Source organism: Narcine bancroftii, unplaced genomic scaffold (genome assembly GCF_036971445.1).
Source record: "Narcine bancroftii isolate sNarBan1 unplaced genomic scaffold, sNarBan1.hap1 Scaffold_159, whole genome shotgun sequence".
Lineage (NCBI taxonomy): Eukaryota > Metazoa > Chordata > Chondrichthyes > Torpediniformes > Narcinidae > Narcine > Narcine bancroftii.
This window is the reverse complement of record NW_027211894.1, coordinates 12423694-12567872: the sequence shown is the minus strand read 5'-3', so window position 1 is coordinate 12567872 and position 144179 is coordinate 12423694.

Here is a 144179-nt window from a genome sequence, read left to right as displayed (position 1 = left end):
GGCAGGGAATCAGAGGCAGGGAATCAAACACGGGGAATCAGAGCTGGGGAATCAGAGGCGGGGAATTAGAGTTGGGGAATCAGAGGAGGGGAGTCAGAGGCGGGGAATCAGAATTGGGGAATCAGAGATGGGGAATCAGAGATGGGGAATCAGAGATGGGGAATCAGAGGCGGGGAATCAGACGCTGGGAATCAGAGGTGGGGAATCATAGCTGGCGAATCAGAGGCGGGGAATCAGAGGTGGGGAATCAGAGGCGGGGAATCAGATATTGTTAATCAGAGGTGGGGAATCAGAGGCGGGGAAACAGAGGCGGGGAATCAGATATGGGGAATCAGAGGTGGGGAATCAGAGGCCGGTAATCAGACGCGGGGAATCAGAGGCGGGGATTCAGAGCTGGGGAATCAGAGGCGGGGAATCAGAGTTGGGGAATCAGAGGCGGGGAATCAGATATGGGAAATCAGAGGCGGGGAATCAGAGGCGGGGAAACAGAGGCGGGGAATCAGATATGGGGAATCAGAGGTGGGGAATCAGGGGCGGGGTATCAGTGGCAGGGAATCAGAGGCGGGAAATCAGAGGCCGGGAATCAGAGGCGGTGAATCAGAGGCGGTGAATCAGAGGCGGGGAATCAGAGGCAGGGAATCTGATGTGCGGAATCAGAGATGGGGAATCAGAGGTGGGGAATGAGAGGCGGTGAATCAGACATGGGTAATCAGAGGCGGGGAATCAGAGGCAGGAAATCTGACACGGGGAATCAGAGGCGGGGAATCAGAGCTGGGGAATTAGATGCAGGGAATCAGAGTTGGGGATTCAGAGGCGGGGAATCAGATATGGGGAAACAGTGGCGGGGAATCAGAGGCGGGGAAACAGAGGCGGGGAATCAGATATGGGGAATCAGAGGTGGGTATTCAGAGCTGGGGAATCAGAGGTGTGGAATCAGAGTTGCGGAATCAGAGGCGGGGACTTAGATATGGGGAAACAGAGGCGGGGAATCAGAGGCGCGGAAACAGAGGCGGGGAATCAGATATGGGGAATCAGAGGTGGGGAATCAGAGGCAGGGAATCAGATGTGTGGAATCAGAGATGGGGAATCAGAGGCAGGGAATCAGAATCAGAAGCAGGGAATAAGACGCGGGGAATCTGATGCGGGGAATCAGAGCTGGGGAATCAGAGGCTGTGAATCAGAGGCTGGGAATCAGAAGCAGGGAATCGGATGTGCGGAATCAGAGATGGGGAATCAGAGGTGGGGAATCAGAGGCGGTGAATCAGACATGGGTAATCAGAGGCGGGGAATCAGAGGCAGGAAATCAGACACGGGGAATCTGAGGCAGGGAATCAGAGGCGGGGAATCAGAGGCAGGGAATGGGATGTGCGGAATCAGAGATGGGGAATCAGAGGTGGGGAATCAGAGGCGGTGAATCAGACATGGGTAAACAGAGGCGGGGAATCAGAGGCAGGAAATCAGACACGGGGAATCAGAGGCGGGGAATCAGAGCTGGGGAATTAGATGCAGGGAATCAGAGTTGGGGATTCAGAGGCGGGGAATCAGATATGGGGAAACGGAGGTGGGGAATCAGAGGTGGGCAAATAGAGGCGGGGAATCAGATATGGGGAAACAGAGGCGGGGAATCAGAGGCGGGGAAACAGAGGCGGGGAATCAGATATGGGGAATCAGAGGTGGGGAATCAGAGTTTGGGAATCACAGGCAGGGAATCAGAGGCTGGGTATCAGATGCAGGGAATCAGATGCGGGGAATCAGAGGCGGGGAATCAGAGCTGGGGAATCAGAGGTGTGGAATCAGAGTTGGGGAATCAGAGGCGGGGACTTAGATATGGGGAAACAGAGGCGGGGAATCAGAGAAGGGGAAACAGAGGCGGGGAATCAGATATGGGGAATCAGAGGTGGGGAATCAGAGGCAGGGAATCAGATGTGCGGAATCAGAGATGGGGAATCAGAGGCAGGGAATCAGAATCAGAAGCAGGGAATAAGACGCGGGGAATCAGAGGCGGGGAATCAGAGCTGGGGAATCAGAGTCAGTGAATCAGAGGCGGGGAATCAGAGGCAGGGAATCGGATGTGCCGAATCAGAGATGGGGAATCAGAGGTGGGGAATCAGAGGCGGTGAATCAGACATGGGTAATCAGAGGCGGGGAATCAGAGGCAGGAAATCAGACACGGGGAATCAGAGGCGGGGAATCAGAGCTGGGAAATTAGAGGCAGGGAATCAGAGTTGGGGATTCAGAGGCGGGGAATCTGATATGGGGAAAAAGAGGCGGGGAAACAGAGGCGGGCAAATAGAGGCGGGGATCAGATATGGGGAAACAGAGGAGGGGAATCAGAGGCGGGGAAACAGAGGCGGGGAATCAGATATGGGGAATCAGAGGTGGGGAATCAGAGGTTGGGAATCAGAGGCAGGGAATCAGAGGCTGGGAATCATATGCATGGAATCAGATGCGGGGAATCAGAGGCGGGGAATCAGAGCTGGGGAATCAGAGGTGGGGAATCAAAGTTGGGGAATCAGAGTCGGGGACTTAGATATGGTGAAACAGAGGCGGGGAATCAGAGGCGGGGAACAGAAGGCGGGGAATCAGATATGGGGAATCAGAGATGGGGAATCAGAGGCAGGGAATTAGATGTGCGGAATCAGAGATGGGGAATCAGAGGTGGGGAATCAGAATCAGAAGCAGGGAATCAGAGGCAGGGAATCAGAGTTGGGGATTCAGAGGCGGGGAATCAGATATGGGGAAACAGAGGCGGGGAATCTGAGGCGGGAAAACAGAGGCGGGGAATTAGATATGGGGAATCAGAGGTGGGGAATCAGAGGTGGTGAATCAGAGATGGGGAATCACAGGCGTGGAATCAGAGGCAGGGAATAGAACGCGGGGAATCAGAGGCAGGGAATCAGAGTTGGGGCATCAGAGGTTGGGAATTAGATATGGAGAAACAGAGGCGGGGAATCAGAGGCGGGGAAACAGAGGCGGGGAATCAGAGGCGGGGAAACAGAGGCGGGGAATCAGATATGGGGAATCAGAGGTTGGGAATCAGAGGCAGGGAATCAGAGGCTTGGAATCAGATGCAGGGAATCAGATGCGGGGAATCAGAAATGGGGAATCAGAGGTGGGGAATCAGAGGTTGGGAATCAGATGCAGGGAATCAGAGGCTTGGAATCAGATGCAGGGAATCAGATGCGGGGAATCAGAGGCGGGGAATCATAGCTGGAGAATCAGAGGTGGGGAATCAGAGTTGGGGAATCAGAGGCGGGTCTTAGATATTGGGAAACAGAGGCGGGGAATCAGAGGCGGGGAAACAGAGGCGGGAAATCAGATATGGGGAATCAGAGGTGGGGAATCAGAGGCAGGGAATCAGATGTGCGCAATCAGAGATGGGGAATCAGAGGCAGGGAATCAGAATCAGAAGCAGGGAATCAGAGGCCGGGAATCAGAGGCCGGAATCAGATGACGGGAATAAGAGGCCGGGAATCAGAGGTGGGGAATCAGAGTCCGGGAATCAGAGATGGGGATTCAGAGTCGGGGAATGAGATATGGGGAAACAGAGGCGGGGAATCAGAGGCGTGGAAACAGAGGCGGGGAATCAGATATGGGGAATCAGAGGTGGGGAATCAGAGGTGGTGAATCAGAGATGGGGAATCACAGGCGGGGAATCAGAGGCAGGGAATAGAACGCGGGGAATCAGAGGCAGGGAATCAGAGTTGGGGCATCAGAGGTTGGGAATTAGATATGGGGAAACAGAGGCGGGGAATCAGAGGTGGGGAAACAGAGGCGGGGAATCAGATATGGGGAATCAGAGGTGGGGAATCAGAGGCAGGGAATCAGATGTGCGGAATCAGAGATGGGGAATCAGAGGCAGGGAATCAGAATCAAAAGCGGGGAATCAGATATGGGGAATCAGAGGCCAGGAATCAGATGCTGGGAATAAGAGGCCGGGAATCAGAGGTGGGGAATCAGAGTCCGGGAATCAGAGATGGGGATTCAAAGGCGGGGAATGAGATATGGAGAATCAGAGGCGGGGAATTTGAGGCGTGGAAACAGTGGTGGGGAATCAGATATGGGGAATCAGAGGTGGCGAATCTAAGGCAGTGAATCAGAGATGGGGAATCAGAGGCGGGGAATCAGAGGCAGGGAATCAAACACAGTGAATCAGAGGCGGGGAATCAGAGCTGGGGAATCAGAGGCGGGGAATCTGAGTTGGGGAATAAGAGGCGGGGAATCAGATATGGGGAAACAGGGGCCGGGAATCAGAGGCGGGGAAACAGATGCGGGGAATCAGATATGGGGAATCAGAGGTGTGGAATCAGAGGTTGGGAAACAGAGGCGGGGAATCAGATATGGGGAATCAGATATGGGGAATCAGAGTTGGGGAATCAGAGGCGGGGACTTAGATATGGGGAAACAGAGGCGGGGAATCAGAGAAGGGGAAACAGAGGCGGGGAATCACATATGGGGAATCAGAGGTGGGGAATCAGAGGCAGGGAATCAGATGTGCGGAATCAGAGATGGGGAATCAGAGGCAGGGAATCAGAATCAGAAGCAGGGAATAAGACGCGGGGAATCAGAGGCGGGGAATCAGAGCTGGGGAATCAGAGTCAGTGAATCAGAGGCGGGGAATCAGAGGCGGGGAATCAGAGGCGGGGAAACAGAGGCGGGGAATCAGATATGGGGAATCAGAGGTGGGGAATCAGGGGCGGGGTATCAGTGGCAGGGAATCAGAGGCGGGAAATCAGAGGCCGGGAATCAGAGGCGGTGAATCAGAGGCGGTGAATCAGAGGCGGGGAATCAGAGGCAGGGAATGGGATGTGCGGAATCAGAGATGGGGAATCAGAGGTGGGGAATCAGAGGCGGTGAATCAGACATGGGTAAACAGAGGCGGGGAATCAGAGGCAGGAAATCAGACACGGGGAATCAGAGGCGGGGAATCAGAGCTGGGGAATTAGATGCAGGGAATCAGAGTTGGGGATTCAGAGGCGGGGAATCAGATATGGGGAAACGGAGGTGGGGAATCAGAGGTGGGCAAATAGAGGCGGGGAATCAGATATGGGGAAACAGAGGCGGGGAATCAGAGGCGGGGAAACAGAGGCGGGGAATCAGATATGGGGAATCAGAGGTGGGGAATCAGAGTTTGGGAATCACAGGCAGGGAATCAGAGGCTGGGTATCAGATGCAGGGAATCAGATGCGGGGAATCAGAGGCGGGGAATCAGAGCTGGGGAATCAGAGGTGTGGAATCAGAGTTGGGGAATCAGAGGCGGGGACTTAGATATGGGGAAACAGAGGCGGGGAATCAGAGAAGGGGAAACAGAGGCGGGGAATCAGATATGGGGAATCAGAGGTGGGGAATCAGAGGCAGGGAATCAGATGTGCGGAATCAGAGATGGGGAATCAGAGGCAGGGAATCAGAATCAGAAGCAGGGAATAAGACGCGGGGAATCAGAGGCGGGGAATCAGAGCTGGGGAATCAGAGTCAGTGAATCAGAGGCGGGGAATCAGAGGCAGGGAATCGGATGTGCCGAATCAGAGATGGGGAATCAGAGGTGGGGAATCAGAGGCGGTGAATCAGACATGGGTAATCAGAGGCGGGGAATCAGAGGCAGGAAATCAGACACGGGGAATCAGAGGCGGGGAATCAGAGCTGGGAAATTAGAGGCAGGGAATCAGAGTTGGGGATTCAGAGGCGGGGAATCTGATATGGGGAAAAAGAGGCGGGGAAACAGAGGCGGGCAAATAGAGGCGGGGATCAGATATGGGGAAACAGAGGAGGGGAATCAGAGGCGGGGAAACAGAGGCGGGGAATCAGATATGGGGAATCAGAGGTGGGGAATCAGAGGTTGGGAATCAGAGGCAGGGAATCAGAGGCTGGGAATCATATGCATGGAATCAGATGCGGGGAATCAGAGGCGGGGAATCAGAGCTGGGGAATCAGAGGTGGGGAATCAAAGTTGGGGAATCAGAGTCGGGGACTTAGATATGGGGAAACAGAGGCGGGGAATCAGAGGCGGGGAACAGAAGGCGGGGAATCAGATATGGGGAATCAGAGATGGGGAATCAGAGGCAGGGAATTAGATGTGCGGAATCAGAGATGGGGAATCAGAGGTGGGGAATCAGAATCAGAAGCAGGGAATCAGAGGCAGGGAATCAGAGTTGGGGATTCAGAGGCGGGGAATCAGATATGGGGAAACAGAGGCGGGGAATCTGAGGCGGGAAAACAGAGGCGGGGAATTAGATATGGGGAATCAGAGGTGGGGAATCAGAGGTGGTGAATCAGAGATGGGGAATCACAGGCGTGGAATCAGAGGCAGGGAATAGAACGCGGGGAATCAGAGGCAGGGAATCAGAGTTGGGGCATCAGAGGTTGGGAATTAGATATGGGGAAACAGAGGCGGGGAATCAGAGGCGGGGAAACAGAGGCGGGGAATCAGAGGCGGGGAAACAGAGGCGGGGAATCAGATATGGGGAATCAGAGGTGGGGAATCAGAGGTTGGGAATCAGAGGCAGGGAATCAGAGGCTTGGAATCAGATGCAGGGAATCAGATGCGGGGAATCAGAAATGGGGAATCAGAGGTGGGGAATCAGAGGTTGGGAATCAGATGCAGGGAATCAGAGGCTTGGAATCAGATGCAGGGAATCAGATGCGGGGAATCAGAGGCGGGGAATCATAGCTGGAGAATCAGAGGTGGGGAATCAGAGTTGGGGAATCAGAGGCGGGTCTTAGATATTGGGAAACAGAGGCGGGGAATCAGAGGCGGGGAAACAGAGGCGGGAAATCAGATATGGGGAATCAGAGGTGGGGAATCAGAGGCAGGGAATCAGATGTGCGCAATCAGAGATGGGGAATCAGAGGCAGGGAATCAGAATCAGAAGCAGGGAATCAGAGGCCGGGAATCAGAGGCCGGAATCAGATGACGGGAATAAGAGGCCGGGAATCAGAGGTGGGGAATCAGAGTCCGGGAATCAGAGATGGGGATTCAGAGTCGGGGAATGAGATATGGGGAAACAGAGGCGGGGAATCAGAGGCGTGGAAACAGAGGCGGGGAATCAGATATGGGGAATCAGAGGTGGGGAATCAGAGGTGGTGAATCAGAGATGGGGAATCACAGGCGGGGAATCAGAGGCAGGGAATAGAACGCGGGGAATCAGAGGCAGGGAATCAGAGTTGGGGCATCAGAGGTTGGGAATTAGATATGGGGAAACAGAGGCGGGGAATCAGAGGTGGGGAAACAGAGGCGGGGAATCAGATATGGGGAATCAGAGGTGGGGAATCAGAGGCAGGGAATCAGATGTGCGGAATCAGAGATGGGGAATCAGAGGCAGGGAATCAGAATCAAAAGCGGGGAATCAGATATGGGGAATCAGAGGCCAGGAATCAGATGCTGGGAATAAGAGGCCGGGAATCAGAGGTGGGGAATCAGAGTCCGGGAATCAGAGATGGGGATTCAAAGGCGGGGAATGAGATATGGAGAATCAGAGGCGGGGAATTTGAGGCGTGGAAACAGTGGTGGGGAATCAGATATGGGGAATCAGAGGTGGCGAATCTAAGGCAGTGAATCAGAGATGGGGAATCAGAGGCGGGGAATCAGAGGCAGGGAATCAAACACAGGGAATCAGAGGCGGGGAATCAGAGCTGGGGAATCAGAGGCGGGGAATCTGAGTTGGGGAATAAGAGGCGGGGAATCAGATATGGGGAAACAGGGGCCGGGAATCAGAGGCGGGGAAACAGATGCGGGGAATCAGATATGGGGAATCAGAGGTGTGGAATCAGAGGTTGGGAAACAGAGGCGGGGAATCAGATATGGGGAATCAGATATGGGGAATCAGAGTTGGGGAATCAGAGGCGGGGACTTAGATATGGGGAAACAGAGGCGGGGAATCAGAGAAGGGGAAACAGAGGCGGGGAATCACATATGGGGAATCAGAGGTGGGGAATCAGAGGCAGGGAATCAGATGTGCGGAATCAGAGATGGGGAATCAGAGGCAGGGAATCAGAATCAGAAGCAGGGAATAAGACGCGGGGAATCAGAGGCGGGGAATCAGAGCTGGGGAATCAGAGTCAGTGAATCAGAGGCGGGGAATCAGAGGCAGGGAATCGGATGTGCCGAATCAGAGATGGGGAATCAGAGGTGGGGAATCAGAGGCGGTGAATCAGACATGGGTAATCAGAGGCGGGGAATCAGAGGCAGGAAATCAGACACGGGGAATCAGAGGCGGGGAATCAGAGCTGGGAAATTAGAGGCAGGGAATCAGAGTTGGGGATTCAGAGGCGGGGAATCTGATATGGGGAAAAAGAGGCGGGGAAACAGAGGCGGGCAAATAGAGGTGGGGATCAGATATGGGGAAACAGAGGAGGGGAATCAGAGGCGGGGAAACAGAGGCGGGGAATCAGATATGGGGAATCAGAGGTGGGGAATCAGAGGTTGGGAATCAGAGGCAGGGAATCAGAGGCTGGGAATCATATGCATGGAATCAGATGCGGGGAATCAGAGGCGGGGAATCAGAGCTGGGGAATCAGAGGTGGGGAATCAAAGTTGGGGAATCAGAGTCGGGGACTTAGATATGGGGAAACAGAGGCGGGGAATCAGAGGCGGGGAACAGAAGGCGGGGAATCAGATATGGGGAATCAGATATGGGGAATCAGAGGCAGGGAATTAGATGTGCGGAATCAGAGATGGGGAATCAGAGGTGGGGAATCAGAATCAGAAGCAGGGAATCAGAGGCAGGGAATCAGAGTTGGGGATTCAGAGGCGGGGAATCAGATATGGGGAAACAGAGGCGGGGAATCTGAGGCGGGAAAACAGAGGCGGGGAATTAGATATGGGGAATCAGAGGTGGGGAATCAGAGGTGGTGAATCAGAGATGGGGAATCACAGGCGTGGAATCAGAGGCAGGGAATAGAACGCGGGGAATCAGAGGCAGGGAATCAGAGTTGGGGCATCAGAGGTTGGGAATTAGATATGGGGAAACAGAGGCGGGGAATCAGAGGCGGGGAAACAGAGGCGGGGAATCAGATATGGGGAATCAGAGGTGGGGAATCAGAGGTTGGGAATCAGAGGCAGGGAATCAGAGGCTTGGAATCAGATGCAGGGAATGAGATGCGGGGAATCAGAAATGGGGAATCAGAGGTGGGGAATCAGAGGTTGGGAATCAGATGCAGGGAATCAGAGGCTTGGAATCAGATGCAGGGAATCAGATGCGGGGAATCAGAGGCGGGGAATCATAGCTGGAGAATCAGAGGTGGGGAATCAGAGTTGGGGAATCAGAGGCGGGTCTTAGATATTGGGAAACAGAGGCGGGGAATCAGAGGCGGGGAAACAGAGGCGGGAAATCAGATATGGGGAATCAGAGGTGGGGAATCAGAGGCAGGGAATCAGATGTGCGCAATCAGAGATGGGGAATCAGAGGCAGGGAATCAGAATCAGAAGCAGGGAATCAGAGGCCGGGAATCAGAGGCCGGAATCAGATGACGGGAATAAGAGGCCGGGAATCAGAGGTGGGGAATCAGAGTCCGGGAATCAGAGATGGGGATTCAGAGTCGGGGAATGAGATATGGGGAATCAGAGGCGGGGAATCAGAGGCGTGGAAACAGAGGCGGGGAATCAGATATGGGGAATCAGAGGTGGGGAATCAGAGGTGGTGAATCAGAGATGGGGAATCACAGGCGGGGAATCTGAGGCAGGGAATAGAACGCGGGGAATCAGAGGCAGGGAATCAGAGTTGGGGCATCAGAGGTTGGGAATTAGATATGGGGAAACAGAGGCGGGGAATCAGAGGTGGGGAAACAGAGGCGGGGAATCAGATATGGGGAATCAGAGGTGGGGAATCAGAGGCAGGGAATCAGATGTGCGGAATCAGAGATGGGGAATCAGAGGCAGGGAATCAGAATCAGAAGCGGGGAATCAGATATGGGGAATCAGAGGCCAGGAATCAGATGCTGGGAATAAGAGGCCGGGAATCAGAGGTGGGGAATCAGAGTCCGGGAATCAGAGATGGGGATTCAAAGGCGGGGAATGAGATATGGAGAATCAGAGGCGGGGAATTTGAGGCGTGGAAACAGTGGTGGGGAATCAGATATGGGGAATCAGAGGTGGCGAATCTAAGGCAGTGAATCAGAGATGGGGAATCAGAGGCGGGGAATCAGAGGCAGGGAATCAAACACAGGGAATCAGAGGCGGGGAAACAGAGCTGGGGAATCAGAGGCGGGGAATCTGAGTTGGGGAATAAGAGGCTGGGAATCAGATATGGGGAAACAGGGGCCGGGAATCAGAGGCGGGGAAACAGATGCGGGGAATCAGATATGGGGAATCAGAGGTGTGGAATCAGAGGTTGGGAAACAGAGGCGGGGAATCAGATATGGGGAATCAGAGGTGGGGAATCAGAGGTGGTGAATCAGAGATGGGGAATCACAGGCGGGGAATCAGAGGCAGGGAATAGAACGCGGGGAATCAGAGGCAGGGAATTAGAGTTGGGGCACCAGAGGTTCGGAATTAGATATGGGGAAACAGAGGCGGGGAATCAGAGGCGGGGAAACAGAGGCGGGGAATCAGATATGGGGAATCAGAGGTGGGGAATCAGAGGCAGGGAATCAGATGTGCGGAATCAGAGATGGGGAATCAGAGGCAGGGAATCAGAATCAGAAGCGGGGAATCAGAGGCCGGGAATCAGAGGCCGGGAATCAGATGCTGGGAATAAGAGGCCGGGAATCAGAGGTGGGGAGTCAGTGTCCGGGAATCAGAGATGGGGATTCAGAGGCGGAGAATGAGATATAGAGAATCAGAGGCGGGGAATCAGAGGCGGGGAAACAGAGGTGGTGAATCAGATATGGGGAATCAGAGGTGGCGAATCAAAGGCGGTGAATCAGAGATGGGGAATCAGAGGCGGGCAATCAGAGGCAGGGAATCAAACACGGGGAATCAGAGGCGGGGAATCAGAGCTGGGGAATCAGAGGCGGGGAATCAGAGTTGGGGAATCAGAGGCGGGGAATCAGATATGGGGAAAGAGGGGCGGGGAATCAGAGGCGGGGAAACAGAGGCGAGGAATCAGAGATGGGGAATCAGAGGTGTGGAATCAGAGGTTGGGAATCAGAGGCAGGGAATCAGAGGCGGGGAAACAGAGGAGGGGAATCAGATATGGGGAATCAGAGGTGGCGAATCAAAGGCGGTGAAACAGAGATGGAGAATCAGGGCAGTGAATCAGAGGCAGGGAATCAAACACGGGGAATCAGAGCTGGGGAATCAGAGGCGGGGAATTAGAGTTGGGGAATCAGAGGAGGGGAGTCAGAGGCTGGGAAACAGGCGGGGAATCAGATATGGGGAATAAGAGGTGGGGAATCAGATGTTGGGAATCAGAGGCAGGGAATCAGAGGTGGGGAATCAGAGGCGGGGAATCAGAGGCAGGGAATCAGATGTGCGGAATCGGAGATGGGGAATCAGAGGCAGGAAATCAGAGGCGGGGAATCAGAGGCGGGGAATCAGAGGCCGGGAATCAGATATGGGGAAACAGAGGCGGGGAATCAGAGGCTGGGAAACAGAGGCGGGGAATCAGATATGGAAAATCAGAGGTGGGGAATCAGAGGTTGGGAATCAGAGGCAGGGAATCAGAGGCTTGGAATCAGATGCAGGGAATCAGAGGCGGGGAATCAGAGGCGGGGAAACAGAGACAGGGAATCAGATATGGGGAATCAGAGGTGGCGAATCAAAGGCGGTGAATCAGAGATGGGGAATCAGAGGCGGGCAATCAGAGGCAGGGAATCAAACACGGGGAATCAGAGGCGGGGAATCAGAGCTGGGGAATCAGAGGCTGGGAATCAGGGTTGGGGAATCAGAGGCGGGGAATCAGATATGGGGAAACAGGGGTGGCGAATCAAAGGCGGTGAAACAGAGATGGGGAATCAGGGCAGGGAATCAGAGGCAGGGAATCAAACACGGGGAATCAGAGCTGGGGAATCAGAGGCGGGGAATTAGAGTTGGGGAATCAGAGGAGGGGAATCAGAGGCGGGGAAACAGAGGCGGGGAATCAGATATGGGGAATCAGAGGTGGGGAATCAGATGTTGGGAATCAGAGGCAGGGAATCAGAGGCGGGGAATCAGAGGCGGGGAATCAGAGGCAGGGAATCAGATGTGCGGAATCGGAGATGGGGAATCAGAGGCAGGGAATAAGAGGCGGGGAATCAGAGGCGGGGAATCAGATGTGCGGAATCAGAGATGGGGAATCAGAGGTGGGGAATCAGAGGCGGTGAGTCAGAGATGGGGAATCAGAGGCGGTGAATCAGAGGCAGGAAATCAGACACGGGGATTCAGAGGCTGGGAATCAGACGGGGGGAATCAAAGGTGGGGAATCAGAGCTGGGGAATCAGAGGCAGGGAATCAGAGTTGGGGATTCAGAGGCGGGGAATCAGATATGGGGAAACAGAGGCGGGGAATCAGAGGCGGGAAAACAGAGGCGAGGAATTAGATATGGGGAATCAGAGGTGGGGAATCAGAGGTGGTGAATCAGAGATGGGGAATCTCAGGCGGGGAATCAGAGGCAGGGAATAGAACGCGGGGAATCAGAGGCAGGGAATCAGAGTTGGGGCATCAGAGGTTGGGAATTAGATATGGGGAAACAGAGGCGGGGAATCAGAGGTGGGGAAACTGAGGAGGGGAATCAGATATGGGGAATCAGAGGTGGTGAATCAGAGGCAGGGAATCAGATGTGCGGAATCAGAGATGGGGAATCAGAGGCAGGGAATCAGAATCAGAAGCGGGGAATCAGATATGGGGAATCAGAGGCCAGGAATCAGATGCTGGGAATAAGAGGCCGGGAATCAGAGGTGGGGAATCAGAGTCCGGGAATCAGAGATGGGGATTCAAAGGCGGGGAATGAGATATGGAGAATCAGAGGCGGGAAATTTGAGGCGTGGAAACAGTGGTGGGGAATGAGATATGGGGAATCAGAGGTGGCGAATCAAAGGCAGTGAATCAGAGATGGGGAATCAGAGGCGGGGAATCAGAGCTGGGGAATCAGAGGCGGGGAATCTGAGTTGGGGAATAAGAGGCGGGGAATCAGATATGGGGAAACAGGGGCCGGGAATCAGAGGCGGGGAAACAGAGGCGGGGAATCAGATATGGGGAATCAAAGGTGTGGAATCAGAGGTTGGGAAACAGAGGCGGGGAATCAGATATGGGGAATCAGAGGTGGGGAATCAGAGGTGGTGAATCAGAGATGGGGAATCACAGGCGGGGAATCAGAGGCAGGGAATAGAACGCGGGGAATCAGAGGCAGGGAATTAGAGTTGGGGCATCAGAGGTTCGGAATTAGATATGGGGAAACAGAGGCGGGGAATCAGAGGCGGGGAAACAGAGGCGGGGAATCAGATATGGGGAATCAGAGGTGGGGAATCAGAGGCAGGGAATCAGATGTGCGGAATCAGAGATGGGGAATCAGAGGCAGGGAATCAGAATCAGAAGCGGGGAATCAGAGGCCGGGATCAGAGGCCGGGAATCAGATGCTGGGAATAAGAGGCCGGGAATCAGAGGTGGGGAATCAGTGTCCGGGAATCAGAGATGGGGAATCAGAGGCGGAGAATGAGATATGGAGAATCAGAGGCGGGGAATCAGAGGCGGGGTAACAGAGGTGGGGAATCAGATATGGGGAATCAGAGGTGGCGAATCAAAGGCGGTGAATCAGAGATGGGGAATCAGAGGCGGGCAATCAGAGGCAGGGAATCAAACACGGGGAATCAGAGGCGGGGAATCAGAGCTGGGGAATCAGAGGCGGGGAATCAGAGTTGGGGAATCAGAGGCGGGGAATCAGATATGGGGAAAGAGGGGCGGGGAATCAGAGGCGGGGAAACAGAGGCGAGGAATCAGAGATGGGGAATCAGAGGTGTGGAATCAGAGGTTGGGAATCAGAGGCAGGGAATCAGAGGCGGGGAAACAGAGGAGGGGAATCAGATATGGGGAATCAGAGGTGGCGAATCAAAGGCGGTGAAACAGAGATGGGGAATCAGGGCAGGGAATCAGAGGCAGGGAATCAAACACGGGGAATCAGAGCTGGGGAATCAGAGGCGGGGAATTAGAGTTGGGGAATCAGAGGAGGGGAGTCAGAGGCGGGGAAACAGGCGGGGAATCAGATATGGGGAATAAGAGGTGGGGAATCAGATGTTGGGAATCAGAGGCAGGGAATCAGAGGTGGGGAATCAGAGGCGGGGAATCAGAGGCAGGGAATCAGATGTGCGGAATCGGAGATGGGGAATCAGAGGCAGGGAATCAGAGGCGGGGAAACAGATGCGGGGAATCAGATATGGGGAATCAGAGGTGTGGAATCAGAGGTTGGGAAACAGAGGCGGGGAATCAGATATGGGGAATCAGATATGGGGAATCAGAGTTGGGGAATCAGAGGCGGGGACTTAGATATGGGGAAACAGAGGCGGGGAATCAGAGAAGGGGAAACAGAGGCGGGGAATCAGATATGGGGAATCAGAGGTGGGGAATCAGAGGCAGGGAATCAGATGTGCGGAATCAGAGATGGGGAATCAGAGGCAGGGAATCAGAATCAGAAGCAGGGAATAAGACGCGGGGAATCAGAGGCGGGGAATCAGAGCTGGGGAATCAGAGTCAGTGAATCAGAGGCGGGGAATCAGAGGCAGGGAATCGGATGTGCCGAATCAGAGATGGGGAATCAGAGGTGGGGAATCAGAGGCGGTGAATCAGACATGGGTAATCAGAGGCGGGGAATCAGAGGCAGGAAATCAGACACGGGGAATCAGAGGCGGGGAATCAGAGCTGGGAAATTAGAGGCAGGGAATCAGAGTTGGGGATTCAGAGGCGGGGAATCTGATATGGGGAAAAAGAGGCGGGGAAACAGAGGCGGGCAAATAGAGGTGGGGATCAGATATGGGGAAACAGAGGAGGGGAATCAGAGGCGGGGAAACAGAGGCGGGGAATCAGATATGGGGAATCAGAGGTGGGGAATCAGAGGTTGGTAATCAGAGGCAGGGAATCAGAGGCTGGGAATCATATGCATGGAATCAGATGCGGGGAATCAGAGGCGGGGAACAGAAGGCGGGGAATCAGATATGGGGAATCAGATATGGGGAATCAGAGGCAGGGAATTAGATGTGCGGAATCAGAGATGGGGAATCAGAGGTGGGGAATCAGAATCAGAAGCAGGGAATCAGAGGCAGGGAATCAGAGTTGGGGATTCAGAGGCGGGGAATCAGATATGGGGAAACAGAGGCGGGGAATCTGAGGCGGGAAAACAGAGGCGGGGAATTAGATATGGGGAATCAGAGGTGGGGAATCAGAGGTGGTGAATCAGAGATGGGGAATCACAGGCGTGGAATCAGAGGCAGGGAATAGAACGCGGGGAATCAGAGGCAGGGAATCAGAGTTGGGGCATCAGAGGTTGGGAATTAGATATGGGGAAACAGAGGAGGGGAATCAGAGGCGGGGAAACAGAGGCGGGGAATCAGATATGGGGAATCAGAGGTGGGGAATCAGAGGTTGGGAATCAGAGGCAGGGAATCAGAGGCTGGGAATCATATGCATGGAATCAGATGCGGGGAATCAGAGGCGGGGAATCAGAGCTGGGGAATCAGAGGTGGGGAATCAAAGTTGGGGAATCAGAGTCGGGGACTTAGATATGGGGAAACAGAGGCGGGGAATCAGAGGCGGGGAACGGAAGGCGGGGAATCAGATATGGGGAATCAGAGATGGGGAATCAGAGGCAGGGAATTAGATGTGCGGATTCAGAGATGGGGAATCAGAGGTGGGGAATCAGAATCAGAAGCAGGGAATCAGAGGCAGGGAATCAGAGTTGGGGATTCAGAGGCGGGGAATCAGATATGGGGAAACAGAGGCGGGGAATCAGAGGCGGGAAAACAGAGGCGAGGAATTAGATATGGGGAATCAGAGGTGGCGAATCAAAGGCAGTGAATCAGAGATGGGGAATCAGAGGCGGGGAATCAGAGGCAGGGAATCAAACACAGGGAATCAGAGGCGGGGAATCAGAGCTGGGGAATCAGAGGCGGGGAATCTGAGTTGGGGAATAAGTGGCGGGGAATCAGATATGGGGAAACAGGGGCCGGGAATCAGAGGCGGGGAAACAGAGGCGGGGAATCAGATATGGGGAATCAGAGGTGTGGAATCAGAGGTTGGGAAACAGAGGCGGGGAATCAGATATGGGGAATCAGAGGTGGGGAATCAGAGGTGGTGAATCAGAGATGGGGAATCACAGGCGGGGAATCAGAGGCAGGGAATAGAACGCGGGGAATCAGAGGCAGGGAATAAGAGTTGGGGCATCAGAGGTTCGGAATTAGATATGGGGAAACAGAGGCGGGGAATCAGAGGCGGGGAAACAGAGGCGGGGAATCAGATATGGGGAATCAGAGGTGGGGAATCAGAGGCAGGGAATCAGATGTGCGGAATCAGAGATGGGGAATCAGAGGCAGGGAATCAGAATCAGAAGCGGGGAATCAGAGGCCGGGAATCAGAGGCCGGGAATCAGATGCTGGGAATAAGAGGCCGGGAATCAGAGGTGGGGAATCAGTGTCCGGGAATCAGAGATGGGGATTCAGAGGCGGAGAATGAGATATGGAGAATCAGAGGCGGGGAATCAGAGGCGGGGAAACAGAGGCGGGAAATCAGATATGGGGAATCAGAGGTGGGGAATCAGAGGCAGGGAATCAGATGTGCGCAATCAGAGATGGGGAATCAGAGGCAGGGAATCAGAATCAGAAGCAGGGAATCAGAGGCCGGGAATCAGAGGCCGGAATCAGATGACGGGAATAAGAGGCCGGGAATCAGAGGTGGGGAATCAGAGTCCGGGAATCAGAGATGGGGATTCAGAGTCGGGGAATGAGATATGGGGAATCAGAGGCGGGGAATCAGAGGCGTGGAAACAGAGGCGGGGAATCAGATATGGGGAATCAGAGGTGGGGAATCAGAGGTGGTGAATCAGAGATGGGGAATCACAGGCGGGGAATCAGAGGCAGGGAATAGAACGCGGGGAATCAGAGGCAGGGAATCAGAGTTGGGGCATCAGAGGTTGGGAATTAGATATGGGGAAACAGAGGCGGGGAATCAGAGGTGGGGAAACAGAGGCGGGGAATCAGATATGGGGAATCAGAGGTGGGGAATCAGAGGCAGGGAATCAGATGTGCGGAATCAGAGATGGGGAATCAGAGGCAGGGAATCAGAATCAGAAGCGGGGAATCAGATATGGGGAATCAGAGGCCAGGAATCAGATGCTGGGAATAAGAGGCCGGGAATCAGAGGTGGGGAATCAGAGTCCGGGAATCAGAGATGGGGATTCAAAGGCGGGGAATGAGATATGGAGAATCAGAGGCGGGGAATTTGAGGCGTGGAAACAGTGGTGGGGAATCAGATATGGGGAATCAGAGGTGGCGAATCTAAGGCAGTGAATCAGAGATGGGGAATCAGAGGCGGGGAATCAGAGGCAGGGAATCAAACACAGGGAATCAGAGGCGGGGAAACAGAGCTGGGGAATCAGAGGCGGGGAATCTGAGTTGGGGAATAAGAGGCTGGGAATCAGATATGGGGAAACAGGGGCCGGGAATCAGAGGCGGGGAAACAGATGCGGGGAATCAGATATGGGGAATCAGAGGTGTGGAATCAGAGGTTGGGAAACAGAGGCGGGGAATCAGATATGGGGAATCAGAGGTGGGGAATCAGAGGTGGTGAATCAGAGATGGGGAATCACAGGCGGGGAATCAGAGGCAGGGAATAGAACGCGGGGAATCAGAGGCAGGGAATTAGAGTTGGGGCACCAGAGGTTCGGAATTAGATATGGGGAAACAGAGGCGGGGAATCAGAGGCGGGGAAACAGAGGCGGGGAATCAGATATGGGGAATCAGAGGTGGGGAATCAGAGGCAGGGAATCAGATGTGCGGAATCAGAGATCGGGAATCAGAGGCAGGGAATCAGAATCAGAAGCGGGGAATCAGAGGCCGGGAATCAGAGGCCGGGAATCAGATGCTGGGAATAAGAGGCCGGGAATCAGAGGTGGGGAGTCAGTGTCCGGGAATCAGAGATGGGGATTCAGAGGCGGAGAATGAGATATAGAGAATCAGAGGCGGGGAATCAGAGGCGGGGAAACAGAGGTGGTGAATCAGATATGGGGAATCAGAGGTGGCGAATCAAAGGCGGTGAATCAGAGATGGGGAATCAGAGGCGGGCAATCAGAGGCAGGGAATCAAACACGGGGAATCAGAGGCGGGGAATCAGAGCTGGGGAATCAGAGGCGGGGAATCAGAGTTGGGGAATCAGAGGCGGGGAATCAGATATGGGGAAAGAGAGGCGGGGAATCAGAGGCGGGGAAACAGAGGCGAGGAATCAGAGATGGGGAATCAGAGGTGTGGAATCAGAGGTTGGGAATCAGAGGCAGGGAATCAGAGGCGGGGAAACAGAGGAGGGGAATCAGATATGGGGAATCAGAGGTGGCGAATCAAAGGCGGTGAAACAGAGATGGAGAATCAGGGCAGTGAATCAGAGGCAGGGAATCAAACACGGGGAATCAGAGCTGGGGAATCAGAGGCGGGGAATTAGAGTTGGGGAATCAGAGGAGGGGAGTCAGAGGCTGGGAAACAGGCGGGGAATCAGATATGGGGAATAAGAGGTGGGGAATCAGATGTTGGGAATCAGAGGCAGGGAATCAGAGGTGGGGAATCAGAGGCGGGGAATCAGAGGCAGGGAATCAGATGTGCGGAATCGGAGATGGGGAATCAGAGGCAGGAAATCAGAGGCGGGGAATCAGAGGCGGGGAATCAGAGGCCGGGAATCAGATATGGGGAAACAGAGGCGGGGAATCAGAGGCGGGGAAACAGAGGCGGGGAATCAGATATGGAAAATCAGAGGTGGGGAATCAGAGGTTGGGAATCAGAGGCAGGGAATCAGATGTGCGGAATCGGAGATGGGGAATCAGAGGCAGGGAATCAGAGGCGGGGAATCAGAGGCGGGGAATCAGATGTGCGGAATCAGAGATGGGGAATCAGAGGTGGGGAATCAGAGGCGGTGAGTCAGAGATGGGGAATCAGAGGCGGTGAATCAGAGGCAGGAAATCAGACACGGGGATTCAGAGGCTGGGAATCAGACGGGGGGAATCAAAGGTGGGGAATCAGAGCTGGGGAATCAGAGGCAGGGAATCAGAGTTGGGGATTCAGAGGCGGGGAATCAGATATGGGGAAACAGAGGCGGGGAATCAGAGGCGGGAAAACAGAGGCGAGGAATTAGATATGGGGAATCAAAGGTGGGGAATCAGAGGTGGTGAATCAGAGATGGGGAATCTCAGGCGGGGAATCAGAGGCAGGGAATAGAACGCGGGGAATCAGAGGCAGGGAATCAGAGTTGGGGCATCAGAGGTTGGGAATTAGATATGGGGAAACAGAGGCGGGGAATCAGAGGTGGGGAAACTGAGGAGGGGAATCAGATATGGGGAATCAGAGGTGGTGAATCAGAGGCAGGGAATCAGATGTGCGGAATCAGAGATGGGGAATCAGAGGCAGGGAATCAGAATCAGAAGCGGGGAATCAGATATGGGGAATCAGAGGCCAGGAATCAGATGCTGGGAATAAGAGGCCGGGAATCAGAGGTGGGGAATCAGAGTCCGGGAATCAGAGATGGGGATTCAAAGGCGGGGAATGAGATATGGAGAATCAGAGGCGGGGAATTTGAGGCGTGGAAACAGTGGTGGGGAATGAGATATGGGGAATCAGAGGTGGCGAATCAAAGGCAGTGAATCAGAGATGGGGAATCAGAGGCGGGGAATCAGAGGTTGGGAATCAGAGGCAGGGAATCAGAGGCTGGGAATCATATGCATGGAATCAGATGCGGGGAATCAGAGGCGGGGAATCAGAGCTGGGGAATCAGAGGTGGGGAATCAAAGTTGGGGAATCAGAGTCGGGGACTTAGATATGGGGAAACAGAGGCGGGGAATCTGAGGCGGGGAACAGAAGGCGGGGAATCAGATATGGGGAATCAGATATGGGGAATCAGAGGCAGGGAATTAGATGTGCGGAATCAGAGATGGGGAATCAGAGGTGGGGAATCAGAATCAGAAGCAGGGAATCAGAGGCAGGGAATCAGAGTTGGGGATTCAGAGGCGGGGAATCAGATATGGGGAAACAGAGGCGGGGAATCTGAGGCGGGAAAACAGAGGCGGGGAATTAGATATGGGGAATCAGAGGTGGGGAATCAGAGGTGGTGAATCAGAGATGGGGAATCACAGGCGTGGAATCAGAGGCAGGGAATAGAACGCGGGGAATCAGAGGCAGGGAATCAGAGTTGGGGCATCAGAGGTTGGGAATTAGATATTGGGAAACAGAGGAGGGGAATCAGAGGCGGGGAAACAGAGGCGGGGAATCAGATATGGGGAATCAGAGGTGGGGAATCAGAGGTTGGGAATCAGAGGCAGGGAATCAGAGGCTGGGAATCATATGCATGGAATCAGATGCTGGGAATCAGAGGCGGGGAATCAGAGCTGGGGAATCAGAGGTGGGGAATCAAAGTTGGGGAATCAGAGTCGGGGACTTAGATATGGGGAAACAGAGGCGGGGAATCAGAGGCGGGGAACGGAAGGCGGGGAATCAGATATGGGGAATCAGAGATGGGGAATCAGAGGCAGGGAATTAGATGTGCGGATTCAGAGATGGGGAATCAGAGGTGGGGAATCAGAATCAGAAGCAGGGAATCAGAGGCAGGGAATCAGAGTTGGGGATTCAGAGGCGGGGAATCAGATATGGGGAAACAGAGGCGGGGAATCAGAGGCGGGAAAACAGAGGCGAGGAATTAGATATGGGGAATCAGAGGTGGGGAATCAGAGGTGGTGAATCAGAGATGGGGAATCACAGGCGGGGAATCAGAGGCAGGGAATAGAACGCGGGGAATCAGAGGCAGGGAATCAGAGTTGGGGCATCAGAGGTTGGGAATTAGATATGGGGAAACAGAGGCGGGGAATCAGAGGTGGGGAAACAGAGGCGGGGAATCAGATATGGGGAATCAGAGGTGGGGAATCAGAGGCAGGGAATCAGATGTGCGGAATCAGAGATGGGGAATCAGAGGCAGGGAATCAGAATCAGAAGCGGGGAATCAGATATGGGGAATCAGAGGCCAGGACTCAGATGCTGGGAATAAGAGGCCGGGAATCAGAGGTGGGGAATCAGAGTCCGGGAATCAGAGATGGGGATTCAAAGGCGGGGAATGAGATATGGAGAATCAGAGGCGTCGAATTTGAGGCGTGGAAACAGTGGTGGGGAATCAGATATGGGGAATCAGAGGTGGCGAATCAAAGGCAGTGAATCAGAGATGGGGAATCAGAGGCGGGGAATCAGAGGCAGGGAATCAAACACAGGGAATCAGAGGCGGGGAATCAGAGCTGGGGAATCAGAGGCGGGGAATCTGAGTTGGGGAATAAGTGGCGGGGATTCAGATATGGGGAAACAGGGGCCGGGAATCAGAGGCGGGGAAACAGAGGCGGGGAATCAGATATGGGGAATCAGAGGTGTGGAATCAGAGGTTGGGAAACAGAGGCGGGGAATCAGATATGGGGAATCAGAGGTGGGGAATCAGAGGTGGTGAATCAGAGATGGGGAATCACAGGCGGGGAATCAGAGGCAGGGAATAGAACGCGGGGAATCAGAGGCAGGGAATTAGAGTTGGGGCATCAGAGGTTCGGAATTAGATATGGGGAAACAGAGGCGGGGAATCAGAGGCGGGGAAACAGAGGCGGGGAATCAGATATGGGGAATCAGAGGTGGGGAATCAGAGGCAGGGAATCAGATGTGCGGAATCAGAGATGGGGAATCAGAGGCAGGGAATCAGAATCAGAAGCGGGGAATCAGAGGCCGGGAATCAGAGGCCGGGAATCAGATGCTGGGAATAAGAGGCCGGGAATCAGAGGTGGGGAATCAGTGTCCGGGAATCAGAGATGGGGATTCAGAGGCGGAGAATGAGATATGGAGAATCAGAGGCGGGGAATCAGAGGCGGGGAAACAGAGGTGGGGAATCAGATATGGTAAATCAGAGGTGGCGAATCAAAGGCGGTGAATCAGAGATGGGGAATCAGAGGCGGGCAATCAGAGGCAGGGAATCAAACACGGGGAATCAGAGGCGGGGAATCAGAGCTGGGGAATCAGAGGCGGGGAATCAGAGTTGGGGAATCAGAGGCGGGGAATCAGATATGGGGAAAGAGGGGCGGGGAATCAGAGGCGGGGAAACAGAGGCGAGGAATCTGAGATGGGGAATCAGAGGTGTGGAATCAGAGGTTGGGAATCAGAGGCAGGGAATCAGAGGCGGGGAAACAGAGGAGGGGAATCAGATATGGGGAATCAGAGGTGGCGAATCAAAGGCGGTGAAACAGAGATGGGGAATCATGGCAGGGAATCAGAGGCAGGGAATCAAACACGGGGAATCAGAGCTGGGGAATCAGAGGCGGGGAATTAGAGTTGGGGAATCAGAGGAGGGGAGTCAGAGGCGGGGAATCAGAATTGGGGAATCAGAGATGGGGAATCAGAGATGGGGAATCAGAGATGGGGAATCAGAGGCGGGGAATCAGACGCTGGGAATCAGAGGTGGGGAATCATAGCTGGCGAATCAGAGGCGGGGAATCAGAGGTGGGGAATCAGAGGCGGGGAATCAGATATTGTTAATCAGAGGTGGGGAATCAGAGGCGGGGAAACAGAGGCGGGGAATCAGATATGGGGAATCAGAGGTGGGGAATCAGAGGCCGGTAATCAGACGCGGGGAATCAGAGGCGGGGATTCAGAGCTGGGGAATCAGAGGCGGGGAATCAGAGTTGGGGAATCAGAGGCGGGGAATCAGATATGGGAAATCAGAGGCGGGGAATCAGAGGCGGGGAAACAGAGGCGGGGAATCAGATATGGGGAATCAGAGGTGGGGAATCAGGGGCGGGGTATCAGTGGCAGGGAATCAGAGGCGGGAAATCAGAGGCCGGGAATCAGAGGCGGTGAATCAGAGGCGGTGAATCAGAGGCGGGGAATCAGAGGCAGGGAATCTGATGTGCGGAATCAGAGATGGGGAATCAGAGGTGGGGAATCAGAGGCGGTGAATCAGACATTGGTAATCAGAGGCGGGGAATCAGAGGCAGGAAATCTGACACGGGGAATCAGAGGCGGGGAATCAGAGCTGGGGAATTAGATGCAGGGAATCAGAGTTGGGGATTCAGAGGCGGGGAATCAGATATGGGGAAACAGTGGCGGGGAATCAGAGGCGGGGAAACAGAGGCGGGGAATCAGATATGGGGAATTAGAGGTGGGTATTCAGAGCTGGGGAATCAGAGGTGTGGAATCAGAGTTGCGGAATCAGATGCGGGGACTTAGATATGGGGAAACAGAGGCGGGGAATCAGAGGCGCGGAAACAGAGGCGGGGAATCAGATATGGGGAATCAGAGGTGGGGAATCAGAGGCAGGGAATCAGATGTGTGGAATCAGAGATGGGGAATCAGAGGCAGGGAATCAGAATCAGAAGCAGGGAATAAGACGCGGGGAATCTGAGGCGGGGAATCAGAGCTGGGGAATCAGAGGCTGTGAATCAGAGGCTGGGAATCAGAAGCAGGGAATCGGATGTGCGGAATCAGAGATGGGGAATCAGAGGTGGGGAATCAGAGGCGGTGAATCAGACATGGGTAATCAGAGGCGGGGAATCAGAGGCAGGAAATCAGACACGGGGAATCTGAGGCAGGGAATCAGAGGCGGGGAATCAGAGGCAGGGAATGGGATGTGCGGAATCAGAGATGGGGAATCAGAGGTGGGGAATCAGAGGCGGTGAATCAGACATGGGTAAACAGAGGCGGGGAATCAGAGGCAGGAAATCAGACACGGGGAATCAGAGGCGGGGAATCAGAGCTGGGGAATTAGATGCAGGGAATCAGAGTTGGGGATTCAGAGGCGGGGAATCCGATATGGGGAAACGGAGGTGGGGAATCAGAGGTGGGCAAATAGAGGCGGGGAATCAGATATGGGGAAACAGAGGCGGGGAATCAGAGGCGGGGAAACAGAGGCGGGGAATCAGATATGGGGAATCAGAGGTGGGGAATCAGAGTTTGGGAATCACAGGCAGGGAATCAGAGGCTGGGTATCAGATGCAGGGAATCAGATGCGGGGAATCAGAGGCGGGGAATCAGAGCTGGGGAATCAGAGGTGTGGAATCAGAGTTGGGGAATCAGAGGCGGGGACTTAGATATGGGGAAACAGAGGCGGGGAATCAGAGAAGGGGAAACAGAGGCGGGGAATCAGATATGGGGAATCAGAGGTGGGGAATCAGAGGCAGGGAATCAGATGTGCGGAATCAGAGATGGGGAATCAGAGGCAGGGAATCAGAATCAGAAGCAGGGAATAAGACGCGGGGAATCAGAGGCGGGGAATCAGAGCTGGGGAATCAGAGTCAGTGAATCAGAGGCGGGGAATCAGAGGCAGGGAATCGGATGTGCCGAATCAGAGATGGGGAATCAGAGGTGGGGAATCAGAGGCGGTGAATCAGACATGGGTAATCAGAGGCGGGGAATCAGAGGCAGGAAATCAGACACGGGGAATCAGAGGCGGGGAATCAGAGCTGGGAAATTAGAGGCAGGGAATCAGAGTTGGGGATTCAGAGGCGGGGAATCTGATATGGGGAAAAAGAGGCGGGGAAACAGAGGCGGGCAAATAGAGGCGGGGATCAGATATGGGGAAACAGAGGAAGGGAATCAGAGGTGGGGAAACAGAGGCGGGGAATCAGATATGGGGAATCAGAGGTGGGGAATCAGAGGTTGGGAATCAGAGGCAGGGAATCAGAGGCTGGGAATCATATGCATGGAATCAGATGCGGGGAATCAGAGGCGGGGAATCAGAGCTGGGGAATCAGAGGTGGGGAATCAAAGTTGGGGAATCAGAGTCGGGGACTTAGATATGGGGAAACAGAGGCGGGGAATAAGAGGCGGGGAACAGAAGGCGGGGAATCAGATATGGGGAATCAGAGATGGGGAATCAGAGGCAGGGAATTAGATGTGCGGAATCAGAGATGGGGAATCAGAGGTGGGGAATCAGAATCAGAAGCAGGGAATCAGAGGCAGGGAATCAGAGTTGGGGATTCAGAGGCGGGGAATCAGATATGGGGAAACAGAGGCGGGGAATCTGAGGCGGGAAAACAGAGGCGGGGAATTAGATATGGGGAATCAGAGGTGGGGAATCAGAGGTGGTGAATCAGAGATGGGGAATCACAGGCGTGGAATCAGAGGCAGGGAATAGAACGCGGGGAATCAGAGGCAGGGAATCAGAGTTGGGGCATCAGAGGTTGGGAATTAGATATGGGGAAACAGAGGCGGGGAATCAGAGGCGGGGAAACAGAGGCGGGGAATCAGATATGGGGAATCAGAGGTGGGGAATCAGAGGTTGGGAATCAGAGGCAGGGAATTGGAGGCTTGGAATCAGATGCAGGGAATCAGATGCGGGGAATCAGAAATGGGGAATCAGAGGTGGGGAATCAGAGGTTGGGAATCAGATGCAGGGAATCAGAGGCTTGGAATCAGATGCAGGGAATCAGATGCGGGGAATCAGAGGCGGGGAATCATAGCTGGAGAATCAGAGGTGGGGAATCAGAGTTGGGGAATCAGAGGCGGGTCTTAGATATTGGGAAACAGAGGCGGGGAATCAGAGGCGGGGAAACAGAGGCGGGAAATCAGATATGGGGAATCAGAGGTGGGGAATCAGAGGCAGGGAATCAGATGTGCGCAATCAGAGATGGGGAATCAGAGGCAGGGAATCAGAATCAGAAGCAGGGAATCAGAGGCCGGGAATCAGAGGCCGGAATCAGATGACGGGAATAAGCGGCCGGGAATCAGAGGTGGGGAATCAGAGTCCGGGAATCAGAGGCGTGGAAACAGAGGCGGGGAGTCAGATATGGGGAATCAGAGGTGGGGAATCAGAGGCGTGGAAACAGAGGCGGGGAGTCAGATATGGGGAATCAGAGGTGGGGAATCAGAGGTGGTGAATCAGAGATGGGGAATCACAGGCGGGGAATCAGAGGCAGGGAATAGAACGCGGGGAATCAGAGGCAGGGAATCAGAGTTGGGGCATCAGAGGTTGGGAATTAGATATGGGGAAACAGAGGCGGGGAATCAGAGGTGGGGAAACAGAGGCGGGGAATCAGATATGGGGAATCAGAGGTGGGGAATCAGAGGCAGGGAATCAGATGTGCGGAATCAGAGATGGGGAATCAGAGGCAGGGAATCAGAATCAAAAGCGGGGAATCAGATATGGGGAATCAGAGGCCAGGAATCAGATGCTGGGAATAAGAGGCCGGGAATCAGAGGTGGGGAATCAGAGTCCGGGAATCAGAGATGGGGATTCAAAGGCGGGGAATGAGATATGGAGAATCAGAGGCGGGGAATTTGAGGCGTGGAAACAGTGGTGGGGAATCAGATATGGGGAATCAGAGGTGGCGAATCTAAGGCAGTGAATCAGAGATGGGGAATCAGAGGCGGGGAATCAGAGGCAGGGAATCAAACACAGGGAATCAGAGGCGGGGAATCAGAGCTGGGGAATCAGAGGCGGGGAATCTGAGTTGGGGAATAAGAGGCGGGGAATCAGATATGGGGAAACAGGGGCCGGGAATCAGAGGCGGGGAAACAGATGCGGGGAATCAGATATGGGGAATCAGAGGTGTGGAATCAGAGGTTGGGAAACAGAGGCGGGGAATCAGATATGGGGAATCAGATATGGGGAATCAGAGTTGGGGAATCAGAGGCGGGGACTTAGATATGGGGAAACAGAGGCGGGGAATCAGAGAAGGGGAAACAGAGGCGGGGAATCAGATATGGGGAATCAGAGGTGGGGAATCAGAGGCAGGGAATCAGATGTGCGGAATCAGAGATGGGGAATCAGAGGCAGGGAATCAGAATCAGAAGCAGGGAATAAGACGCGGGGAATCAGAGGCGGGGAATCAGAGCTGGGGAATCAGAGTCAGTGAATCAGAGGCGGGGAATCAGAGGCAGGGAATCGGATGTGCCGAATCAGAGATGGGGAATCAGAGGTGGGGAATCAGAGGCGGTGAATCAGACATGGGTAATCAGAGGCGGGGAATCAGAGGCAGGAAATCAGACACGGGGAATCAGAGGCGGGGAATCAGAGCTGGGAAATTAGAGGCATGGAATCAGAGTTGGGGATTCAGAGGCGGGGAATCTGATATGGGGAAAAAGAGGCGGGGAAACAGAGGCGGGCAAATAGAGGTGGGGATCAGATATGGGGAAACAGAGGAGGGGAATCAGAGGCGGGGAAACAGAGGCGGGGAATCAGATATGGGGAATCAGAGGTGGGGAATCAGAGGTTGGGAATCAGAGGCAGGGAATCAGAGGCTGGGAATCATATGCATGGAATCAGATGCGGGGAATCAGAGGCGGGGAATCAGAGCTGGGGAATCAGAGGTGGGGAATCAAAGTTGGGGAATCAGAGTCGGGGACTTAGATATGGGGAAACAGAGGTGGGGAATCAGAGGCGGGGAACAGAAGGCGGGGAATCAGATATGGGGAATCAGATATGGGGAATCAGAGGCAGGGAATTAGATGTGCGGAATCAGAGATGGGGAATCAGAGGTGGGGAATCAGAATCAGAAGCAGGGAATCAGAGGCAGGGAATCAGAGTTTGGGATTCAGAGGCGGGGAATCAGATATGGGGAAACAGAGGCGGGGAATCTGAGGCGGGAAAACAGAGGCGGGGAATTAGATATGGGGAATCAGAGGTGGGGAATCAGAGGTGGTGAATCAGAGATGGGGAATCACAGGCGTGGAATCAGAGGCAGGGAATAGAACGCGGGGAATCAGAGGCAGGGAATCAGAGTTGGGGCATCAGAGGTTGGGAATTTGATATGGGGAAACAGAGGCGGGGAATCAGAGGCGGGGAAACAGAGGCGGGGAATCAGATATGGGGAATCAGAGGTGGGGAATCAGAGGTTGGGAATCAGAGGCAGGGAATCAGAGGCTTGGAATCAGATGCAGGGAATCAGATGCGGGGAATCAGAAATGGGGAATCAGAGGTGGGGAATCAGAGGTTGGGAATCAGATGCAGGGAATCAGAGGCTTGGAATCAGATGCAGGGAATCAGATGCGGGGAATCAGAGGCGGGGAATCATAGCTGGAGAATCAGAGGTGGGGAATCAGAGTTGGGGAATCAGAGGCGGGTCTTAGATATTGGGAAACAGAGGCGGGGAATCAGAGGCGGGGAAACAGAGGCGGGAAATCAGATATGGGGAATCAGAGGTGGGGAATCAGAGGCAGGGAATCAGATGTGCGCAATCAGAGATGGGGAATCAGAGGCAGGGAATCAGAATCAGAAGCAGGGAATCAGAGGCCGGGAATCAGAGGCCGGAATCAGATGACGGGAATAAGAGGCCGGGAATCAGAGGTGGGGAATCAGAGTCCGGGAATCAGAGATGGGGATTCAGAGTCGGGGAATGAGATATGGGGAATCAGAGGCGGGGAATCAGAGGCGTGGAAACAGAGGCGGGGAATCAGATATGGGGAATCAGAGGTGGGGAATCAGAGGTGGTGAATCAGAGATGGGGAATCACAGGCGGGGAATCAGAGGCAGGGAATAGAACGCGGGGAATCAGAGGCAGGGAATCAGAGTTGGGGCATCAGAGGTTGGGAATTAGATATGGGGAAACAGAGGCGGGGAATCAGAGGTGGGGAAACAGAGGCCAGGAATCAGATGCTGGGAATAAGAGGCCGGGAATCAGAGGTGGGGAATCAGAGTCCGGGAATCAGAGATGGGGATTCAAAGGCGGGGAATGAGATATGGAGAATCAGAGGCGGGGAATTTGAGGCGTGGAAACAGTGGTGGGGAATCAGATATGGGGAATCAGAGGTGGCGAATCTAAGGCAGTGAATCAGAGATGGGGAATCAGAGGCGGGGAATCAGAGGCAGGGAATCAAACACAGGGAATCAGAGGCGGGGAAACAGAGCTGGGGAATCAGAGGCGGGGAATCTGAGTTGGGGAATAAGAGGCTGGGAATCAGATATGGGGAAACAGGGGCCGGGAATCAGAGGCGGGGAAACAGATGCGGGGAATCAGATATGGGGAATCAGAGGTGTGGAATCAGAGGTTGGGAAACAGAGGCGGGGAATCAGATATGGGGAATCAGATGTGGGGAATCAGAGGTGGTGAATCAGAGATGGGGAATCACAGGCGGGGAATCAGAGGCAGGGAATAGAACGCGGGGAATCAGAGGCAGGGAATTAGAGTTGGGGCACCAGAGGTTCGGAATTAGATATGGGGAAACAGAGGCGGGGAATCAGAGGCGGGGAAACAGAGGCGGGGAATCAGATATGGGGAATCAGAGGTGGGGAATCAGAGGCAGGGAATCAGATGTGCGGAATCAGAGATGGGGAATCAGAGGCAGGGAATCAGAATCAGAAGCGGGGAATCAGAGGCCGGGAATCAGAGGCCGGGAATCAGATGCTGGGAATAAGAGGCCGGGAATCAGAGGTGGGGAGTCAGTGTCCGGGAATCAGAGATGGGGATTCAGAGGCGGAGAATGAGATATAGAGAATCAGAGGCGGGGAATCAGAGGCGGGGAAACAGAGGTGGTGAATCAGATATGGGGAATCAGAGGTGGCGAATCAAAGGCGGTGAATCAGAGATGGGGAATCAGAGGCGGGCAATCAGAGGCAGGGAATCAAACACGGGGAATCAGAGGCGGGGAATCAGAGCTGGGGAATCAGAGGCGGGGAATCAGAGTTGGGGAATCAGAGGCGGGGAATCAGATATGGGGAAAGAGGGGCGGGGAATCAGAGGCGGGGAAACAGAGGCGAGGAATCAGAGATGGGGAATCAGAGGTGTGGAATCAGAGGTTGGGAATCAGAGGCAGGGAATCAGAGGCGGGGAAACAGAGGAGGGGAATCAGATATGGGGAATCAGAGGTGGCGAATCAAAGGCGGTGAAACAGAGATGGAGAATCAGGGCAGTGAATCAGAGGCAGGGAATCAAACACGGGGAATCAGAGCTGGGGAATCAGAGGCGGGGAATTAGAGTTGGGGAATCAGAGGAGGGGAGTCAGAGGCTGGGAAACAGGCGGGGAATCAGATATGGGGAATAAGAGGTGGGGAATCAGATGTTGGGAATCAGAGGCAGGGAATCAGAGGTGGGGAATCAGAGGCGGGGAATCAGAGGCAGGGAATCAGATGTGCGGAATCGGAGATGGGGAATCAGAGGCAGGAAATCAGAGGCGGGGAATCAGAGGCGGGGAATCAGAGGCCGGGAATCAGATATGGGGAAAGAGAGGCGGGGAATCAGAGGCGGGGAAACAGAGGCGGGGAATCAGATATGGAAAATCAGAGGTGGGGAATCAGAGGTTGGGAATCAGAGGCAGGGAATCAGAGGCTTGGAATCAGATGCAGGGAATCAGAGGCGGGGAATCAGAGGCGGGGAAACAGAGACAGGGAATCAGATATGGGGAATCAGAGGTGGCGAATCAAAGGCGGTGAATCAGAGATGGGGAATCAGAGGCGGGCAATCAGAGGCAGGGAATCAAACACGGGGAATCAGAGGCGAGGAATCAGAGCTGGGGAATCAGAGGCTGGGAATCAGGGTTGGGGAATCAGAGGCGGGGAATCAGATATGGGGAAACAGGGGCGGGGAATCAGAGGTGGGGAAACACAGGCGGGGAATCAGATATGGGGAATCAGGTGTGGAATCAGAGGTTGGGAATCAGAGGCAGGGAATCAGAGGCGGGGAAACAGAGGCGGGGAATCAGATAAGGGGAATCAGAGGTGGCGAATCAAAGGCGGTGAAACAGAGATGGGGAATCAGGGCAGGGAATCAGAGGCAGGGAATCAAACACGGGGAATCAGAGCTGGGGAATCAGAGGCGGGGAATTAGAGTTGGGGAATCAGAGGAGGGGAATCAGAGGCGGGGAAACAGAGGCGGGGAATCAGATATGGGGAATCAGAGGTGGGGAATCAGATGTTGGGAATCAGAGGCAGGGAATCAGAGGCGGGGAATCAGAGGTGGGGAATCAGAGGCAGGGAATCAGATGTGCGGAATCGGAGATGGGGAATCAGAGGCAGGGAATCAGAGGCGGGGAATCAGAGGCGGGGAATCAGATGTGCGGAATCAGAGATGGGGAATCAGAGGTGGGGAATCAGAGGCGGTGAGTCAGAGATGGGGAATCAGAGGCGGTGAATCAGAGGCAGGAAATCAGACATGGGGATTCAGAGGCTGGGAATCAGACTGGGGGAATCAAAGGTGGGGAATCAGAGCTGGGGAATCAGAGGCAGGGAATCAGAGTTGGGGATTCAGAGGCGGGGAATCAGATATGGGGAAACAGAGGCGGGGAATCAGAGGCGGGAAAACAGAGGCGAGGAATTAGATATGGGGAATCAGAGGTGGGGAATCAGAGTCCGGGAATCAGAGATGGGGATTCAAAGGCGGGGAATGAGATATGGAGAATCAGAGGCGGAGAATTTGAGGCGTGGTAACAGTGGTGGGGAATGAGATATGGGGAATCAGAGGTGGCGAATCAAAGGCAGTGAATCAGAGATGGGGAATCAGAGGCGGGGAATCAGAGGCGGGGAATCAGAGGCAGGGAATCAGATGTGCGGAATCGGAGATGGGGAATCAGAGGCAGGGAATCAGAGGCGGGGAAACAGATGCGGGGAATCAGATATGGGGAATCAGAGGTGGGGAATCAGATGTTGGGAATCAGAGGCAGGGAATCAGAGGTGGGGAATCAGAGGCGGGGAATCAGAGGCAGGGAATCAGATGTGCGGAATCGGAGATGGGGAATCAGAGGCAGGGAATCAGAGGCGGGGAAACAGATGCGGGGAATCAGATATGGGGAATCAGAGGTGTGGAATCAGAGGTTGGGAAACAGAGGCGGGGAATCAGATATGGGGAATCAGATATGGGGAATCAGAGTTGGGGAATCAGAGGCGGGGACTTAGATATGGGGAAACAGAGGCGGGGAATCAGAGAAGGGGAAACAGAGGCGGGGAATCAGATATGGGGAATCAGAGGTGGGGAATCAGAGGCAGGGAATCAGATGTGCGGAATCAGAGATGGGGAATCAGAGGCAGGGAATCAGAATCAGAAGCAGGGAATAAGACGCAGGGAATCAGAGGCGGGGAATCAGAGCTGGGGAATCAGAGTCAGTGAATCAGAGGCGGGGAATCAGAGGCAGGGAATCGGATGTGCCGAATCAGAGCTGGGGAATCAGAGGTGGGGAATCAGAGGCGGTGAATCAGACATGGGTAATCAGAGGCGGGGAATCAGAGGCAGGAAATCAGACACGGGGAATCAGAGGCGGGGAATCAGAGCTGGGAAATTAGAGGCAGGGAATCAGAGTTGGGGATTCAGAGGCGGGGAATCTGATATGGGGAAAAAGAGGCGGGGAAACAGAGGCGGGCAAATAGAGGTGGGGATCAGATATGGGGAAACAGAGGAGGGGAATCAGAGGCGGGGAAACAGAGGCGGGGAATCAGATATGGGGAATCAGAGGTGGGGAATCAGAGGTTGGGAATCAGAGGCAGGGAATCAGAGGCTGGGAATCATATGCATGGAATCAGATGCGGGGAATCAGAGGCGGGGAATCAGAGCTGGGGAATCAGAGGTGGGGAATCAAAGTTGGGGAATCAGAGTCGGGGACTTAGATATGGGGAAACAGAGGCGGGGAATCAGAGGCGGGGAACGGAAGGCGGGGAATCAGATATGGGGAATCAGAGATGGGGAATCAGAGGCAGGGAATTAGATGTGCGGATTCAGAGATGGGGAATCAGAGGTGGGGAATCAGAATCAGAAGCAGGGAATCAGAGGCAGGGAATCAGAGTTGGGGATTCAGAGGCGGGGAATCAGATATGGGGAAACAGAGGCGGGGAATCAGAGGCGGGAAAACAGAGGCGAGGAATTAGATATGGGGAATCAGAGGTGGGGAATCAGAGGTGGTGAATCAGAGATGGGGAATCACAGGCGGGGAATCAGAGGCAGGGAATAGAACGCGGGGAATCAGAGGCAGGGAATCAGAGTTGGGGCATCAGAGGTTGGGAATTAGATATGGGGAAACAGAGGCGGGGAATCAGAGGTGGGGAAACAGAGGCGGGGAATCAGATATGGGGAATCAGAGGTGGGGAATCAGAGGCAGGGAATCAGATGTGCGGAATCAGAGATGGGGAATCAGAGGCAGGGAATCAGAATCAGAAGCGGGGAATCAGATATGGGGAATCAGAGGCCAGGACTCAGATGCTGGGAATAAGAGGCCGGGAATCAGAGGTGGGGAATCAGAGTCCGGGAATCAGAGATGGGGATTCAAAGGCGGGGAATGAGATATGGAGAATCAGAGGCGGGGAATTTGAGGCGTGGAAACAGTGGTGGGGAATCAGATATGGGGAATCAGAGGTGGCGAATCAAAGGCAGTGAATCAGAGATGGGGAATCAGAGGCGGGGAATCAGAGGCAGGGAATCAAACACAGGGAATCAGAGGCGGGGAATCAGAGCTGGGGAATCAGAGGCGGGGAATCTGAGTTGGGGAATAAGTGGCGGGGAATCAGATATGGGGAAACAGGGGCCGGGAATCAGAGGCGGGGAAACAGAGGCGGGGAATCAAATATGGGGAATCAGAGGTGTGGAATCAGAGGTTGGGAAACAGAGGCGGGGAATCAGATATGGGGAATCAGAGGTGGGGAATCAGAGGTGGTGAATCAGAGATGGGGAATCACAGGCGGGGAATCAGAGGCAGGGAATAGAACGCGGGGAATCAGAGGCAGGGAATTAGAGTTGGGGCATCAGAGGTTCGGAATTAGATATGGGGAAACAGAGGCGGGGAATCAGAGGCGGGGAAACAGAGGCGGGGAATCAGATATGGGGAATCAGAGGTGGGGAATCAGAGGCAGGGAATCAGATGTGCAGAATCAGAGATGGGGAATCAGAGGCAGGGAATCAGAATCAGAAGCGGGGAATCAGAGGCCGGGAATCAGAGGCCGGGAATCAGATGCTGGGAATAAGAGGCCGGGAATCAGAGGTGGGGAATCAGTGTCCGGGAATCAGAGATGGGGATTCAGAGGCGGAGAATGAGATATGGAGAATCAGAGGCGGGGAATCAGAGGCGGGGAAACAGAGGTGGGGAATCAGATATGGTAAATCAGAGGTGGCGAATCAAAGGCGGTGAATCAGAGATGGGGAATCAGAGGCGGGCAATCAGAGGCAGGGAATCAAACACGGGGAATCAGAGGCGGGGAATCAGAGCTGGGGAATCAGAGGCGGGGAATCAGAGTTGGGGAACCAGAGGCGGGGAATCAGATATGGGGAAAGAGGGGCGGGGAATCAGAGGCGGGGAAACAGAGGCGAGGAATCTGAGATGGGGAATCAGAGGTGTGGAATCAGAGTTTGGGAATCAGAGGCAGGGAATCAGAGGCGGGGAAACAGAGGAGGGGAATCAGATATGGGGAATCAGAGGTGGCGAATCAAAGGCGGTGAAACAGAGATGGGGAATCATGGCAGGGAATCAGAGGCAGGGAATCAAACACGGGGAATCAGAGCTGGGGAATCAGAGGCGGGGAATTAGAGTTGGGGAATCAGAGGAGGGGAGTCAGAGGCGGGGAATCAGAATTGGGGAATCAGAGATGGGGAATCAGAGATGGGGAATCAGAGTTGGGGAATCAGAGGCGGGGAATCAGACGCTGGGAATCAGAGGTGGGGAATCATAGCTGGCGAATCAGAGGCGGGGAATCAGAGGTGGGGAATCAGAGGCGGGGAATCAGATATTGTTAATCAGAGGTGGGGAATCAGAGGCGGGGAAACAGAGGCGGGGAATCAGATATGGGGAATCAGAGGTGGGGAATCAGAGGCCGGTAATCAGACGCGGGGAATCAGAGGCGGGGATTCAGAGCTGGGGAATCAGAGGCGGGGAATCAGAGTTGGGGAATCAGAGGCGGGGAATCAGATATGGGAAATCAGAGGCGGGGAATCAGAGGCGGGGAAACAGAGGCGGGGAATCAGATATGGGGAATCAGAGGTGGGGAATCAGGGGCGGGGTATCAGTGGCAGGGAATCAGAGGCGGGAAATCAGAGGCCGGGAATCAGAGGCGGTGAATCAGAGGCGGTGAATCAGAGGCGGGGAATCAGAGGCAGGGAATCTGATGTGCGGAATCAGAGATGGGGAATCAGAGGCGGGGAATCAGAGGCGGTGAATCAGACATGGGTAATCAGAGGCGGGGAATCAGAGGCAGGAAATCTGACACGGGGAATCAGAGGCGGGGAATCAGAGCTGGGGAATTAGATGCAGGGAATCAGAGTTGGGGATTCAGAGGCGGGGAATCAGATATGGGGAAACAGTGGCGGGGAATCAGAGGCGGGGAAACAGAGGCTGGGAATCAGATATGGGGAATCAGAGGTGGGTATTCAGAGCTGGGGAATCAGAGGTGTGGAATCAGAGTTGCGGAATCAGATGCGGGGACTTAGATATGGGGAAACAGAGTCGGGGAATCAGAGGCGCGGAAACAGAGGCGGGGAATCAGATATGGGGAATCAGAGGTGGGGAATCAGAGGCAGGGAATCAGATGTGTGGAATCAGAGATGGGGAATCAGAGGCAGGGAATCAGAATCAGAAGCAGGGAATAAGACGCGTGGAATCTGAGGCGGGGAATCAGAGCTGGGGAATCAGAGGCTGTGAATCAGAGGCTGGGAATCAGAAGCAGGGAATCGGATGTGCGGAATCAGAGATGGGGAATCAGAGGTGGGGAATCAGAGGCGGTGAATCAGACATGGGTAATCAGAGGCGGGGAATCAGAGGCAGGAAATCAGACACGGGGAATCTGAGGCAGGGAATCAGAGGCGGGGATTCAGAGGCAGGGAATGGGATGTGCGGAATCAGAGATGGGGAATCAGAGGTGGGGAATCAGAGGCGGTGAATCAGACATGGGTAAACAGAGGCGGGGAATCAGAGGCAGGAAATCAGACACGGGGAATCAGAGGCGGGGAATCAGAGCTGGGGAATTAGATGCAGGGAATCAGAGTTGGGGATTCAGAGGCGGGGAATCAGATATGGGGAAACGGAGGTGGGGAATCAGAGGTGGGCAAATAGAGGCGGGGAGTCAGATATGGGGAAACAGAGGCGGGGAATCAGAGGCGGGGAAACAGAGGCGGGGAATCAGATATGGGGAATCAGAGGTGGGGAATCAGAGTTTGGGAATCACAGGCAGGGAATCAGAGGCTGGGTATCAGATGCAGGGAATCAGATGCGGGGAATCAGAGGCGGGGAATCAGAGCTGGGGAATCAGAGGTGTGGAATCAGAGTTGGGGAATCAGAGGCGGGGACTTAGATATGGGGAAACAGAGGCGGGGAATCAGAGAAGGGGAAACAGAGGCGGGGAATCAGATATGGGGAATCAGAGGTGGGGAATCAGAGGCAGGGAATCAGATGTGCGGAATCAGAGATGGGGAATCAGAGGCAGGGAATCAGAATCAGAAGCAGGGAATAAGACGCGGGGAATCAGAGGCGGGGAATCAGAGCTGGGGAATCAGAGTCAGTGAATCAGAGGCGGGGAATCAGAGGCAGGGAATCGGATGTGCCGAATCAGAGATGGGGAATCAGAGGTGGGGAATCAGAGGCGGTGAATCAGACATGGGTAATCAGAGGCGGGGAATCAGAGGCAGGAAATCAGACACGGGGAATCAGAGGCGGGGAATCAGAGCTGGGAAATTAGAGGCAGGGAATCAGAGTTGGGGATTCAGAGGCGGGGAATCTGATATGGGGAAAAAGAGGCGGGGAAACAGAGGCGGGCAAATAGAGGCGGGGATCAGATATGGGGAAACAGAGGAAGGGAATCAGAGGCGGGGAAACAGAGGCGGGGAATCAGATATGGGGAATCAGAGGTGGGGAATCAGAGGTTGGGAATCAGAGGCAGGGAATCAGAGGCTGGGAATCATATGCATGGAATCAGATGCGGGGAATCAGAGGCGGGGAATCAGAGCTGGGGAATCAGAGGTGGGGAATCAAAGTTGGGGAATCAGAGTCGGGGACTTAGATATGGGGAAACAGAGGCGGGGAATCAGAGGCGGGGAACAGAAGGCGGGGAATCAGATATGGGGAATCAGAGATGGGGAATCAGAGGCAGGGAATTAGATGTGCGGAATCAGAGATGGGGAATCAGAGGTGGGGAATCAGAATCAGAAGCAGGGAATCAGAGGCAGGGAATCAGAGTTGGGGATTCAGAGGCGGGGAATCAGATATGGGGAAACAGAGGCGGGGAATCTGAGGCGGGAAAACAGAGGCGGGGAATTAGATATGGGGAATCAGAGGTGGGGAATCAGAGGTGGTGAATCAGAGATGGGGAATCACAGGCGTGGAATCAGAGGCAGGGAATAGAACGCGGGGAATCAGAGGCAGGGAATCAGAGTTGGGGCATCAGAGGTTGGGAATTAGATATGGGGAAACAGAGGCGGGGAATCAGAGGCGGGGAAACAGAGGCGGGAAATCAGATATGGGGAATCAGAGGTGGGGAATCAGAGGTTGGGAATCAGAGGCAGGGAATTAGAGGCTTGGAATCAGATGCAGGGAATCAGATGCGGGGAATCAGAAATGGGGAATCAGAGGTGGGGAATCAGAGGTTGGGAATCAGATGCAGGGAATCAGAGGCTTGGAATCAGATGCAGGGAATCAGATGCGGGGAATCAGAGGCGGGGAATCATAGCTGGAGAATCAGAGGTGGGGAATCAGAGTTGGGGAATCAGAGGCGGGTCTTAGATATTGGGAAACAGAGGCGGGGAATCAGAGGCGGGGAAACAGAGGCGGGAAATCAGATTTGGGGAATCAGAGGTGGGGAATCAGAGGCAGGGAATCAGATGTGCGCAATCAGAGATGGGGAATCAGAGGCAGGGAATCAGAATCAGAAGCAGGGAATCAGAGGCCGGGAATCAGAGGCCGGAATCAGATGACGGGAATAAGCGGCCGGGAATCAGAGGTGGGGAATCAGAGTCCGGGAATCAGAGATGGGGATTCAGAGTCGGGGAATGAGATATGGGGAATCAGAGGCGGGGAATCAGAGGCGTGGAAACAGAGGCGGGGAGTCAGATATGGGGAATCAGAGGTGGGGAATCAGAGGTGGTGAATCAGAGATGGGGAATCACAGGCGGGGAATCAGAGGCAGGGAATAGAACGTGGGGAATCAGAGGCAGGGAATCAGAGTTGGGGCATCAGAGGTTGGGAATTAGATATGGGGAAACAGAGGCGGGGAATCAGAGGTGGGGAAACAGAGGCGGGGAATCAGATATGGGGAATCAGAGGTGGGGAATCAGAGGCAGGGAATCAGATGTGCGGAATCAGAGATGGGGAATCAGAGGCAGGGAATCAGATGTGCGGAATCAGAGATGGGGAATCAGAGGCAGGGAATCAGAATCAAAAGCGGGGAATCAGATATGGGGAATCAGAGGCCAGGAATCAGATGCTGGGAATAAGAGGCCGGGAATCAGAGGTGGGGAATCAGAGTCCGGGAATCAGAGATGGGGATTCAAAGGCGGGGAATGAGATATGGAGAATCAGAGGCGGGGAATTTGAGGCGTGAAAACAGTGGTGGGGAATCAGATATGGGGAATCAGAGGTGGCGAATCTAAGGCAGTGAATCAGAGATGGGGAATCAGAGGCGGGGAATCAGAGGCAGGGAATCAAACACAGGGAATCAGAGGCGGGGAATCAGAGCTGGGGAATCAGAGGCGGGGAATCTGAGTTGGGGAATAAGAGGCGGGGAATCAGATATGGGGAAACAGGGGCCGGGAATCAGAGGCGGGGAAACAGATGCGGGGAATCAGATATGGGGAATCAGAGGTGTGGAATCAGAGGTTGGGAAACAGAGGCGGGGAATCAGATATGGGGAATCAGATATGGGGAATCAGAGTTGGGGAATCAGAGGCGGGGACTTAGATATGGGGAAACAGAGGCGGGGAATCAGAGAAGGGGAAACAGAGGCGGGGAATCAGATATGGGGAATCAGAGGTGGGGAATCAGAGGCAGGGAATCAGATGTGCGGAATCAGAGATGGGGAATCAGAGGCAGGGAATCAGAATCAGAAGCAGGGAATAAGACGCGGGGAATCAGAGGCGGGGAATCAGAGCTGGGGAATCAGAGTCAGTGAATCAGAGGCGGGGAATCAGAGGCAGGGAATCGGATGTGCCGAATCAGAGATGGGGAATCAGAGGTGGGGAATCAGAGGCGGTGAATCAGACATGGGTAATCAGAGGCGGGGAATCAGAGGCAGGAAATCAGACACGGGGAATCAGAGGCGGGGAATCAGAGCTGGGAAATTAGAGGCAGGGAATCAGAGTTGGGGATTCAGAGGCGGGGAATCTGATATGGGGAAAAAGAGGCGGGGAAACAGAGGCGGGCAAATAGAGGTGGGGATCAGATATGGGGAAACAGAGGAGGGGAATCAGAGGCGGGGAAACAGAGGCGGGGAATCAGATATGGGGAATCAGAGGTGGGGAATCAGAGGTTGGGAATCAGAGGCAGGGAATCAGAGGCTGGGAATCATATGCATGGAATCAGATGCGGGGAATCAGAGGCGGGGAATCAGTGCTGGGGAGTCAGAGGTGGGGAATCAAAGTTGGGGAATCAGAGTCGGGGACTTAGATATGGGGAAACAGAGGCGGGGAATCAGAGGCGGGGAACAGAAGGCGGGGAATCAGATATGGGGAATCAGATATGGGGAATCAGAGGCAGGGAATTAGATGTGCGGAATCAGAGATGGGGAATCAGAGGTGGGGAATCAGAATCAGAAGCAGGGAATCAGAGGCAGGGAATCAGAGTTGGGGATTCAGAGGCGGGGAATCATATATGGGGAAACAGAGGCGGGGAATCTGAGGCGGGAAAACAGAGGCGGGGAATTAGATATGGGGAATCAGAGGTGGGGAATCAGAGGTGGTGAATCAGAGATGGGGAATCACAGGCGTGGAATCAGAGGCAGGGAATAGAACGCGGGGAATCAGAGGCAGGGAATCAGAGTTGGGGCATCAGAGGTTGGGAATTAGATATGGGGAAACAGAGGCGGGGAATCAGAGGCGGGTAAACAGAGGCGGGGAATCAGATATGGGGAATCAGAGGTGGGGAATCAGAGGTTGGGAATCAGAGGCAGGGAATCAGAGGCTTGGAATCAGATGCAGGGAATCAGATGCGGGGAATCAGAAATGGGGAATCAGAGGTGGGGAATCAGAGGTTGGGAATCAGATGCAGGGAATCAGAGGCTTGGAATCAGATGCAGGGAATCAGATGCGGGGAATCAGAGGCGGGGAATCATAGCTGGAGAATCAGAGGTGGGGAATCAGAGTTGGGGAATCAGAGGCGGGTCTTAGATATTGGGAAACAGAGGCGGGGAATCAGAGGCGGGGAAACAGAGGCGGGAAATCAGATATGGGGAATCAGAGGTGGGGAATCAGAGGCAGGGAATCAGATGTGCGCAATCAGAGATGGGGAATCAGAGGCAGGGAATCAGAATCAGAAGCAGGGAATCAGAGGCCGGGAATCAGAGGCCGGAATCAGATGACGGGAATAAGAGGCCGGGAATCAGAGGTGGGGAATCAGAGTCCGGGAATCAGAGATGGGGATTCAGAGTCGGGGAATGAGATATGGGGAATCAGAGGCGGGGAATCAGAGGCGTGGAAACAGAGGCGGGGAATCAGATATGGGGAATCAGAGGTGGGGAATCAGAGGTGGTGAATCAGAGATGGGGAATCACAGGCGGGGAATCAGAGGCAGGGAATAGAACGCGGGGAATCAGAGGCAGGGAATCAGAGTTGGGGCATCAGAGGTTGGGAATTAGATATGGGGAAACAGAGGCGGGGAATCAGAGGTGGGGAAACAGAGGCGGGGAATCAGATATGGGGAATCAGAGGTGGGGAATCAGAGGCAGGGAATCAGATGTGCGGAATCAGAGATGGGGAATCAGAGGCAGGGAATCAGAATCAGAAGCGGGGAATCAGATATGGGGAATCAGAGGCCAGGAATCAGATGCTGGGAATAAGAGGCCGGGAATCAGAGGTGGGGAATCAGAGTCCGGGAATCAGAGATGGGGATTCAAAGGCGGGGTATGAGATATGGAGAATCAGAGGCGGGGAATTTGAGGCGTGGAAACAGTGGTGGGGAATCAGATATGGGGAATCAGAGGTGGCGAATCTAAGGCAGTGAATCAGAGATGGGGAATCAGAGGCGGGGAATCAGAGGCAGGGAATCAAACACAGGGAATCAGAGGCGGGGAAACAGAGCTGGGGAATCAGAGGCGGGGAATCTGAGTTGGGGAATAAGAGGCTGGGAATCAGATATGGGGAAACAGGGGCCGGGAATCAGAGGCGGGGAAACAGATGCGGGGAATCAGATATGGGGAATCAGAGGTGTGGAATCAGAGGTTGGGAAACAGAGGCGGGGAATCAGATATGGGGAATCAGAGGTGGGGAATCAGAGGTGGTGAATCAGAGATGGGGAATCACAGGCGGGGAATCAGAGGCAGGGAATAGAACGCGGGGAATCAGAGGCAGGGAATTAGAGTTGGGGCACCAGAGGTTCGGAATTAGATATGGGGAAACAGAGGCGGGGAATCAGAGGCGGGGAAACAGAGGCGGGGAATCAGATATGGGGAATCAGAGGTGGGGAATCAGAGGCAGGGAATCAGATGTGCGGAATCAGAGATGGGGAATCAGAGGCAGGGAATCAGAATCAGAAGCGGGGAATCAGAGGCCGGGAATCAGAGGCCGGGAATCAGATGCTGGGAATAAGAGGCCGGGAATCAGAGGTGGGGAGTCAGTGTCCGGGAATCAGAGATGGGGATTCAGAGGCGGAGAATGAGATATAGAGAATCAGAGGCGGGGAATCAGAGGCGGGGAAACAGAGGTGGTGAATCAGATATGGGGAATCAGAGGTGGCGAATCAAAGGCGGTGAATCAGAGATGGGGAATCAGAGGCGGGCAATCAGAGGCAGGGAATCAAACACGGGGAATCAGAGGCGGGGAATCAGAGCTGGGGAATCAGAGGCGGGGAATCAGAGTTGGGGAATCAGAGGCGGGGAATCAGATATGGGGAAAGAGGGGCGGGGAATCAGAGGCGGGGAAACAGAGGCGAGGAATCAGAGATGGGGAATCAGAGGTGTGGAATCAGAGGTTGGGAATCAGAGGCAGGGAATCAGAGGCGGGGAAACAGAGGAGGGGAATCAGATATGGGTAATCAGAGGTGGCGAATCAAAGGCGGTGAAACAGAGATGGAGAATCAGGGCAGTGAATCAGAGGCAGGGAATCAAACACGGGGAATCAGAGCTGGGGAATCAGAGGCGGGGAATTAGAGTTGGGGAATCAGAGGAGGGGAGTCAGAGGCTGGGAAACAGGCGGGGAATCAGATATGGGGAATAAGAGGTGGGGAATCAGATGTTGGGAATCAGAGGCAGGGAATCAGAGGTGGGGAATCAGAGGCGGGGAATCAGAGGCAGGGAATCAGATGTGCGGAATCGGAGATGGGGAATCAGAGGCAGGAAATCAGAGGCGGGGAATCAGAGGCGGGGAATCAGAGGCCGGGAATCAGATATGGGGAAACAGAGGCGGGGAATCAGAGGCGGGGAAACAGAGGCGGGGAATCAGATATGGAAAATCAGAGGTGGGGAATCAGAGGTTGGGAATCAGAGGCAGGGAATCAGAGGCTTGGAATCAGATGCAGGGAATCAGAGGCGGGGAATCAGAGGCGGGGAAACAGAGACAGGGAATCAGATATGGGGAATCAGAGGTGGCGAATCAAAGGCGGTGAATCAGAGATGGGGAATCAGAGGCGGGCAATCAGAGGCAGGGAATCAAACACGGGGAATCAGAGGCGGGGAATCAGAGCTGGGGAATCAGAGGCTGGGAATCAGGGTTGGGGAATCAGAGGCGGGGAATCAGATATGGGGAAACAGGGGCGGGGAATCAGAGGTGGGGAAACACAGGCGGGGAATCAGATATGGGGAATCAGGTGTGGAATCAGAGGTTGGGAATCAGAGGCAGGGAATCAGAGGCGGGGAAACAGAGGCGGGGAATCAGATAAGGGGAATCAGAGGTGGCGAATCAAAGGCGGTGAAACAGAGATGGGGAATCAGGGCAGGGAATCAGAGGCAGGGAATCAAACACGGGGAATCAGAGCTGGGGAATCAGAGGCGGGGAATTAGAGTTGGGGAATCAGAGGAGGGGAATCAGAGGCGGGGAAACAGAGGCGGGGAATCAGATATGGGGAATCAGAGGTGGGGAATCAGATGTTGGGAATCAGAGGCAGGGAATCAGAGGTGGGGAATCAGAGGCGGTGAGTCAGAGATGGGGAATCAGAGGCGGTGAATCAGAGGCAGGATATCAGACATGGGGATTCAGAGGCTGGGAATCAGACGGGGGGAATCAAAGGTGGGGAATCAGAGCTGGGGAATCAGAGGCAGGGAATCAGAGTTGGGGATTCAGAGGCGGGGAATCAGATATGGGGAAACAGAGGCGGGGAATCAGAGGCGGGAAAACAGAGGCGAGGAATTAGATATGGGGAATCAGAGGTGGGGAATCAGAGGTGGTGAATCAGAGATGGGGAATCAGAGGTGGGGAATCAGAGGTTGGGAATCAGAGGCAGGGAATCAGAGGCTGGGAATCATATGCATGGAATCAGATGCGGGGAATCAGAGGCGGGGAATCAGTGCTGGGGAGTCAGAGGTGGGGAATCAAAGTTGGGGAATCAGAGTCGGGGACTTAGATATGGGGAAACAGAGGCGGGGAATCAGAGGCGGGGAACAGAAGGCGGGGAATCAGATATGGGGAATCAGATATGGGGAATCAGAGGCAGGGAATTAGATGTGCGGAATCAGAGATGGGGAATCAGAGGTGGGGAATCAGAATCAGAAGCAGGGAATCAGAGGCAGGGAATCAGAGTTGGGGATTCAGAGGCGGGGAATCATATATGGGGAAACAGAGGCGGGGAATCTGAGGCGGGAAAACAGAGGCGGGGAATTAGATATGGGGAATCAGAGGTGGGGAATCAGAGGTGGTGAATCAGAGATGGGGAATCACAGGCGTGGAATCAGAGGCAGGGAATAGAACGCGGGGAATCAGAGGCAGGGAATCAGAGTTGGGGCATCAGAGGTTGGGAATTAGATATGGGGAAACAGAGGCGGGGAATCAGAGGCGGGTAAACAGAGGCGGGGAATCAGATATGGGGAATCAGAGGTGGGGAATCAGAGGTTGGGAATCAGAGGCAGGGAATCAGAGGCTTGGAATCAGATGCAGGGAATCAGATGCGGGGAATCAGAAATGGGGAATCAGAGGTGGGGAATCAGAGGTTGGGAATCAGATGCAGGGAATCAGAGGCTTGGAATCAGATGCAGGGAATCAGATGCGGGGAATCAGAGGCGGGGAATCATAGCTGGAGAATCAGAGGTGGGGAATCAGAGTTGGGGAATCAGAGGCGGGTCTTAGATATTGGGAAACAGAGGCGGGGAATCAGAGGCGGGGAAACAGAGGCGGGAAATCAGATATGGGGAATCAGAGGTGGGGAATCAGAGGCAGGGAATCAGATGTGCGCAATCAGAGATGGGGAATCAGAGGCAGGGAATCAGAATCAGAAGCAGGGAATCAGAGGCCGGGAATCAGAGGCCGGAATCAGATGACGGGAATAAGAGGCCGGGAATCAGAGGTGGGGAATCAGAGTCCGGGAATCAGAGATGGGGATTCAGAGTCGGGGAATGAGATATGGGGAATCAGAGGCGGGGAATCAGAGGCGTGGAAACAGAGGCGGGGAATCAGATATGGGGAATCAGAGGTGGGGAATCAGAGGTGGTGAATCAGAGATGGGGAATCACAGGCGGGGAATCAGAGGCAGGGAATAGAACGCGGGGAATCAGAGGCAGGGAATCAGAGTTGGGGCATCAGAGGTTGGGAATTAGATATGGGGAAACAGAGGCGGGGAATCAGAGGTGGGGAAACAGAGGCGGGGAATCAGATATGGGGAATCAGAGGTGGGGAATCAGAGGCAGGGAATCAGATGTGCGGAATCAGAGATGGGGAATCAGAGGCAGGGAATCAGAATCAGAAGCGGGGAATCAGATATGGGGAATCAGAGGCCAGGAATCAGATGCTGGGAATAAGAGGCCGGGAATCAGAGGTGGGGAATCAGAGTCCGGGAATCAGAGATGGGGATTCAAAGGCGGGGTATGAGATATGGAGAATCAGAGGCGGGGAATTTGAGGCGTGGAAACAGTGGTGGGGAATCAGATATGGGGAATCAGAGGTGGCGAATCTAAGGCAGTGAATCAGAGATGGGGAATCAGAGGCGGGGAATCAGAGGCAGGGAATCAAACACAGGGAATCAGAGGCGGGGAAACAGAGCTGGGGAATCAGAGGCGGGGAATCTGAGTTGGGGAATAAGAGGCTGGGAATCAGATATGGGGAAACAGGGGCCGGGAATCAGAGGCGGGGAAACAGATGCGGGGAATCAGATATGGGGAATCAGAGGTGTGGAATCAGAGGTTGGGAAACAGAGGCGGGGAATCAGATATGGGGAATCAGAGGTGGGGAATCAGAGGTGGTGAATCAGAGATGGGGAATCACAGGCGGGGAATCAGAGGCAGGGAATAGAACGCGGGGAATCAGAGGCAGGGAATTAGAGTTGGGGCACCAGAGGTTCGGAATTAGATATGGGGAAACAGAGGCGGGGAATCAGAGGCGGGGAAACAGAGGCGGGGAATCAGATATGGGGAATCAGAGGTGGGGAATCAGAGGCAGGGAATCAGATGTGCGGAATCAGAGATGGGGAATCAGAGGCAGGGAATCAGAATCAGAAGCGGGGAATCAGAGGCCGGGAATCAGAGGCCGGGAATCAGATGCTGGGAATAAGAGGCCGGGAATCAGAGGTGGGGAGTCAGTGTCCGGGAATCAGAGATGGGGATTCAGAGGCGGAGAATGAGATATAGAGAATCAGAGGCGGGGAATCAGAGGCGGGGAAACAGAGGTGGTGAATCAGATATGGGGAATCAGAGGTGGCGAATCAAAGGCGGTGAATCAGAGATGGGGAATCAGAGGCGGGCAATCAGAGGCAGGGAATCAAACACGGGGAATCAGAGGCGGGGAATCAGAGCTGGGGAATCAGAGGCGGGGAATCAGAGTTGGGGAATCAGAGGCGGGGAATCAGATATGGGGAAAGAGGGGCGGGGAATCAGAGGCGGGGAAACAGAGGCGAGGAATCAGAGATGGGGAATCAGAGGTGTGGAATCAGAGGTTGGGAATCAGAGGCAGGGAATCAGAGGCGGGGAAACAGAGGAGGGGAATCAGATATGGGTAATCAGAGGTGGCGAATCAAAGGCGGTGAAACAGAGATGGAGAATCAGGGCAGTGAATCAGAGGCAGGGAATCAAACACGGGGAATCAGAGCTGGGGAATCAGAGGCGGGGAATTAGAGTTGGGGAATCAGAGGAGGGGAGTCAGAGGCTGGGAAACAGGCGGGGAATCAGATATGGGGAATAAGAGGTGGGGAATCAGATGTTGGGAATCAGAGGCAGGGAATCAGAGGTGGGGAATCAGAGGCGGGGAATCAGAGGCAGGGAATCAGATGTGCGGAATCGGAGATGGGGAATCAGAGGCAGGAAATCAGAGGCGGGGAATCAGAGGCGGGGAATCAGAGGCCGGGAATCAGATATGGGGAAACAGAGGCGGGGAATCAGAGGCGGGGAAACAGAGGCGGGGAATCAGATATGGAAAATCAGAGGTGGGGAATCAGAGGTTGGGAATCAGAGGCAGGGAATCAGAGGCTTGGAATCAGATGCAGGGAATCAGAGGCGGGGAATCAGAGGCGGGGAAACAGAGACAGGGAATCAGATATGGGGAATCAGAGGTGGCGAATCAAAGGCGGTGAATCAGAGATGGGGAATCAGAGGCGGGCAATCAGAGGCAGGGAATCAAACACGGGGAATCAGAGGCGGGGAATCAGAGCTGGGGAATCAGAGGCTGGGAATCAGGGTTGGGGAATCAGAGGCGGGGAATCAGATATGGGGAAACAGGGGCGGGGAATCAGAGGTGGGGAAACACAGGCGGGGAATCAGATATGGGGAATCAGGTGTGGAATCAGAGGTTGGGAATCAGAGGCAGGGAATCAGAGGCGGGGAAACAGAGGCGGGGAATCAGATAAGGGGAATCAGAGGTGGCGAATCAAAGGCGGTGAAACAGAGATGGGGAATCAGGGCAGGGAATCAGAGGCAGGGAATCAAACACGGGGAATCAGAGCTGGGGAATCAGAGGCGGGGAATTAGAGTTGGGGAATCAGAGGAGGGGAATCAGAGGCGGGGAAACAGAGGCGGGGAATCAGATATGGGGAATCAGAGGTGGGGAATCAGATGTTGGGAATCAGAGGCAGGGAATCAGAGGTGGGGAATCAGAGGCGGTGAGTCAGAGATGGGGAATCAGAGGCGGTGAATCAGAGGCAGGATATCAGACATGGGGATTCAGAGGCTGGGAATCAGACGGGGGGAATCAAAGGTGGGGAATCAGAGCTGGGGAATCAGAGGCAGGGAATCAGAGTTGGGGATTCAGAGGCGGGGAATCAGATATGGGGAAACAGAGGCGGGGAATCAGAGGCGGGAAAACAGAGGCGAGGAATTAGATATGGGGAATCAGAGGTGGGGAATCAGAGGTGGTGAATCAGAGATGGGGAATCTCAGGCGGGGAATCAGAGGCAGGAAATAGAACGCGGGGAATCAGAGGCAGGGAATCAGAGTTGGGGCATCAGAGGTTGGGAATTAGATATGGGGAAACAGAGGCGGGGAATCAGAGGTGGGGAAACTGAGGAGGGGAATCAGATATGGGGAATCAGAGGTGGTGAATCAGAGGCAGGGAATCAGATGTGCGGAATCAGAGATGGGGAATCAGAGGCAGGGAATCAGAATCAGAAGCGGGGAATCAGATATGGGGAATCAGAGGCCAGGAATCAGATGCTGGGAATAAGAGGCCGGGAATCAGAGGTGGGGAATCAGAGTCCGGGAATCAGAGATGGGGATTCAAAGGCGGGGAATGAGATATGGAGAATCAGAGGCGGGGAATTTGAGGCGTGGAAACAGTGGTGGGGAATGAGATATGGGGAATCAGAGGTGGCGAATCAAAGGCAGTGAATCAGAGATGGGGAATCAGAGGCGGGGAATCAGAGGCAGGGAATCAAACACAGGGAATCAGAGGCGGGGAATCAGAGCTGGGGAATCAGAGGCGGGGAATCTGAGTTGGGGAATAAGAGGCGGGGTATCAGATATGGGGAAACAGGGGCCGGGAATCAGAGGCGGGGAAACAGAGGCGGGGAATCAGATATGGGGAATCAAAGGTGTGGAATCAGAGGTTGGGAAACAGAGGCGGGGAATCAGATATGGGGAATCAGAGGTGGGGAATCAGAGGTGGTGAATCAGAGATGGGGAATCACAGGCGGGGAATCAGAGGCAGGGAATAGAACGCGGGGAATCAGAGGCAGGGAATTAGAGTTGGGGCATCAGAGGTTCGGAATTAGATATGGGGAAACAAAGGCGGGGAATCAGAGGCGGGGAAACAGAGGCGGGGAATCAGATATGGGGAATCAGAGGTGGGGAATCAGAGGCAGGGAATCAGATGTGCGGAATCAGAGATGGGGAATCAGAGGCAGGGAATCAGAATCAGAAGCGGGGAATCAGAGGCCGGGATCAGAGGCCGGGAATCAGATGCTGGGAATAAGAGGCCGGGAATCAGAGGTGGGGAATCAGTGTCCGGGAATCAGAGATGGGGATTCAGAGGCGGAGAATGAGATATGGAGAATCAGAGGCGGGGAATCAGAGGCGGGGAAACAGAGGTGGGGAATCAGATATGGGGAATCAGAGGTGGCGAATCAAAGGCGGTGAATCAGAGATGGGGAATCAGAGGCGGGCAATCAGAGGCAGGGAATCAAACACGGGGAATCAGAGGCGGGGAATCAGAGCTGGGGAATCAGAGGCGGGGAATCAGAGTTGGGGAATCAGAGGCGGGGAATCAGATATGGGGAAAGAGGGGCGGGGAATCAGAGGCGGGGAAACAGAGGCGAGGAATCAGAGATGGGGAATCAGAGGTGTGGAATCAGAGGTTGGGAATCAGAGGCAGGGAATCAGAGGCGGGGAAACAGAGGAGGGGAATCAGATATGGGGAATCAGAGGTGGCGAATCAAAGGCGGTGAAACAGAGATGGAGAATCAGGGCAGTGAATCAGAGGCAGGGAATCAAACACGGGGAATCAGAGCTGGGGAATCAGAGGCGGGGAATTAGAGTTGGGGAATCAGAGGAGGGGAGTCAGAGGCGGGGAAACAGGCGGGGAATCAGATATGGGGAATAAGAGGTGGGGAATCAGATGTTGGGAATCAGAGGCAGGGAATCAGAGGTGGGGAATCAGAGGCGGGGAATCAGAGGCAGGGAATCAGATGTGCGGAATCGGAGATGGGGAATCAGAGGCAGGGAATCAGAGGCGGGGAATCAGAGGCGGGGAATCAGAGGCTGGGAATCAGATATGGGGAAACAGAGGCGGGGAATCAGAGGCGGGGAAACAGAGGCGGGGAATCAGATATGGGAAATCAGAGGTGGGGAATCAGAGGTTGGGAATCAGAGGCAGGGAATCAGAGGCTTGGAATCAGATGCAGGGAATCAGAGGCGGGGAATCAGAGGCGGGGAAACAGAGACAGGGAATGAGATATGGGGAATCAGAGGTGGCGAATCAAAGGCGGTGAATCAGAGATGGGGAATCAGAGGCGGGCAATCAGAGGCAGGGAATCAAACACGGGGAATCAGAGGCGGGGAATCAGAGCTGGGGAATCAGAGGCTGGGAATCAGGGTTGGGGAATCAGAGGCGGGGAATCAGATATGGGGAAACAGGGGCGGGGAATCAGAGGTGGGGAAACACAGGCGGGGAATCAGATATGGGGAATCAGAGGTGTGGAATCAGAGGTTGGGAATCAGAGGCAGGGAATCAGAGGCGTGGAAACAGAGGCGGGGAATCAGATAAGGGGAATCAGAGGTGGCGAATCAAAGGCAGTGAAACAGAGATGGGGAATCAGGGCAGGGAATCAGAGGCAGGGAATCAAACACGGGGAATCAGAGCTGGGGAATCAGAGGCGGGGAATTAGAGTTGGGGAATCAGAGGAGGGGAATCAGAGGCGGGGAAACAGAGGCGGGGAATCAGATATGGGGAATCAGAGGTGGGGAATCAGATGTTGGGAATCAGAGGCAGGGAATCAGAGGCGGGGAATCAGAGGCGGGGAATCAGAGGCAGGGAATCAGATGTGCGGAATCGGAGATGGGGAATCAGAGGCAGGGAATCAGAGGCGGGGAATCAGAGGCGGGGAATCAGAGGCCGGGAATCAGATATGGGGAAACAGAGGCGGGGAATCAGAGGCGGGGAAACAGAGGCGGGGAATCAGATATGGGGAATCAGAGGTGGGGAATCAGAGGTTGGGAATCAGATGCAGGGAATCAGAGGCTTGGAATCAGATGCAGGGAATCAGATGCGGGGAATCAGAGGCGGGGAATCAGAGCTGGAGAATCAGAGGTGGGGAATCAGAGTTGGGGAATCAGAGGCGGGGACTTAGATATTGGGAAACAGAGGCGGGGAATCAGAGGCGGGGAAACAGAGGCGGGAAATCAGATATGGGGAATCAGAGGTGGGGAATCAGAGGCAGGGAATCAGATGTGCGCAATCAGAGATGGGTAATCAGAGGCAGGGAATCAGAATCAGAAGCAGGGAATCAGAGGCCAGGAATCAGAGGCCGGAATCAGATGCCGGGAATAAGAGTCCGGGAATCAGAGGTGGGGAATCAGAGTCCGGGAATCAGAGATGGGGATTCAGAGGCGGGGAATGAGATATGGGGAATCAGAGGCGGGGATTCAGAGGCGGGGAAACAGAGGCGGGGAATCAGATATGGGGAATCAGAGGTAGCGAATGAAAGGCGGTGAATCAGAGCTGGGGAATCAGAGGCCGGGAATCAGAGGCAGGGAATCAAACACGGGGAATAAGAGGCGGGGAATCAGAGCTGGGGAATCAGAGGCGGGGAATCAGAGTTGGGGAATCAGAGGCGGGGAATCAGAGGCAGGGAATCAATATGGGAATTCAGAGGTGGGGAATCAGATGTTGGGAATCAGAGGCAGGGAATCAGAGGCGAGGATTCAGAGCTGGGGAATCAGAGGCGGGGAATCAGAATTGGGGAATCAGAGATGGGGAATCAGAGATGGGGAATCAGAGATGGGGAATCAGAGGCGGGGAATCAGACGCTGGGAATCAGAGGTGGTGAATCAGAGATGTGGAATCAGAGGCGGGGAATCAGAGGCAGGGAATCAGACGCGCGGAATCAGAGGTGGGGAATCATAGCTGGCGAATCAGAGGCGGGGAATCAGAGGTGGGGAATCAGAGGCGGGGAATCAGATATTGTTAATCAGAGGTGGGGAATCAGAGGCGGGGAAACAGAGGCGGGGAATCAGATATGGGGAATCAGAGGTGGGGAATCAGAGGCCGGTAATCAGACGCTGGGAATCAGAGGCGGGGATTCAGAGCTGGGGAATCAGAGGCGGGGAATCAGATTTGGGGAATCAGAGGCGGGGAATCAGATATGGGAAATCAGAGGCGGGGATTCAGAGGCGGGGAAACAGAGGCGGGGAATCAGATATGGGGAATCAGAGGTGGGGAATCAGGGGCGGGGTATCAGTGGCAGGGAATCAGAGGCGGGAAATCAGAGGCCAGGAATCAGAGGCGGTGAATCAGAGGCGGTGAATCAGAGGCGGGGAATCAGAGGCAGGGAATCTGATGTGCGGAATCAGAGATGGGGAATCAGAGGTGGGGAATCAGAGGCGGTGAATCAGACATGGGTAATCAGAGGCGGGGAATCAGAGGCAGGAAATCTGACACGGGGAATCAGAGGCGGGGAATCAGAGCTGGGGAATTAGATGCAGGGAATCAGAGTTGGGGATTCAGAGGCGGGGAATCAGATATGGGGAAACAGTGGCGGGGAATCAGAGGCCGGGAAACAGAGGCGGGGAATCAGATATGGGGAATCAGAGGTGGGTATTCAGAGCTGGGGAATCAGAGGTGTGGAATCAGAGTTGCGGAATCAGAGGCGGGGACTTAGATATGGGGAAACAGAGGCGGGGAATCAGAGGCGGGGAAACAGAGGCGGGGAATCAGATATGGGGAATCAGAGGTGGGGAATCAGAGGCAGGGAATCAGATGTGTGGAATCAGAGATGGGGAATCAGAGGCAGGGAATCAGAATCAGAAGCAGGGAATAAGACGCGGGGAATCTGAGGCGGGGAATCAGAGCTGGGGAATCAGAGGCTGTGAATCAGAGTCGGGGAATCAGAAGCAGGGAATCGGATGTGCGGAATCAGAGATGGGGAATTAGAGGTGGGGAATCAGAGGCGGTGAATCAGACATGGGTAATCAGAGGTGGGGAATCAGAGGCAGGAAATCAGACACGGGGAATCTGAGGCGGGGAATCAGAGGCGGGGAATCAGAGGCAGGGAATGGGATGTGCGGAATCAGAGATGGGGAATCAGAGGTGGGGAATCAGAGGCGGTGAATCAGACATGGGTAAACAGAGGCGGGGAATCAGAGGCAGGAAATCAGACACGGGGAATCAGAGGCGGGGAATCAGAGCTGGGGAATTAGATGCAGGGAATCAGAGTTGGGGATTCAGAGGCGGGGAATCAGATATGGGGAAACTGAGGTGGGGAATCATAGGTGGGCAAATAGAGGCGGGGAATCAGATATGGGGAAACAGAGGCGGGGAATCAGAGGCGGGGAAACAGAGGCGGGGAATCAGATATGGGGAATCAGAGGTGGGGAATCAGAGTTTGGGAATCACAGGCACGGAATCAGTGGCTGGGTATCAGATGCAGGGAATCAGATGCGGGGAATCAGAGGCGGGGAATCAGAGCTTGGGAATCAGAGGTGGGGAATCAGAGTTGGGGAATCAGAGGCGGGGACTTAGATATGGGGAAACAGAGGCGGGGAATCAGAGAAGGGGAAACAGAGGCGGGGAATCAGATATGGGGAATCAGAGGTGGGGAATCAGAGGCAGGGAATCAGATGTGCGGAATCAGAGATGGGGAATCAGAGGCAGGGAATCAGAATCAGAAGCAGGGAATAAGACGCGGGGAATCAGAGGCGGGGAATCAGAGCTGGGGAATCAGAGTCAGTGAATCAGAGGCGGGGAATCAGAGGCAGGGAATCGGATGTGCCGAATCAGAGATGGGGAATCAGAGGTGGGGAATCCGAGGCGGTGAATCAGACATGGGTAATCAGAGGCGGGGAATCAGAGGCAGGAAATCAGACACGGGGTATCAGAGGCGGGGAATCAGAGCTGGGAAATTAGAGGCAGGGAATCAGAGTTGGGGATTCAGAGGCGGGGAATCAGATATGGGGAAAAAGAGGCGGGGAAACAGGGGCGGGCAAATAGAGGCGGGGATCAGATATGGGGAAACAGAGGAGGGGGATCAGAGGCGGGGAAACAGAGGCGGGGAATCAGATATGGGGAATCAGAGGTGGGGAATCAGAGGTTGGGAATCAGAGGCAGGGAATCAGAGGCTGGGAATCATATGCATGGAATCAGATGCGGGGAATCAGAGGCGGGGAATCAGAGCTGGGGAATCAGAGGTGGGGAATCAAAGTTGGGGAATCAGAGTCGGGGACTTAGATATGGGGAAACAGAGGCGGGGAATCAGAGGCGGGGAACAGAAGGCGGGGAATCAGATATGGGGAATCAGAGATGGGGAATCAGAGGCAGGGAATTAGATGTGCGGAATCAGAGATGGGGAATCAGAGGTGGGGAATCAGAATCAGAAGCAGGGAATCAGAGGCAGGGAATCAGAGTTGGGGATTCAGAGGCGGGGAATTAGATATGGGGAATCAGAGGTGGGGAATCAGAGGTGGTGAATCAGGGATGGGGAATCACAGGCGTGGAATCAGAGGCAGGGAATAGAACGCGGGGAATCAGAGGCAGGGAATCAGAGTTGGGGCATCAGAGGTTGGGAATTAGATATGGGGAAACAGAGGCGGGGAATCAGAGGCGGGGAAACAGAGGCGGGGAATCAGATATGGGGAATCAGAGGTGGGGAATCAGAGGTTGGGAATCAGAGGCAGGGAATCAGAGGCTTGGAATCAGATGCAGGGAATCAGATGCGGGGAATCAGAAATGGGGAATCAGAGGTGGGGAATCAGAGGTTGGGAATCAGATGCAGGGAATCAGAGGCTTGGAATCAGATGCAGGGAATCAGATGCGGGGAATCAGAGGCGGGGAATCATAGCTGGAGAATCAGAGGTGGGGAATCAGAGTTGGGGAATCAGAGGCGGGTCTTAGATATTGGGAAACAGAGGCGGGGAATCAGAGGCGGGGAAACAGAGGCGGGAAATCAGATATGGGGAATCAGGGGCGGGGAATCAGAGGCAGGCAATCAGATGTGCGCAATCAGAGATGGGGAATCAGAGGCAGGGAATCAGAATCAGAAGCAGGGAATCAGAGGCCGGGAATCAGAGGCCGGAATCAGATGACGGGAATAAGAGGCCGGGAATCAGAGGTGGGGAATCAGAGTCCGGGAATCAGAGATGGGGATTCAGAGTCGGGGAATGAGATATGGGGAATCAGAGGCGGGGAATCAGAGGCGGGGAAACAGAGGCGGGGAATCAGATATGGGGAATCAGAGGTGGCGAATCAAAGGCGGTGAATCAGAGCTGGGGAATCAGAGGCGGGGAATCAGAGTTGGGGAATCAGAGGCGGGGAATCAGAGCTGGGGAATCAGAGTCGGGGAATCAGAGGCAGGGAATCAGATGTGCGGAATCAGAGATGGGGAATCAGAGGTGGGGAATCAGAGGCGGTGAGTCAGAGATGGGGAATCAGAGGCGGTGAATCAGAGGCAGGAAATCAGACACGGGGATTCAGAGGCTGGGAATCAGACGGGGGGAATCAAAGGTGGGGAATCAGAGCTGGGGAATCAGAGGCAGGGAATCAGAGTTGGGGATTCAGAGGCGGGGAATCAGATATGGGGAAACAGAGGCGGGGAATCAGAGGCGGGAAAACAGAGGCGAGGAATTAGATATGGGGAATCAGAGGTGGGGAATCAGAGGTGGTGAATCAGAGATGGGGAATCACAGGCGGGGAATCAGAGGCAGGGAATAGAACGCGGGGAATCAGAGGCAGGGATTCAGAGTTGGGGCATCAGAGGTTGGGAATTAGATATGGGGAAACAGAGGCGGGGAATCAGAGGTGGGGAAACAGAGGTGGGGAATCAGATATGGGGAATCAGAGGTGGGGAATCAGAGGCAGGGAATCAGATGTGCGGAATCAGAGATGGGGAATCAGAGGCAGGGAATCAGAATCAGAAGCGGGATATCAGATATGGGGAATCAGAGGCCAGGAATCAGATGCTGGGAATAAGAGGCCGGGAATCAGAGGTGGGGAATCAGAGTCCGGGAATCAGAGATGGGGATTCAAAGGCGGGGAATGAGATATGGAGAATCAGAGGCGGGGAATTTGAGGCGTGGAAACAGTGGTGGGGAATGAGATATGGGGAATCAGAGGTGGCGAATCAAAGGCAGTGAATCAGAGATGGGGAATCAGAGGCGGGGAATCAGAGGCAGGGAATCAAACACAGGGAATCAGAGGCGGGGAATCAGAGCTGGGGAATCAGAGGCGGGGAATCTGAGTTGGGGAATAAGTGGCGGGGAATCAGATATGGGGAAACAGGGGCCGGGAATCAGAGGCGGGGAAACAGAGGCGGGGAATCAGATATGGGGAATCAGAGGTGTGGAATCAGAGGTTGGGAAACAGAGGCGGGGAATCAGATATGGGGAATCAGAGGTGGGGAATCAGAGGTGGTGAATCAGAGATGGGGAATCACAGGCGGGGAATCAGAGGCAGGGAATAGAACGCGGGGAATCAGAGGCAGGGAATTAGAGTTGGGGCATCAGAGGTTCGGAATTAGATATGGGGAAACAGAGGCGGGGAATCAGAGGCGGGGAAACAGAGGCGGGGAATCAGATATGGGGAATCAGAGGTGGGGAATCAGAGGCAGGGAATCAGATGTGCGGAATCAGAGATGGGGAATCAGAGGCAGGGAATCAGAATCAGAAGCGGGGAATCAGAGGCCGGGAATCAGAGGCCGGGAATCAGATGCTGGGAATAAGAGGCCGGGAATCAGAGGTGGGGAATCAGTGTCCGGGAATCAGAGATGGGGATTCAGAGGCGGAGAATGAGATATGGAGAATCAGAGGCGGGGAATCAGAGGCGGGGAAACAGAGGTGGGGAATCAGATATGGTAAATCAGAGGTGGCGAATCAAAGGCGGTGAATCAGAGATGGGGAATCAGAGGCGGGCAATCAGAGGCAGGGAATCAAACACGGGGAATCAGAGGCGGGGAATCAGAGCTGGGGAATCAGAGGCGGGGAATCAGAGTTGGGGAATCAGAGGCGGGGAATCAGATATGGGGAAAGAGGGGCGGGGAATCAGAGGCGGGGAAACAGAGGCGAGGAATCTGAGATGGGGAATCAGAGGTGTGGAATCAGAGGTTGGGAATCAGAGGCAGGGAATCAGAGGCGGGGAAACAGAGGAGGGGAATCAGATATGGGGAATCAGAGGTGGCGAATCAAAGGCGGTGAAACAGAGATGGGGAATCAGGGCAGGGAATCAGAGGCAGGGAATCAAACACGGGGAATCAGAGCTGGGGAATCAGAGGCGGGGAATTAGAGTTGGGGAATCAGAGGAGGGGAGTCAGAGGCGGGGAAACAGGCGGGGAATCAGATATGGGGAATAAGAGGTGGGGAATCAGATGTTGGGAATCAGAGGCAGGGAATCAGAGGTGGGGAATCAGAGGCGGGGAATCAGAGGCAGGGAATCAGATGTGCGGAATCGGAGATGGGGAATCAGAGGCAGGGAATCAGAGGCGGGGAATCAGAGGCGGGGAATCAGATATGGGGAATCAGAGGTGGGGAATCAGAGGTGGTGAATCAGAGATGGGGAATCACAGGCGGGGAATCAGAGGCAGGGAATAGAACGCGGGGAATCAGAGGCAGGGAATTAGAGTTGGGGCACCAGAGGTTCGGAATTAGATATGGGGAAACAGAGGCGGGGAATCAGAGGCGGGGAAACAGAGGCGGGGAATCAGATATGGGGAATCAGAGGTGGGGAATCAGAGGCAGGGAATCAGATGTGCGGAATCAGAGATGGGGAATCAGAGGCAGGGAATCAGAATCAGAAGCGGGGAATCAGAGGCCGGGAATCAGAGGCCGGGAATCAGATGCTGGGAATAAGAGGCCGGGAATCAGAGGTGGGGAGTCAGTGTCCGGGAATCAGAGATGGGGATTCAGAGGCGGAGAATGAGATATAGAGAATCAGAGGCGGGGAATCAGAGGCGGGGAAACAGAGGTGGTGAATCAGATATGGGGAATCAGAGGTGGCGAATCAAAGGCGGTGAATCAGAGATGGGGAATCAGAGGCGGGCAATCAGAGGCAGGGAATCAAACACGGGGAATCAGAGGCGGGGAATCAGAGCTGGGGAATCAGAGGCGGGGAATCAGAGTTGGGGAATCAGAGGCGGGGAATCAGATATGGGGAAAGAGGGGCGGGGAATCAGAGGCGGGGAAACAGAGGCGAGGAATCAGAGATGGGGAATCAGAGGTGTGGAATCAGAGGTTGGGAATCAGAGGCAGGGAATCAGAGGCGGGGAAACAGAGGAGGGGAATCAGATATGGGGAATCAGAGGTGGCGAATCAAAGGCGGTGAAACAGAGATGGAGAATCAGGGCAGTGAATCAGAGGCAGAAAATCAAACACGGGGAATCAGAGCTGGGGAATCAGAGGCGGGGAATTAGAGTTGGGGAATCAGAGGAGGGGAGTCAGAGGCTGGGAAACAGGCGGGGAATCAGATATGGGGAATAAGAGGTGGGGAATCAGATGTTGGGAATCAGAGGCAGGGAATCAGAGGTGGGGAATCAGAGGCGGGGAATCAGAGGCAGGGAATCAGATGTGCGGAATCGGAGATGGGGAATCAGAGGCAGGAAATCAGAGGCGGGGAATCAGAGGCGGGGAATCAGAGGCCGGGAATCAGATATGGGGAAACAGAGGCGGGGAATCAGAGGCGGGGAAACAGAGGCGGGGAATCAGATATGGAAAATCAGAGGTGGGGAATCAGAGGTTGGGAATCAGAGGCAGGGAATCTGATGTGCGGAATCAGAGATGGGGAATCAGAGGTGGGGAATCAGAGGCGGTGAATCAGACATGGGTAATCAGAGGCGGGGAATCAGAGGCAGGAAATCTGACACGGGGAATCAGAGGCGGGGAATCAGAGCTGGGGAATTAGATGCAGGGAATCAGAGTTGGGGATTCAGAGGCGGGGAATCAGATATGGGGAAACAGTGGCGGGGAATCAGAGGCCGGGAAACAGAGGCGGGGAATCAGATATGGGGAATCAGAGGTGGGTATTCAGAGCTGGGGAATCAGAGGTGTGGAATAAGAGTTGCGGAATCAGAGGCGGGGACTTAGATATGGGGAAACAGAGGCGGGGAATCAGAGGCGGGGAAACAGAGGCGGGGAATCAGATATGGGGAATCAGAGGTGGGGAATCAGAGGCAGGGAATCAGATGTGTGGAATCAGAGATGGGGAATCAGAGGCAGGGAATCAGAATCAGAAGCAGGGAATAAGACGCGGGGAATCTGAGGCGGGGAATCAGAGCTGGGGAATCAGAGGCTGTGAATCAGAGTCGGGGAATCAGAAGCAGGGAATCGGATGTGCGGAATCAGAGATGGGGAATCAGAGGTGGGGAATCAGAGGCGGTGAATCAGACATGGGTAATCAGAGGCGGGGAATCAGAGGCAGGAAATCAGACACGGGGAATCTGAGGCGGGGAATCAGAGGCGGGGAATCAGAGGCAGGGAATGGGATGTGCGGAATCAGAGATGGGGAATCAGAGGTGGGGAATCAGAGGCGGTGAATCAGACATGGGTAAACAGAGGCGGGGAATCAGAGGCAGGAAATCAGACACGGGGAATCAGAGGCGGGGAATCAGAGCTGGGGAATTAGATGCAGGGAATCAGAGTTGGGGATTCAGAGGCGGGGAATCAGATATGGGGAAACTGAGGTGGGGAATCATAGGTGGGCAAATAGAGGCGGGGAATCAGATATGGGGAAACAGAGGCGGGGAATCAGAGGCGGGGAAACAGAGGCGGGGAATCAGATATGGGGAATCAGAGGTGGGGAATCAGAGTTTGGGAATCACAGGCACGGAATCAGTGGCTGGGTATCAGATGCAGGGAATCAGATGCGGGGAATCAGAGGCGGGGAATCAGAGCTGGGGAATCAGAGGTGGGGAATCAGAGTTGGGGAATCAGAGGCGGGGACTTAGATATGGGGAAACAGAGGCGGGGAATCAGAGAAGGGGAAACAGAGGCGGGGAATCAGATATGGGGAATCAGAGGTGGGGAATCAGAGGCAGGGAATCAGATGTGCGGAATCAGAGATGGGGAATCAGAGGCAGGGAATCAGAATCAGAAGCAGGGAATAAGACGCGGGGAATCAGAGGCGGGGAATCAGAGCTGGGGAATCAGAGTCAGTGAATCAGAGGCGGGGAATCAGAGGCAGGGAATCGGATGTGCCGAATCAGAGATGGGGAATCAGAGGTGGGGAATCCGAGGCGGTGAATCAGACATGGGTAATCAGAGGCGGGGAATCAGAGGCAGGAAATCAGACACGGGGTATCAGAGGCGGGGAATCAGAGCTGGGAAATTAGAGGCAGGGAATCAGAGTTGGGGATTCAGAGGCGGGGAATCAGATATGGGGAAAAAGAGGCGGGGAAACAGAGGCGGGCAAATAGAGGCGGGGATCAGATATGGGGAAACAGAGGAGGGGGATCAGAGGCGGGGAAACAGAGGCGGGGAATCAGATATGGGGAATCAGAGGTGGGGAATCAGAGGTTGGGAATCAGAGGCAGGGAATCAGAGGCTGGGAATCATATGCATGGAATCAGATGCGGGGAATCAGAGGCGGGGAATCAGAGCTGGGGAATCAGAGGTGGGGAATCAAAGTCGGGGAATCAGAGCTGGGGAATCAGAGGCGGGGAATCAGAGTTGGGGAATCAGAGGCGGGGAATCAGATATGGGGAAAGAGGGGCGGGGAATCAGAGGCGGGGAAACAGAGGCGAGGAATCTGAGATGGGGAATCAGAGGTGTGGAATCAGAGGTTGGGAATCAGAGGCAGGGAATCAGAGGCGGGGAAACAGAGGAGGGGAATCAGATATGGGGAATCAGAGGTGGCGAATCAAAGGCGGTGAAACAGAGATGGGGAATCAGGGCAGGGAATCAGAGGCAGGGAATCAAACACGGGGAATCAGAGCTGGGGAATCAGAGGCGGGGAATTAGAGTTGGGGAATCAGAGGAGGGGAGTCAGAGGCGGGGAAACAGGCGGGGAATCAGATATGGGGAATAAGAGGTGGGGAATCAGATGTTGGGAATCAGAGGCAGGGAATCAGAGGTGGGGAATCAGAGGCGGGGAATCAGAGGCAGGGAATCAGATGTGCGGAATCGGAGATGGGGAATCAGAGGCAGGGAATCAGAGGCGGGGAATCAGAGGCGGGGAATCAGATATGGGGAATCAGAGGTGGGGAATCAGAGGTGGTGAATCAGAGATGGGGAATCACAGGCGGGGAATCAGAGGCAGGGAATAGAACGCGGGGAATCAGAGGCAGGGAATTAGAGTTGGGGCACCAGAGGTTCGGAATTAGATATGGGGAAACAGAGGCGGGGAATCAGAGGCGGGGAAACAGAGGCGGGGAATCAGATATGGGGAATCAGAGGTGGGGAATCAGAGGCAGGGAATCAGATGTGCGGAATCAGAGATGGGGAATCAGAGGCAGGGAATCAGAATCAGAAGCGGGGAATCAGAGGCCGGGAATCAGAGGCCGGGAATCAGATGCTGGGAATAAGAGGCCGGGAATCAGAGGTGGGGAGTCAGTGTCCGGGAATCAGAGATGGGGATTCAGAGGCGGAGAATGAGATATAGAGAATCAGAGGCGGGGAATCAGAGGCGGGGAAACAGAGGTGGTGAATCAGATATGGGGAATCAGAGGTGGCGAATCAAAGGCGGTGAATCAGAGATGGGGAATCAGAGGCGGGCAATCAGAGGCAGGGAATCAAACACGGGGAATCAGAGGCGGGGAATCAGAGCTGGGGAATCAGAGGCGGGGAATCAGAGTTGGGGAATCAGAGGCGGGGAATCAGATATGGGGAAAGAGGGGCGGGGAATCAGAGGCGGGGAAACAGAGGCGAGGAATCAGAGATGGGGAATCAGAGGTGTGGAATCAGAGGTTGGGAATCAGAGGCAGGGAATCAGAGGCGGGGAAACAGAGGAGGGGAATCAGATATGGGGAATCAGAGGTGGCGAATCAAAGGCGGTGAAACAGAGATGGAGAATCAGGGCAGTGAATCAGAGGCAGAAAATCAAACACGGGGAATCAGAGCTGGGGAATCAGAGGCGGGGAATTAGAGTTGGGGAATCAGAGGAGGGGAGTCAGAGGCTGGGAAACAGGCGGGGAATCAGATATGGGGAATAAGAGGTGGGGAATCAGATGTTGGGAATCAGAGGCAGGGAATCAGAGGTGGGGAATCAGAGGCGGGGAATCAGAGGCAGGGAATCAGATGTGCGGAATCGGAGATGGGGAATCAGAGGCAGGAAATCAGAGGCGGGGAATCAGAGGCGGGGAATCAGAGGCCGGGAATCAGATATGGGGAAACAGAGGCGGGGAATCAGAGGCGGGGAAACAGAGGCGGGGAATCAGATATGGAAAATCAGAGGTGGGGAATCAGAGGTTGGGAATCAGAGGCAGGGAATCTGATGTGCGGAATCAGAGATGGGGAATCAGAGGTGGGGAATCAGAGGCGGTGAATCAGACATGGGTAATCAGAGGCGGGGAATCAGAGGCAGGAAATCTGACACGGGGAATCAGAGGCGGGGAATCAGAGCTGGGGAATTAGATGCAGGGAATCAGAGTTGGGGATTCAGAGGCGGGGAATCAGATATGGGGAAACAGTGGCGGGGAATCAGAGGCCGGGAAACAGAGGCGGGGAATCAGATATGGGGAATCAGAGGTGGGTATTCAGAGCTGGGGAATCAGAGGTGTGGAATCAGAGTTGCGGAATCAGAGGCGGGGACTTAGATATGGGGAAACAGAGGCGGGGAATCAGAGGCGGGGAAACAGAGGCGGGGAATCAGATATGGGGAATCAGAGGTGGGGAATCAGAGGCAGGGAATCAGATGTGTGGAATCAGAGATGGGGAATCAGAGGCAGGGAATCAGAATCAGAAGCAGGGAATAAGACGCGGGGAATCTGAGGCGGGGAATCAGAGCTGGGGAATCAGAGGCTGTGAATCAGAGTCGGGGAATCAGAAGCAGGGAATCGGATGTGCGGAATCAGAGATGGGGAATCAGAGGTGGGGAATCAGAGGCGGTGAATCAGACATGGGTAATCAGAGGCGGGGAATCAGAGGCAGGAAATCAGACACGGGGAATCTGAGGCGGGGAATCAGAGGCGGGGAATCAGAGGCAGGGAATGGGATGTGCGGAATCAGAGATGGGGAATCAGAGGTGGGGAATCAGAGGCGGTGAATCAGACATGGGTAAACAGAGGCGGGGAATCAGAGGCAGGAAATCAGACACGGGGAATCAGAGGCGGGGAATCAGAGCTGGGGAATTAGATGCAGGGAATCAGAGTTGGGGATTCAGAGGCGGGGAATCAGATATGGGGAAACTGAGGTGGGGAATCATAGGTGGGCAAATAGAGGCGGGGAATCAGATATGGGGAAACAGAGGCGGGGAATCAGAGGCGGGGAAACAGAGGCGGGGAATCAGATATGGGGAATCAGAGGTGGGGAATCAGAGTTTGGGAATCACAGGCACGGAATCAGTGGCTGGGTATCAGATGCAGGGAATCAGATGCGGGGAATCAGAGGCGGGGAATCAGAGCTGGGGAATCAGAGGTGGGGAATCAGAGTTGGGGAATCAGAGGCGGGGACTTAGATATGGGGAAACAGAGGCGGGGAATCAGAGAAGGGGAAACAGAGGCGGGGAATCAGATATGGGGAATCAGAGGTGGGGAATCAGAGGCAGGGAATCAGATGTGCGGAATCAGAGATGGGGAATCAGAGGCAGGGAATCAGAATCAGAAGCAGGGAATAAGACGCGGGGAATCAGAGGCGGGGAATCAGAGCTGGGGAATCAGAGTCAGTGAATCAGAGGCGGGGAATCAGAGGCAGGGAATCGGATGTGCCGAATCAGAGATGGGGAATCAGAGGTGGGGAATCCGAGGCGGTGAATCAGACATGGGTAATCAGAGGCGGGGAATCAGAGGCAGGAAATCAGACACGGGGTATCAGAGGCGGGGAATCAGAGCTGGGAAATTAGAGGCAGGGAATCAGAGTTGGGGATTCAGAGGCGGGGAATCAGATATGGGGAAAAAGAGGCGGGGAAACAGAGGCGGGCAAATAGAGGCGGGGATCAGATATGGGGAAACAGAGGAGGGGGATCAGAGGCGGGGAAACAGAGGCGGGGAATCAGATATGGGGAATCAGAGGTGGGGAATCAGAGGTTGGGAATCAGAGGCAGGGAATCAGAGGCTGGGAATCATATGCATGGAATCAGATGCGGGGAATCAGAGGCGGGGAATCAGAGCTGGGGAATCAGAGGTGGGGAATCAAAGTTGGGGAATCAGAGTCGGGGACTTAGATATGGGGAAACAGAGGCGGGGAATCAGAGGCGGGGAACAGAAGGCGGGGAATCAGATATGGGGAATCAGAGATGGGGAATCAGAGGCAGGGAATTAGATGTGCGGAATCAGAGATGGGGAATCAGAGGTGGGGAATCAGAATCAGAAGCAGGGAATCAGAGGCAGGGAATCAGAGTTGGGGATTCAGAGGCGGGGAATTAGATATGGGGAATCAGAGGTGGGGAATCAGAGGTGGTGAATCAGGGATGGGGAATCACAGGCGTGGAATCAGAGGCAGGGAATAGAACGCGGGGAATCAGAGGCAGGGAATCAGAGTTGGGGCATCAGAGGTTGGGAATTAGATATGGGGAAACAGAGGCGGGGAATCAGAGGCGGGGAAACAGAGGCGGGGAATCAGATATGGGGAATCAGAGGTGGGGAATCAGAGGTTGGGAATCAGAGGCAGGGAATCAGAGGCTTGGAATCAGATGCAGGGAATCAGATGCGGGGAATCAGAAATGGGGAATCAGAGGTGGGGAATCAGAGGTTGGGAATCAGATGCAGGGAATCAGAGGCTTGGAATCAGATGCAGGGAATCAGATGCGGGGAATCAGAGGCGGGGAATCATAGCTGGAGAATCAGAGGTGGGGAATCAGAGTTGGGGAATCAGAGGCGGGTCTTAGATATTGGGAAACAGAGGCGGGGAATCAGAGGCGGGGAAACAGAGGCGGGAAATCAGATATGGGGAATCAGGGGCGGGGAATCAGAGGCAGGCAATCAGATGTGCGCAATCAGAGATGGGGAATCAGAGGCAGGGAATCAGAATCAGAAGCAGGGAATCAGAGGCCGGGAATCAGAGGCCGGAATCAGATGACGGGAATAAGAGGCCGGGAATCAGAGGTGGGGAATCAGAGTCCGGGAATCAGAGATGGGGATTCAGAGTCGGGGAATGAGATATGGGGAATCAGAGGCGGGGAAACAGAGGCGGGGAATCAGATATGGGGAATCAGAGGTGGCGAATCAAAGGCGGTGAATCAGAGCTGGGGAATCAGAGGCGGGGAATCAGAGTTGGGGAATCAGAGGCGGGGAATCAGAGCTGGGGAATCAGAGTCGGGGAATCAGAGGCAGGGAATCAGATGTGCGGAATCAGAGATGGGGAATCAGAGGTGGGGAATCAGAGGCGGTGAGTCAGAGATGGGGAATCAGAGGCGGTGAATCAGAGGCAGGAAATCAGACACGGGGATTCAGAGGCTGGGAATCAGACGGGGGGAATCAAAGGTGGGGAATCAGAGCTGGGGAATCAGAGGCAGGGAATCAGAGTTGGGGATTCAGAGGCGGGGAATCAGATATGGGGAAACAGAGGCGGGGAATCAGAGGCGGGAAAACAGAGGCGAGGAATTAGATATGGGGAATCAGAGGTGGGGAATCAGAGGTGGTGAATCAGAGATGGGGAATCACAGGCGGGGAATAAGAGGCAGGGAATAGAACGCGGGGAATCAGAGGCAGGGAATCAGAGTTGGGGCATCAGAGGTTGGGAATTAGATATGGGGAAACAGAGGCGGGGAATCAGAGGTGCGGAAACAGAGGTGGGGAATCAGATATGGGGAATCAGAGGTGGGGAATCAGAGGCAGGGAATCAGATGTGCGGAATCAGAGATGGGGAATCAGAGGCAGGGAATCAGAATCAGAAGCGGGATATCAGATATGGGGAATCAGAGGCCAGGAATCAGATGCTGGGAATAAGAGGCCGGGAATCAGAGGTGGGGAATCAGAGTCCGGGAATCAGAGATGGGGATTCAAAGGCGGGGAATGAGATATGGAGAATCAGAGGCGGGGAATTTGAGGCGTGGAAACAGTGGTGGGGAATGAGATATGGGGAATCAGAGGTGGCGAATCAAAGGCAGTGAATCAGAGATGGGGAATCAGAGGCGGGGAATCAGAGGCAGGGAATCAAACACAGGGAATCAGAGGCGGGGAATCAGAGCTGGGGAATCAGAGGCGGGGAATCTGAGTTGGGGAATAAGTGGCGGGGAATCAGATATGGGGAAACAGGGGCCGGGAATCAGAGGCGGGGAAACAGAGGCGGGGAATCAGATATGGGGAATCAGAGGTGTGGAATCAGAGGTTGGGAAACAGAGGCGGGGAATCAGATATGGGGAATCAGAGGTGGGGAATCAGAGGTGGTGAATCAGAGATGGGGAATCACAGGCGGGGAATCAGAGGCAGGGAATAGAACGCGGGGAATCAGAGGCAGGGAATTAGAGTTGGGGCATCAGAGGTTCGGAATTAGATATGGGGAAACAGAGGCGGGGAATCAGAGGCGGGGAAACAGAGGCGGGGAATCAGATATGGGGAATCAGAGGTGGGGAATCAGAGGCAGGGAATCAGATGTGCGGAATCAGAGATGGGGAATCAGAGGCAGGGAATCAGAATCAGAAGCGGGGAATCAGAGGCCGGGAATCAGAGGCCGGGAATCAGATGCTGGGAATAAGAGGCCGGGAATCAGAGGTGGGGAATCAGTGTCCGGGAATCAGAGATGGGGATTCAGAGGCGGAGAATGAGATATGGAGAATCAGAGGCGGGGAATCAGAGGCGGGGAAACAGAGGTGGGGAATCAGATATGGTAAATCAGAGGTGGCGAATCAAAGGCGGTGAATCAGAGATGGGGAATGAGAGGCGGGCAATCAGAGGCAGGGAATCAAACACGGGGAATCAGAGGCGGGGAATCAGAGCTGGGGAATCAGAGGCGGGGAATCAGAGTTGGGGAATCAGAGGCGGGGAATCAGATATGGGGAAAGAGGGGCGGGGAATCAGAGGCGGGGAAACAGAGGCGAGGAATCTGAGATGGGGAATCAGAGGTGTGGAATCAGAGGTTGGGAATCAGAGGCAGGGAATCAGAGGCGGGGAAACAGAGGAGGGGAATCAGATATGGGGAATCAGAGGTGGCGAATCAAAGGCGGTGAAACAGAGATGGGGAATCAGGGCAGGGAATCAGAGGCAGGGAATCAAACACGGGGAATCAGAGCTGGGGAATCAGAGGCGGGGAATTAGAGTTGGGGAATCAGAGGAGGGGAGTCAGAGGCGGGGAAACAGGCGGGGAATCAGATATGGGGAATAAGAGGTGGGGAATCAGATGTTGGGAATCAGAGGCAGGGAATCAGAGGTGGGGAATCAGAGGCGGGGAATCAGAGGCAGGGAATCAGATGTGCGGAATCGGAGATGGGGAATCAGAGGCAGGGAATCAGAGGCGGGGAATCAGAGGCGGGGAATCAGATATGGGGAATCAGAGGTGGGGAATCAGAGGTGGTGAATCAGAGATGGGGAATCACAGGCGGGGAATCAGAGGCAGGGAATAGAACGCGGGGAATCAGAGGCAGGGAATTAGAGTTGGGGCACCAGAGGTTCGGAATTAGATATGGGGAAACAGAGGCGGGGAATCAGAGGCGGGGAAACAGAGGCGGGGAATCAGATATGGGGAATCAGAGGTGGGGAATCAGAGGCAGGGAATCAGATGTGCGGAATCAGAGATGGGGAATCAGAGGCAGGGAATCAGAATCAGAAGCGGGGAATCAGAGGCCGGGAATCAGAGGCCGGGAATCAGATGCTGGGAATAAGAGGCCGGGAATCAGAGGTGGGGAGTCAGTGTCCGGGAATCAGAGATGGGGATTCAGAGGCGGAGAATGAGATATAGAGAATCAGAGGCGGGGAATCAGAGGCGGGGAAACAGAGGTGGTGAATCAGATATGGGGAATCAGAGGTGGCGAATCAAAGGCGGTGAATCAGAGATGGGGAATCAGAGGCGGGCAATCAGAGGCAGGGAATCAAACACGGGGAATCAGAGGCGGGGAATCAGAGCTGGGGAATCAGAGGCGGGGAATCAGAGTTGGGGAATCAGAGGCGGGGAATCAGATATGGGGAAAGAGGGGCGGGGAATCAGAGGCGGGGAAACAGAGGCGAGGAATCAGAGATGGGGAATCAGAGGTGTGGAATCAGAGGTTGGGAATCAGAGGCAGGGAATCAGAGGCGGGGAAACAGAGGAGGGGAATCAGATATGGGGAATCAGAGGTGGCGAATCAAAGGCGGTGAAACAGAGATGGAGAATCAGGGCAGTGAATCAGAGGCAGAAAATCAAACACGGGGAATCAGAGCTGGGGAATCAGAGGCGGGGAATTAGAGTTGGGGAATCAGAGGAGGGGAGTCAGAGGCTGGGAAACAGGCGGGGAATCAGATATGGGGAATAAGAGGTGGGGAATCAGATGTTGGGAATCAGAGGCAGGGAATCAGAGGTGGGGAATCAGAGGCGGGGAATCAGAGGCAGGGAATCAGATGTGCGGAATCGGAGATGGGGAATCAGAGGCAGGAAATCAGAGGCGGGGAATCAGAGGCGGGGAATCAGAGGCCGGGAATCAGATATGGGGAAACAGAGGCGGGGAATCAGAGGCGGGGAAACAGAGGCGGGGAATCAGATATGGAAAATCAGAGGTGGGGAATCAGAGGTTGGGAATCAGAGGCAGGGAATCAGAGGCTTGGAATCAGATGCAGGGAATCAGAGGCGGGGAATCAGAGGCGGGGAAACAGAGACAGGGAATCAGATATGGGGAATCAGAGGTGGCGAATCAAAGGCGGTGAATCAGAGATGGGGAATCAGAGGCGGGCAATCAGAGGCAGGGAATCAAACATGGGGAATCAGAGGCGGGGAATCAGAGCTGGGGAATCAGAGGCTGGGAATCAGGGTTGGGGAATCAGAGGCGGGGAATCAGATATGGGGAAACAGGGGCGGGGAATCAGAGGTGGGGAAACACAGGCGGGGAATCAGATATGGGGAATCAGGTGTGGAATCAGAGGTTGGGAATCAGAGGCAGGGAATCAGAGGCGGGGAAACAGAGGCGGGGAATCAGATAAGGGGAATCAGAGGTGGCGAATCAAAGGCGGTGAAACAGAGATGGGGAATCAGGGCAGGGAATCAGAGGCAGGGAATCAAACACGGGGAATCAGAGCTGGGGAATCAGAGGCGGGGAATTAGAGTTGGGGAATCAGAGGAGGGGAATCAGAGGCGGGGAAACAGAGGCGGGGAATCAGATATGGGGAATCAGAGGTGGGGAATCAGATGTTGGGAATCAGAGGCAGGGAATCAGAGGCGGGGAATCAGAGGCGGGGAATCAGAGGCAGGGAATCAGATGTGCGGAATCGGAGATGGGGAATCAGAGGCAGGGAATCAGAGGCGGGGAATCAGAGGCGGGGAATCAGATGTGCGGAATCAGAGATGGGGAATCAGAGGTGGGGAATCAGAGGCGGTGAGTCAGAGATGGGGAATCAGAGGCGGTGAATCAGAGGCAGGAAATCAGACATGGGGATTCAGAGGCTGGGAATCAGACGGGGGGAATCAAAGGTGGGGAATCAGAGCTGGGGAATCAGAGGCAGGGAATCAGAGTTGGGGATTCAGAGGCGGGGAATCAGATATGGGGAAACAGAGGCGGGGAATCAGAGGCGGGAAAACAGAGGCGAGGAATTAGATATGGGGAATCAGAGGTGGGGAATCAGAGGTGGTGAATCAGAGATGGGGAATCTCAGGCGGGGAATCAGAGGCAGGAAATAGAACGCGGGGAATCAGAGGCAGGGAATCAGAGTTGTGGCATCAGAGGTTGGGAATTAGATATGGGGAAACAGAGGCGGGGAATCAGAGGTGGGGAAACTGAGGAGGGGAATCAGATATGGGGAATCAGAGGTGGTGAATCAGAGGCAGGGAATCAGATGTGCGGAATCAGAGATGGGGAATCAGAGGCAGGGAATCAGAATCAGAAGCGGGGAATCAGATATGGGGAATCAGAGGCCAGGAATCAGATGCTGGGAATAAGAGGCCGGGAATCAGAGGTGGGGAATCAGAGTCCGGGAATCAGAGATGGGGATTCAAAGGCGGGGAATGAGATATGGAGAATCAGAGGCGGGGAATTTGAGGCGTGGAAACAGTGGTGGGGAATGAGATATGGGGAATCAGAGGTGGCGAATCAAAGGCAGTGAATCAGAGATGGGGAATCAGAGGCGGGGAATCAGAGGCAGGGAATCAAACACAGGGAATCAGAGGCGGGGAATCAGAGCTGGGGAATCAGAGGCGGGGAATCTGAGTTGGGGAATAAGAGGCGGGGAATCAGATATGGGGAAACAGGGGCCGGGAATCAGAGGCGGGGAAACAGAGGCGGGGAATCAGATATGGGGAATCAAAGGTGTGGAATCAGAGGTTGGGAAACAGAGGCGGGGAATCAGATATGGGGAATCAGAGGTGGGGAATCAGAGGTGGTGAATCAGAGATGGGGAATCACAGGCGGGGAATCAGAGGCAGGGAATAGAACGCGGGGAATCAGAGGCAGGGAATTAGAGTTGGGGCATCAGAGGTTCGGAATTAGATATGGGGAAACAGAGGCGGGGAATCAGAGGCGGGGAAACAGAGGCGGGGAATCAGATATGGGGAATCAGAGGTGGGGAATCAGAGGCAGGGAATCAGATGTGCGGAATCAGAGATGGGGAATCAGAGGCAGGGAATCAGAATCAGAAGCGGGGAATCAGAGGCCGGGATCAGAGGCCGGGAATCAGATGCTGGGAATAAGAGGCCGGGAATCAGAGGTGGGGAATCAGTGTCCGGGAATCAGAGATGGGGATTCAGAGGCGGAGAATGAGATATGGAGAATCAGAGGCGGGGAATCAGAGGCGGGGAAACAGAGGTGGGGAATCAGATATGGGGAATCAGAGGTGGCGAATCAAAGGCGGTGAATCAGAGATGGGGAATCAGAGGCGGGCAATCAGAGGCAGGGAATCAAACACGGGGAATCAGAGGCGGGGAATCAGAGCTGGGGAATCAGAGGCGGGGAATCAGAGTTGGGGAATCAGAGGCGGAGAATGAGATATAGAGAATCAGAGGCGGGGAATCAGAGGCGGGGAAACAGAGGCGAGGAATCAGAGATGGGGAATCAGAGGTGGCGAATCAAAGGCGGTGAATCAGAGATGGGGAATCAGAGGCGGGCAATCAGAGGCAGGGAATCAAACACGGGGAATCAGAGGCGGGGAATCAGAGCTGGGGAATCAGAGGCGGGGAATCAGAGTTGGGGAATCAGAGGCGGGGAATCAGATATGGGGAAAGAGGGGCGGGGAATCAGAGGCGGGGAAACAGAGGCGAGGAATCAGAGATGGGGAATCAGAGGTGTGGAATCAGAGGTTGGGAATCAGAGGCAGGGAATCAGAGGCGGGGAAACAGAGGAGGGGAATCAGATATGGGGAATCAGAGGTGGCGAATCAAAGGCGGTGAAACAGAGATGGAGAATCAGGGCAGTGAATCAGAGGCAGGGAATCAAACACGGGGAATCAGAGCTGGGGAATCAGAGGCGGGGAATTAGAGTTGGGGAATCAGAGGAGGGGAGTCAGAGGCTGGGAAACAGGCGGGGAATCAGATATGGGGAATAAGAGGTGGGGAATCAGATGTTGGGAATCAGAGGCAGGGAATCAGAGGTGGGGAATCAGAGGCGGGGAATCAGAGGCAGGGAATCAGATGTGCGGAATCGGAGATGGGGAATCAGAGGCAGGAAATCAGAGGCGGGGAATCAGAGGCGGGGAATCAGAGGCCGGGAATCAGATATGGGGAAACAGAGGCGGGGAATCAGAGGCGGGGAAACAGAGGCGGGGAATCAGATATGGAAAATCAGAGGTGGGGAATCAGAGGTTGGGAATCAGAGGCAGGGAATCAGAGGCTTGGAATCAGATGCAGGGAATCAGAGGCGGGGAATCAGAGGCGGGGAAACAGAGACAGGGAATCAGATATGGGGAATCAGAGGTGGCGAATCAAAGGCGGTGAATCAGAGATGGGGAATCAGAGGCGGGCAATCAGAGGCAGGGAATCAAACACGGGGAATCAGAGGCGGGGAATCAGAGCTGGGGAATCAGAGGCTGGGAATCAGGGTTGGGGAATCAGAGGCGGGGAATCAGATATGGGGAAACAGGGGCGGGGAATCAGAGGTGGGGAAACACAGGCGGGGAATCAGATATGGGGAATCAGGTGTGGAATCAGAGGTTGGGAATCAGAGGCAGGGAATCAGAGGCGGGGAAACAGAGGCGGGGAATCAGATAAGGGGAATCAGAGGTGGCGAATCAAAGGCGGTGAAACAGAGATGGGGAATCAGGGCAGGGAATCAGAGGCAGGGAATCAAACACGGGGAATCAGAGCTGGGGAATCAGAGGCGGGGAATTAGAGTTGGGGAATCAGAGGAGGGGAATCAGAGGCGGGGAAACAGAGGCGGGGAATCAGATATGGGGAATCAGAGGTGGGGAATCAGATGTTGGGAATCAGAGGCAGGGAATCAGAGGCGGGGAATCAGAGGCGGGGAATCAGAGGCAGGGAATCAGATGTGCGGAATCGGAGATGGGGAATCAGAGGCAGGGAATCAGAGGCGGGGAATCAGAGGCGGGGAATCAGATGTGCGGAATCAGAGATGGGGAATCAGAGGTGGGGAATCAGAGGCGGTGAGTCAGAGATGGGGAATCAGAGGCGGTGAATCAGAGGCAGGAAATCAGACATGGGGATTCAGAGGCTGGGAATCAGACGGGGGGAATCAAAGGTGGGGAATCAGAGCTGGGGAATCAGAGGCAGGGAATCAGAGTTGGGGATTCAGAGGCGGGGAATCAGATATGGGGAAACAGAGGCGGGGAATCAGAGGCGGGAAAACAGAGGCGAGGAATTAGATATGGGGAATCAGAGGTGGGGAATCAGAGGTGGTGAATCAGAGATGGGGAATCTCAGGCGGGGAATCAGAGGCAGGAAATAGAACGCGGGGAATCAGAGGCAGGGAATCAGAGTTTGGGCATCAGAGGTTGGGAATTAGATATGGGGAAACAGAGGCGGGGAATCAGAGGTGGGGAAACTGAGGAGGGGAATCAGATATGGGGAATCAGAGGTGGTGAATCAGAGGCAGGGAATCAGATGTGCGGAATCAGAGATGGGGAATCAGAGGCAGGGAATCAGAATCAGAAGCGGGGAATCAGATATGGGGAATCAGAGGCCAGGAATCAGATGCTGGGAATAAGAGGCCGGGAATCAGAGGTGGGGAATCAGAGTCCGGGAATCAGAGATGGGGATTCAAAGGCGGGGAATGAGATATGGAGAATCAGAGGCGGGGAATTTGAGGCGTGGAAACAGTGGTGGGGAATGAGATATGGGGAATCAGAGGTGGCGAATCAAAGGCAGTGAATCAGAGATGGGGAATCAGAGGCGGGGAATCAGAGGCAGGGAATCAAACACAGGGAATCAGAGGCGGGGAATCAGAGCTGGGGAATCAGAGGCGGGGAATCTGAGTTGGGGAATAAGAGGCGGGGAATCAGATATGGGGAAACAGGGGCCGGGAATCAGAGGCGGGGAAACAGAGGCGGGGAATCAGATATGGGGAATCAAAGGTGTGGAATCAGAGGTTGGGAAACAGAGGCGGGGAATCAGATATGGGGAATCAGAGGTGGGGAATCAGAGGTGGTGAATCAGAGATGGGGAATCACAGGCGGGGAATCAGAGGCAGGGAATAGAACGCGGGGAATCAGAGGCAGGGAATTAGAGTTGGGGCATCAGAGGTTCGGAATTAGATATGGGGAAACAGAGGCGGGGAATCAGAGGCGGGGAAACAGAGGCGGGGAATCAGATATGGGGAATCAGAGGTGGGGAATCAGAGGCAGGGAATCAGATGTGCGGAATCAGAGATGGGGAATCAGAGGCAGAGAATCAGAATCAGAAGCGGGGAATCAGAGGCCGGGATCAGAGGCCGGGAATCAGATGCTGGGAATAAGAGGCCGGGAATCAGAGGTGGGGAATCAGTGTCCGGGAATCAGAGATGGGGATTCAGAGGCGGAGAATGAGATATGGAGAATCAGAGGCGGGGAATCAGAGGCGGGGAAACAGAGGTGGGGAATCAGATATGGGGAATCAGAGGTGGCGAATCAAAGGCGGTGAATCAGAGATGGGGAATCAGAGGCGGGCAATCAGAGGCAGGGAATCAAACACGGGGAATCAGAGGCGGGGAATCAGAGCTGGGGAATCAGAGGCGGGGAATCAGAGTTGGGGAATCAGAGGCGGGGAATCAGATATGGGGAAAGAGGGGCGGGGAATCAGAGGCGGGGAAACAGAGGCGAGGAATCAGAGATGGGGAATCAGAGGTGTGGAATCAGAGGTTGGGAATCAGAGGCAGGGAATCAGAGGCGGGGAAACAGAGGAGGGGAATCAGATATGGGGAATCAGAGGTGGCGAATCAAAGGCGGTGAAACAGAGATGGGGAATCAGGGCAGGGAATCAGAGGCAGGGAATCAAACACGGGGAATCAGAGCTGGGGAATCAGAGGCGGGGAATTAGAGTTGGGGAATCAGAGGAGGGGAGTCAGAGGCGGGGAAACAGGGGGGGAATCAGATATGGGGAATAAGAGGTGGGGAATCAGATGTTGGGAATCAGAGGCAGGGAATCAGAGGTGGGGAATCAGAGGCGGGGAATCAGAGGCAGGGAATCAGATGTGCGGAATCGGAGATGGGGAATCAGAGGCAGGGAATCAGAGGCGGGGAATCAGAGGCGGGGAATCAGAGGCCGGGAATCAGATATGGGGAAACAGAGGCGGGGAATCAGAGGCGGGGAAACAGAGGCGGGGAATCAGATATGGGAAATCAGAGGTGGGGAATCAGAGGTTGGGAATCAGAGGCAGGGAATCAGAGGCTTGGAATCAGATGCAGGGAATCAGAGGCGGGGAATCAGAGGCGGGGAAACAGAGACAGGGAATGAGATATGGGGAATCAGAGGTGGCGAATCAAAGGCGGTGAATCAGAGATGGGGAATCAGAGGCGGGCAATCAGAGGCAGGGAATCAAACACGGGGAATCAGAGGCGGGGAATCAGAGCTGGGGAATCAGAGGCTGGGAATCAGGGTTGGGGAATCAGAGGCGGGGAATCAGATATGGGGAAACAGGGGCGGGGAATCAGAGGTGGGGAAACACAGGCGGGGAATCAGATATGGGGAATCAGAGGTGTGGAATCAGAGGTTGGGAATCAGAGGCAGGGAATCAGAGGCGGGGAAACAGAGGCGGGGAATCAGATAAGGGGAATCAGAGGTGGCGAATCAAAGGCGGTGAAACAGAGATGGGGAATCAGGGCAGGGAATCAGAGGCAGGGAATCAAACACGGGGAATCAGAGCTGGGGAATCAGAGGCGGGGAATTAGAGTTGGGGAATCAGAGGAGGGGAATCAGAGGCGGGGAAACAGAGGCGGGGAATCAGATATGGGGAATCAGAGGTGGAGAATCAGATGTTGGGAATCAGAGGCAGGGAATCAGAGGCGGGGAATCAGAGGCGGGGAATCAGAGGCAGGGAATCAGATGTGCGGAATCGGAGATGGGGAATCAGAGGCAGGGAATCAGAGGCGGGCAATCAGAGGCGGGGAATCAGAGGCCGGGAATCAGATATGGGGAAACAGAGGCGGGGAATCAGAGGCGGGGAAACAGAGGCGGGGAATCAGATATGGGGAATCAGAGGTGGGGAATCAGAGGTTGGGAATCAGATGCAGGGAATCAGAGGCTTGGAATCAGATGCAGGGAATCAGATGCGGGGAATCAGAGGCGGGGAATCAGAGCTGGAGAATCAGAGGTGGGGAATCAGAGTTGGGGAATCAGAGGCGGGGACTTAGATATTGGGAAACAGAGGCGGGGAATCAGAGGCGGGGAAACAGAGGCGGGAAATCAGATATGGGGAATCAGAGGTGGGGAATCAGAGGCAGGGAATCAGATGTGCGCAATCAGAGATGGGTAATCAGAGGCAGGGAATCAGAATCAGAAGCAGGGAATCAGAGGCCAGGAATCAGAGGCCGGAATCAGATGCCGGGAATAAGAGTCCGGGAATCAGAGGTGGGGAATCAGAGTCCGGGAATCAGAGATGGGGATTCAGAGGCGGGGAATGAGATATGGGGAATCAGAGGCGGGGATTCAGAGTCGGGGAAACAGAGGCGGGGAATCAGATATGGGGAATCAGAGGTAGCGAATGAAAGGCGGTGAATCAGAGATGGGGAATCAGAGGCCGGGAATCAGAGGCAGGGAATCAAACACGGGGAATAAGAGGCGGGGAATCAGAGCTGGGGAATCAGAGGCGGGGAATCAGAGTTGGGGAATCAGAGGCGGGGAATCAGAGGCAGGGAATCAATATGGGAATTCAGAAGTGGGGAATCAGATGTTGGGAATCAGAGGCAGGGAATCAGAGGCGAGGATTCAGAGCTGGGGAATCAGAGGCGGGGAATCAGAATTGGGGAATCAGAGATGGGGAATCAGAGATGGGGAATCAGAGATGGGGAATCAGAGGCGGGGAATCAGACGCTGGGAATCAGAGGTGGTGAATCAGAGATGTGGAATCAGAGGCGGGGAATCAGAGGCAGGGAATCAGACGCGGGGAATCAGAGGTGGGGAATCATAGCTGGCGAATCAGAGGCGGGGAATCAGAGGTGGGGAATCAGAAGCGGGGAATCAGATATTGTTAATCAGAGGTGGGGAATCAGAGGCGGGGAAACAGAGGCGGGGAATCAGATATGGGGAATCAGTGGTGGGGAATCAGAGGCCGGTAATCAGACGCTGGGAATCAGAGGCGGGGATTCAGAGCTGGGGAATCAGAGGCGGGGAATCAGAGTTGGGGAATCAGAGGCGGGGAATCAGATATGGGAAATCAGAGGCGGGGATTCAGAGGCGGGGAAACAGAGGCGGGGAATCAGATATGGGGAATCAGAGGTGGGGAATCAGGGGCGGGGTATCAGTGGCAGGGAATCAGAGGCGGGAAATCAGAGGCCAGGAATCAGAGGCGGTGAATCAGAGGCGGTGAATCAGAGGCGGGGAATCAGAGGCAGGGAATCTGATGTGCGGAATCAGAGATGGGGAATCAGAGGTGGGGAATCAGAGGCGGTGAATCAGACATGGGTAATCAGAGGCGGGGAATCAGAGGCAGGAAATCTGACACGGGGAATCAGAGGCGGGGAATCAGAGCTGGGGAATTAGATGCAGGGAATCAGAGTTGGGGATTCAGAGGCGGGGAATCAGATATGGGGAAACAGTGGCGGGGAATCAGAGGCGGGGAAACAGAGGCGGGGAATCAGATATGGGGAATCAGAGGTGGGTATTCAGAGCTGGGGAATCAGAGGTGTGGAATCAGAGTTGCGGAATCAGAGGCGGGGACTTAGATATGGGGAAACAGAGGCGGGGAATCAGAGGCGGGGAAACAGAGGCGGGGAATCAGATATGGGGAATCAGAGGTGGGGAATCAGAGGCAGGGAATCAGATGTGTGGAATCAGAGATGGGGAATCAGAGGCAGGGAATCAGAATCAGAAGCAGGGAATAAGACGCGGGGAATCTGAGGCGGGGAATCAGAGCTGGGGAATCAGAGGCTGTGAATCAGAGTCGGGGAATCAGAAGCAGGGAATCGGATGTGCGGAATCAGAGATGGGGAATCAGAGGTGGGGAATCAGAGGCGGTGAATCAGACATGGGTAATCAGAGGCGGGGAATCAGAGGCAGGAAATCAGACACGGGGAATCTGAGGCGGGGAATCAGAGGCGGGGAATCAGAGGCAGGGAATGGGATGTGCGGAATCAGAGATGGGGAATCAGAGGTGGGGAATCAGAGGCGGTGAATCAGACATGGGTAAACAGAGGCGGGGAATCAGAGGCAGGAAATCAGACACGGGGAATCAGAGGCGGGGAATCAGAGCTGGGGAATTAGATGCAGGGAATCAGAGTTGGGGATTCAGAGGCGGGGAATCAGATATGGGGAAACTGAGGTGGGGAATCATAGGTGGGCAAATAGAGGCGGGGAATCAGATATGGGGAAACAGAGGCGGGGAATCAGAGGCGGGGAAACAGAGGCGGGGAATCAGATATGGGGAATCAGAGGTGGGGAATCAGAGTTTGGGAATCACAGGCACGGAATCAGTGGCTGGGTATCAGATGCAGGGAATCAGATGCGGGGAATCAGAGGCGGGGAATCAGAGCTGGGGAATCAGAGGTGGGGAATCAGAGTTGGGGAATCAGAGGCGGGGACTTAGATATGGGGAAACAGAGGCGGGGAATCAGAGAAGGGGAAACAGAGGCGGGGAATCAGATATGGGGAATCAGAGGTGGGGAATCAGAGGCAGGGAATCAGATGTGCGGAATCAGAGATGGGGAATCAGAGGCAGGGAATCAGAATCAGAAGCAGGGAATAAGACGCGGGGAATCAGAGGCGGGGAATCAGAGCTGGGGAATCAGAGTCAGTGAATCAGAGGCGGGGAATCAGAGGCAGGGAATCGGATGTGCCGAATCAGAGATGGGGAATCAGAGGTGGGGAATCCGAGGCGGTGAATCAGACATGGGTAATCAGAGGCGGGGAATCAGAGGCAGGAAATCAGACACGGGGAATCAGAGGCGGGGAATCAGAGCTGGGAAATTAGAGGCAGGGAATCAGAGTTGGGGATGCAGAGGCGGGGAATCAGATATGGGGAAAAAGAGGCGGGGAAACAGAGGCGGGCAAATAGAGGCGGGGATCAGATATGGGGAAACAGAGGAGGGGGATCAGAGGCGGGGAAACAGAGGCGGGGAATCAGATATGGGGAATCAGAGGTGGGGAATCAGAGGTTGGGAATCAGAGGCAGGGAATCAGAGGCTGGGAATCATATGCATGGAATCAGATGCGGGGAATCAGAGGCGGGGAATCAGAGCTGGGGAATCAGAGGTGGGGAATCAAAGTTGGGGAATCAGAGTCGGGGACTTAGATATGGGGAAACAGAGGCGGGGAATCAGAGGCGGGGAACAGAAGGCGGGGAATCAGATATGGGGAATCAGAGATGGGGAATCAGAGGCAGGGAATTAGATGTGCGGAATCAGAGATGGGGAATCAGAGGTGGGGAATCAGAATCAGAAGCAGGGAATCAGAGGCAGGGAATCAGAGTTGGGGATTCAGAGGCGGGGAATTAGATATGGGGAATCAGAGGTGGGGAATCAGAGGTGGTGAATCAGGGATGGGGAATCACAGGCGTGGAATCAGAGGCAGGGAATAGAACGCGGGGAATCAGAGGCAGGGAATCAGAGTTGGGGCATCAGAGGTTGGGAATTAGATATGGGGAAACAGAGGCGGGGAATCAGAGGCGGGGAAACAGAGGCGGGGAATCAGATATGGGGAATCAGAGGTGGGGAATCAGAGGTTGGGAATCAGAGGCAGGGAATCAGAGGCTTGGAATCAGATGCAGGGAATCAGATGCGGGGAATCAGAAATGGGGAATCAGAGGTGGGGAATCAGAGGTTGCGAATCAGATGCAGGGAATCAGAGGCTTGGAATCAGATGCAGGGAATCAGATGCGGGGAATCAGAGGCGGGGAATCATAGCTGGAGAATCAGAGGTGGGGAATCAGAGTTGGGGAATCAGAGGCGGGTCTTAGATATTGGGAAGCAGAGGCGGGGAATCAGAGGCGGGGAAACAGAGGCGGGAAATCAGATATGGGGAATCAGAGGTGGGGAATCAGAGGCAGGGAATCAGATGTGCGCAATCAGAGATGGGGAATCAGAGGCAGGGAATCAGAATCAGAAGCAGGGAATCAGAGGCCGGGAATCAGAGGCCGGAATCAGATGACGGGAATAAGAGGCCGGGAATCAGAGGTGGGGAATCAGAGTCCGGGAATCAGAGATGGGGATTCAGAGTCGGGGAATGAGATATGGGGAATCAGAGGCGGGGAATCAGAGGCGGGGAAACAGAGGCGGGGAATCAGATATGGGGAATCAGAGGTGGCGAATCAAAGGCGGTGAATCAGAGCTGGGGAATCAGAGGCGGGGAATCAGAGTTGGGGAATCAGAGGCGGGGAATCGGAGCTGGGGAATCAGAGTCGGGGAATCAGAGGCAGGGAATCAGATGTGCGGAATCAGAGATGGGGAATCAGAGGTGGGGAATCAGAGGCGGTGAGTCAGAGATGGGGAATCAGAGGCGGTGAATCAGAGGCAGGAAATCAGACACGGGGATTCAGAGGCTGGGAATCAGACGGGGGGAATCAAAGGTGGGGAATCAGAGCTGGGGAATCAGAGGCAGGGAATCAGAGTTGGGGATTCAGAGGCGGGGAATCAGATATGGGGAAACAGAGGCGGGGAATCAGAGGCGGGAAAACAGAGGCGAGGAATTAGATATGGGGAATCAGAGGTGGGGAATCAGAGGTGGTGAATCAGAGATGGGGAATCACAGGCGGGGAATCAGAGGCAGGGAATAGAACGCGGGGAATCAGAGGCAGGGAATCAGAGTTGGGGCATCAGAGGTTGGGAATTAGATATGGGGAAACAGAGGCGGGGAATCAGAGGTGGGGAAACAGAGGTGGGGAATCAGATATGGGGAATCAGAGGTGGGGAATCAGAGGCAGGGAATCAGATGTGCGGAATCAGAGATGGGGAATCAGAGGCAGGGAATCAGAATCAGAAGCGGGATATCAGATATGGGGAATCAGAGGCCAGGAATCAGATGCTGGGAATAAGAGGCCGGGAATCAGAGGTGGGGAATCAGAGTCCGGGAATCAGAGATGGGGATTCAAAGGCGGGGAATGAGATATGGAGAATCAGAGGCGGGGAATTTGAGGCGTGGAAACAGTGGTGGGGAATCAGATATGGGGAATCAGAGGTGGCGAATCAAAGGCAGTGAATCAGAGATGGGGAATCAGAGGCGGGGAATCAGAGGCAGGGAATCAGATGTGCGGAATCGGAGATGGGGAATCAGAGGCAGGAAATCAGAGGCGGGGAATCAGAGGCGGGGAATCAGAGGCCGGGAATCAGATATGGGGAAACAGAGGCGGGGAATCAGAGGCGGGGAAACAGAGGCGGGGAATCAGATATGGAAAATCAGAGGTGGGGAATCAGAGGTTGGGAATCAGAGGCAGGGAATCAGAGGCTTGGAATCAGATGCAGGGAATCAGAGGCGGGGAATCAGAGGCGGGGAAACAGAGACAGGGAATCAGATATGGGGAATCAGAGGTGGCGAATCAAAGGCGGTGAATCAGAGATGGGGAATCAGAGGCGGGCAATCAGAGGCAGGGAATCAAACATGGGGAATCAGAGGCGGGGAATCAGAGCTGGGGAATCAGAGGCTGGGAATCAGGGTTGGGGAATCAGAGGCGGGGAATCAGATATGGGGAAACAGGGGCGGGGAATCAGAGGTGGGGAAACACAGGCGGGGAATCAGATATGGGGAATCAGGTGTGGAATCAGAGGTTGGGAATCAGAGGCAGGGAATCAGAGGCGGGGAAACAGAGGCGGGGAATCAGATAAGGGGAATCAGAGGTGGCGAATCAAAGGCGGTGAAACAGAGATGGGGAATCAGGGCAGGGAATCAGAGGCAGGGAATCAAACACGGGGAATCAGAGCTGGGGAATCAGAGGCGGGGAATTAGAGTTGGGGAATCAGAGGAGGGGAATCAGAGGCGGGGAAACAGAGGCGGGGAATCAGATATGGGGAATCAGAGGTGGGGAATCAGATGTTGGGAATCAGAGGCAGGGAATCAGAGGCGGGGAATCAGAGGCGGGGAATCAGAGGCAGGGAATCAGATGTGCGGAATCGGAGATGGGGAATCAGAGGCAGGGAATCAGAGGCGGGGAATCAGAGGCGGGGAATCAGATGTGCGGAATCAGAGATGGGGAATCAGAGGTGGGGAATCAGAGGCGGTGAGTCAGAGATGGGGAATCAGAGGCGGTGTATCAGAGGCAGGAAATCAGACATGGGGATTCAGAGGCTGGGAATCAGACGGGGGGAATCAAAGGTGGGGAATCAGAGCTGGGGAATCAGAGGCAGGGAATCAGAGTTGGGGATTCAGAGGCGGGGAATCAGATATGGGGAAACAGAGGCGGGGAATCAGAGGCGGGAAAACAGAGGCGAGGAATTAGATATGGGGAATCAGAGGTGGGGAATCAGAGGTGGTGAATCAGAGATGGGGAATCTCAGGCGGGGAATCAGAGGCAGGAAATAGAACGCGGGGAATCAGAGGCAGGGAATCAGAGTTGGGGCATCAGAGGTTGGGAATTAGATATGGGGAAACAGAGGCGGGGAATCAGAGGTGGGGAAACTGAGGAGGGGAATCAGATATGGGGAATCAGAGGTGGTGAATCAGAGGCAGGGAATCAGATGTGCGGAATCAGAGATGGGGAATCAGAGGCAGGGAATCAGAATCAGAAGCGGGGAATCAGATATGGGGAATCAGAGGCCAGGAATCAGATGCTGGGAATAAGAGGCCGGGAATCAGAGGTGGGGAATCAGAGTCCGGGAATCAGAGATGGGGATTCAAAGGCGGGGAATGAGATATGGAGAATCAGAGGCGGGGAATTTGAGGCGTGGAAACAGTGGTGGGGAATGAGATATGGGGAATCAGAGGTGGCGAATCAAAGGCAGTGAATCAGAGATGGGGAATCAGAGGCGGGGAATCAGAGGCAGGGAATCAAACACAGGGAATCAGAGGCGGGGAATCAGAGCTGGGGAATCAGAGGCGGGGAATCTGAGTTGGGGAATAAGAGGCGGGGAATCAGATATGGGGAAACAGGGGCCGGGAATCAGAGGCGGGGAAACAGAGGCGGGGAATCAGATATGGGGAATCAAAGGTGTGGAATCAGAGGTTGGGAAACAGAGGCGGGGAATCAGATATGGGGAATCAGAGGTGGGGAATCAGAGGTGGTGAATCAGAGATGGGGAATCACAGGCGGGGAATCAGAGGCAGGGAATAGAACGCGGGGAATCAGAGGCAGGGAATTAGAGTTGGGGCATCAGAGGTTCGGAATTAGATATGGGGAAACAGAGGCGGGGAATCAGAGGCGGGGAAACAGAGGCGGGGAATCAGATATGGGGAATCAGAGGTGGGGAATCAGAGGCAGGGAATCAGATGTGCGGAATCAGAGATGGGGAATCAGAGGCAGGGAATCAGAATCAGAAGCGGGGAATCAGAGGCCGGGATCAGAGGCCGGGAATCAGATGCTGGGAATAAGAGGCCGGGAATCAGAGGTGGGGAATCAGTGTCCGGGAATCAGAGATGGGGATTCAGAGGCGGAGAATGAGATATGGAGAATCAGAGGCGGGGAATCAGAGGCGGGGAAACAGAGGTGGGGAATCAGATATGGGGAATCAGAGGTGGCGAATCAAAGGCGGTGAATCAGAGATGGGGAATCAGAGGCGGGCAATCAGAGGCAGGGAATCAAACACGGGGAATCAGAGGCGGGGAATCAGAGCTGGGGAATCAGAGGCGGGGAATCAGAGTTGGGGAATCAGAGGCGGAGAATGAGATATAGAGAATCAGAGGCGGGGAATCAGAGGCGGGGAAACAGAGGCGAGGAATCAGAGATGGGGAATCAGAGGTGGCGAATCAAAGGCGGTGAATCAGAGATGGGGAATCAGAGGCGGGCAATCAGAGGCAGGGAATCAAACACGGGGAATCAGAGGCGGGGAATCAGAGCTGGGGAATCAGAGGCGGGGAATCAGAGTTGGGGAATCAGAGGCGGGGAATCAGATATGGGGAAAGAGGGGCGGGGAATCAGAGGCGGGGAAACAGAGGCGAGGAATCAGAGATGGGGAATCAGAGGTGTGGAATCAGAGGTTGGGAATCAGAGGCAGGGAATCAGAGGCGGGGAAACAGAGGAGGGGAATCAGATATGGGGAATCAGAGGTGGCGAATCAAAGGCGGTGAAACAGAGATGGAGAATCAGGGCAGTGAATCAGAGGCAGGGAATCAAACACGGGGAATCAGAGCTGGGGAATCAGAGGCGGGGAATTAGAGTTGGGGAATCAGAGGAGGGGAGTCAGAGGCTGGGAAACAGGCGGGGAATCAGATATGGGGAATAAGAGGTGGGGAATCAGATGTTGGGAATCAGAGGCAGGGAATCAGAGGTGGGGAATCAGAGGCGGGGAATCAGAGGCAGGGAATCAGATGTGCGGAATCGGAGATGGGGAATCAGAGGCAGGAAATCAGAGGCGGGGAATCAGAGGCGGGGAATCAGAGGCCGGGAATCAGATATGGGGAAACAGAGGCGGGGAATCAGAGGCGGGGAAACAGAGGCGGGGAATCAGATATGGAAAATCAGAGGTGGGGAATCAGAGGTTGGGAATCAGAGGCAGGGAATCAGAGGCTTGGAATCAGATGCAGGGAATCAGAGGCGGGGAATCAGAGGCGGGGAAACAGAGACAGGGAATCAGATATGGGGAATCAGAGGTGGCGAATCAAAGGCGGTGAATCAGAGATGGGGAATCAGAGGCGGGCAATCAGAGGCAGGGAATCAAACACGGGGAATCAGAGGCGGGGAATCAGAGCTGGGGAATCAGAGGCTGGGAATCAGGGTTGGGGAATCAGAGGCGGGGAATCAGATATGGGGAAACAGGGGCGGGGAATCAGAGGTGGGGAAACACAGGCGGGGAATCAGATATGGGGAATCAGGTGTGGAATCAGAGGTTGGGAATCAGAGGCAGGGAATCAGAGGCGGGGAAACAGAGGCGGGGAATCAGATAAGGGGAATCAGAGGTGGCGAATCAAAGGCGGTGAAACAGAGATGGGGAATCAGGGCAGGGAATCAGAGGCAGGGAATCAAACACGGGGAATCAGAGCTGGGGAATCAGAGGCGGGGAATTAGAGTTGGGGAATCAGAGGAGGGGAATCAGAGGCGGGGAAACAGAGGCGGGGAATCAGATATGGGGAATAAGAGGTGGGGAATCAGATGTTGGGAATCAGAGGCAGGGAATCAGAGGCGGGGAATCAGAGGCGGGGAATCAGAGGCAGGGAATCAGATGTGCGGAATCGGAGATGGGGAATCAGAGGCAGGGAATCAGAGGCGGGGAATCAGAGGCGGGGAATCAGATGTGCGGAATCAGAGATGGGGAATCAGAGGTGGGGAATCAGAGGCGGTGAGTCAGAGATGGGGAATCAGAGGCGGTGAATCAGAGGCAGGAAATCAGACATGGGGATTCAGAGGCTGGGAATCAGACGGGGGGAATCAAAGGTGGGGAATCAGAGCTGGGGAATCAGAGGCAGGGAATCAGAGTTGGGGATTCAGAGGCGGGGAATCAGATATGGGGAAACAGAGGCGGGGAATCAGAGGCGGGAAAACAGAGGCGAGGAATTAGATATGGGGAATCAGAGGTGGGGAATCAGAGGTGGTGAATCAGAGATGGGGAATCTCAGGCGGGGAATCAGAGGCAGGAAATAGAACGCGGGGAATCAGAGGCAGGGAATCAGAGTTGGGGCATCAGAGGTTGGGAATTAGATATGGGGAAACAGAGGCGGGGAATCAGAGGTGGGGAAACTGAGGAGGGGAATCAGATATGGGGAATCAGAGGTGGTGAATCAGAGGCAGGGAATCAGATGTGCGGAATCAGAGATGGGGAATCAGAGGCAGGGAATCAGAATCAGAAGCGGGGAATCAGATATGGGGAATCAGAGGCCAGGAATCAGATGCTGGGAATAAGAGGCCGGGAATCAGAGGTGGGGAATCAGAGTCCGGGAATCAGAGATGGGGATTCAAAGGCGGGGAATGAGATATGGAGAATCAGAGGCGGGGAATTTGAGGCGTGGAAACAGTGGTGGGGAATGAGATATGGGGAATCAGAGGTGGCGAATCAAAGGCAGTGAATCAGAGATGGGGAATCAGAGGCGGGGAATCAGAGGCAGGGAATCAAACACAGGGAATCAGAGGCGGGGAATCAGAGCTGGGGAATCAGAGGCGGGGAATCTGAGTTGGGGAATAAGAGGCGGGGAATCAGATATGGGGAAACAGGGGCCGGGAATCAGAGGCGGGGAAACAGAGGCGGGGAATCAGATATGGGGAATCAAAGGTGTGGAATCAGAGGTTGGGAAACAGAGGCGGGGAATCAGATATGGGGAATCAGAGGTGGGGAATCAGAGGTGGTGAATCAGAGATGGGGAATCACAGGCGGGGAATCAGAGGCAGGGAATAGAACGCGGGGAATCAGAGGCAGGGAATTAGAGTTGGGGCATCAGAGGTTCGGAATTAGATATGGGGAAACAGAGGCGGGGAATCAGAGGCGGGGAAACAGAGGCGGGGAATCAGATATGGGGAATCAGAGGTGGGGAATCAGAGGCAGGGAATCAGATGTGCGGAATCAGAGATGGGGAATCAGAGGCAGAGAATCAGAATCAGAAGCGGGGAATCAGAGGCCGGGATCAGAGGCCGGGAATCAGATGCTGGGAATAAGAGGCCGGGAATCAGAGGTGGGGAATCAGTGTCCGGGAATCAGAGATGGGGATTCAGAGGCGGAGAATGAGATATGGAGAATCAGAGCTGGGGAATCAGAGGCGGGGAAACAGAGGTGGGGAATCAGATATGGGGAATCAGAGGTGGCGAATCAAAGGCGGTGAATCAGAGATGGGGAATCAGAGGCGGGCAATCAGAGGCAGGGAATCAAACACGGGGAATCAGAGGCGGGGAATCAGAGCTGGGGAATCAGAGGCGGGGAATCAGAGTTGGGGAATCAGAGGCGGGGAATCAGATATGGGGAAAGAGGGGCGGGGAATCAGAGGCGGGGAAACAGAGGCGAGGAATCAGAGATGGGGAATCAGAGGTGTGGAATCAGAGGTTGGGAATCAGAGGCAGGGAATCAGAGGCGGGGAAACAGAGGAGGGGAATCAGATATGGGGAATCAGAGGTGGCGAATCAAAGGCGGTGAAACAGAGATGGGGAATCAGGGCAGGGAATCAGAGGCAGGGAATCAAACACGGGGAATCAGAGCTGGGGAATCAGAGGCGGGGAATTAGAGTTGGGGAATCAGAGGAGGGGAGTCAGAGGCGGGGAAACAGGCGGGGAATCAGATATGGGGAATAAGAGGTGGGGAATCAGATGTTGGGAATCAGAGGCAGGGAATCAGAGGTGGGGAATCAGAGGCGGGGAATCAGAGGCAGGGAATCAGATGTGCGGAATCGGAGATGGGGAATCAGAGGCAGGGAATCAGAGGCGGGGAATCAGAGGCGGGGAATCAGAGGCCGGGAATCAGATATGGGGAAACAGAGGCGGGGAATCAGAGGCGGGGAAACAGAGGCGGGGAATCAGATATGGGAAATCAGAGGTGGGGAATCAGAGGTTGGGAATCAGAGGCAGGGAATCAGAGGCTTGGAATCAGATGCAGGGAATCAGAGGCGGGGAATCAGAGGCGGGGAAACAGAGACAGGGAATGAGATATGGGGAATCAGAGGTGGCGAATCAAAGGCGGTGAATCAGAGATGGGGAATCAGAGGCGGGCAATCAGAGGCAGGGAATCAAACACGGGGAATCAGAGGCGGGGAATCAGAGCTGGGGAATCAGAGGCTGGGAATCAGGGTTGGGGAATCAGAGGCGGGGAATCAGATATGGGGAAACAGGGGCGGGGAATCAGAGGTGGGGAAACACAGGCGGGGAATCAGATATGGGGAATCAGAGGTGTGGAATCAGAGGTTGGGAATCAGAGGCAGGGAATCAGAGGCGGGGAAACAGAGGCGGGGAATCAGATAAGGGGAATCAGAGGTGGCGAATCAAAGGCGGTGAAACAGAGATGGGGAATCAGGGCAGGGAATCAGAGGCAGGGAATCAAACACGGGGAATCAGAGCTGGGGAATCAGAGGCGGGGAATTAGAGTTGGGGAATCAGAGGAGGGGAATCAGAGGCGGGGAAACAGAGGCGGGGAATCAGATATGGGGAATCAGAGGTGGGGAATCAGATGTTGGGAATCAGAGGCAGGGAATCAGAGGCGGGGAATCAGAGGCGGGGAATCAGAGGCAGGGAATCAGATGTGCGGAATCGGAGATGGGGAATCAGAGGCAGGGAATCAGAGGCGGGCAATCAGAGGCAGGGAATCAGAGGCCGGGAATCAGATATGGGGAAACAGAGGCGGGGAATCAGAGGCGGGGAAACAGAGGCGGGGAATCAGATATGGGGAATCAGAGGTGGGGAATCAGAGGTTGGGAATCAGATGCAGGGAATCAGAGGCTTGGAATCAGATGCAGGGAATCAGATGCGGGGAATCAGAGGCGGGGAATCAGAGCTGGAGAATCAGAGGTGGGGAATCAGAGTTGGGGAATCAGAGGCGGGGACTTAGATATTGGGAAACAGAGGCGGGGAATCAGAGGCGGGGAAACAGAGGCGGGAAATCAGATATGGGGAATCAGAGGTGGGGAATCAGAGGCAGGGAATCAGATGTGCGCAATCAGAGATGGGTAATCAGAGGCAGGGAATCAGAATCAGAAGCAGGGAATCAGAGGCCAGGAATCAGAGGCCGGAATCAGATGCCGGGAATAAGAGTCCGGGAATCAGAGGTGGGGAATCAGAGTCCGGGAATCAGAGATGGGGATTCAGAGGCGGGGAATGAGATATGGGGAATCAGAGGCGGGGATTCAGAGTCGGGGAAACAGAGGCGGGGAATCAGATATGGGGAATCAGAGGTAGCGAATGAAAGGCGGTGAATCAGAGATGGGGAATCAGAGGCCGGGAATCAGAGGCAGGGAATCAAACACGGGGAATAAGAGGCGGGGAATCAGAGCTGGGGAATCAGAGGCGGGGAATCAGAGTTGGGGAATCAGAGGCGGGGAATCAGAGGCAGGGAATCAATATGGGAATTCAGAAGTGGGGAATCAGATGTTGGGAATCAGAGGCAGGGAATCAGAGGCGAGGATTCAGAGCTGGGGAATCAGAGGCGGGGAATCAGAATTGGGGAATCAGAGATGGGGAATCAGAGATGGGGAATCAGAGATGGGGAATCAGAGGCGGGGAATCAGACGCTGGGAATCAGAGGTGGTGAATCAGAGATGTGGAATCAGAGGCGGGGAATCAGAGGCAGGGAATCAGACGCGGGGAATCAGAGGTGGGGAATCATAGCTGGCGAATCAGAGGCGGGGAATCAGAGGTGGGGAATCAGAAGCGGGGAATCAGATATTGTTAATCAGAGGTGGGGAATCAGAGGCGGGGAAACAGAGGCGGGGAATCAGATATGGGGAATCAGTGGTGGGGAATCAGAGGCCGGTAATCAGACGCTGGGAATCAGAGGCGGGGATTCAGAGCTGGGGAATCAGAGGCGGGGAATCAGAGTTGGGGAATCAGAGGCGGGGAATCAGATATGGGAAATCAGAGGCGGGGATTCAGAGGCGGGGAAACAGAGGCGGGGAATCAGATATGGGGAATCAGAGGTGGGGAATCAGGGGCGGGGTATCAGTGGCAGGGAATCAGAGGCGGGAAATCAGAGGCCAGGAATCAGAGGCGGTGAATCAGAGGCGGTGAATCAGAGGCGGGGAATCAGAGGCAGGGAATCTGATGTGCGGAATCAGAGATGGGGAATCAGAGGTGGGGAATCAGAGGCGGTGAATCAGACATGGGTAATCAGAGGCGGGGAATCAGAGGCAGGAAATCTGACACGGGGAATCAGAGGCGGGGAATCAGAGCTGGGGAATTAGATGCAGGGAATCAGAGTTGGGGATTCAGAGGCGGGGAATCAGATATGGGGAAACAGTGGCGGGGAATCAGAGGCGGGGAAACAGAGGCGGGGAATCAGATATGGGGAATCAGAGGTGGGTATTCAGAGCTGGGGAATCAGAGGTGTGGAATCAGAGTTGCGGAATCAGAGGCGGGGACTTAGATATGGGGAAACAGAGGCGGGGAATCAGAGGCGGGGAAACAGAGGCGGGGAATCAGATATGGGGAATCAGAGGTGGGGAATCAGAGGCAGGGAATCAGATGTGTGGAATCAGAGATGGGGAATCAGAGGCAGGGAATCAGAATCAGAAGCAGGGAATAAGACGCGGGGAATCTGAGGCGGGGAATCAGAGCTGGGGAATCAGAGGCTGTGAATCAGAGTCGGGGAATCAGAAGCAGGGAATCGGATGTGCGGAATCAGAGATGGGGAATCAGAGGTGGGGAATCAGAGGCGGTGAATCAGACATGGGTAATCAGAGGCGGGGAATCAGAGGCAGGAAATCAGACACGGGGAATCTGAGGCGGGGAATCAGAGGCGGGGAATCAGAGGCAGGGAATGGGATGTGCGGAATCAGAGATGGGGAATCAGAGGTGGGGAATCAGAGGCGGTGAATCAGACATGGGTAAACAGAGGCGGGGAATCAGAGGCAGGAAATCAGACACGGGGAATCAGAGGCGGGGAATCAGAGCTGGGGAATTAGATGCAGGGAATCAGAGTTGGGGATTCAGAGGCGGGGAATCAGATATGGGGAAACTGAGGTGGGGAATCATAGGTGGGCAAATAGAGGCGGGGAATCAGATATGGGGAAACAGAGGCGGGGAATCAGAGGCGGGGAAACAGAGGCGGGGAATCAGATATGGGGAATCAGAGGTGGGGAATCAGAGTTTGGGAATCACAGGCACGGAATCAGTGGCTGGGTATCAGATGCAGGGAATCAGATGCGGGGAATCAGAGGCGGGGAATCAGAGCTGGGGAATCAGAGGTGGGGAATCAGAGTTGGGGAATCAGAGGCGGGGACTTAGATATGGGGAAACAGAGGCGGGGAATCAGAGAAGGGGAAACAGAGGCGGGGAATCAGATATGGGGAATCAGAGGTGGGGAATCAGAGGCAGGGAATCAGATGTGCGGAATCAGAGATGGGGAATCAGAGGCAGGGAATCAGAATCAGAAGCAGGGAATAAGACGCGGGGAATCAGAGGCGGGGAATCAGAGCTGGGGAATCAGAGTCAGTGAATCAGAGGCGGGGAATCAGAGGCAGGGAATCGGATGTGCCGAATCAGAGATGGGGAATCAGAGGTGGGGAATCCGAGGCGGTGAATCAGACATGGGTAATCAGAGGCGGGGAATCAGAGGCAGGAAATCAGACACGGGGAATCAGAGGCGGGGAATCAGAGCTGGGAAATTAGAGGCAGGGAATCAGAGTTGGGGATGCAGAGGCGGGGAATCAGATATGGGGAAAAAGAGGCGGGGAAACAGAGGCGGGCAAATAGAGGCGGGGATCAGATATGGGGAAACAGAGGAGGGGGATCAGAGGCGGGGAAACAGAGGCGGGGAATCAGATATGGGGAATCAGAGGTGGGGAATCAGAGGTTGGGAATCAGAGGCAGGGAATCAGAGGCTGGGAATCATATGCATGGAATCAGATGCGGGGAATCAGAGGCGGGGAATCAGAGCTGGGGAATCAGAGGTGGGGAATCAAAGTTGGGGAATCAGAGTCGGGGACTTAGATATGGGGAAACAGAGGCGGGGAATCAGAGGCGGGGAACAGAAGGCGGGGAATCCGATATGGGGAATCAGAGATGGGGAATCAGAGGCAGGGAATTAGATGTGCGGAATCAGAGATGGGGAATCAGAGGTGGGGAATCAGAATCAGAAGCAGGGAATCAGAGGCAGGGAATCAGAGTTGGGGATTCAGAGGCGGGGAATTAGATATGGGGAATCAGAGGTGGGGAATCAGAGGTGGTGAATCAGGGATGGGGAATCACAGGCGTGGAATCAGAGGCAGGGAATAGAACGCGGGGAATCAGAGGCAGGGAATCAGAGTTGGGGCATCAGAGGTTGGGAATTAGATATGGGGAAACAGAGGCGGGGAATCAGAGGCGGGGAAACAGAGGCGGGGAATCAGATATGGGGAATCAGAGGTGGGGAATCAGAGGTTGGGAATCAGAGGCAGGGAATCAGAGGCTTGGAATCAGATGCAGGGAATCAGATGCGGGGAATCAGAAATGGGGAATCAGAGGTGGGGAATCAGAGGTTGCGAATCAGATGCAGGGAATCAGAGGCTTGGAATCAGATGCAGGGAATCAGATGCGGGGAATCAGAGGCGGGGAATCATAGCTGGAGAATCAGAGGTGGGGAATCAGAGTTGGGGAATCAGAGGCGGGTCTTAGATATTGGGAAGCAGAGGCGGGGAATCAGAGGCGGGGAAACAGAGGCGGGAAATCAGATATGGGGAATCAGAGGTGGGGAATCAGAGGCAGGGAATCAGATGTGCGCAATCAGAGATGGGGAATCAGAGGCAGGGAATCAGAATCAGAAGCAGGGAATCAGAGGCCGGGAATCAGAGGCCGGAATCAGATGACGGGAATAAGAGGCCGGGAATCAGAGGTGGGGAATCAGAGTCCGGGAATCAGAGATGGGGATTCAGAGTCGGGGAATGAGATATGGGGAATCAGAGGCGGGGAATCAGAGGCGGGGAAACAGAGGCGGGGAATCAGATATGGGGAATCAGAGGTGGCGAATCAAAGGCGGTGAATCAGAGCTGGGGAATCAGAGGCGGGGAATCAGAGTTGGGGAATCAGAGGCGGGGAATCAGAGCTGGGGAATCAGAGTCGGGGAATCAGAGGCAGGGAATCAGATGTGCGGAATCAGAGATGGGGAATCAGAGGTGGGGAATCAGAGGCGGTGAGTCAGAGATGGGGAATCAGAGGCGGTGAATCAGAGGCAGGAAATCAGACACGGGGATTCAGAGGCTGGGAATCAGACGGGGGGAATCAAAGGTGGGGAATCAGAGCTGGGGAATCAGAGGCAGGGAATCAGAGTTGGGGATTCAGAGGCGGGGAATCAGATATGGGGAAACAGAGGCGGGGAATCAGAGGCGGGAAAACAGAGGCGAGGAATTAGATATGGGGAATCAGAGGTGGGGAATCAGAGGTGGTGAATCAGAGATGGGGAATCACAGGCGGGGAATCAGAGGCAGGGAATAGAACGCGGGGAATCAGAGGCAGGGAATCAGAGTTGGGGCATCAGAGGTTGGGAATTAGATATGGGGAAACAGAGGCGGGGAATCAGAGGTGGGGAAACAGAGGTGGGGAATCAGATATGGGGAATCAGAGGTGGGGAATCAGAGGCAGGGAATCAGATGTGCGGAATCAGAGATGGGGAATCAGAGGCAGGGAATCAGAATCAGAAGCGGGATATCAGATATGGGGAATCAGAGGCCAGGAATCAGATGCTGGGAATAAGAGGCCGGGAATCAGAGGTGGGGAATCAGAGTCCGGGAATCAGAGATGGGGATTCAAAGGCGGGGAATGAGATATGGAGAATCAGAGGCGGGGAATTTGAGGCGTGGAAACAGTGGTGGGGAATCAGATATGGGGAATCAGAGGTGGCGAATCAAAGGCAGTGAATCAGAGATGGGGAATCAGAGGCGGGGAATCAGAGGCAGGGAATCAAACACAGGGAATCAGAGGCGGGGAATCAGAGCTGGGGAATCAGAGGCGGGGAATCTGAGTTGGGGAATAAGTGGCGGGGAATCAGATATGGGGAAACAGGGGCCGGGAATCAGAGGCGGGGAAACAGAGGCGGGGAATCAGATATGGGGAATCAGAGGTGTGGAATCAGAGGTTGGGAAACAGAGGCGGGGAATCAGATATGGGGAATCAGAGGTGGGGAATCAGAGGTGGTGAATCAGAGATGGGGAATCACAGGCGGGGAATCAGAGGCAGGGAATAGAACGCGGGGAATCAGAGGCAGGGAATTAGAGTTGGGGCATCAGAGGTTCGGAATTAGATATGGGGAAACAGAGGCGGGGAATCAGAGGCGGGGAAACAGAGGCGGGGAATCAGATATGGGGAATCAGAGGTGGGGAATCAGAGGCAGGGAATCAGATGTGCGGAATCAGAGATGGGGAATCAGAGGCAGGGAATCAGAATCAGAAGCGGGGAATCAGAGGCCGGGAATCAGAGGCCGGGAATCAGATGCTGGGAATAAGAGGCCGGGAATCAGAGGTGGGGAATCAGTGTCCGGGAATCAGAGATGGGGATTCAGAGGCGGAGAATGAGATATGGAGAATCAGAGGCGGGGAATCAGAGGCGGGGAAACAGAGGTGGGGAATCAGATATGGTAAATCAGAGGTGGCGAATCAAAGGCGGTGAATCAGAGATGGGGAATCAGAGGCGGGCAATCAGAGGCAGGGAATCAAACACGGGGAATCAGAGGCGGGGAATCAGAGCTGGGGAATCAGAGGCGGGGAATCAGAGTTGGGGAATCAGAGGCGGGGAATCAGATATGGGGAAAGAGGGGCGGGGAATCAGAGGCGGGGAAACAGAGGCGAGGAATCTGAGATGGGGAATCAGAGGTGTGGAATCAGAGGTTGGGAATCAGAGGCAGGGAATCAGAGGCGGGGAAACAGAGGAGGGGAATCAGATATGGGGAATCAGAGGTGGCGAATCAAAGGCGGTGAAACAGAGATGGGGAATCAGGGCAGGGAATCAGAGGCAGGGAATCAAACACGGGGAATCAGAGCTCGGGAATCAGAGGCGGGGAATTAGAGTTGGGGAATCAGAGGAGGGGAGTCAGAGGCGGGGAAACAGGCGGGGAATCAGATATGGGGAATAAGAGGTGGGGAATCAGATGTTGGGAATCAGAGGCAGGGAATCAGAGGTGGGGAATCAGAGGCGGGGAATCAGAGGCAGGGAATCAGATGTGCGGAATCGGAGATGGGGAATCAGAGGCAGGGAATCAGAGGCGGGGAATCAGAGGCGGGGAATCAGAGGCCGGGAATCAGATATGGGGAAACAGAGGCGGGGAATCAGAGGCGGGGAAACAGAGGCGGGGAATCAGATATGGGAAATCAGAGGTGGGGAATCAGAGGCAGGGAATCAGATGTGCGCAATCAGAGATGGGGAATCAGAGGCAGGGAATCAGAATCAGAAGCAGGGAATCAGAGGCCGGGGATCAGAGGCCGGAATCAGATGCCGGGAATAAGAGGCCGGGAATCAGAGGCGGGAAATCAGAGCTGGAGAATCAGAGGTGGGGAATCAGAGTTGGGGAATCAGAGGCGGGGACTTAGATATTGGGAAACAGAGGCGGGGAATCAGAGGCGGGGAAACAGAGGCGGGGATTCAGATATGGGGAATCAGAGGTGGGGAATCAGAGGCAGGGAATCAGATGTGCGCAATCAGAGATGGGGAATCAGAGGCAGGGAATCAGAATCAGAAGCAGGGAATCAGAGGCCGGGGATCAGAGGCCGGAATCAGATGCCGGGAATAAGAGGCCGGGAATCAGAGGTGGGGAATCAGAGTCCGGGAATCAGAGATGGGGATTCAGAGGCGGGGAATGAGATATGGGGAATCAGAGGCGGGGAATCAGAGGCGGGGAAACAGAGGCGGGGAATCAGATATGGGGAATCAGAGGTGGCGAATCAAAGGCGGTGAATCAGAGATGGGGAATCAGAGGCCGGGAATCAGAGGCAGAGAATCAAACACTGGGAATCAGAGGCGGGGAATAAGAGCTGGGGAATCAGAGGCGGGGAATCATAGCTGGCGAATCAGAGGCGGGGAATCAGAGGTGGGGAATCAGAGGCGGGGAATCAGATATTGTTAATCAGAGCTGGGGAATCAGAGGCGGGGAAACAGAGGCGGGGAATCAGATATTGTTAATCAGAGCTGGGGAATCAGAGGCGGGGAAACAGAGGCGGGGAATCAGATATGGGCAATCAGAGGTGGGGAATCAGAGGTTGTGAATCAGAGATGGAGAATCAGAGGCGGGGAATCAGAGGCCGGTAATCAGACGCGCGGAATCAGAGGCGGGGATTCAGAGCTGGGTAATCAGAGGCGGGGAATCAGAGTTGGGGAATCAGAGGCGGGGAATCAGATATGGGGAATCAGAGGCGGGGAATCAGAGGCGGGGAAACAGAGGAGGGGAATCAGATATGGGGAATCAGAGGTGGGGAATCAGGGGCGGGGTATCAGTGGCAGGGATTCAGAGGCGGGAAATCAGAGGCCGGGAATCAGAGGCGGTGAATCAGAGGCGGGGAATCAGAGGCAGGGAATCGGATGTGCGGAATCAGAGATGGGGAATCAGAGGTGGGGAATCAGAGGCGGTGAATCAGACATGGGTAATCAGAGGCGGGGAATCAGAGGCAGGAAATCAGACACGGGGAATCAGAGGCGGGGAATCAGTGCTGGGGAATTAGATGCAGGGAATCAGAGTTGGGGATTCAGAGGCGGGGAATCAGATATGGGGAATCAGAGGTGGGGAATCAGAGCTGGGGAATCAGAGGTGGGGAATCAGAGTTGGGGAATCAGAGGCGGGGACTTAGATATGGGGAAACAGAGGCGGGGAATCAGAGGCGGGGAAACAGAGGCGGGGAATCAGATATGGGGAATCAGAGGTGGGGAATCAGAGGCAGGGAATCAGATGTGCGGTATCAGAGATGGGGAATCAGAGGCAGGGAATCAGAATCAGAAGCAGGGAATAAGACGCGGGGAATCTGAGGCGGGGAATCAGAGCTGGGGAATCAGGCTGTGAATCAGATGCGGGGAATCAGAAGCAGGGAATCGGATGTGCGGAATCAGAGATGGGGAATCAGAGGTGGGGAATCAGAGGCGGTGAATCAGACATGGGTAATCAGAGGCGGGGAATCAGAGGCAGGAAATCAGACACGGGGAATCTGAGGCGGGGAATCAGAGGCGTGGAATCAGAGGCAGGGAATGGGATGTGCGGAATCAGAGATGGGGAATCAGAGGTGGGGAATCAGAGGCGGTGAATCAGACATGGGTAATCAGAGGCGGGGAATCAGAGGCAGGAAATCAGACACGGGGAATCAGAGGCGGGGAATCAGAGCTGGGGAATTAGATGCAGGGAATCAGAATTGGGGATTCAGAGGCGGGGAATCAGATATGGGGAAACTGAGGTGGGGAATCAGAGGTGGGCAAATAGAGGCGGGGAATCAGATATGGGGAAACAGAGGCGGGGAATCAGAGGTGGGGAAACAGAGGCGGGGAATCAGATATGGGGAATCGGAGGTGGGGAATCAGAGGTTGGGAATCACAGGCAGGGAATCAGAGGCGGGGAATCAGATATGGGGAATCAGAGGTGGGGAATCAGAGGCAGGGAATCAGATGTGCGGAATCAGGGATGGGGAATCACAGGCGTGGAATCAGAGGCAGGGAATAGAACGCGGGGAATCAGAGGCAGGGAATCAGAGTTGGGGCATCAGAGGTTGGGAATTAGATATGGGGAAACAGAGGCGGGGAATCAGAGGCGGGGAAACAGAGGCGGGGAATCAGATATGGGGAATCAGAGGTGGGGAATCAGAGGTTGGGAATCAGAGGCAGGGAATCAGAGGCTTGGAATCAGATGCAGGGAATCAGATGCGGGGAATCAGAAATGGGGAATCAGAGGTGGGGAATCAGAGGTTGGGAATCAGATGCAGGGAATCAGAGGCTTGGAATCAGATGCAGGGAATCAGATGCGGGGAATCAGAGGCGGGGAATCATAGCTGGAGAATCAGAGGTGGGGAATCAGAGTTGGGGAATCAGAGGCGGGTCTTAGATATTGGGAAACAGAGGCGGGGAATCAGAGGCGGGGAAACAGAGGCGGGAAATCAGATATGGGGAATCAGAGGTGGGGAATCAGAGGCAGGGAATCAGATGTGCGCAATCAGAGATGGGGAATCAGAGGCAGGGAATCAGAATCAGAAGCAGGGAATCAGAGGCCGGGAATCAGAGGCCGGAATCAGATGACGGGAATAAGAGGCCGGGAATCAGAGGTGGGGAATCAGAGTCCGGGAATCAGAGATGGGGATTCAGAGTCGGGGAATGAGATATGGGGAATCAGAGGCGGGGAATCAGAGGCGGGGAAACAGAGGCGGGGAATCAGATATGGGGAATCAGAGGTGGCGAATCAAAGGCGGTGAATCAGAGCTGGGGAATCAGAGGCGGGGAATCAGAGTTGGGGAATCAGAGGCGGGGAATCAGAGCTGGGGAATCAGAGTCGGGGAATCAGAGGCAGGGAATCAGATGTGCGGAATCAGAGATGGGGAATCAGAGGTGGGGAATCAGAGGCGGTGAGTCAGAGATGGGGAATCAGAGGCGGTGAATCAGAGGCAGGAAATCAGACACGGGGATTCAGAGGCTGGGAATCAGACGGGGGGAATCAAAGGTGGGGAATCAGAGCTGGGGAATCAGAGGCAGGGAATCAGAGTTGGGGATTCAGAGGCGGGGAATCAGATATGGGGAAACAGAGGCGGGGAATCAGAGGCGGGAAAACAGAGGCGAGGAATTAGATATGGGGAATCAGAGGTGGGGAATCAGAGGTGGTGAATCAGAGATGGGGAATCACAGGCGGGGAATCAGAGGCAGGGAATAGAACGCGGGGAATCAGAGGCAGGGAATCAGAGTTGGGGCATCAGAGGTTGGGAATTAGATATGGGGAAACAGAGGCGGGGAATCAGAGGTGGGGAAACAGAGGTGGGGAATCAGATATGGGGAATCAGAGGTGGGGAATCAGAGGCAGGGAATCAGATGTGCGGAATCAGAGATGGGGAATCAGAGGCAGGGAATCAGAATCAGAAGCGGGATATCAGATATGGGGAATCAGAGGCCAGGAATCAGATGCTGGGAATAAGAGGCCGGGAATCAGAGGTGGGGAATCAGAGTCCGGGAATCAGAGATGGGGATTCAAAGGCGGGGAATGAGATATGGAGAATCAGAGGCGGGGAATTTGAGGCGTGGAAACAGTGGTGGGGAATCAGATATGGGGAATCAGAGGTGGCGAATCAAAGGCAGTGAATCAGAGATGGGGAATCAGAGGCGGGGAATCAGAGGCAGGGAATCAAACACAGGGAATCAGAGGCGGGGAATCAGAGCTGGGGAATCAGAGGCGGGGAATCTGAGTTGGGGAATAAGTGGCGGGGAATCAGATATGGGGAAACAGGGGCCGGGAATCAGAGGCGGGGAAACAGAGGCGGGGAATCAGATATGGGGAATCAGAGGTGTGGAATCAGAGGTTGGGAAACAGAGGCGGGGAATCAGATATGGGGAATCAGAGGTGGGGAATCAGAGGTGGTGAATCAGAGATGGGGAATCACAGGCGGGGAATCAGAGGCAGGGAATAGAACGCGGGGAATCAGAGGCAGGGAATTAGAGTTGGGGCATCAGAGGTTCGGAATTAGATATGGGGAAACAGAGGCGGGGAATCAGAGGCGGGGAAACAGAGGCGGGGAATCAGATATGGGGAATCAGAGGTGGGGAATCAGAGGCAGGGAATCAGATGTGCGGAATCAGAGATGGGGAATCAGAGGCAGGGAATCAGAATCAGAAGCGGGGAATCAGAGGCCGGGAATCAGAGGCCGGGAATCAGATGCTGGGAATAAGAGGCCGGGAATCAGAGGTGGGGAATCAGTGTCCGGGAATCAGAGATGGGGATTCAGAGGCGGAGAATGAGATATGGAGAATCAGAGGCGGGGAATCAGAGGCGGGGAAACAGAGGTGGGGAATCAGATATGGTAAATCAGAGGTGGCGAATCAAAGGCGGTGAATCAGAGATGGGGAATCAGAGGCGGGCAATCAGAGGCAGGGAATCAAACACGGGGAATCAGAGGCGGGGAATCAGAGCTGGGGAATCAGAGGCGGGGAATCAGAGTTGGGGAATCAGAGGCGGGGAATCAGATATGGGGAAAGAGGGGCGGGGAATCAGAGGCGGGGAAACAGAGGCGAGGAATCTGAGATGGGGAATCAGAGGTGTGGAATCAGAGGTTGGGAATCAGATGCAGGGAATCAGAGGCGGGGAAACAGAGGAGGGGAATCAGATATGGGGAATCAGAGGTGGCGAATCAAAGGCGGTGAAACAGAGATGGGGAATCAGGGCAGGGAATCAGAGGCAGGGAATCAAACACGGGGAATCAGAGCTGGGGAATCAGAGGCGGGGAATTAGAGTTGGGGAATCAGAGGAGGGGAGTCAGAGGCGGGGAAACAGGCGGGGAATCAGATATGGGGAATAAGAGGTGGGGAATCAGATGTTGGGAATCAGAGGCAGGGAATCAGAGGTGGGGAATCAGAGGCGGGGAATCAGAGGCAGGGAATCAGATGTGCGGAATCGGAGATGGGGAATCAGAGGCAGGGAATCAGAGGCGGGGAATCAGAGGCGGGGAATCAGAGGCCGGGAATCAGATATGGGGAAACAGAGGCGGGGAATCAGAGGCGGGGAAACAGAGGCGGGGAATCAGATATGGGAAATCAGAGGTGGGGAATCAGAGGTTGGGAATCAGAGGCAGGGAATCAGAGGCTTGGAATCAGATGCAGGGAATCAGATGCGGGGAATCAGAGGCGGGGAATCAGAGCTGGAGAATCAGAGGTGGGGAATCAGAGTTGGGGAATCAGAGGCGGGGACTTAGATATTGGGAAACAGAGGCGGGGAATCAGAGGTGGGGAAACAGAGGCGGGGAATCAGATATGGGGAATCAGAGGTGGGGAATCAGAGGCAGGGAATCAGATGTGCGCAATCAGAGATGGGGAATCAGAGGCAGGGAATCAGAATCAGAAGCAGGGAATCAGAGGCCGGGGATCACAGGCCGGAATCAGATGCCGGGAATAAGAGGCCGGGAATCAGAGGTGGGGAATCAGAGTCCGGGAATCAGAGATGGGGATTCAGAGGCGGGGAATGAGATATGGGGAATCAGAGGCGGGGAATCAGAGGCGGGGAAACAGAGGCGGGGAATCAGATATGGGGAATCAGAGGTGGCGAATCAAAGGCGGTGAATCAGAGATGGGGAATCAGAGGCCGGGAATCAGAGGCAGAGAATCAAACACGAGGAATCAGAGGCGGGGAATAAGAGCTGGGGAATCAGAGGCGGGGAATCATAGCTGGCGAATCAGAGGCGGGGAATCAGAGGTGGGGAATCAGAGGCGGGGAATCAGATATTGTTAATCAGAGCTGGGGAATCAGAGGCGGGGAAACAGAGGCGGGGAATCAGATATTGTTAATCAGAGCTGGGGAATCAGAGGCGGGGAAACAGAGGCGGGGAATCAGATATGGGCAATCAGAGGTGGGGAATCAGAGGTTGTGAATCAGAGATGGAGAATCAGAGGCGGGGAATCAGAGGCCGGTAATCAGACGCGCGGAATCAGAGGCGGGGATTCAGAGCTGGGTAATCAGAGGCGGGGAATCAGAGTTGGGGAATCAGAGGCGGGGAATCAGATATGGGGAATCAGAGGCGGGGAATCAGAGGCGGGGAAACAGAGGAGGGGAATCAGATATGGGGAATCAGAGGTGGGGAATCAGGGGCGGGGTATCAGTGGCAGGGAATCAGAGGCGGGAAATCAGAGGCCGGGAATCAGAGGCGGTGAATCAGAGGCGGGGAATCAGAGGCAGGGAATGGGATGTGCGGAATCAGAGATGGGGAATCAGAGGTGGGGAATCAGAGGCGGTGAATCAGACATGGGTAATCAGAGGCGGGGAATCAGAGGCAGGAAATCAGACACGGGGAATCAGAGGCGGGGAATCAGAGCTGGGGAATTAGATGCAGGGAATCAGAGTTGGGGATTCAGAGGCGGGGAATCAGATATGGGGAATCAGAGGTGGGGAATCAGAGCTGGGGAATCAGAGGTGGGGAATCAGAGTTGGGGAATCAGAGGCGGGGACTTAGATATGGGGAAACAGAGGCGGGGAATCAGAGGCGGGGAAACAGAGGCGGGGAATCAGATATGGGGAATCAGAGGTGGGGAATCAGAGGCAGGGAATCAGATGTGCGGTATCAGAGATGGGGAATCAGAGGCAGGGAATCAGAATCAGAAGCAGGGAATAAGACGCGGGGAATCTGAGGCGGGGAATCAGAGCTGGGGAATCAGAGGCTGTGAATCAGATGCGGGGAATCAGAAGCAGGGAATCGGATGTGCGGAATCAGAGATGGGGAATCAGAGGTGGGGAATCAGAGGCGGTGAATCAGACATGGGTAATCAGAGGCGGGGAATCAGAGGCAGGAAATCAGACACGGGGAATCTGAGGCGGGGAATCAGAGGCGGGGAATCAGAGGCAGGGAATGGGATGTGCGGAATCAGAGATGGGGAATCAGAGGTGGGGAATCAGAGGCGGTGAATCAGACATGGGTAATCAGAGGCGGGGAATCAGAGGCAGGAAATCAGACACGGGGAATCAGAGGCGGGGAATCAGAGCTGGGGAATTAGATGCAGGGAATCAGAGTTGGGGATTCAGAGGCGGGGAATCAGATATGGGGAAACTGAGGTGGGGAATCAGAGGTGGGCAAATAGAGGCGGGGAATCAGATATGGGGAAACAGAGGCGGGGAATCAGAGGTGGGGAAACAGAGGCGGGGAATCAGATATGGGGAATCAGAGGTGGGGAATCAGAGGTTGGGAATCACAGGCAGGGAATCAGAGGCGGGGAATCAGATATGGGGAATCAGAGGTGGGGAATCAGAGGCAGGGAATCAGATGTGCGGAATCAGAGATGGGATCAGAGGCAGGGAATCTGAATCAGAAGCAGGGAATAAGACGCGGGGAATCAGAGGCGGAGAATCAGAGATGGGGAATCAGAGGTGGGGAATCAGAGGCGGTGATTCAGACATGGGTAATCAGAGGCGGGGAATCAGATGCAGGGAATCAGATGCGGGGAATCAGAGGCGGGGAATCAGAGCTGGGGAATCAGAGGTGGGGAATCAGAGTTGGGGAATCAGAGGCGGGGACTTAGATATGGGGAAACAGAGGCGGGGAATCAGAGGCGGGGAAACAGAGGCGGGGAATCAGATATGGGGAATCAGAGGTGGAGAATCAGAGGCAGGGAATCAGATGTGCGGAATCAGAGATGGGGAATCAGAGGCAGGGAATCAGAATCAGAAGCAGGGAATAAGACGCCGGGAATCAGAGGCGGGGAATCAGAGCTGGGGTATCAGAGGCAGTGAATCAGAGGCGGGGAATCAGAGGCAGGGAATCGGATGTGCGGAATCAGAGATGGGGAATCAGAGGTGGGGAATCAGAGGCGGTGAAATAGACATGGGTAATCAGAGGCGGGGAATCAGAGGCAGGAAATCAGACACGGGGAGTCAGAGGCGGGGAATCAGAGCTGGGAACTTAGAGGCAGGGAATCAGAGTTGGGGAATCAGATGCATGGAATCAGATGCGGGGAATCAGAGGCGGGGAATCAGAGCTGGGGAATCAGAGGTGGGGAATCAAAGTTGGGGAATCAGAGTCGGGGACTTAGATATGGGGAAACAGAGGAGGGGAATCAGAGGCGGGGAAACAGAGGCGGGGAATCAGATATGGGGAATCAGAGGTGGGGAATCAGAGGTTGGGAATCAGAGGCAGGGAATCAGAGGCTGGGAATCATATGCATGGAATCAGATGCGGGGAATCAGAGGCGGGGAATCAGAGCTGGGGAATCAGAGGTGGGGAATCAAAGTTGGGGAATCAGAGTCGGGGACTTAGATATGGGGAAACAGAGGCGGGGAATCAGAGGCGGGGAACGGAAGGCGGGGAATCAGATATGGGGAATCAGAGATGGGGAATCAGAGGCAGGGAATTAGATGTGCGGATTCAGAGATGGGGAATCAGAGGTGGGGAATCAGAATCAGAAGCAGGGAATCAGAGGCAGGGAATCAGAGTTGGGGATTCAGAGGCGGGGAATCAGATATGGGGAAACAGAGGCGGGGAATCAGAGGCGGGAAAACAGAGGCGAGGAATTAGATATGGGGAATCAGAGGTGGGGAATCAGAGGTGGTGAATCAGAGATGGGGAATCACAGGCGGGGAATCAGAGGCAGGGAATAGAACGCGGGGAATCAGAGGCAGGGAATCAGAGTTGGGGCATCAGAGGTTGGGAATTAGATATGGGGAAACAGAGGCGGGGAATCAGAGGTAGGGAAACAGAGGCGGGGAATCAGATATGGGGAATCAGAGGTGGGGAATCAGAGGCAGGGAATCAGATGTGCGGAATCAGAGATGGGGAATCAGAGGCAGGGAATCAGAATCAGAAGCGGGGAATCAGATATGGGGAATCAGAGGCCAGGAATCAGATGCTGGGAATAAGAGGCCGGGAATCAGAGGTGGGGAATCAGAGTCCGGGAATCAGAGATGGGGATTCAAAGGCGGGGAATGAGATATGGAGAATCAGAGGCGGGGAATTTGAGGCGTGGAAACAGTGGTGGGGAATCAGATATGGGGAATCAGAGGTGGCGAATCAAAGGCAGTGAATCAGAGATGGGGAATCAGAGGCGGGGAATCAGAGGCAGGGAATCAAACACAGGGAATCAGAGGCGGGGAATCAGAGCTGGGGAATCAGAGGCGGGGAATCTGAGTTGGGGAATAAGTGGCGGGGAATCAGATATGGGGAAAGAGGGGCCGGGAATCAGAGGCGGGGAAACAGAGGCGGGGAATCAGATATGGGGAATCAGAGGTGTGGAATCAGAGGTTGGGAAACAGAGGCGGGGAATCAGATATGGGGAATCAGAGGTGGGGAATCAGAGGTGGTGAATCAGAGATGGGGAATCACAGGCGGGGAATCAGAGGCAGGGAATAGAACGCGGGGAATCAGAGGCAGGGAATTAGAGTTGGGGCATCAGAGGTTCGGAATTAGATATGGGGAAACAGAGGCGGGGAATTAGAGGCGGGGAAACAGAGGCGGGGAATCAGATATGGGGAATCAGAGGTGGGGAATCAGAGGCAGGGAATCAGATGTGCGGAATCAGAGATGGGGAATCAGAGGCAGGGAATCAGAATCAGAAGCGGGGAATCAGAGGCCGGGAATCATAGGCCGGGAATCAGATGCTGGGAATAAGAGGCCGGGAATCAGAGGTGGGGAATCAGTGTCCGGGAATCAGAGATGGGGATTCAGAGGCGGAGAATGAGATATGGAGAATCAGAGGCGGGGAATCAGAGGCGGGGAAACAGAGGTGGGGAATCAGATATGGTAAATCAGAGGTGGCGAATCAAAGGCGGTGAATCAGAGATGGGGAATCAGAGGCGGGCAATCAGAGGCAGGGAATCAAACACGGGGAATCAGAGGCGGGGAATCAGAGCTGGGGAATCAGAGGCGGGGAATCAGAGTTGGGGAATCAGAGGCGGGGAATCAGATATGGGGAAAGAGGGGCGGGGAATCAGAGGCGGGGAAACAGAGGCGAGGAATCTGAGATGGGGAATCAGAGGTGTGGAATCAGAGGTTGGGAATCAGAGGCAGGGAATCAGAGGCGGGGAAACAGAGGAGGGGAATCAGATATGGGGAATCAGAGGTGGCGAATCAAAGGCGGTGAAACAGAGATGGGGAATCAGGGCAGGGAATCAGAGGCAGGGAATCAAACACGGGGAATCAGAGCTGGGGAATCAGAGGCGGGGAATTAGAGTTGGGGAATCAGAGGAGGGGAGTCAGAGGCGGGGAAACAGGCGGGGAATCAGATATGGGGAATAAGAGGTGGGGAATCAGATGTTGGGAATCAGAGGCAGGGAATCAGAGGTGGGGAATCAGAGGCGGGGAATCAGAGGCAGGGAATCAGATGTGCGGAATCGGAGATGGGGAATCAGAGGCAGGGAATCAGAGGCGGGGAATCAGAGGCGGGGAATCAGAGGCCGGGAATCAGATATGGGGAAACAGAGGCGGGGAATCAGAGGCGGGGAAACAGAGGCGGGGAATCAGATATGGGAAATCAGAGGTGGGGAATCAGAGGTTGGGAATCAGAGGCAGGGAATCAGAGGCTTGGAATCAGATGCAGGGAATCAGATGCGGGGAATCAGAGGCGGGGAATCAGAGCTGGAGAATCAGAGGTGGGGAATCAGAGTTGGGGAATCAGAGGCGGGGACTTAGATATTGGGAAACAGAGGCGGGGAATCAGAGGCGGGGAAACAGAGGCGGGGAATCAGATATGGGGAATCAGAGGTGGGGAATCAGAGGCAGGGAATCAGATGTGCGCAATCAGAGATGGGGAATCAGAGGCAGGGAATCAGAATCAGAAGCAGGGAATCAGAGGCCGGGGATCAGAGGCCGGAATCAGATGCCGGGAATAAGAGGCCGGGAATCAGAGGTGGGGAATCAGAGTCCGGGAATCAGAGATGGGGATTCAGAGGCGGGGAATGAGATATGGGGAATCAGAGGCGGGGAATCAGAGGCGGGGAAACAGAGGCGGGGAATCAGATATGGGGAATCAGAGGTGGCGAATCAAAGGCGGTGAATCAGAGATGGGGAATCAGAGGCCGGGAATCAGAGGCAGAGAATCAAACACGGGGAATCAGAGGCGGGGAATAAGAGCTGGGGAATCAGAGGCGGGGATTCATAGCTGGCGAATCAGAGGCGGGGAATCAGAGGTGGGGAATCAGAGGCGGGGAATCAGATATTGTTAATCAGAGCTGGGGAATCAGAGGTGGGGAAACAGAGGCGGGGAATCAGATATTGTTAATCAGAGCTGGGGAATCAGAGGCGGGGAAACAGAGGCGGGGAATCAGATATGGGCAATCAGAGGTGGGGAATCAGAGGTTGTGAATCAGAGATGGAGAATCAGAGGCGGGGAATCAGAGGCCGGTAATCAGACGCGCGGAATCAGAGGCGGGGATTCAGAGCTGGGGAATCAGAGGCGGGGAATCAGAGTTGGGGAATCAGAGGCGGGGAATCAGATATGGGGAATCAGAGGCGGGGAATCAGAGGCGGGGAAACAGAGGAGGGGAATCAGATATGGGGAAAGAGGGGCGGGGAATCAGAGGCGGGGAAACAGAGGCGAGGAATCTGAGATGGGGAATCAGAGGTGTGGAATCAGAGGTTGGGAATCAGAGGCAGGGAATCAGATGTGCGGAATCAGAGATGGGGAATCAGAGGCAGGGAATCAGAATCAGAAGCAGGGAATAAGACGCCGGGAATCAGAGGCGGGGAATCAGAGCTGGGGTATAAGAGGCAGTGAATCAGAGGCGGGGAATCAGAGGCAGGGAATCGGATGTGCGGAATCAGAGATGGGGAATCAGAGGTGGGGAATCAGAGGCGGTGAAATAGACATGGGTAATCAGAGGCGGGGAATCAGAGGCAGGAAATCAGACACGGGGAGTCAGAGGCGGGGAATCAGAGCTGGGAACTTAGAGGCAGGGAATCAGAGTTGGGGAATCAGATGCATGGAATCAGATGCGGGGAATCAGAGGCGGGGAATCAGAGCTGGGGAATCAGAGGTGGGGAATCAAAGTTGGGGAATCAGAGTCGGGGACTTAGATATGGGGAAACAGAGGAGGGGAATCAGAGGCGGGGAAACAGAGGCGGGGAATCAGATATGGGGAATCAGAGGTGGGGAATCAGAGGTTGGGAATCAGAGGCAGGGAATCAGAGGCTGGGAATCATATGCATGGAATCAGATGCGGGGAATCAGAGGCGGGGAATCAGAGCTGGGGAATCAGAGGTGGGGAATCAAAGTTGGGGAATCAGAGTCGGGGACTTAGATATGGGGAAACAGAGGCGGGGAATCAGAGGCGGGGAACGGAAGGCGGGGAATCAGATATGGGGAATCAGAGATGGGGAATCAGAGGCAGGGAATTAGATGTGCGGATTCAGAGATGGGGAATCAGAGGTGGGGAATCAGAATCAGAAGCAGGGAATCAGAGGCAGGGAATCAGAGTTGGGGATTCAGAGGCGGGGAATCAGATATGGGGAAACAGAGGCGGGGAATCAGAGGCGGGAAAACAGAGGCGAGGAATTAGATATGGGGAATCAGAGGTGGGGAATCAGAGGTGGTGAATCAGAGATGGGGAATCACAGGCGGGGAATCAGAGGCAGGGAATAGAACGCGGGGAATCAGAGGCAGGGAATCAGAGTTGGGGCATCAGAGGTTGGGAATTAGATATGGGGAAACAGAGGCGGGGAATCAGAGGTGGGGAAACAGAGGCGGGGAATCAGATATGGGGAATCAGAGGTGGGGAATCAGAGGCAGGGAATCAGATGTGCGGAATCAGAGATGGGGAATCAGAGGCAGGGAATCAGAATCAGAAGCGGGGAATCAGATATGGGGAATCAGAGGCCAGGAATCAGATGCTGGGAATAAGAGGCCGGGAATCAGAGGTGGGGAATCAGAGTCCGGGAATCAGAGATGGGGATTCAAAGGCGGGGAATGAGATATGGAGAATCAGAGGCGGGGAATTTGAGGCGTGGAAACAGTGGTGGGGAATCAGATATGGGGAATCAGAGGTGGCGAATCAAAGGCAGTGAATCAGAGATGGGGAATCAGAGGCGGGGAATCAGAGGCAGGGAATCAAACACAGGGAATCAGAGGCGGGGAATCAGAGCTGGGGAATCAGAGGCGGGGAATCTGAGTTGGGGAATAAGTGGCGGGGAATCAGATATGGGGAAAGAGGGGCCGGGAATCAGAGGCGGGGAAACAGAGGCGGGGAATCAGATATGGGGAATCAGAGGTGTGGAATCAGAGGTTGGGAAACAGAGGCGGGGAATCAGATATGGGGAATCAGAGGTGGGGAATCAGAGGTGGTGAATCAGAGATGGGGAATCACAGGCGGGGAATCAGAGGCAGGGAATAGAACGCGGGGAATCAGAGGCAGGGAATTAGAGTTGGGGCATCAGAGGTTCGGAATTAGATATGGGGAAACAGAGGCGGGGAATTAGAGGCGGGGAAACAGAGGCGGGGAATCAGATATGGGGAATCAGAGGTGGGGAATCAGAGGCAGGGAATCAGATGTGCGGAATCAGAGATGGGGAATCAGAGGCAGGGAATCAGAATCAGAAGCGGGGAATCAGAGGCCGGGAATCAGAGGCCGGGAATCAGATGCTGGGAATAAGAGGCCGGGAATCAGAGGTGGGGAATCAGTGTCCGGGAATCAGAGATGGGGATTCAGAGGCGGAGAATGAGATATGGAGAATCAGAGGCGGGGAATCAGAGGCGGGGAAACAGAGGTGGGGAATCAGATATGGTAAATCAGAGGTGGCGAATCAAAGGCGGTGAATCAGAGATGGGGAATCAGAGGCAGGGAATCAAACACGGGGAATCAGAGGCGGGGAATCAGAGCTGGGGAATCAGAGGCGGGGAATCAGAGTTGGGGAATCAGAGGCGGGGAATCAGATATGGGGAAAGAGGGGCGGGGAATCAGAGGCGGGGAAACAGAGGCGAGGAATCTGAGATGGGGAATCAGAGGTGTGGAATCAGAGGTTGGGAATCAGAGGCAGGGAATCAGAGGCGGGGAAACAGAGGAGGGGAATCAGATATGGGGAATCAGAGGTGGCGAATCAAAGGCGGTGAAACAGAGATGGGGAATCAGGGCAGGGAATCAGAGGCAGGGAATCAAACACGGGGAATCAGAGCTGGGGAATCAGAGGCGGGGAATTAGAGTTGGGGAATCAGAGGAGGGGAGTCAGAGGCGGGGAAACAGGCGGGGAATCAGAGGTGGGGAATCAGAGGCGGGGAATCAGAGGCAGGGAATCAGATGTGCGGAATCGGAGATGGGGAATCAGAGGCAGGGAATCAGAGGCGGGGAATCAGAGGCGGGGAATCAGAGGCCGGGAATCAGATATGGGGAAACAGAGGCGGGGAATCAGAGGCGGGGAAACAGAGGCGGGGAATCAGATATGGGAAATCAGAGGTGGGGAATCAGAGGTTGGGAATCAGAGGCAGGGAATCAGAGGCTTGGAATCAGATGCAGGGAATCAGATGCGGGGAATCAGAGGCGGGGAATCAGAGCTGGAGAATCAGAGGTGGGGAATCAGAGTTGGGGAATCAGAGGCGTGGACTTAGATATTGGGAAACAGAGGCGGGGAATCAGAGGCGGGGAAACAGAGGCGGGGAATCAGATATGGGGAATCAGAGGTGGGGAATCAGAGGCAGGGAATCAGATGTGCGCAATCAGAGATGGGGAATCAGAGGCAGGGAATCAGAATCAGAAGCAGGGAATCAGAGGCCGGGGATCAGAGGCCGGAATCAGATGCCGGGAATAAGAGGCCGGGAATCAGAGGTGGGGAATCAGAGTCCGGGAATCAGAGATGGGGATTCAGAGGCGGGGAATGAGATATGGGGAATCAGAGGCGGGGAATCAGAGGCGGGGAAACAGAGGCGGGGAATCAGATATGGGGAATCAGAGGTGGCGAATCAAAGGCGGTGAATCAGAGATGGGGAATCAGAGGCCGGGAATCAGAGGCAGAGAATCAAACACGGGGAATCAGAGGCGGGGAATAAGAGCTGGGGAATCAGAGGCGGGGAATCATAGCTGGCGAATCAGAGGCGGGGAATCAGAGGTGGGGAATCAGAGGCGGGGAATCAGATATTGTTAATCAGAGCTGGGGAATCAGAGGTGGGGAAACAGAGGCGGGGAATCAGATATTGTTAATCAGAGCTGGGGAATCAGAGGCGGGGAAACAGAGGCGGGGAATCAGATATGGGCAATCAGAGGTGGGGAATCAGAGGTTGTGAATCAGAGATGGAGAATCAGAGGCGGGGAATCAGAGGCCGGTAATCAGACGCGCGGAATCAGAGGCGGGGATTCAGAGCTGGGGAATCAGAGGCGGGGAATCAGAGTTGGGGAATCAGAGGCGGGGAATCAGATATGGGGAATCAGAGGCGGGGAATCAGAGGCGGGGAAACAGAGGAGGGGAATCAGATATGGGGAATCAGAGGTGGGGAATCAGGGGCGGGGTATCAGTGGCAGGGAATCAGAGGCGGGAAATCAGAGGCCGGGAATCAGAGGCGGTGAATCAGAGGCGGGGAATCAGAGGCAGGGAATCGGATGTGCGGAATCAGAGATGGGGAATCAGAGGTGGGGAATCAGAGGCGGTGAATCAGACATGGGTAATCAGAGGCGGGGAATCAGAGGCAGGAAATCAGACACGGGGAATCAGAGGCGGGGAATCAGAGCTGGGGAATTAGATGCAGGGAATCAGAGTTGGGGATTCAGAGGTGGGGAATCAGATATGGGGAATCAGAGGTGGGGAATCAGAGCTGGGGAATCAGAGGTGGGGAATCAGAGTTGGGGAATCAGAGGCGGGGACTTAGATATGGGGAAACAGAGGCGGGGAATCAGAGGCGGGGAAACAGAGGCGGGGAATCAGATATGGGGAATCAGAGGTGGGTAATCAGAGGCAGGGAATCAGATGTGCGGTATCAGAGATGGGGAATCAGAGGCAGGGAATCAGAATCAGAAGCAGGGAATAAGACGCGGGGAATCTGAGGCGGGGAATCAGAGCTGGGGAATCAGAGGCTGTGAATCAGAGGCGGGGAATCAGAAGCAGGGAATCGGATGTGCGGAATCAGAGATGGGGAATCAGAGGTGGGGAATCAGAGGCGGTGAATCAGACATGGGTAATCAGAGGCGGGGAATCAGAGGCAGGAAATCAGACACGGGGAATCTGAGGCGGGGAATCAGAGGCGGGGAATCAGAGGCAGGGAATGGGATGTGCGGAATCAGAGATGGGGAATCAGAGGTGGGGAATCAGAGGCGGTGAATCAGACATGGGTAATCAGAGGCGGGGAATCAGAGGCAGGAAATCAGACACGGGGAATCAGAGGCGGGGAATCAGAGCTGGGGAATTAGATGCAGGGAATCAGAGTTGGGGATTCAGAGGCGGGGAATCAGATATGGGGAAACTGAGGTGGGGAATCAGAGGTGGGCAAATAGAGGCGGGGAATCAGATATGGGGAAACAGATGCGGGGAATCAGAGGTGGGGAAACAGAGGCGGGGAATCAGATATGGGGAATCAGAGGTGGGGAATCAGAGGTTGGGAATCACAGGAAGGGAATCAGAGGCGGGGAATCAGATATGGGGAATCAGAGGTGGGGAATCAGAGGCAGGGAATCAGATGTGCGGAATCAGAGATGGGATCAGAGGCAGGGAATCTGAATCAGAAGCAGGGAATAAGACGCGGGGAATCAGAGGCGGAGAATCAGAGATGGGGAATCAGAGGTGGGGAATCAGAGGCGGTGATTCAGACATGGGTAATCAGAGGCGGGGAATCAGATGCAGGGAATCAGATGCGGGGAATCAGAGGCGGGGAATCAGAGCTGGGGAATCAGAGGTGGGGAATCAGAGTTGGGGAATCAGAGGCGGGGACTTAGATATGGGGAAACAGAGGCGGGGAATCAGAGGCGGGGAAACAGAGGCGGGGAATCAGATATGGGGAATCAGAGGTGGAGAATCAGAGGCAGGGAATCAGATGTGCGGAATCAGAGATGGGGAATCAGAGGCAGGGAATCAGAATCAGAAGCAGGGAATAAGACGCGGGGAATCAGAGGCGGGGAATCAGAGCTGGGGTATCAGAGGCAGTGAATCAGAGGCGGGGAATCAGAGGCAGGGAATCGGATGTGCGGAATCAGAGATGGGGAATCAGAGGTGGGGAATCAGAGGCGGTGAAATAGACATGGGTAATCAGAGGCGGGGAATCAGAGGCAGGAAATCAGACACGGGGAATCAGAGGCGGGGAATCAGAGCTGGGAACTTAGAGGCAGGGAATCAGAGTTGGGGAATCAGATGCATGGAATCAGATGCGGTGAATCAGAGGCGGGGAATCAGAGCTGGGGAATCAGAGGTGGGGAATCAAAGTTGGGGAATCAGAGTCGGGGACTTAGATATGGGGAAACAGAGGAGGGGAATCAGAGGCGGGGAAACAGAGGCGGGGAATCAGATATGAGGAATCAGAGGTGGGGAATCAGAGGTTGGGAATCAGAGGCAGGGAATCAGAGGCTGGGAATCATATGCATGGAATCAGATGCGGGGAATCAGAGGCGGGGAATCAGAGCTGGGGAATCAGAGGTGGGGAATCAAAGTTGGGGAATCAGAGTCGGGGACTTAGATATGGGGAAACAGAGGCGGGGAATCAGAGGCGGGGAACGGAAGGCGGGGAATCAGATATGGGGAATCAGAGATGGGGAATCAGAGGCAGGGAATTAGATGTGCGGATTCAGAGATGGGGAATCAGAGGTGGGGAATCAGAATCAGAAGCAGAGAATCAGAGGCAGGGAATCAGAGTTGGGGATTCAGAGGCGGGGAATCAGATATGGGGAAACAGAGGCGGGGAATCAGAGGCGGGAAAACAGAGGCGGGGAATTAGATATGGGGAATCAGAGGTGGGGAATCAGAGGTGGTGAATCAGAGATGGGGAATCACAGGTGTGGAATCAGAGGCAGGGAATAGAACGCGGGGAATCAGAGGCAGGGAATCAGAGTTGGGGCATCAGAGGTTGGGAATTAGATATGGGGAAACAGAGGCGGGGAATCAGAGGCGGGGAAACAGAGGCGGGGAATCAGAGGTGGGGAATCAGGGGCGGGGTATCAGTGGCAGGGAATCAGAGGCGGGAAATCAGAGGCCGGGAATCAGAGGCGGTGAATCAGAGGCGGTGAATCAGAGGCGGGGAATCAGAGGCAGGGAATCTGATGTGCGGAATCAGAGATGGGGAATCAGAGGTGGGGAATCAGAGGCGGTGAATCAGACATGGGTAATCAGAGGCGGGGAATCAGAGGCAGGAAATCTGACACGGGGAATCAGAGGCGGGGAATCAGAGCTGGGGAATTAGATGCAGGGAATCAGAATTGGGGATTCAGAGGCGGGGAATCAGATATGGGGAAACAGTGGCGGGGAATCAGAGGCGGGGAAACAGAGGCGGGGAATCAGATATGGGGAATCAGAGGTGGGTATTCAGAGCTGGGGAATCAGAGGTGTGGAATCAGAGTTGCGGAATCAGAGGCGGGGACTTAGATATGGGGAAACAGAGGCGGGGAATCAGAGGCGGGGAAACAGAGGCGGGGAATCAGATATGGGGAATCAGAGGTGGGGAATCAGAGGCAGGGAATCAGATGTGTGGAATCAGAGATGGGGAATCAGAGGCAGGGAATCAGAATCAGAAGCAGGGAATAATACGCGGGGAATCTGAGGCGGGGAATCAGAGCTGGGGAATCAGAGGCTGTGAATCAGAGTCGGGGAATCAGAAGCAGGGAATCGGATGTGCGGAATCAGAGATGGGGAATCAGAGGTGGGGAATCAGAGGCGGTGAATCAGACATGGGTAATCAGAGGAGGGAATCAGAGGCAGGAAATCAGACACGGGGAATCTGAGGCGGGGAATCAGAGGCGGGGAATCAGAGGCAGGGAATGGGATGTGCGGAATCAGAGATGGGGAATCAGAGGTGGGGAATCAGAGGCGGTGAATCAGACATGGGTAAACAGAGGCGGGTAATCAGAGGCAGGAAATCAGACACGGGGAATCAGAGGCGGGGAATCAGAGTTGGGGAATTAGATGCAGGGAATCAGAGTTGGGGATTCAGAGGCGGGGAATCAGATATGGGGAAACTGAGGTGGGGAATCATAGGTGGGCAAATAGAGGCGGGGAATCAGATATGGGGAAACAGAGGCGGGGAATCAGAGGCGGGGAAACAGAGGCGGGGAATCAGATATGGGGAATCAGAGGTGGGGAATCAGAGTTTGGGAATCACAGGCAGGGAATCAGAGGCTGGGTATCAGATGCAGGAAATCAGATGCGGGGAATCAGAGGCGGGGAATCAGAGCTGGGGAATCAGAGGTGGGGAATCAGAGTTGGGGAATCAGAGGCGGGGACTTAGATATGGGGAAACAGAGGCGGGGAATCAGAGAAGGGAAACAGAGGCGGGGAATCAGATATGGGGAATCAGAGGTGGGGAATCAGAGGCAGGGAATCAGATGTGCGGAATCAGAGATGGGGAATCAGAGGCAGGGAATCAGAATCAGGAGCAGGGAATAAGACGCGGGGAATCAGAGGCGGGGAATCAGAGCTGGGGAATCAGAGTCAGTGAATCAGAGGCGGGGAATCAGAGGCAGGGAATCGGATGTGCCGAATCAGAGATGGGGAATCAGAGGTGGGGAATCCGAGGCGGTGAATCAGACATGGGTAATCAGAGGCGGAGAATCAGAGGCAGGAAATCAGACACGGGGAATCAGATGCGAGGAATCAGAGCTGGGAAATTAGAGGCAGGGAATCAGAGTTGGGGATTCAGAGGCGGGGAATCAGAGCTGGGAACTTAGAGGCAGGGAATCAGAGTTGGGGAATCAGATGCATGGAATCAGATGCGGTGAATCAGAGGCGGGGAATCAGAGCTGGGGAATCAGAGGTGGGGAATCAAAGTTGGGGAATCAGAGTCGGGGACTTAGATATGGGGAAACAGAGGAGGGGAATCAGAGGCGGGGAAACAGAGGCGGGGAATCAGATATGAGGAATCAGAGGTGGGGAATCAGAGGTTGGGAATCAGAGGCAGGGAATCAGAGGCTGGGAATCATATGCATGGAATCAGATGCGGGGAATCAGAGGCGGGGAATCAGAGCTGGGGAATCAGAGGTGGGGAATCAAAGTTGGGGAATCAGAGTCGGGGACTTAGATATGGGGAAACAGAGGCGGGGAATCAGAGGCGGGGAACGGAAGGCGGGGAATCAGATATGGGGAATCAGAGATGGGGAATCAGAGGCAGGGAATTAGATGTGCGGATTCAGAGATGGGGAATCAGAGGTGGGGAATCAGAATCAGAAGCAGAGAATCAGAGGCAGGGAATCAGAGTTGGGGATTCAGAGGCGGGGAATCAGATATGGGGAAACAGAGGCGGGGAATCAGAGGCGGGAAAACAGAGGCGGGGAATTAGATATGGGGAATCAGAGGTGGGGAATCAGAGGTGGTGAATCAGAGATGGGGAATCACAGGTGTGGAATCAGAGGCAGGGAATAGAACGCGGGGAATCAGAGGCAGGGAATCAGAGTTGGGGCATCAGAGGTTGGGAATTAGATATGGGGAAACAGAGGCGGGGAATCAGAGGCGGGGAAACAGAGGCGGGGAATCAGAGGTGGGGAATCAGGGGCGGGGTATCAGTGGCAGGGAATCAGAGGCGGGAAATCAGAGGCCGGGAATCAGAGGCGGTGAATCAGAGGCGGTGAATCAGAGGCGGGGAATCAGAGGCAGGGAATCTGATGTGCGGAATCAGAGATGGGGAATCAGAGGTGGGGAATCAGAGGCGGTGAATCAGACATGGGTAATCAGAGGCGGGGAATCAGAGGCAGGAAATCTGACACGGGGAATCAGAGGCGGGGAATCAGAGCTGGGGAATTAGATGCAGGGAATCAGAATTGGGGATTCAGAGGCGGGGAATCAGATATGGGGAAACAGTGGCGGGGAATCAGAGGCGGGGAAACAGAGGCGGGGAATCAGATATGGGGAATCAGAGGTGGGTATTCAGAGCTGGGGAATCAGAGGTGTGGAATCAGAGTTGCGGAATCAGAGGCGGGGACTTAGATATGGGGAAACAGAGGCGGGGAATCAGAGGCGGGGAAACAGAGGCGGGGAATCAGATATGGGGAATCAGAGGTGGGGAATCAGAGGCAGGGAATCAGATGTGTGGAATCAGAGATGGGGAATCAGAGGCAGGGAATCAGAATCAGAAGCAGGGAATAATACGCGGGGAATCTGAGGCGGGGAATCAGAGCTGGGGAATCAGAGGCTGTGAATCAGAGTCGGGGAATCAGAAGCAGGGAATCGGATGTGCGGAATCAGAGATGGGGAATCAGAGGTGGGGAATCAGAGGCGGTGAATCAGACATGGGTAATCAGAGGAGGGAATCAGAGGCAGGAAATCAGACACGGGGAATCTGAGGCGGGGAATCAGAGGCGGGGAATCAGAGGCAGGGAATGGGATGTGCGGAATCAGAGATGGGGAATCAGAGGTGGGGAATCAGAGGCGGTGAATCAGACATGGGTAAACAGAGGCGGGTAATCAGAGGCAGGAAATCAGACACGGGGAATCAGAGGCGGGGAATCAGAGTTGGGGAATTAGATGCAGGGAATCAGAGTTGGGGATTCAGAGGCGGGGAATCAGATATGGGGAAACTGAGGTGGGGAATCATAGGTGGGCAAATAGAGGCGGGGAATCAGATATGGGGAAACAGAGGCGGGGAATCAGAGGCGGGGAAACAGAGGCGGGGAATCAGATATGGGGAATCAGAGGTGGGGAATCAGAGTTTGGGAATCACAGGCAGGGAATCAGAGGCTGGGTATCAGATGCAGGAAATCAGATGCGGGGAATCAGAGGCGGGGAATCAGAGCTGGGGAATCAGAGGTGGGGAATCAGAGTTGGGGAATCAGAGGCGGGGACTTAGATATGGGGAAACAGAGGCGGGGAATCAGAGAAGGGAAACAGAGGCGGGGAATCAGATATGGGGAATCAGAGGTGGGGAATCAGAGGCAGGGAATCAGATGTGCGGAATCAGAGATGGGGAATCAGAGGCAGGGAATCAGAATCAGGAGCAGGGAATAAGACGCGGGGAATCAGAGGCGGGGAATCAGAGCTGGGGAATCAGAGTCAGTGAATCAGAGGCGGGGAATCAGAGGCAGGGAATCGGATGTGCCGAATCAGAGATGGGGAATCAGAGGTGGGGAATCCGAGGCGGTGAATCAGACATGGGTAATCAGAGGCGGAGAATCAGAGGCAGGAAATCAGACACGGGGAATCAGATGCGAGGAATCAGAGCTGGGAAATTAGAGGCAGGGAATCAGAGTTGGGGATTCAGAGGCGGGGAATCAGATATGGGGAAAAAGAGGCGGGGAAACAGAGGCGGGCAAATAGAGGCGGGGATCAGATATGGGGAAACAGAGGAGGGGAATCAGAGGCGGGGAAACAGAGGCGGGGAATCAGATATGGGGAATCAGAGGTGGGGAATCAGAGGTTGGGAATCAGAGGCAGGGAATCAGAGGCTGGGAATCATATGCATGGAATCAGATGCGGGGAATCAGAGGCGGGGAATCAGAGCTGGGGAATCAGAGGTGGGGAATCAAAGTTGGGGAATCAGAGTCGGGGACTTAGATATGGGGAAACAGAGGCGGGGAATCAGAGGCGGGGAACAGAAGGCGGGGAATCAGATATGGGGAATCAGAGATGGGGAATCAGAGGCAGGGAATTAGATGTGCGGAATCAGAGATGGGGAATCAGAGGTGGGGAATCAGAATCAGAAGCAGGGAATCAGAGGCAGGGAATCAGAGTTGGGGATTAAGAGGCGGGGAATTAGATATGGGGAATCAGAGGTGGGGAATCAGAGGTGGTGAATCAGAGATGGGGAATCACAGGCGTGGAATCAGAGGCAGGGAATAGAACGCGGGGAATCAGAGGCAGGGAATCAGAGTTGGGGCATCAGAGGTTGGGAATTAGATATGGGGAAACAGAGGCGGGGAATCAGAGGCGGGGAAACAGAGGCGGGGAATCAGATATGGGGAATCAGAGGTGGGGAATCAGAGGTTGGGAATCAGAGGCAGGGAATCAGAGGCTTGGAATCAGATGCAGGGAATCAGATGCGGGGAATCAGAAATGGGGAATCAGAGGTGGGGAATCAGAGGTTGGGAATCAGATGCAGGGAATCAGAGGCTTGGAATCAGATGCAGGGAATCAGATGCGGGGAATCAGAGGCGGGGAATCATAGCTGGAGAATCAGAGGTGGGGAATCAGAGTTGGGGAATCAGAGGCGGGTCTTAGATATTGGGAAACAGAGGCGGGGAATCAGAGGCGGGGAAACAGAGGCGGGAAATCAGATATGGGGAATCAGAGGTGGGGAATCAGAGGCAGGGAATCAGATGTGCGCAATCAGAGATGGGGAATCAGAGGCAGGGAATCAGAATCAGAAGCAGGGAATCAGAGGCCGGGAATCAGAGGCCGGAATCAGATGACGGGAATAAGAGGCCGGGAATCAGAGGTGGGGAATCAGAGTCCGGGAATCAGAGATGGGGATTCAGAGTCGGGGAATGAGATATGGGGAATCAGAGGCGGGGAGTCAGAGGCGGGGAAACAGAGGCGGGGAATCAGATATGGGGAATCAGAGGTGGCGAATCAAAGGCGGTGAATCAGAGCTGGGGAATCAGAGGAGGGGAATCAGAGTTGGGGAATCAGAGGCGGGGAATCAGAGCTGGGGAATCAGAGTCGGGGAATCAGAGGCAGGGAATCAGATGTGCGGAGTAAGAGATGGGGAATCAGAGGTGGGGAATCAGAGGCGGTGAGTCAGAGATGGGGAATCAGAGGCGGTGAATCAGAGGCAGGAAATCAGACACGGGGATTCAGAGGCTGGGAATCAGACGGGGGGAATCAAAGGTGGGGAATCAGAGCTGGGGAATCAGAGGCAGGGAATCAGAGTTGGGGATTCAGAGGCGGGGAATCAGATATGGGGAAACAGAGGCGGGGAATCAGAGGCGGGAAAACAGAGGCGAGGAATTAGATATGGGGAATCAGAGGTGGGGAATCAGAGGTGGTGAATCAGAGATGGGGAATCACAGGCGGGGAATCAGAGGCAGGGAATAGAACGCGGGGAATCAGAGGCAGGGAATCAGAGTTGGGGCATCAGAGGTTGGGAATTAGATATGGGGAAACAGAGGCGGGGAATCAGAGGTGGGGAAACAGAGGCGGGGAATCAGATATGGGGAATCAGAGGTGGGGAATCAGAGGCAGGGAATCAGATGTGCGGAATCAGAGATGGGGAATCAGAGGCAGGGAATCAGAATCAGAAGCGGGGAATCAGATATGGGGAATCAGAGGCCAGGAATCAGATGCTGGGAATAAGAGGCCGGGAATCAGAGGTGGGGAATCAGAGTCCGGGAATCAGAGATGGGGATTCAAAGGCGGGGAATGAGATATGGAGAATCAGAGGCGGGGAATTTGAGGCGTGGAAACAGTGGTGGGGAATCAGATATGGGGAATCAGAGGTGGCGAATCAAAGGCAGTGAATCAGAGATGGGGAATCAGAGGCGGGGAATCAGAGGCAGGGAATCAGATGCGGGGAATCAGAGGCGGGGAATCAGAGCTGGGGAATCAGAGGCGGGGAATCTGAGTTGGGGAATAAGTGGCGGGGAATCAGATATGGGGAAACAGGGGCCGGGAATCAGAGGCGGGGAAACAGAGGCGGGGAATCAGATATGGGGAATCAGAGGTGTGGAATCAGAGGTTGGGAAACAGAGGCGGGGAATCAGATATGGGGAATCAGAGGTGGGGAATCAGAGGTGGTGAATCAGAGAATGGGAATCACAGGCGGGGAATCAGAGGCAGGGAATAGAACGCGGGGAATCAGAGGCAGGGAATTAGAGTTGGGGCATCAGAGGTTCGGAATTAGATATGGGGAAACAGAGGCGTGGAATCAGAGGCGGGGAAACAGAGGCGGGGAATCAGATATGGGGTATCAGAGGTGGGGAATCAGAGGCAGGGAATCAGATGTGCGGAATCAGAGATGGGGAATCAGAGGCAGGGAATCAGAATCAGAAGCGGGGAATCAGAGGCCGGGAATCAGAGGCCGGGAATCAGATGCTGGGAATAAGAGGCCGGGAATCAGAGGTGGGGAATCAGTGTCCGGGAATCAGAGATGGGGATTCAGAGGCGGAGAATGAGATATGGAGAATCAGAGGCGGGGAATCAGAGGCGGGGAAACAGAGGTGGGGAATCAGATATGGTAAATCAGAGGTGGCGAATCAAAGGCGGTGAATCAGAGATGTGGAATCAGAGGCGGGCAATCAGAGGCAGGGAATCAAACACGGGGAATCAGAGGCGGGGAATCAGAGCTGGGGAATCAGAGGCGGGGAATCAGAGTTGGGGAATCAGAGGCGGGGAATCAGATATGGGGAAAGAGGGGCGGGGAATCAGAGGCGGGGAAACAGAGGCGAGGAATCTGAGATGGGGAATCAGAGGTGTGGAATCAGAGGTTGGGAATCAGAGGCAGGGAATCAGAGGCGGGGAAACAGAGGAGGGGAATCAGATATGGGGAATCAGAGGTGGCGAATCAAAGGCGGTGAAACAGAGATGGGGAATCAGGGCAGGGATTCAGAGGCAGGGAATCAAACACGGGGAATCAGAGCTGGGGAATCAGAGGCGGGGAATTAGAGTTGGGGAATCAGAGGAGGGGAGTCAGAGGCGGGGAAACAGGCGGGGAATCAGATATGGGGAATAAGAGGTGGGGAATCAGATGTTGGGAATCAGAGGCAGGGAATCAGAGGTGGGGAATCAGAGGCGGGGAATCAGAGGCAGGGAATCAGATGTGCGGAATCGGAGATGGGGAATCAGAGGCAGGGAATCAGAGGCGGGGAATCAGAGGCGGGGAATCAGAGGCCGGGAATCAGATATGGGGAAACAGAGGCGGGGAATCAGAGGCGGGGAAACAGAGGCGGGGAATCAGATATGGGAAATCAGAGGTGGGGAATCAGAGGTTGGGAATAAGAGGCAGGGAATCAGAGGCTTGGAATCAGATGCAGGGAATCAGATGCGGGGAATCAGAGGCGGGGAATCAGAGCTGGAGAATCAGAGGTGGGGAATCAGAGTTGGGGAATCAGAGGCGGGGACTTAGATATTGGGAAACAGAGGCGGGGAATCAGAGGCGGGGAAACAGAGGCGGGGAATCAGATATGGGGAATCAGAGGTGGGGAATCAGAGGCAGGGAATCAGATGTGCGCAATCAGAGATGGGGAATCAGAGGCAGGGAATCAGAATCAGAAGCAGGGAATCAGAGGCCGGGGATCAGAGGCCGGAATCAGATGCCGGGAATAAGAGGCCGGGAATCAGAGGTGGGGAATCAGAGTCCGGGAATCAGAGATGGGGATTCAGAGGCGGGGAATGAGATATGGGGAATTAGAGGCGGGGAGTCAGAGGCGGGGAAACAGAGGCGGGGAATCAGATATGGGGAATCAGAGGTGGCGAATCAAAGGCGGTGAATCAGAGATGGGGAATCAGAGGCCGGGAATCAGAGGCAGAGAATCAAACACGGGGAATCAGAGGCGGGGAATAAGAGCTGGATAATCAAGGCGGGGAATCATAGCTGGCGAATCAGAGGCGGGGAATCAGAGGTGGGGAATCAGAGGAGGGGAATCAGATATTGTTAATCAGAGCTGGGGAATCAGAGGCGGGGAAACAGAGGCGGGGAATCAGATATTGTTAATCAGAGCTGGGGAATCAGAGGCGGGGAAACAGAGGCGGGGAATCAGATATGGGCAATCAGAGGTGGGGAATCAGAGGTTGTGAATCAGAGATGGAGAATCAGAGGCGGGGAATCAGAGGCCGGTAATCAGACGCGCGGAATCAGAGGCGGGGATTCAGAGCTGGGGAATAGGAGGCGGGGAATCAGAGTTGGGGAATCAGAGGCGGGGAATCAGATATGGGGAATCAGAGGCGGGGAATCAGAGGCGGGGAAAAAGAGGAAGGGAATCAGATATGGGGAATCAGAGGTGGGGAATCAGGGGCGGGGTATCAGTGGCAGGGAATCAGAGGCGGGAAATCAGAGGCCGGGAATCAGAGGCGGTGTATCAGAGGCGGGGAATCAGAGGCAGGGAATCGGATGTGCGGAATCAGAGATGGGGAATCAGAGGTGGGGAATCAGAGGCGGTGAATCAGACATGGGTAATCAGAGGCGGGGAATCAGAGGCAGGAAATCAGACACGGGGAATCAGAGGTGGGGAATCAGAGCTGGGGAATTAGATGCAGGGAATCAGAGTTGGGGATTCAGAGGCGGGGAATCAGATATGGGGAATCAGAGGTGGGGAATCAGAGCTGGGGAATCAGAGGTGGGGAATCAGAGTTGGGGAATCAGAGGCGGGGACTTAGATATGGGGAAACAGAGGCGGGGAATCAGAGGCGGGGAAACAGAGGCGGGGAATCAGATATGGGGAATCAGAGGTGGGGAATCAGAGGCAGGGAATCAGATGTGCGGTATCAGAGATGGGGAATCAGAGGCAGGGAATCAGAATCAGAAGCAGGGAATAAGACGCGGGGAATCTGAGGCGGGGAGTCAGAGCTGGGGAATCAGAGGCTGTGAATCAGAGGCGGGGAATCAGAAGCAGGGAATCGGATGTGCGGAATCAGAGATGGGGAATCAGAGGTGGGGAATCAGAGGCGGTGAATCAGACATGGGTAATCAGAGGCGGGGAATCAGAGGCAGGAAATCAGACACGGGGAATCTGAGGCGGGGAATCAGAGGCGGGGAATCAGAGGCAGGGAATGGGATGTGCGGAATCAGAGATGGGGAATCAGAGGTGGGGAATCAGAGGCGGTGAATCAGACATGGGTAATCAGAGGCGGGGAATCAGAGGCAGGAAATCAGACACGGGGAATCAGAGGCGGGGAATCAGAGCTGGGGAATTAGATGCAGGGAATCAGAGTTGGGGATTCAGAGGCGGGGAATCAGATATGGGGAAACTGAGGTGGGGAATCAGAGGTGGGCAAATAGAGGCGGGGAATCAGATATGGGGAAACAGAGGCGGGGAATCAGAGGTGGGGAAACAGAGGCGGGGAATCAGATATGGGGAATCAGAGGTGGGGAATCAGAGGTTGGGAATCACAGGAAGGGAATCAGAGGCGGGGAATCAGATATGGGGAATCAGAGGTGGGGAATCAGAGGCAGGGAATCAGATGTGCGGAATCAGAGATGGGATCAGAGGCAGGGAATCTGAATCAGAAGCAGGGAATAAGACGCGGGGAATCAGAGGCGGAGAATCAGAGATGGGGAATCAGAGGTGGGGAATCAGAGGCGGTGATTCAGACATGGGTAATCAGAGGCGGGGAATCAGATGCAGGGAATCAGATGCGGGGAATCAGAGGCGGGGAATCAGAGCTTGGGAATCAGAGGTGGGGAATCAGAGTTGGGAAATCAGAGGCGGGGACTTAGATATGGGGAAACAGAGGCGGGGAATCAGAGGCGGGGAAACAGAGGCGGGGAATCAGATATGGGGAATCAGAGGTGGAGAATCAGAGGCAGGGAATCAGATGTGCGGAATCAGAGATGGGGAATCAGAGGCAGGGAATCAGAATCAGAAGCAGGGAATAAGACGCGGGGAATCAGAGGCAGGGAATCAGAGCTGGGGTATCAGAGGCAGTGAATCAGAGGCGGGGAATCAGAGGCAGGGAATCGGATGTGCGGAATCAGAGATGGGGAATCAGAGGTGGGGAATCAGAGGCGGTGAAATAGACATGGGTAATCAGAGGCGGGGAATCAGAGGCAGGAAATCAGACACGGGAAATCAGAGGCGGGGAATCAGAGCTGGGAACTTAGAGGCAGGGAATCAGAGTTGGGGAATCAGATGCATGGAATCAGATGCGTGGAATCAGAGGCGGGGAATCAGATATGGGGAATCAGAGGTGGGGAATCAGAGGTGGTGAATCAGAGATGGGGAATCACAGGCGTGGAATCAGAGGCAGGGAATAGAACGCGGGGAATCAGAGGCAGGGAATCAGAGTTGGGGCATCAGAGGTTGGGAATTAGATATGGGGAAACAGAGGCGGGGAATCAGAGGCGGGGAAACAGAGGCGGGGAATCAGAGGTGGGGAATCAGGGGCGGGGTATCAGTGGCAGGGAATCAGAGGCGGGAAATCAGAGGCCGGGAATCAGAGGCGGTGAATCAGAGGCGGTGAATCAGAGGCGGGGAATCAGAGGCAGGGAATCTGATGTGCGGAATCAGAGATGGGGAATCAGAGGTGGGGAATCAGAGGCGGTGAATCAGACATGGGTAATCAGAGGCGGGGAATCAGAGGCAGGAAATCTGACACGGGGAATCAGAGGCGGGGAATCAGAGCTGGGGAATTAGATGCAGGGAATCAGAATTGGGGATTCAGAGGCGGGGAATCAGATATGGGGAAACAGTGGCGGGGAATCAGAGGCGGGGAAACAGAGGCGGGGAATCAGATATGGGGAATCAGAGGTGGGTATTCAGAGCTGGGGAATCAGAGGTGTGGAATCAGAGTTGCGGAATCAGAGGCGGGGACTTAGATATGGGGAAACAGAGGCGGGGAATCAGAGGCGGGGAAACAGAGGCGGGGAATCAGATATGGGGAATCAGAGGTGGGGAATCAGAGGCAGGGAATCAGATGTGTGGAATCAGAGATGGGGAATCAGAGGCAGGGAATCAGAATCAGAAGCAGGGAATAAGACGCGGGGAATCTGAGGCGGGGAATCAGAGCTGGGGAATCAGAGGCTGTGAATCAGAGTCGGGGAATCAGAAGCAGGGAATCGGATGTGCGGAATCAGAGATGGGGAATCAGAGGTGGGGAATCAGAGGCGGTGAATCAGACATGGGTAATCAGAGGAGGGAATCAGAGGCAGGAAATCAGACACGGGGAATCTGAGGCGGGGAATCAGAGGCGGGGAATCAGAGGCAGGGAATGGGATGTGCGGAATCAGAGATGGGGAATCAGAGGTGGGGAATCAGAGGCGGTGAATCAGACATGGGTAAACAGAGGCGGGTAATCAGAGGCAGGAAATCAGACACGGGGAATCAGAGGCGGGGAATCAGAGTTGGGGAATTAGATGCAGGGAATCAGAGTTGGGGATTCAGAGGCGGGGAATCAGATATGGGGAAACTGAGGTGGGGAATCATAGGTGGGCAAATAGAGGCGGGGAATCAGATATGGGGAAACAGAGGCGGGGAATCAGAGGCGGGGAAACAGAGGCGGGGAATCAGATATGGGGAATCAGAGGTGGGGAATCAGAGTTTGGGAATCACAGGCAGGGAATCAGAGGCTGGGTATCAGATGCAGGAAATCAGATGCGGGGAATCAGAGGCGGGGAATCAGAGCTGGGGAATCAGAGGTGGGGAATCAGAGTTGGGGAATCAGAGGCGGGGACTTAGATATGGGGAAACAGAGGCGGGGAATCAGAGAAGGGAAACAGAGGCGGGGAATCAGATATGGGGAATCAGAGGTGGGGAATCAGAGGCAGGGAATCAGATGTGCGGAATCAGAGATGGGGAATCAGAGGCAGGGAATCAGAATCAGGAGCAGGGAATAAGACGCGGGGAATCAGAGGCGGGGAATCAGAGCTGGGGAATCAGAGTCAGTGAATCAGAGGCGGGGAATCAGAGGCAGGGAATCGGATGTGCCGAATCAGAGATGGGGAATCAGAGGTGGGGAATCCGAGGCGGTGAATCAGACATGGGTAATCAGAGGCGGAGAATCAGAGGCAGGAAATCAGACACGGGGAATCAGATGCGAGGAATCAGAGCTGGGAAATTAGAGGCAGGGAATCAGAGTTGGGGATTCAGAGGCGGGGAATCAGATATGGGGAAAAAGAGGCGGGGAAACAGAGGCGGGCAAATAGAGGCGGGGATCAGATATGGGGAAACAGAGGAGGGGAATCAGAGGCGGGGAAACAGAGGCGGGGAATCAGATATGGGGAATCAGAGGTGGGGAATCAGAGGTTGGGAATCAGAGGCAGGGAATCAGAGGCTGGGAATCATATGCATGGAATCAGATGCGGGGAATCAGAGGCGGGGAATCAGAGCTGGGGAATCAGAGGTGGGGAATCAAAGTTGGGGAATCAGAGTCGGGGACTTAGATATGGGGAAACAGAGGCGGGGAATCAGAGGCGGGGAACAGAAGGCGGGGAATCAGATATGGGGAATCAGAGATGGGGAATCAGAGGCAGGGAATTAGATGTGCGGAATCAGAGATGGGGAATCAGAGGTGGGGAATCAGAATCAGAAGCAGGGAATCAGAGGCAGGGAATCAGAGTTGGGGATTAAGAGGCGGGGAATTAGATATGGGGAATCAGAGGTGGGGAATCAGAGGTGGTGAATCAGAGATGGGGAATCACAGGCGTGGAATCAGAGGCAGGGAATAGAACGCGGGGAATCAGAGGCAGGGAATCAGAGTTGGGGCATCAGAGGTTGGGAATTAGATATGGGGAAACAGAGGCGGGGAATCAGAGGCGGGGAAACAGAGGCGGGGAATCAGATATGGGGAATCAGAGGTGGGGAATCAGAGGTTGGGAATCAGAGGCAGGGAATCAGAGGCTTGGAATCAGATGCAGGGAATCAGATGCGGGGAATCAGAAATGGGGAATCAGAGGTGGGGAATCAGAGGTTGGGAATCAGATGCAGGGAATCAGAGGCTTGGAATCAGATGCAGGGAATCAGATGCGGGGAATCAGAGGCGGGGAATCATAGCTGGAGAATCAGAGGTGGGGAATCAGAGTTGGGGAATCAGAGGCGGGTCTTAGATATTGGGAAACAGAGGCGGGGAATCAGAGGCGGGGAAACAGAGGCGGGAAATCAGATATGGGGAATCAGAGGTGGGGAATCAGAGGCAGGGAATCAGATGTGCGCAATCAGAGATGGGGAATCAGAGGCAGGGAATCAGAATCAGAAGCAGGGAATCAGAGGCCGGGAATCAGAGGCCGGAATCAGATGACGGGAATAAGAGGCCGGGAATCAGAGGTGGGGAATCAGAGTCCGGGAATCAGAGATGGGGATTCAGAGTCGGGGAATGAGATATGGGGAATCAGAGGCGGGGAGTCAGAGGCGGGGAAACAGAGGCGGGGAATCAGATATGGGGAATCAGAGGTGGCGAATCAAAGGCGGTGAATCAGAGCTGGGGAATCAGAGGCGGGGAATCAGAGTTGGGGAATCAGAGGCGGGGAATCAGAGCTGGGGAATCAGAGTCGGGGAATCAGAGGCAGGGAATCAGATGTGCGGAGTAAGAGATGGGGAATCAGAGGTGGGGAATCAGAGGCGGTGAGTCAGAGATGGGGAATCAGAGGCGGTGAATCAGAGGCAGGAAATCAGACACGGGGATTCAGAGGCTGGGAATCAGACGGGGGGAATCAAAGGTGGGGAATCAGAGCTGGGGAATCAGAGGCAGGGAATCAGAGTTGGGGATTCAGAGGCGGGGAATCAGATATGGGGAAACAGAGGCGGGGAATCAGAGGCGGGAAAACAGAGGCGAGGAATTAGATATGGGGAATCAGAGGTGGGGAATCAGAGGTGGTGAATCAGAGATGGGGAATCACAGGCGGGGAATCAGAGGCAGGGAATAGAACGCGGGGAATCAGAGGCAGGGAATCAGAGTTGGGGCATCAGAGGTTGGGAATTAGATATGGGGAAACAGAGGCGGGGAATCAGAGGTGGGGAAACAGAGGCGGGGAATCAGATATGGGGAATCAGAGGTGGGGAATCAGAGGCAGGGAATCAGATGTGCGGAATCAGAGATGGGGAATCAGAGGCAGGGAATCAGAATCAGAAGCGGGGAATCAGATATGGGGAATCAGAGGCCAGGAATCAGATGCTGGGAATAAGAGGCCGGGAATCAGAGGTGGGGAATCAGAGTCCGGGAATCAGAGATGGGGATTCAAAGGCGGGGAATGAGATATGGAGAATCAGAGGCGGGGAATTTGAGGCGTGGAAACAGTGGTGGGGAATCAGATATGGGGAATCAGAGGTGGCGAATCAAAGGCAGTGAATCAGAGATGGGGAATCAGAGGCGGGGAATCAGAGGCAGGGAATCAGATGCGGGGAATCAGAGGCGGGGAATCAGAGCTGGGGAATCAGAGGCGGGGAATCTGAGTTGGGGAATAAGTGGCGGGGAATCAGATATGGGGAAACAGGGGCCGGGAATCAGAGGCGGGGAAACAGAGGCGGGGAATCAGATATGGGGAATCAGAGGTGTGGAATCAGAGGTTGGGAAACAGAGGCGGGGAATCAGATATGGGGAATCAGAGGTGGGGAATCAGAGGTGGTGAATCAGAGAATGGGAATCACAGGCGGGGAATCAGAGGCAGGGAATAGAACGCGGGGAATCAGAGGCAGGGAATTAGAGTTGGGGCATCAGAGGTTCGGAATTAGATATGGGGAAACAGAGGCGTGGAATCAGAGGCGGGGAAACAGAGGCGGGGAATCAGATATGGGGTATCAGAGGTGGGGAATCAGATATGGGGTATCAGAGGTGGGGAATCAGAGGCAGGGAATCAGATGTGCGGAATCAGAGATGGGGAATCAGAGGCAGGGAATCAGAATCAGAAGCGGGGAATCAGAGGCCGGGAATCAGAGGCCGGGAATCAGATGCTGGGAATAAGAGGCCGGGAATCAGAGGTGGGGAATCAGTGTCCGGGAATCAGAGATGGGGATTCAGAGGCGGAGAATGAGATATGGAGAATCAGAGGCGGGGAATCAGAGGCGGGGAAACAGAGGTGGGGAATCAGATATGGTAAATCAGAGGTGGCGAATCAAAGGCGGTGAATCAGAGATGTGGAATCAGAGGCGGGCAATCAGAGGCAGGGAATCAAACACGGGGAATCAGAGGCGGGGAATCAGAGCTGGGGAATCAGAGGCGGGGAATCAGAGTTGGGGAATCAGAGGCGGGGAATCAGATATGGGGAAAGAGGGGCGGGGAATCAGAGGCGGGGAAACAGAGGCGAGGAATCTGAGATGGGGAATCAGAGGTGTGGAATCAGAGGTTGGGAATCAGAGGCAGGGAATCAGAGGCGGGGAAACAGAGGAGGGGAATCAGATATGGGGAATCAGAGGTGGCGAATCAAAGGCGGTGAAACAGAGATGGGGAATCAGGGCAGGGATTCAGAGGCAGGGAATCAAACACGGGGAATCAGAGCTGGGGAATCAGAGGCGGGGAATTAGAGTTGGGGAATCAGAGGAGGGGAGTCAGAGGCGGGGAAACAGGCGGGGAATCAGATATGGGGAATAAGAGGTGGGGAATCAGATGTTGGGAATCAGAGGCAGGGAATCAGAGGTGGGGAATCAGAGGCGGGGAATCAGAGGCAGGGAATCAGATGTGCGGAATCGGAGATGGGGAATCAGAGGCAGGGAATCAGAGGCGGGGAATCAGAGGCGGGGAATCAGAGGCCGGGAATCAGATATGGGGAAACAGAGGCGGGGAATCAGAGGCGGGGAAACAGAGGCGGGGAATCAGATATGGGAAATCAGAGGTGGGGAATCAGAGGTTGGGAATAAGAGGCAGGGAATCAGAGGCTTGGAATCAGATGCAGGGAATCAGATGCGGGGAATCAGAGGCGGGGAATCAGAGCTGGAGAATCAGAGGTGGGGAATCAGAGTTGGGGAATCAGAGGCGGGGACTTAGATATTGGGAAACAGAGGCGGGGAATCAGAGGCGGGGAAACAGAGGCGGGGAATCAGATATGGGGAATCAGAGGTGGGGAATCAGAGGCAGGGAATCAGATGTGCGCAATCAGAGATGGGGAATCAGAGGCAGGGAATCAGAATCAGAAGCAGGGAATCAGAGGCCGGGGATCAGAGGCCGGAATCAGATGCCGGGAATAAGAGGCCGGGAATCAGAGGTGGGGAATCAGAGTCCGGGAATCAGAGATGGGGATTCAGAGGCGGGGAATGAGATATGGGGAATTAGAGGCGGGGAGTCAGAGGCGGGGAAACAGAGGCGGGGAATCAGATATGGGGAATCAGAGGTGGCGAATCAAAGGCGGTGAATCAGAGATGGGGAATCAGAGGCCGGGAATCAGAGGCAGAGAATCAAACACGGGGAATCAGAGGCGGGGAATAAGAGCTGGATAATCAAGGCGGGGAATCATAGCTGGCGAATCAGAGGCGGGGAATCACAGGTGGGGAATCAGAGGAGGGGAATCAGATATTGTTAATCAGAGCTGGGGAATCAGAGGCGGGGAAACAGAGGCGGGGAATCAGATATTGTTAATCAGAGCTGGGGAATCAGAGGCGGGGAAACAGAGGCGGGGAATCAGATATGGGCAATCAGAGGTGGGGAATCAGAGGTTGTGAATCAGAGATGGAGAATCAGAGGCGGGGAATCAGAGGCCGGTAATCAGACGCGCGGAATCAGAGGCGGGGATTCAGAGCTGGGGAATAGGAGGCGGGGAATCAGAGTTGGGGAATCAGAGGCGGGGAATCAGATATGGGGAATCAGAGGCGGGGAATCAGAGGCGGGGAAAAAGAGGAGGGGAATCAGATATGGGGAATCAGAGGTGGGGAATCAGGGGCGGGGTATCAGTGGCAGGGAATCAGAGGCGGGAAATCAGAGGCCGGGAATCAGAGGCGGTGTATCAGAGGCGGGCAATCAGAGGCAGGGAATCGGATGTGCGGAATCAGAGATGGGGAATCAGAGGTGGGGAATCAGAGGCGGTGAATCAGACATGGGTAATCAGAGGCGGGGAATCAGAGGCAGGAAATCAGACACGGGGAATCAGAGGTGGGGAATCAGAGCTGGGGAATTAGATGCAGGGAATCAGAGTTGGGGATTCAGAGGCGGGGAATCAGATATGGGGAATCAGAGGTGGGGAATCAGAGCTGGGGAATCAGAGGTGGGGAATCAGAGTTGGGGAATCAGAGGCGGGGACTTAGATATGGGGAAACAGAGGCGGGGAATCAGAGGCGGGGAAACAGAGGCGGGGAATCAGATATGGGGAATCAGAGGTGGGGAATCAGAGGCAGGGAATCAGATGTGCGGTATCAGAGATGTGGAATCAGAGGCAGGGAATCAGAATCAGAAGCAGGGAATAAGACGCGGGGAATCTGAGGCGGGGAGTCAGAGCTGGGGAATCAGAGGCTGTGAATCAGAGGCGGGGAATCAGAAGCAGGGAATCGGATGTGCGGAATCAGAGATGGGGAATCAGAGGTGGGGAATCAGAGGCGGTGAATCAGACATGGGTAATCAGAGGCGGGGAATCAGAGGCAGGAAATCAGACACGGGGAATCTGAGGCGGGGAATCAGAGGCGGGGAATCAGAGGCAGGGAATGGGATGTGCGGAATCAGAGATGGGGAATCAGAGGTGGGGAATCAGAGGCGGTGAATCAGACATGGGTAATCAGAGGCGGGGAATCAGAGGCAGGAAATCAGACACGGGGAATCAGAGGCGGGGAATCAGAGCTGGGGAATTAGATGCAGGGAATCAGAGTTGGGGATTCAGAGGCGGGGAATCAGATATGGGGAAACTGAGGTGGGGAATCAGAGGTGGGCAAATAGAGGCGGGGAATCAGATATGGGGAAACAGAGGCGGGGAATCAGAGGTGGGGAAACAGAGGCGGGGAATCAGATATGGGGAATCAGAGGTGGGGAATCAGAGGTTGGGAATCACAGGAAGGGAATCAGAGGCGGGGAATCAGATATGGGGAATCAGAGGTGGGGAATCAGAGGCAGGGAATCAGATGTGCGGAATCAGAGATGGGATCAGAGGCAGGGAATCTGAATCAGAAGCAGGGAATAAGACGCGGGGAATCAGAGGCGGAGAATCAGAGATGGGGAATCAGAGGTGGGGAATCAGAGGCGGTGATTCAGACATGGGTAATCAGAGGCGGGGAATCAGATGCAGGGAATCAGATGCGGGGAATCAGAGGCGGGGAATCAGAGCTTGGGAATCAGAGGTGGGGAATCAGAGTTGGGAAATCAGAGGCGGGGACTTAGATATGGGGAAACAGAGGCGGGGAATCAGAGGCGGGGAAACAGAGGCGGGGAATCAGATATGGGGAATCAGAGGTGGAGAATCAGAGGCAGGGAATCAGATGTGCGGAATCAGAGATGGGGAATCAGAGGCAGGGAATCAGAATCAGAAGCAGGGAATAAGACGCGGGGAATCAGAGGCAGGGAATCAGAGCTGGGGTATCAGAGGCAGTGAATCAGAGGCGGGGAATCAGAGGCAGGGAATCGGATGTGCGGAATCAGAGATGGGGAATCAGAGGTGGGGAATCAGAGGCGGTGAAATAGACATGGGTAATCAGAGGCGGGGAATCAGAGGCAGGAAATCAGACACGGGGAATCAGAGGCGGGGAATCAGAGCTGGGAACTTAGAGGCAGGGAATCAGAGTTGGGGAATCAGATGCATGGAATCAGATGCGGGGAATCAGAGGCGGGGAATCAGAGCTGGGGAATCAGAGGTGGGGAATCAAAGTTGGGGAATCAGAGTCGGGGACTTAGATATGGGGAAACAGAGGAGGGGAATCAGAGGCGGGGAAACAGAGGCGGGGAATCAGATATGGGGAATCAGAAGTGGGGAATCAGAGGTTGGGAATCAGAGGCAGGGAATCAGAGGCTGGGAATCATATGCATGGAATCAGATGCGGGGAATCAGAGGCGGGGAATCAGAGCTGGGGAATCAGAGGTGGGGAATCAAAGTTGGGGAATCAGAGTCGGGGACTTAGATATGGGGAAACAGAGGCGGGGAATCAGAGGCGGGGAACGGAAGGCGGGGAATCAGATATGGGGAATCAGAGATGGGGAATCAGAGGCAGGGAATTAGATGTGCGGATTCAGAGATGGGGAATCAGAGGTGGGGAATCAGAATCAGAAGCAGAGAATCAGAGGCAGGGAATCAGAGTTGGGGATTCAGAGGCGGGGAATCAGATATGGGGAAACAGAGGCGGGGAATCAGAGGCGGGAAAACAGAGGCGGGGAATTAGATATGGGGAATCAGAGGTGGGGAATCAGAGGTGGTGAATCAGAGATGGGGAATCACAGGCGTGGAATCAGAGGCAGGGAATAGAACGCGGGGAATCAGAGGCAGGGAATCAGAGTTGGGGCATCAGAGGTTGGGAATTAGATATGGGGAAACAGAGGCGGGGAATCAGAGGCGGGGAAACAGAGGCGGGGAATCAGAGGTGGGGAATCAGGGGCGGGGTATCAGTGGCAGGGAATCAGAGGCGGGAAATCAGAGGCCGGGAATCAGAGGCGGTGAATCAGAGGCGGTGAATCAGAGGCGGGGAATCAGAGGCAGGGAATCTGATGTGCGGAATCAGAGATGGGGAATCAGAGGTGGGGAATCAGAGGCGGTGAATCAGACATGGGTAATCAGAGGCGGGGAATCAGAGGCAGGAAATCTGACACGGGGAATCAGAGGCGGGGAATCAGAGCTGGGGAATTAGATGCAGGGAATCAGAATTGGGGATTCAGAGGCGGGGAATCAGATATGGGGAAACAGTGGCGGGGAATCAGAGGCGGGGAAACAGAGGCGGGGAATCAGATATGGGGAATCAGAGGTGGGTATTCAGAGCTGGGGAATCAGAGGTGTGGAATCAGAGTTGCGGAATCAGAGGCGGGGACTTAGATATGTGGAAACAGAGGCGGGGAATCAGAGGCGGGGAAACAGAGGCGGGGAATCAGATATGGGGAATCAGAGGTGGGGAATCAGAGGCAGGGAATCAGATGTGTGGAATCAGAGATGGGGAATCAGAGGCAGGGAATCAGAATCAGAAGCAGGGAATAAGACGCGGGGAATCTGAGGCGGGGAATCAGAGCTGGGGTATCAGAGGCTGTGAATCAGAGTCGGGGAATCAGAAGCAGGGAATCGGATGTGCGGAATCAGAGATGGGGAATCAGAGGTGGGGAATCAGAGGCGGTGAATCAGACATGGGTAATCAGAGGCGGGGAATCAGAGGCAGGAAATCAGACACGGGGAATCTGAGGCGGGGAATCAGAGGCGGGGAATCAGAGGCAGGGAATGGGATGTGCGGAATCAGAGATGGGGAATCAGAGGTGGGGAATCAGAGGCGGTGAATCAGACATGGGTAAACAGAGGCGGGTAATCAGAGGCAGGAAATCAGACACGGGGAATCAGAGGCGGGGAATCAGAGCTGGGGAATTAGATGCAGGGAATCAGAGTTGGGGATTCAGAGGCGGGGAATCAGATATGGGGAAACTGAGGTGGGGAATCATAGGTGGGCAAATAGAGGCGGGGAATCAGATATGGGGAAACAGAGGCGGGGAATCAGAGGCGGGGAAACAGAGGCGGGGAATCAGATATGGGGAATCAGAGGTGGGGAATCAGAGTTTGGGAATCACAGGCAGGAAATCAGAGGCTGGGTATCAGATGCAGGGAATCAGATGCGGGGAATCAGAGGCGGGGAATCAGAGCTGGGGAATCAGAGGTGGGGAATCAGAGTTGGGGAATCAGAGGCGGGGACTTAGATATGGGGAAACAGAGGCGGGGAATCAGAGAAGGGGAAACAGAGGCGGGGAATCAGATATGGGGAATCAGAGGTGGGGTATCAGAGGCAGGGAATCGGATGTGCGGAATCAGAGATGGGGAATCAGAGGCAGGGAATCAGAATCAGAAGCAGGGAATAAGACGCGGGGAATCAGAGGCGAGGAATCAGAGCTGGGGAATCAGAGTCAGTGAATCAGAGGCGGGGAATCAGAGGCAGGGAATCAGATGTGCCGAATCAGAGATGGGGAATCAGAGGTGGGGAATCCGAGGCGGTGAATCAGACATGGGTAATCAGAGGCGGAGAATCAGAGGCAGGAAATCAGAAACGGGGAATCAGATGCGGGGAATCAGAGCTGGGAAATTAGAGGCAGGGAATCAGAGTTGGGGATTCAGAGGCGGGGAATCAGATATGGGGAAAAAGAGGCGGGGAAACAGAGGCGGGCAAATAGAGGCGGGGATCAGATATGGGGAAACAGAGGAGGGGAATCAGAGGCGGGGAAACAGAGGCGGGGAATCAGATATGGGGAATCAGAGGTGGGGAATCAGAGTTTGGGAATCAGAGGCAGGGAATCAGAGGCTGGGAATCATATGCATGGAATCAGATGCGGGGAATCAGAGGCGGGGAATCAGAGCTGGGGAATCAGAGGTGGGGAATCAAAGTTGGGGAATCAGAGTCGGGGACTTAGATATGGGGAAACAGAGGCGGGGAATCAGAGGCGGGGAACAGAAGGCGGGGAATCAGTGATGGGGAATCAGAGGTGGGGAATCAGAATCAGAAGCAGGGAATCAGAGGCAGGGAATCAGAGTTGGGGATTCAGAGGCGGGGAATTAGATATGGGGAATCAGAGGTGGGGAATCAGAGGTGGTGAATCAGAGATGGGGAATCACAGGCGTGGAATCAGAGGCAGGGAATAGAACGCGGGGAATCAGAGGCAGGGAATCAGAGTTGGGGCATCAGAGGTTGGGAATTAGATATGGGGAAACAGAGGCGGGGAATCAGAGGCGGGGAAACAGAGGCGGGGAATCAGATATGGGGAATCAGAGGTGGGGAATCAGAGGTTGGGAATCAGAGGCAGGGAATCAGAGGCTTGGAATCAGATGCAGGGAATCAGATGCGGGGAATCAGAAATGGGGAATCAGAGGTGGGGAATCAGAGGTTGGGAATCAGATGCAGGGAATCAGAGGCTTGGAATCAGATGCAGGGAATCAGATGCGGGGAATCAGAGGCGGGGAATCATAGCTGGAGAATCAGAGGTGGGGAATCAGAGTTGGGGAATCAGAGGCGGGTCTTAGATATTGGGAAACAGAGGCGGGGAATCAGAGGCGGGGAAACAGAGGCGGGAAATCAGATATGGGGAATCAGAGGTGGGGAATCAGAGGCAGGGAATCAGATGTGCGCAATCAGAGATGGGGAATCAGAGGCAGGGAATCAGAATCAGAAGCAGGGAATCAGAGGCCGGGAATCAGAGGCCGGAATTAGATGACGGGAATAAGAGGCCGGGAATCAGAGGTGGGGAATCAGAGTCCGGGAATCAGAGATGGGGATTCAGAGTCGGGGAATGAGATATGGGGAATCAGAGGCGGGGAATCAGAGGCGGGGAAACAGAGGCGGGGAATCAGAGTTGGGGAATCAGAGGCGGGGAATCAGAGCTGGGGAATCAGAGTCGGGGAATCAGAGGCAGGGAATCAGATGTGCGGAATCAGAGATGGGGAATCAGAGGTGGGGAATCAGAGGCGGTGAGTCAGAGATGGGGAATCAGAGGCGGTGAATCAGAGGCAGGAAATCAGACACGGGGATTCAGAGGCTGGGAATCAGACGGGGGGAATCAAAGGTGGGGAATCAGAGCTGGGGAATCAGAGGCAGGGAATCAGAGTTGGGGATTCAGAGGCGGGGAATCAGATATGGGGAAACAGAGGCGGGGAATCAGAGGCGGGAAAACAGAGGCGAGGAATTAGATATGGGGAATCAGAGGTGGGGAATCAGAGGTGGTGAATCAGAGATGGGGAATCACAGGCGGGGAATCAGAGGCAGGGAATAGAACGCGGGGAATCAGAGGCAGGGAATCAGAGTTGGGGCATCAGAGGTTGGGAATTAGATATGGGGAAACAGAGGCGGGGAATCAGAGGTGGGGAAACAGAGGCGGGGATTCAGATATGGGGAATCAGAGGTGGGGAATCAGAGGCAGGGAATCAGATGTGCGGAATCAGAGATGGGGAATCAGAGGCAGGGAATCAGAATCAGAAGCGGGGAATCAGATATGGGGAATCAGAGGCCAGGAATCAGATGCTGGGAATAAGAGGCCGGGAATCAGAGGTGGGGAATCAGAGTCCGGGAATCAGAGATGGGGATTCAAAGGCGGGGAATGAGATATGGAGAATCAGAGGCGGGGAATTTGAGGCGTGGAAACAGTGGTGGGGAATCAGATATGGGGAATCAGAGGTGGCGAATCAAAGGCAGTGAATCAGAGATGGGGAATCAGAGGCGGGGAATCAGAGGCAGGGAATCAAACACAGGGAATCAGAGGCGGGGAATCAGAGCTGGGGAATCAGAGGCGGGGAATCTGAGTTGGGGAATAAGTGGCGGGGAATCAGATATGGGGAAACAGGGGCCGGGAATCAGAGGTGGGGAATCAGAGGTGGTGAATCAGAGATGGGGAATCACAGGCGGGGAATCAGAGGCAGGGAATAGAACGCGGGGAATCAGAGGCAGGGAATTAGAGTTGGGGCATCAGAGGTTCGGAATTAGATATGGGGAAACAGAGGCGTGGAATCAGAGGCGGGGAAACAGAGGCGGGGAATCAGATATGGGGAATCAGAGGTGGGGAATCAGAGGCAGGGAATCAGATGTGCGGAATCAGAGATGGGGAATCAGAGGCAGGGAATCAGAATCAGAAGCGGGGAATCAGAGGCCGGGAATCAGAGGCCGGGAATCAGATGCTGGGAATAAGAGGCCGGGAATCAGAGGTGGGGAATCAGTGTCCGGGAATCAGAGATGGGGATTCAGAGGCGGAGAATGAGATATGGAGAATCAGAGGCGGGGAATCAGAGGCGGGGAAACAGAGGTGGGGAATCAGATATGGTAAATCAGAGGTGGCGAATCAAAGGCGGTGAATCAGAGATGTGGAATCAGAGGCGGGCAATCAGAGGCAGGGAATCAAACACGGGGAATCAGAGGCGGGGAATCAGAGCTGGGGAATCAGAGGCGGGGAATCAGAGTTGGGGAATCAGAGGCGGGGAATCAGATATGGGGAAAGAGGGGCGGGGAATCAGAGGCGGGGAAACAGAGGCGAGGAATCTGAGATGGGGAATCAGAGGTGTGGAATCAGAGGTTGGGAATCAGAGGCAGGGAATCAGAGGCGGGGAAACAGAGGAGGGGAATCAGATATGGGGAATCAGAGGTGGCGAATCAAAGGCGGTGAAACAGAGATGGGGAATCAGGGCAGGGATTCAGAGGCAGGGAATCAAACACGGGGAATCAGAGCTGGGGAATCAGAGGCGGGGAATTAGAGTTGGGGAATCAGAGGAGGGGAGTCAGAGGCGGGGAAACAGGCGGGGAATCAGATATGGGGAATAAGAGGTGGGGAATCAGATGTTGGGAATCAGAGGCAGGGAATCAGAGGTGGGGAATCAGAGGCGGGGAATCAGAGGCAGGGAATCAGATGTGCGGAATCGGAGATGGGGAATCAGAGGCAGGGAATCAGAGGCGGGGAATCAGAGGCGGGGAATCAGAGGCCGGGAATCAGATATGGGGAAACAGAGGCGGGGAATCAGAGGCGGGAAACAGAGGCGGGGAATCAGATATGGGAAATCAGAGGTGGGGAATCAGAGGTTGGGAATAAGAGGCAGGGAATCAGAGGCTTGGAATCAGATGCAGGGAATCAGATGCGGGGAATCAGAGGCGGGGAATCAGAGCTGGAGAATCAGAGGTGGGGAATCAGAGTTGGGGAATCAGAGGCGGGGACTTAGATATTGGGAAACAGAGGCGGGGAATCAGAGGCGGGGAAACAGAGGCGGGGAATCAGATATGGGGAATCAGAGGTGGGGAATCAGAGGCAGGGAATCAGATGTGCGCAATCAGAGATGGGGAATCAGAGGCAGGGAATCAGAATCAGAAGCAGGGAATCAGAGGCCGGGGATCAGAGGCCGGAATCAGATGCCGGGAATAAGAGGCCGGGAATCAGAGGTGGGGAATCAGAGTCCGGGAATCAGAGATGGGGATTCAGAGGCGGGGAATGAGATATGGGGAATCAGAGGCGGGGAGTCAGAGGCGGGGAAACAGAGGCGGGGAATCAGATATGGGGAATCAGAGGTGGCGAATCAAAGGCGGTGAATCAGAGATGGGCAATCAGAGGCCGGGAATCAGAGGCAGAGAATCAAACACGGGGAATCAGAGGCGGGGAATAAGAGCTGGATAATCAAGGCGGGGAATCATAGCTGGCGAATCAGAGGTGGGGAATCAGAGGTGGGGAATCAGAGGCGGGGAATCAGATATTGTTAATCAGAGCTGGGGAATCAGAGGCGGGGAAACAGAGGCGGGGAATCAGATATTGTTAATCAGAGCTGGGGAATCAGAGGCGGGGAAACAGAGGCGGGGAATCAGATATGGGCAATCAGAGGTGGGGAATCAGAGGTTGTGAATCAGAGATGGAGAATCAGAGGCGGGGAATCAGAGGCCGGTAATCAGACGCGCGGAATCAGAGGCGGGGATTCAGAGCTGGGGAATAGGAGGCGGGGAATCAGAGTTGGGGAATCAGAGGCGGGGAATCAGATATGGGGAATCAGAGGCGGGGAATCAGAGGCGGGGAAAAAGAGGAGGGGAATCAGATATGGGGAATCAGAGGTGGGGAATCAGGGGCGGGGTATCAGTGGCAGGGAATCAGAGGCGGGGAATCAGAGGCAGGGAATCGGATGTGCGGAATCAGAGATGGGGAATCAGAGGTGGGGAATCAGAGGCGGTGAATCAGACATGGGTAATCAGAGGCGGGGAATCAGAGGCAGGAAATCAGACACGGGGAATCAGAGGTGGGGAATCAGAGCTGGGGAATTAGATGCAGGGAATCAGAGTTGGGGATTCAGAGGCGGGGAATCAGATATGGGGAATCAGAGGTGGGGAATCAGAGCTGGGGAATCAGAGGTGGGGAATCAGAGTTGGGGAATCAGAGGCGGGGACTTAGATATTGGGAAACAGAGGCGGGGAATCAGAGGCGGGGAAACAGAGGCGGGGAATCAGATATGGGGAATCAGAGGTGGGGAATCAGAGGCAGGGAATCAGATGTGCGCAATCAGAGATGGGGAATCAGAGGCAGGGAATCAGAATCAGAAGCAGGGAATCAGAGGCCGGGGATCAGAGGCCGGAATCAGATGCCGGGAATAAGAGGCCGGGAATCAGAGGTGGGGAATCAGAGTCCGGGAATCAGAGATGGGGATTCAGAGGCGGGGAATGAGATATGGGGAATCAGAGGCGGGGAGTCAGAAGCGGGGAAACAGAGGCGGGGAATCAGATATGGGGAATCAGAGGTGGCGAATCAAAGGCGGTGAATCAGAGATGGGCAATCAGAGGCCGGGAATCAGAGGCAGAGAATCAAACACGGGGAATCAGAGGCGGGGAATAAGAGCTGGATAATCAAGGCGGGGAATCATAGCTGGCGAATCAGAGGCGGGGAATCAGAGGTGGGGAATCAGAGGCGGGGAATCAGATATTGTTAATCAGAGCTGGGGAATCAGAGGCGGGGAAACAGAGGCGGGGAATCAGATATTGTTAATCAGAGCTGGGGAATCAGAGGCGGGGAAACAGAGGCGGGGAATCAGATATGGGCAATCAGAGGTGGGGAATCAGAGGTTGTGAATCAGAGATGGAGAATCAGAGGCGGGGAATCAGAGGCCGGTAATCAGACGCGCGGAATCAGAGGCGGGGATTCAGAGCTGGGGAATAGGAGGCGGGGAATCAGAGTTGGGGAATCAGAGGCGGGGAATCAGATATGGGGAATCAGAGGCGGGGAATCAGAGGCGGGGAAAAAGAGGAGGGGAATCAGATATGGGGAATCAGAGGTGGGGAATCAGGGGCGGGGTATCAGTGGCAGGGAATCAGAGGCGGGAAATCAGAGGCCGGGAATCAGAGGCGGTGTATCAGAGGCGGGGAATCAGAGGCAGGGAATCGGACACGGGGAATCTGAGGCGGGGAATCAGAGGCGGGGAATCAGAGGCAGGGAATGGGATGTGCGGAATCAGAGATGGGGAATCAGTGGTGGGGAATCAGAGGCGGTGAATCAGACATGGGTAATCAGAGGCGGGGAATCAGAGGCAGGAAATCAGACACGGGGAATCTGAGGCGGGGAATCAGAGGCGGGGAATCAGAGGCAGGGAATGGGATGTGCGGAATCAGAGATGGGGAAACAGAGGTGGGGAATCAGAGGCGGTGAATCAGACATGGGTAAACAGAGGCGGGTAATCAGAGGCAGGAAATCAGACACGGGGAATCAGAGGCGGGGAATCAGAGCTGGGGAATTAGATGCAGGGAATCAGAGTTGGGGATTCAGAGGCGGGGAATCAGATATGGGGAAACTGAGGTGGGGAATCATAGGTGGGCAAATAGAGGCGGGGAATCAGATATGGGGAAACAGAGGCGGGGAATCAGAGGCGGGGAAACAGAGGCGGGGAATCAGATATGGGGAATCAGAGGTGGGGAATCAGAGTTTGGGAATCACAGGCAGGAAATCAGAGGCTGGGTATCAGATGCAGGGAATCAGATGCGGGGAATCAGAGGCGGGGAATCAGAGCTGGGGAATCAGAGGTGGGGAATCAGAGTTGGGGAATCAGAGGCGGGGACTTAGATATGGGGAAACAGAGGCGGGGAATCAGAGAAGGGGAAACAGAGGCGGGGAATCAGATATGGGGAATGAGAGGTGGGGTATCAGAGGCAGGGAATCAGATGTGCGGAATCAGAGATGGGGAATCAGAGGCAGGGAATCAGAATCAGAAGCAGGGAATAAGACGCGGGGAATCAGAGGCGAGGAATCAGAGCTGGGGAATCAGAGTCAGTGAATCAGAGGCGGGGAATCAGAGGCAGGGAATCAGATGTGCCGAATCAGAGATGGGGAATCAGAGGTGGGGAATCCGAGGCGGTGAATCAGACATGGGTAATCAGAGGCGGAGAATCAGAGGCAGGAAATCAGAAACGGGGAATCAGATGCGGGGAATCAGAGCTGGGAAATTAGAGGCAGGGAATCAGAGTTGGGGATTCAGAGGCGGGGAATCAGATATGGGGAAAAAGAGGCGGGGAAACAGAGGCGGGCAAATAGAGGCGGGGATCAGATATGGGGAAACAGAGGAGGGGAATCAGAGGCGGGGAAACAGAGGCGGGGAATCAGATATGGGGAATCAGAGGTGGGGAATCAGAGTTTGGGAATCAGAGGCAGGGAATCAGAGGCTGGGAATCATATGCATGGAATCAGATGCGGGGAATCAGAGGCGGGGAATCAGAGCTGGGGATTCAGAGGTGGGGAATCAAAGTTGGGAAATCAGAGTCGGGGACTTAGATATGGGGAAACAGAGGCGGGGAATCAGAGGCGGGGAACAGAAGGCGGGGAATCAGATATGGGGAATCAGAGATGGGGAATCAGAGGCAGGGAATTAGATGTGCGGAATCAGAGATGGGGAATCAGAGGTGGGGAATCAGAATCAGAAGCAGGGAATCAGAGGCAGGGAATCAGAGTTGGGGATTCAGAGGCGGGGAATTAGATATGGGGAATCAGAGGTGGGGAATCAGAGGTGGTGAATCAGAGATGGGGAATCACAGGCGTGGAATCAGAGGCAGGGAATAGAACGCGGGGAATCAGAGGCAGGGAATCAGAGTTGGGGCATCAGAGGTTGGGAATTAGATATGGGGAAACAGAGGCGGGGAATCAGAGGCGGGGAAACAGAGGCGGGGAATCAGATATGGGGAATCAGAGGTGGGGAATCAGAGGTTGGGAATCAGAGGCAGGGAATCAGAGGCTTGGAATCAGATGCAGGGAATCAGATGCGGGGAATCAGAAATGGGGAATCAGAGGTGGGGAATCAGAGGTTGGGAATCAGATGCAGGGAATCAGAGGCTTGGAATCAGATGCAGGGAATCAGATGCGGGGAATCAGAGGCGGGGAATCATAGCTGGAGAATCAGAGGTGGGGAATCAGAGTTGGGGAATCAGAGGCGGGTCTTAGATATTGGGAAACAGAGGCGGGGAATCAGAGGCGGGGAAACAGAGGCGGGAAATCAGATATGGGGAATCAGAGGTGGGGAATCAGAGGCAGGGAATCAGATGTGCGCAATCAGAGATGGGGAATCAGAGGCAGGGAATCAGAATCAGAAGCAGGGAATCAGAGGCCGGGAATCAGAGGCCGGAATTAGATGACGGGAATAAGAGGCCGGGAATCAGAGGTGGGGAATCAGAGTCCGGGAATCAGAGATGGGGATTCAGAGTCGGGGAATGAGATATGGGGAATCAGAGGCGGGGAATCAGAGGCGGGGAAACAGAGGCGGGGAATCAGATATGGGGAATCAGAGGTGGCGAATCAAAGGCGGTGAATCAGAGCTGGGGAATCAGAGGCGGGGAATCAGAGTTGGGGAATCAGAGGCGGGGAATCAGAGCTGGGGAATCAGAGTCGGGGAATCAGAGGCAGGGAATCAGATGTGCGGAATCAGAGATGGGGAATCAGAGGTGGGGAATCAGAGGCGGTGAGTCAGAGATGGGGAATCAGAGGCGGTGAATCAGAGGCAGGAAATCAGACACGGGGATTCAGAGGCTGGGAATCAGACGGGGGGAATCAAAGGTGGGGAATCAGAGCTGGGGAATCAGAGGCAGGGAATCAGAGTTGGGGATTCAGAGGCGGGGAATCAGATATGGGGAAACAGAGGCGGGGAATCAGAGGCGGGAAAACAGAGGCGAGGAATTAGATATGGGGAATCAGAGGTGGGGAATCAGAGGTGGTGAATCAGAGATGGGGAATCACAGGCGGGGAATCAGAGGCGGGGAATAGAACGCGGGGAATCAGAGGCAGGGAATCAGAGTTGGGGCATCAGAGGTTGGGAATTAGATATGGGGAAACAGAGGCGGGGAATCAGAGGTGGGGAAACAGAGGCGGGGATTCAGATATGGGGAATCAGAGGTGGGGAATCAGAGGCAGGGAATCAGATGTGCGGAATCAGAGATGGGGAATCAGAGGCAGGGAATCAGAATCAGAAGCGGGGAATCAGATATGGGGAATCAGAGGCCAGGAATCAGATGCTGGGAATAAGAGGCCGGGAATCAGAGGTGGGGAATCAGAGTCCGGGAATCAGAGATGGGGATTCAAAGGCGGGGAATGAGATATGGAGAATCAGAGGCGGGGAATTTGAGGCGTGGAAACAGTGGTGGGGAATCAGATATGGGGAATCAGAGGTGGCGAATCAAAGGCAGTGAATCAGAGATGGGGAATCAGAGGCGGGGAATCAGAGGCAGGGAATCAAACACAGGGAATCAGAGGCGGGGAATCAGAGCTGGGGAATCAGAGGCGGGGAATCTGAGTTGGGGAATAAGTGGCGGGGAATCAGATATGGGGAAACAGGGGCCGGGAATCAGAGGCGGGGAAACAGAGGCGGGGAATCAGATATGGGGAATCAGAGCTGTGGAATCAGAGGTTGGGAAACAGAGGCGGGGAATCAGATATGGGGAATCAGAGGTGGGGAATCAGAGGTGGTGAATCAGAGATGGGGAATCACAGGCGGGGAATCAGAGGCAGGGAATAGAACGCGGGGAATCAGAGGCAGGGAATTAGAGTTGGGGCATCAGTGGTTCGGAATTAGATATGGGGAAACAGAGGCGTGGAATCAGAGGCGGGGAAACAGAGGCGGGGAATCAGATATGGGGAATCAGAGGTGGGGAATCAGAGGCAGGGAATCAGATGTGCGGAATCAGAGATGGGGAATCAGAGGCAGGGAATCAGAATCAGAAGCGGGGAATCAGAGGCCGGGAATCAGAGGCCGGGAATCAGATGCTGGGAATAAGAGGCCGGGAATCAGAGGTGGGGAATCAGTGTCCGGGAATCAGAGATGGGGATTCAGAGGCGGAGAATGAGATATGGAGAATCAGAGGCGGGGAATCAGAGGCGGGGAAACAGAGGTGGGGAATCAGATATGGTAAATCAGAGGTGGCGAATCAAAGGCGGTGAATCAGAG